General features: G+C 38.0%; 8 protein-coding genes and 1 pseudogene across 16 annotated transcripts in view; 6 read left to right on the top strand and 3 right to left on the bottom strand.

Annotated features, from left to right (window-relative positions):
* Positions 1-4,221, top strand: part of ccdc102a (coiled-coil domain containing 102A) — a 96,424-nt gene extending 92,203 nt beyond the window's left edge. Inside the window, exons 9-10 of one of the 2 annotated variants that reach the window (XR_010896418.1) lie at positions 3,967-4,039; positions 4,150-4,221. Coding sequence is in view for 1 of the 2 variants with exons in the window: in XM_067400848.1 (XP_067256949.1) it covers positions 3,967-3,995 (29 nt within the window). In the remaining variant the exon portion in view is untranslated. Of the gene's footprint in view, positions 1-3,966; positions 4,040-4,149 lie in introns of those variants that run through there. The other variant, XM_067400848.1, reaches the window with a different exon arrangement.
* Positions 4,222-32,809: 28,588 nt separating this feature from the next.
* dok4 (docking protein 4) lies at positions 32,810-92,376 on the top strand. Of its 3 annotated transcripts, XM_067400842.1 has the most exons (10): positions 48,255-48,390; positions 49,172-49,323; positions 65,009-65,297; positions 78,234-78,341; positions 78,801-78,915; positions 79,788-79,907; positions 85,256-85,445; positions 85,891-86,029; positions 86,917-87,043; positions 90,669-92,376. In XM_067400842.1, exons 3-10 carry the CDS (start codon positions 65,232-65,234, stop codon positions 90,809-90,811), a joined length of 1,008 nt encoding a protein of 335 aa, XP_067256943.1. In that variant the 5' UTR covers positions 48,255-48,390; positions 49,172-49,323; positions 65,009-65,231; the 3' UTR covers positions 90,812-92,376. The 3 variants fall into 3 exon arrangements, with proteins under 3 accessions (XP_067256944.1, XP_067256942.1, XP_067256943.1); XM_067400843.1 differs by lacking the exons at positions 48,255-48,390; positions 49,172-49,323 and adding an exon at positions 32,810-33,072 and having other exon boundaries at positions 86,917-87,034; XM_067400841.1 differs by lacking the exons at positions 48,255-48,390; positions 49,172-49,323 and adding an exon at positions 32,810-33,072.
* Positions 92,377-100,353: 7,977 nt separating this feature from the next.
* dnaaf1 (dynein axonemal assembly factor 1) lies at positions 100,354-106,383 on the top strand. Of its 2 annotated transcripts, none has more exons than XM_067400839.1 (11): positions 100,354-100,612; positions 101,221-101,320; positions 101,982-102,075; positions 102,193-102,284; positions 102,384-102,605; positions 102,700-102,866; positions 102,972-103,093; positions 103,250-103,416; positions 103,988-104,460; positions 104,568-104,624; positions 105,618-106,383. In XM_067400839.1, exons 1-11 carry the CDS (start codon positions 100,607-100,609, stop codon positions 105,867-105,869), a joined length of 1,752 nt encoding a protein of 583 aa, XP_067256940.1. In that variant the 5' UTR covers positions 100,354-100,606; the 3' UTR covers positions 105,870-106,383. The 2 variants fall into 2 exon arrangements, with proteins under 2 accessions (XP_067256940.1, XP_067256941.1); XM_067400840.1 differs by having other exon boundaries at positions 104,578-104,624; positions 105,618-105,735.
* Positions 106,384-106,400: 17 nt separating this feature from the next.
* On the bottom strand, positions 106,401-108,522 carry nrn1lb (neuritin 1-like b). Its single transcript, XM_067401162.1, has 3 exons — positions 108,489-108,522; positions 106,804-106,945; positions 106,401-106,695 (listed from the first exon to the last, which is right to left on the bottom strand). The coding sequence occupies exons 1-3, from the start codon at positions 108,520-108,522 to the stop codon at positions 106,401-106,403; spliced, it is 471 nt and encodes a 156-aa protein (XP_067257263.1).
* A 1,357-nt stretch (positions 108,523-109,879) lies between these two features.
* On the top strand, positions 109,880-121,058 carry cog4 (component of oligomeric golgi complex 4). Its single transcript, XM_067399588.1, has 19 exons — positions 109,880-110,031; positions 110,232-110,314; positions 110,400-110,514; positions 110,611-110,785; positions 112,809-113,002; positions 113,799-113,904; positions 113,993-114,150; positions 114,525-114,583; positions 114,673-114,806; positions 115,086-115,204; positions 117,312-117,478; positions 117,652-117,829; positions 117,965-118,027; positions 118,967-119,083; positions 119,974-120,066; positions 120,218-120,301; positions 120,372-120,473; positions 120,569-120,697; positions 120,801-121,058. Exons 1-19 carry the CDS (start codon positions 109,897-109,899, stop codon positions 120,933-120,935), a joined length of 2,346 nt encoding a protein of 781 aa, XP_067255689.1. The 5' UTR covers positions 109,880-109,896; the 3' UTR covers positions 120,936-121,058.
* Positions 121,059-121,326: 268 nt separating this feature from the next.
* On the bottom strand, positions 121,327-123,938 carry thap11 (THAP domain containing 11). The gene has a single exon (XM_067399589.1). The coding sequence runs from the start codon at positions 123,330-123,332 to the stop codon at positions 122,574-122,576; it is 759 nt and encodes a 252-aa protein (XP_067255690.1). The 5' UTR covers positions 123,333-123,938; the 3' UTR covers positions 121,327-122,573.
* Positions 123,939-125,919: 1,981 nt separating this feature from the next.
* Positions 125,920-138,458, top strand: gfod2 (glucose-fructose oxidoreductase domain containing 2). Of its 4 annotated transcripts, none has more exons than XM_067399587.1 (5): positions 125,920-126,411; positions 126,969-127,030; positions 133,016-133,352; positions 133,662-133,840; positions 136,707-138,458. In XM_067399587.1, exons 3-5 carry the CDS (start codon positions 133,100-133,102, stop codon positions 137,376-137,378), a joined length of 1,104 nt encoding a protein of 367 aa, XP_067255688.1. In that variant the 5' UTR covers positions 125,920-126,411; positions 126,969-127,030; positions 133,016-133,099; the 3' UTR covers positions 137,379-138,458. The 4 variants fall into 4 exon arrangements, with proteins under 4 accessions (XP_067255688.1, XP_067255687.1, XP_067255685.1 ...); XM_067399586.1 differs by having other exon boundaries at positions 126,908-127,030; XM_067399584.1 differs by lacking the exon at positions 126,969-127,030 and having other exon boundaries at positions 125,921-126,411.
* Positions 127,589-129,333, bottom strand: LOC137030724 (uncharacterized; annotated as a pseudogene).
* Positions 138,459-139,058: 600 nt separating the features above from the next.
* The window catches only part of LOC137029862 (uncharacterized), a 6,420-nt gene continuing 1,299 nt past the window's right edge, over positions 139,059-144,179 (top strand). Inside the window, exons 1-3 of one of the 2 annotated variants that reach the window (XM_067399582.1) lie at positions 139,059-139,365; positions 141,317-141,838; positions 144,061-144,179. The exon at positions 144,061-144,179 is cut by the window's right edge and continues 1,299 nt beyond it. In XM_067399582.1, the coding sequence (XP_067255683.1) occupies positions 139,059-139,365; positions 141,317-141,838; positions 144,061-144,179 (948 nt within the window). The remainder of the gene's footprint in view (positions 139,366-141,316; positions 141,839-144,060) is intronic. The other variant, XM_067399583.1, reaches the window with a different exon arrangement.

Here is a 144,179-nt window from a genome sequence, read left to right as displayed (position 1 = left end):
GGGCTCTTTTAGAGCGGCGAGGGCCGCGGAAGCTCTTTTAGAGCGGTAGAACCGCTGAGGAAAACGCTCTTTTAGAGCGGCAATAAGCCGCGGAGAAACTATCAAAGGTGCGCCGGATGGCGGCAGGAGACACGCTGAGAAGGCGGCCGGAAGCGGGAGCGGGAGGCGGGCGTCTCGAGGACGGCGCTCGGGGCGGCAGTCAGCGAGGGCGCCGGCGCTGTCTCCGACCGGCGAGTTCAGCTGGGTCCGCTGTGGGGCCTCTTCAGACGGCGGCGGGAGCTTCTTGAAGGCGGCGAGCTTCCTCAGGCTTCAGGCGGAGATCAGCGAAGAGATGCGTTGTCGTCGCTGAAGGAGAAAGGACTGAAATCCTATGGCGAAACGCCTGCTTATATAGCCCTTTGCCCCGCCCATTTCAGCGGGAAAGTTCGCGCGCTCTCTTGCCATAGGTCGCGCAGCTATGCCGCGCCGTCATTGGTTCAACAACTTGTCTATGAGTGAACCAATGACGATGCAGTTACACTGCGTTATTGAAAAAGGCTTCAGTGACTGGGAAAAAGGGAGACTTTTCCCCATACGCAGTACGAGTGAAGTATCGAAAGGGAACTTTCTGTAACCAACTGACAGTTTTTCACCGCAGCATTTTTACAGTCTTTTAATGTTAAAATCACGGTCATTTTTTACAGTGTAGTAGACAGAACTTACCTAATCATTTAGGTAGATGCCGTCACAAACTGAATGTTTAAGTCAAGACACATTAGCATAAATGTTCTCCACTGTACGAACCACATCTGACTGCACAGTAGTTGTTCTAGATAAAAACTACTAGAAAAAGTATTTCTTGTAGCCTACCCTAGCTACCTTTAGGTAGGATTAAAAAAACTAAAAAAATAATAAAAAAAAAACGCTGGTTCTTTTTTCATGTCAAATGCCATTTTTGTCAACAGCAGGAGTTTTTATTGAAACACTGTTCTGGCTGAGAGGACTGAAGCCATCTTCTGTGCCTCTAAGCTCTTAAGCTCTCTGCAAGTCCTCAGGTATATAGTGCTGGTTTCTTGATGTTTTGAGCCTAGCATAACCTGAGCGAGGATGTGTGAAATTATGGGTTCTGTCACTAAGATGTCTGGGGTTTTAGCACCCACATGGTGATCAGCACACTCTTCAAAAAATATGACTGACATTTGCATCACAAATGCATGCTGTGTCCAGTAAGTTTCTGTCTCCATGAGATGATGAAAGCACTCACTTCTAGTAATGATCATGATGCTTTTTGCACCATATCATGTAGAAATACCAATCACACTGTAGGAAACTGTAAACAGCTGTAAGATACACAAAACACAATTCTCTTCAATGAACCTCATCCACTCACCAGGGCCGCTAATCAGTTAACCATGGCAACCACGCTGCTGAGATTAACAGTAAAATGAAGACAGCTATTAGGCGCGTTTGTAAATTTTCCCCCTCTGCAAAACCAGTTGTCTGATCTCCATGGTGATAATTGCAGGCCGTGTCACCTGACACCTGGTCATTACAGCCCGTGTGGAGCTTGGCATGTGATCGCATTCAATATTGAAGTGACAGAAGATGAGTGTTGCCTCTCCCCACCTTCCCAGCATTAATGACAGCTTTATTGGTTCATTAGGAATTCTGTAACCTGTGCAAGGTAATGGAGTCTAATGGAATACAATCACAGCTCTCTGCAGCTGTAATGAAATCTAACCTCTTGGTGCATCAAGATGCATCGTGACCTTGATATTGTAATTGAAAACAGCTGATATAGATGGAAATACAGACAGAATTAGAAATAAAGGGAAGACTATGTATACACTATATAAAAAAAAATGTTGAAAAAACAATGCAACTTGATGCGTTCAGATTTTTAAGATGTGACATTATTTTATTTTAACCAGTTTGAATTTGTTTGCTCAAGTAATCCAAAATGCCTCATTCAGCCAATACTTTAATCTAGGCAACAAATTTTCAATTAGTAACACAATAAATAATATATATGACTTTTCAGAACACAAATTAATGTAAGACTTGTAAGATACAATCACTTTATTCGATTCACAGACTTAATATCGAACCCATGAGTTGCTAATGCCATGCTCTACTGTTTGAGCTACAGGAAACAATAATCCTATAACAGGAACCGCATAATTTATTCATGCAACGCATGCTGGGAACTCACAAACCCTTAACATTTCAGCATGTATTATTGAAATTCTTTGTTCAGACAACTGTTTGTCTAACATGGGTTTTTATGTACATTCATGTGATTCACATTTCTTAGTATTTGTGACTGTAAACTGGAAATATGTACAGTTGTTGTTGTTTTTTTTACAGTGTATGAAGACTTGAAGAGCATGGGAGATCTCTTATGTTAGAACAGTTCACCCAAAAATTAAAATTCTGTCATTAATTACTCCCCTCATGTCGTTCCACACCCGTAAGACCTTCGTTCATCTTCAGAACACAAACTAAGATATTTTTGATGAAATCTGATGGCTCAGTGAGGCCTGCATTGACAGCAAGAAAATTAACACTTTCAGATGCACAGATGGCTACTAAAGACGTATTTAAAACAGTTCATGTGACTACAGTGGTTCAATCTTAATGTTATGAAGCAACGAGAATACTTTTTGTGCGCCAAAAAAACTAAATAATGACTTTTCAACAATATCTAGTGATGGCCGATCAAATCACTGCTTCATGAAGCTTCAACAAGGCTTTGTTACATCATAAGTGTTTCAAAATTTCAATAGTTCACGCAATCCGAACCACTGATTCGAAACAAAAGATTTGTAAAGCTTCGAAGCTTCATGAAGCAGTGTTTTGAAATCGGCTGTCACTAGATATTGTTGAGAAGGGTTTTTTTTTTTTTTTTTGCCTTAGCTTAATCAATTCACATTGTCATCTTCCATTCCCTCCACTGAGATCCCTCACTCCTGAGCACTGGGTGAAAATGACAAGTGGAGCTACTGGAGAGTTGCTGGAGAGAATTGGCTGTGGAGTGGCTCTGAGTGTCCATTTAGAGACTGTGTCTGAGAAAATACACTGCAGCCCTTAAGAAACTGTTCAGTTTTTTTTTTTTTTTCCACCCAGGAGAAGCCATGCATTTCTTAACTTTACAACACATCTAGGGGAACCAAAAATGATCAATCCTAAAATGTAGTTTTCAGCGCAGAAGGCCAATCTATAGAAAGTTCAAAAGAAAAGTTCTTGATAGCAGATGATCAGTGCTTATAAAGGGCCTTTTCTATCACTATTGTTTCTGTGAGTGAATTTATAGTTCAATATGGCAGTTTTTAAAATATATGGCTGATTTATGATCTGAAATTCATGTCATGTTTTGTTTAACTGACAATTAAACTAAACCAGAAGCTAATGGGAGAATCTATTCTGCACTTCTAGATTGTTGCTGCCTCACCATCTGTTATATGAAAATTAATGAAATATAGATGAAATAAATGCAATTTGAACAGTTTCTTATTGCTGGCTTGGGCTTGTGTGGCCAAAAGAAAATGAAGAAGAAAATGCATCCCTCTCTCTGTTTACATCTAATTTGCACATTAAATGGGCAAGCAAATGGGAGGCAATGCTAATGAAGTTGTTAGACTGTTTCCAAGCTCTGACTAATACTGCCTGTTTGTTAAGGTGGGATTTTGTATTAATGTAACTGAGCGTTAATTGTGTTTATATACAGTATGATAATGTTCTCTGTGCCTCGTTCACAGTGAAACAGCCAAATGAAATGATAAAATGAGCAGCAAATGTTTTCTTTATTTTGAAAATTTGGAAACAGCATTGTGATTGCTGTGGCATTTTAAAATTAAAATCAGAACAGAACCGTTTTATTATGTTATCAAGCTTGCATGAACTGGCGTAAAGGTTAACAAAGAATATGATAATCAAAAAACTTTTTAAATACTATTTTTAGTTCTGCTCTATATTTGTTATATTCAGGTGATCTCAAAAAAAAGGAATGGGTTTAGTCTGAGATGTGGACTGGCTGACTGACTTGTGTGGTGGAACACAGGTATGAATTTGTCATTTCACAATTTCATTAATAGTAAATGTATGAACTTGACTGTCTGATAGCCCTAATTAAACATTATGAATTCTGTTCCCCATTACTTCCTTATTCAGCTTTGAGTAATGCATCTAAATTCTGTTCTGTGAGGATCAACAGTAGCTGTGCTGGCAGAAAATCAGCGTTGAGTCTGATTCCATCCACAGTGTCTCTATCATGTTGTTGAACTCAAGTAGGTCTCGTGAGAATCTGAGTGGATTATAAATAAATACAGGCGCCATATTACTGGGATTTTAGTGCACTTCTAAACATATCTTTGTACTAACTCAGTAGGCTGTAGTGAGGCCTACTCCCTGTGTTTTAATGGGTTATGACAGGCCGGTCTGCAGTGGATTAGAAGCTGTTCTTTGTTATTTTTTGAGACTAAAAATCATCCCTGTTGTGCTCTACGCTTTAACCTTAATATATATATATATATATATATATATATATATATATACATACACACACACACACACACACACCGATCAGGCATAATATTATGACCACCTTCCTAATATTGTCCCCCTTTTTCCTTTAAGTCCTGTAAGTCCTGAGGTGGGGCCTCCATAGATCGGACTTGTATGTTCAGCACATCTCACAGATGCTTGATTGTATTGAGATCTAGGGAATTTGAAGGCCAAGTCAACACCTCAAACTCATTGTTGTGATCCTCAAACTATTCCTGAACCATTTTTGTTTTGTGGCAGGGTGCATAATCCTGCTGAAAGAGGCCACAGCCACCAGGGAATACCGTTTCCATTAAAGGGTGTACATGGTCTGCAACAATGCTTAGGTAGGTGGTACATGTCAAAAAAATCACATCCACATGGATGGCGGGACCCAAGGTTTTCCCAAGGCCGGCTTGCCTTCTTTCCATAGTGCATCCAGGTGCCATGTGTTCCCCAGGTAAGCGACGCACACACACCCGGCCGTCTACGTCATGTAAAAAAAACGTGATTCATCAGACCAGGCCACCTTCTTCCATTGCTCCGTGGTCCAGTTCTGATGCTCACGTGCCCACTCTTGGCGCTTTCAGCGGTGGACAGGGGTCAGCATGGGCACCCTGACTGGTCTGCAGCTATGCAGCCCAATACACAACAAACTGTGATGCACTGTGTATTCTGGCACCTTTCTATCAGAACCAGCATCAACTTCCTGAGCAATTTGAGCTACAGTAGCTCATCTGTTGGATCGGACCACATGGGCCAGCCTTCGCTCCCCACATGCATCAATGAGACTTGGCCGCCCATGACCCTGTTGCCAGTTCTCCACTGTTCCTTCCTTGGACCACTTTAGATAGATACCGACCACTGCAGACCAGGAACACCCCACAAGAGTTGCAGTTTTGGAGATGCTCTGACCCAGTCATCTAGCAATCACAATTTGGCCCTTGTCAAACTCACTCAAATCCTTACGCTTGCCCATTTTTCCTGCTTCTAACACCTCAGCTTTGAGAACAAATTGTTCACTTGCTGCCTAATATATCCCACCCACTAACAGGTGCCGTGATGAAGAGATAATTAGTATTATTCACTTCACATGTCAGTGGTCATAATGTTATGCCTGATCGGTGTATATACCCTTTCATATCTATATAGCATAGCAGTATGATGTTAATATTTTTAATGCTGTGTCAAAGTAGAGTGATTTCATCTATAAGCATACATTTCATCTGATACAGTTTTTGTAGTGTACATTGTCTAGGTAATTTTATATTTTGCATCTAGTAGGCATAATTAAAATGTACAAGACAAATTACAGGACAAAAATGGTTGAAAAGGTTTCATTTAATTGCATGTAAAAGTTTTCTTATAATTAAGTTAATTGAATGTGTTTATTTATTGAGATGCTTTAAATACTTCCTATTTTGAATTGCAAAGAGAAAAATATCTCATGAGTCTGACACATAAGTAGATATTTTCTTTAGGACTGATTGTGAGATTACAATTTCTTTGAGCACTGAACATTTAAGCCTTAAAAAAGTATTGTAAAAAATCAGCTGGAACATGCTTTGTTCCAGTTGAAAGTATTGTTAGAAAAAAAAAAAAAAACAACTCCACAGAAAGAGATGTAATTAAAGCACATAGATGATACAGAACCAAGTTTTTAACTGGCAGTGGTTCAGGGGAGTTGCTTGTGTCATGAATCAGAGCTGTCAGAACTGGTCCCTCTAAACCAGCAGTGCTGTACGTTGAAATCAATGCATAATTAAATATACAACTCACGTCTTTTGTGATGCCAAAAAGTCCTGCATGCAAACTGAGGAATTACAGCAGGGAAAAAATGACTCTTTTTTTTTTTTTTTTTCCCTTCTTCTTCATGTGAGTGAAAAGAACAAACTGGATATTAAATGGAAATGCAATAATAGGAAATGCACAGAAGGACAAAGTAAGATGAAAAGATGGATGAACGGATAGAAACTGAGAACTTTGCTTTGCGTGGAGTGTTTGAAAGGATGAAATTATGCAGTCTATTCCCCTGCACGCTGGCCTCGCTGACAGATGGCAGAAGGCCACGTCAAGAGAACCATTTGCCACGCAAATAAAAATGGAAGTGCAGCTCTGCATCACAGATAAAAGCGCATTTAAAATGTGCTTAGAGGGCTCTTAAACGTCTGGCATTACCCTGAATGGCGGAGAGTAAGGTTGAGTGAAATCCTCAACGTGAACATTGAATTGAAAAATAAACAAAAATTTTGAAACTAAGACAGGAAAAACTGACATTAAATGATATTATTGATGTCTGTTTTCATCTTGTGACAGCAGTCATGAAAATCGACACATAAATGTAAGCCTGAGTATCTTTGGGACTGTTGAATGCTGTCCTCAGTACATGCTTTTTATTCGAGAGGAACACATATACTAGAAATACACGTGAGACGAGAGGATAAGAAAGACAGGGGTTTAATGTCCTCCATCAATCTGAGAATGATAGTATTTATTATGATTTTGCACATGCTCACTCATAGCACACACATCTGCTGCCCATTTGATCAAAATTGTATTAGAGAGCACTTTTTTTCCCTAGTGCGGATGCCAAATGCCAAAATACATAAAATGAAGGATGAAAAGAATATGATGGGAGAGAGATAGCAGGGCTGAAGAGTGAATGACAGAGCGAGAATTTACTCTCCCCAGTGAGTTCGCTTTCTAAATTGCTCTTTTCGTTCCAGTTATTGTGGTTTTATTAATGTGGCTGTCATGTATTTGTGTCACACTGCCTGTGTTTGGAGGTGTTGTGAGTCCCTGACAATTGTTCGACTCTCTGCTAAATGTTCTTCTGGTCTCATTACTGTCTTCTATTCCCTTTGTTTTCATCAATTAATAACAACATTTTAATTTGAGATCCTTGAAGGCAGGAACACACCAAGCCGATGGTCTGCCGTTGGGCAGTTTTTGTTGGTCGGCCGACTAAGTTTTCTCAGTGTGTTCCGCACCGTCAGCTGAAGTTGGTCCTTGTTGCCTTTTTTACGGCCGATTCGACATATTAGCTGCATCCGAAAACCTAGGTAGCTGACTTGCTGCCTCACTGCCTTATCAAACAATGAATTTTAAGGCAGCGTTGGTGCATGAAGGCACCTCATGAAATGGATTTCGGACAGACTTCTGAGGCAGCATAAGAATTTAATGATCTACCGCAATATAGCGCAAGCTTTGGTGAGAACTAAACAAATATTTAATTACTACAGTAGTAATTTCTCGCTAGAAATGACATCAAAAGTGGAAAATGTTGGTCAAAAATGTACATTTACTCACAAACTGGCCAGCAAACACAACTTTCGGATGCCAGCTTTATTTTTCTAGCTCAACTGTCACAGAATGGAAAGCACAGGATTGTGGGATATCAAAGGCAGCTAAGGATACATCTATGCTGCCTTGAAAAATCGATCAGATGAAGGTATCTCAGGAAACAGGAAGTGAAGCTAACATTGTATTCAGACGTGCCTTGACGCCTTCCTACCTTGAAATGTGTCCTCCGAAGGCAGCATTTTCCAGCCATTTAATTGGCGTCGGCTCTCCTCGGTCCGTCAGGCTATCTGATCATTCTGATTGGCTGTTCAGCTACTGCCACCTGCTGGTACGGAAAGGCATTTCATCTTGCGCAGGCGCAGAACGGATGTGCTACTTGGCCGTCGGCTGTCGAGTGTTGGTTTGGTGTGTCAGGGCAAACACTGAACCAGACACTGCCGACGTGAACCAACCCCGCAGTCTGCTTTTGTCGCCACTAGTTCATCGGCATGGGCTTGGTGTGTTCCTGCCTTTAGGTTTTCATGTCATTGCTTGTGTTAGCATGAATGCAGTGTTTGAGGTAACTAACAAAAGTAGTGACACAACTACATTTTAGCTTTTAACAAACTGCTTTATCAGTGGCAGTGATGGGTGACCAATGTTTTTTTGTTTTTGTTTTTTGCACAAACAAAGCACTTGCATCGCAAAATTTATGTTAAACCCTTGGAGTCACATGGATTACTTGTTTTTACTGCCTTTCTGAGGCTTGAAAACGGTAGTTGCATAGGCTGTCAATGGAGGGAAAGAACGTTCTCAGATTTAATTACAAATATCTTTATTTGTGTTTCAAAGTTGAACAAAGGTCTTATGGTTTTGGATCGATATGAGGGTGAATAATTAATGACAGAATTTTCATTTTTGGGTGAACTCACCCTTTAAATGTAATGTCTTATTTAGGGATACAGTGGTGATAGCTGAAAGTTGAGCTGAAACCAGCTTAGTACAATGCACCACACCTCTTTTTTTATGTCTGAGCTGAGGGTAATAGGCTCACTAGAACCAACCTCATGTGTAAAGGAAAGTCCGGTTCATTCCAGTAAATCGGTTCATCCTAAACAGTCATCTCATATGTAGCCTGCAGAGGACAGATGCTGCATTCAAAATAAGACACGTGCTTAAAGAGTAAAAAAGAAGATAGTTTATTCTAAATAGATTAAATCATTTCATTCTCATATTCAGCATGTACTGATTAATTCAAGTTAATCAGTTTGTTTGGGGCGATTCATTTAAATGAACAAATTCACAAAAAAATAAAATGATTCACCAATTCGATTTCCTTTAGGCTACTATGTAGGCCTACTATGTTTTTGGGTCTGTGTTATTTTTAGTAAGCTATAAATGTACCTGTTTGATGATGTCAACCTAACCTCCGAAATTATAAATCATAGCTTATATATATATTTGGATTTTAAATTATAAAATATAGTGCCCTCTTTAGTAACTTCAATGTAGTTATTTACTTTAGCTTATAAATTGTATAGCAAACAATTTTTTTCAAAGCAGGAGATTGATTGTGTAGTTACATGTGCCTCGCTGCTGGTGTTTGCGTCTCTGTATAGCTTTGTTTTCTCTTACTTTTATTGAATCTCTTACTTTTAGTCATTGTTGCTTATATTATTATTATTGCCTACCACATTAATCTGACGTCGCTAGCCTGTAATCTTTAAATCTAAATCGCTGTTACAACGCGTTTGCATCTTGCTTGTTAACTTGTCATCAGTCTCGCGCGCTCCTTTTCAACGCGTTCATTAAACAGCTGTGGTAACTCGGATCAGTCTAAAAACAGGGTGAGTCATGTCATCCTTTCCCACTGTTATCTCGTGTTCAGTTTGTCACATGTTCAGTGTAGCTCTCTCTGTCAGTGATGAGGGATTTACATGTCATAAATGTAGGGAAATAGTCAGGCTGACAGAGAGAATCTCAGAATTAGAGACACGCATCCAAACTTTAATCGAGGATAGTAAGAATGCAGGGGCTTCAGATACTGTTTTGGATGCGACTAGCTTAGTGAACTCTGTACATTGTTCGGTTCCGGCTGTAGAGCCTGCGCAGCAGGGCACTTGGGTAACGGTGAGGCAGCCTAGCTGCGGAAAACACCACTCTTCCGTTCCTGTAAGAACATCAAACAGGTTCTCCCCACTCAGTGACGCACCCACTGAGAATCCTGTTGAAAGTGCCCTAGTTATTGGTGATTCTATTACACGGAACGTGAAAATAGAGACACCAGCCACCATAGTCACATGTTTGCCGGGAGCCAGAGCACCTGACATCAAAGCAAATTTAAAAGTGCTGGCTAATGCTAATCATAAATACTAAAATTAAATAATCTAAAATTATTATTCATGTCGGGACACAAATGATGTTCGACTTCGCCAATCGGAGATTACTAAAATTAAAGGGATAGTTCACCCAAAAAAAAATTTGATGTTTATCTGCTTACCCCCAGGGCATCCAAGATGTAGAGGACTTTTTTTCTTCAGTTGAATGCAAATTATGATTTTTAACTGCAACCGCTGCCGTCTGTCAGTCAAATAATAGCAGTGATTGGGAACTTGAACAATAAGAGTCGAAAAAACTTCCATAGACAAATCCAAATTAAACCCTGCGGCTCGTGACGGCACATTGATGTCCTAAGACACGAAACGATCGGTTTGTGCGAGAAACCGAACAGTATTTATATAATTTTTTACCTCTAATACACCACTATGTCCAACTGCGTTCAGTTTCCGGCTAGTGAGGTCTGATCGCGCTCTGACAACGGAAGTGATGTCTCGCGCTCGTTGAAGTATATGGGCGAGACATCACTTCCGTCATCACAGCGCGTTTTTTGACCTCACTAACAGGAAGCTGAACGAAGTTGGACATAGTGGTGTATTAGAGGTAAAAATTATATAAATAATGTTTGGTTTCTCGCACAAACTGATCGTTTCGTGTCTTAGGACATTAATGTGTCGTCACGAGCCACAGGGTTTAATTTTGATTTGTCTAAGCAAGTTTTATTTACTGTTATAGTTGAAGTTCCCAATCACTGCTATTATTTGACTGACAGACGGCAGCGGTTGCAGTTAAAAATCATAATTTGCGTTCGACTGAAGAAAAAAAGTCACCTACATCTTGGATGCCCTGGGGGTAAGCAGATAAACATCAAATTTTCATTTTTGGGTGAACTATCCCTTTAACATTAAAGAGGTGTGTGAACTCGCAAGTACAATGTCAGGAGAAGTAATTTGTTCTGGCCCTCTTCCTGTTCATAGGAGTGATGAGATAGTTAGCAGGTTATCATCACTCAATGGCTAGCTGTCTAAGTGGTGTCCGCAGAATAATATAGGTTTCATAGACAATTGGAAAAGCTTTTGGGGCAGACCTGACCTGTTGAAAAGAGATGGTATTCATCCGTCCCGGGATGGTGCAGCTCTTCTCTCTAGTAATATGGCACATAGTCTCAGAACTAAAACATGACACACTGGGGCCCAGGACAGGAAGCAGACAGACTGGCTAAACCGACCGTCTGCTCGCTGCCTCGAAGTCAGATAATTCCCAACACATAGAAACTCTTGCACCTAGATATAATCACATAGAGACTGTGTCTGTTCCCCGAATTAGTAAAAACAAAAAACTTCCAAACCCATTTTATAGTAAAAATGTAATTGATGTTCAACAAATAAAAAATAGAGATAATAATGATAAACAAATGATAAAGCTTGGGTTGTTTAATATTAGATCACTTTCTTCAAAAGCACTTATTTTAAACGATATTATCACAGACAATAATCTAGATGTGCTGTGTTTGACAGAAACCTGGCTAAAACCGGACGATTACACTATTTTAAATGGAGTCTAGTCCTCAAGGTTATGATTATCGACACAATCCTTGACAGAAAGGAAAAGGGGGAGGTGTTGCTGTAATTTATAGTAATATATACAGTATCAGCCAGAAGTCTTTCAAATATAATTCCTTTGAAATGATGGTGCTTTATGTAACATTATGTAAGTTGACATTTGTGTTGGCTACTGTATACAGGCCACCAGGGCACAATACAGACTTTATCAAAAATCGATTTTCTATCAGAATTAGTACTAGCTGCAGATAAAGTCCTTGTTGTTGGTGATTTTAATATCCATGTAGATAATAAAAAAGACTCATTGGGATTGGCATTTACAGACATTCTAAACTCTATTGGTGTTAAACAACACGTGTCGGGACCCACTCATTGTCGTAATCATACTTTAGATCTAATATTGTCACATGGAATCGATATTGATGCCGTTGAAATTCTGCAGCAGAGTGACGACATCTCAGATCATTATCTAGTCTCGTGTATACTACATTTATTCGAAGAGGCTAAACTGCCTCCCTGCCATAAATATGGTAGAACCATCACTTCTACCACTAAAGATCACTTTATAAATAATCTTCCTGATCAGTTTCATCGCCTTAGCATACCAGACAGCTTAGAAGACCTCGATATTGCAACAGAAAAACTATTGCTTCTGTCTTTTCCAGCACATTAGACTCAGTTGCTCCTTTGCATTTAAAAAAGATTAAGGAAATTAATCCAACACCATGGTACAATGAGCACACTCGGGCCCTAAAAACAGCAGTTAGAAAAATGGAGCGCAGCTGGAAGAAAACAAAACTAGAAGTATTTCGCATTTCATGGAGAGAGAAAATGACTGATTACAGAAAGGCCTTAAAAACTGCTAGATCTGCCTATTTTTCAAAACTTTTAGAAGAAAATAAACACAACCCTAGGTATTTATTTGATACAGTGGCTAAATTAACAAGAAATAAAGCTCCAACTTCTGATGTTTCCAAAGAGCAAAGCAGTAACGACTTTATGAACTTCTTTACTTGCAAGATTGATAATATTAGAGAAAAAATTATAACCATGCAACCGTCTACTACTATTGTGTCAGACATTGCATTGTAGTGTCCCTCAGGAAAAATTCATTTCATTTACTGCTTTAGGAGAGGAAGAATTGTCAAAACTTGTTAAAACATCAAAATCATCCACATATATGTTAGACCCTATACCGACTAAGCTATTGAAAGAGATGCTTTCAGAGGTCATAGATCCTCTTTTTAATATTGTTAATTCATCTTTATCACTAGGATACGTACCAAAAACCTTTAAGCTGGCTGTTACTAAACCTCTTATTAAAAAACCACAACTTGATCCTAGAGAATTAGTCAATTACAGGCCGATCTCAAATGTCACTTTTCTGTCAAAAATACTAGAAAAGGCAATTTCATCACAACTATGTTCCTTTGGTTGTATCTCTCTATTAGTGTTACTGGATCTTAGTGCTGCATTTGACACTATCGATGACAATATTCTTCTAAACAGACTCGAAAATTATGTTGGCATTAGTGGAATTGCATTGGCATGGTTCAAATCATACTTATCTGACCGTTATCAGTTTGTAGTAGTAAACGATGAGATGTCATATCAATCACAAGTAAAATACGGAGTACCGCAAGGCTCAGTACTAGGACCGTTGCTTTTTACATGCTACTGTTGGGAGATATCATTAGGAAGCATGGCATTAGTTTTCATTGTTACGCTGATGATACTCAGCTCTATATTTCTTCGCGCCCTGACGAAAATCACAAATTTGCTAAATTAACAGAATGTATAGCTGATATAAAAAACTGGATGACTAGTAATTTCCTACTACTAAATTCAGGAAAAACAGAGATTCAAATTTTTGGACCGAAAACTTCTTCACGCAATAATCTAGAATACTGTCTAACACTTGATGGCTGCTCTGTTAAGTCTTCGTAGTCAGTTAGGAACCTGGGTGTGCTCTTTGATACCAATCTTTCATTTGAAGGCCATGTTACTAGCATCTGTAAAACTGCATTCTTCCATCTGAAAAATATATCTAAACTACGACATATGCTCTCAATGAAAAATGCAGAACAGTTAGTTCATGCGTTTATAACCTCAAGGCTAGACTACTGTAACGCTCTACTGGGTGGTTGTTCCTCCCGCTTGATAAATAAACTACAGCTCGTACAAAATGCAGCAGCTAGAGTTCTTACTAGAACTAAAGTATGACCATATTAGCCCAGTTCTGTCATCACTGCATTGGCTTCCTGTTAAAAATCGTATAGATTTTAAAATCTTGCTAATTACTTACAAAGCACTAAATGGTTTAGCTCCCCAGTACCTAAGTGAGCTCTTAATACATTATAGTCCTTCACATTTATTGCGATCTCAGAATTCAGGCCAGCTGATAATACCTAGAATATCAAAATCAACTACAGGCGGTAGATCCTTCTCCTATTTGGCACCTAAACTCTGGAACAATCTTCCTAGCATTATTCGGGAAGCAGACACACTCTGTCAGTTTAAATATAGACTAAAAACTCATCTCTTTAACCTGGCATACACATAACACATTATCAATTTATATTTTCAAATCCTTTAAAGGATTATTAGGCTGCATAAATTAGGTCAGCCGAAACCGGGAACACTTCCTATAACACCAGATGTACTCGTTACATCAGAAAAAGAATGGCATCTACGCTAATACTAGTCTTTCTGTTTATCCCAAGGTTTACCGTAGTCAACCGGATCTGGGCCGTATCCAGCTGAGACCAAGGACCGGTGCCATGACACGACCACAACGCAGCCCTGAAGTATCAGCAGAGATCGAGTCAACTGGATCATCCATTGAGAAGGCCTCATCGACACGACAGCCAATAGCACAGTTCCTCAACGGACTGTCCATACCGGCGTGATGAATACGATCCTCAACTGGATGGAACTGAAATAAATACTTTGATTGTTGCGATCCTATCAGACTTATGATAGCAACCTGACTGTAACAAAGCACTGTTCGCCAGAGGAGAACTGGCCCCCCGACTAAGCCTGGTTTCTCCCAAGGTTTTTTTCTTCTCCATTTTAACACCTATTTGCCACTTGTTTGCCACCTGATGTCACCTGATGGAGTTTGGGTTCCTTGCCGCTGTCGCCTTTGGCTTGCTTAGTTGGGGACACTTGACATTTGATATTCAATAGTATTCTTGACATTTATTTAACAGTGCTTCTGATCTGCCTGCATTGACACTATTATTTAAGAGCTGCTGTGCAGCCAAATTATGTCCCAGTTATCAATGTAAAGCTGCTTTGTAAAAAGCGCTTTATAAATAAAGGTGACTTGACTTGACTTGACATGCTTCAAATTATGATTAACTATAGCTGGGCAAGATACATTTTCAAAGTTCTCCAACACTACATGAGTGATGAAGACTTAACTAAGCTTTAAATGGCTGTTTAGAGCTTGGCCATCCTTTTAATGTTATCACTGTAAAGACAAAATTCTGAAGCTTGTATAATGAGCTGCCCACCATTGTAATGTCTAATTTCTATTATTCTGTTTCTTTACAATGTATTGTGCTCTCAAACAGACAATGCAGAATTTGTAGAACCAGCTTGTCAAATTTAATAAATTGTAATGTGTCTTTGGGAGGGATGCAGTCTTTATCCTTCTGAGATGATTTTGGCTCCATATACTGAAATTACCAAATATTAATGGTTATGATTCTGAATATACAGTATTCATAAAAGTGCAGGAAAAAAATACCTGGATGACCTACTTCTTCCAGCAAGATCCTTGAGTGTACATATGATGGAAACTTTACCATCCCATGAGGTCACGGGAGAGGATTTATCAATGGCAGTAAAGCGACGTAACTGATGCTACATTAAAAATACAATCAATCAATCAGTTCATTCTGTGAACACTCAATTTTTCATGATCACAGAAAAATAATTATTTCTCAGCATTTACAGCACTTAGAGCTGTTAACAAGATCAATCATTGAAGTGACACTTATTAGCAGACAGGGAGTCAGAACCAAATATGTAGTGCACAAGTTTTTTTTAACTAGATCACGAACAAGTAACAAAACTAACGAAAACATACACACAAGTCACACATACATAGGTAAAATAAGAAATGATAGAGTGTAACCGGAATTGGGAACAGGACATGGAGCTATGGAGAAAAGTCAAAAACTCTGAAAGAATCATCAGTATTCTTTACAAAGCTCCTTAGTTAACAAAGGAGGTTCATAACTTGAACTAACTAACAGCAATTTAGTATATCGTACGATACTTGCATTACGCCTTAGCGGTTGAAGAGCATCCCAATATACTGTTGCAGTAGAAAGTCCAAAGAATTCGGTCTGAAGTTGCAATCGATGGCTTCTGCGTTGAATAAAGGAACGATGACAAACTTGCATGGTTAGTTTGACTTTTAGAAGGAAAGAGTTCTTTCACTCTTCTAGATGAGCACATTGCTGAGGGCCTCCAGGCTTAGGCCTACAGGTCTTGCAGGCCCACAGGCAGCACTCCCACAACTGCAGTGTTAAAGTCTGGGTGAAGCCACACCTCTCAGGGTTGACCTGACCAATGAGAAGGTTGATTTTCCAAGTCAAGTCAAGTCACCTTTATTTATATAGCGCTTTTTACAATGCAGATTGTGTCAAAGCAGCTTTACATTGATAACTGGTATGTAATTTTGGCTGCACAGCAGCTCTTAAAGAATAGTGTCAATGCAGGCAGATCAAAAGCACTGTTGAATAAATGTCAAGAATACTGTTGAATATTGAATGTCAAGTCAAATGTCAAGTGTCCCCAACTAAGCAAGCCAAAGGCGACAGCGGCAAGGAACCCAAACTCCAACAGGTGACATCAGGTGGCAAATAGGCGTTAAAATGGAGAAAAAAAACCTTGGAGAGAATGGAGAGAAACCAGGCTTAGTCGGAGGGCCAGTTCTCCTCTGGCGAACAGTGCTTTGTTACAGTCAGGTTGCAATCATAAGTCTGATAGGATCGCAACATTCAGAGTATTTATTCCAGTTCCATCCGGTTGAGGATCGTATTCATCATGCCGGTATGGACTGTTTGTTGAGGAACTGTGCTACTGGCTGTTGTGTCGATGAGGCTTTCATAATGGATGATCTAGTTGACTCGATCTTGTGGTCATGTCAGGGCACCGGTCCTCTGTCTCATCTGGATACGGCCCAGATCCGGTTGACTATGGTAAAAGTGGCAGAGTGGCAGAACTCCTCTGTGGGGGCCTTTTATGAGCCATTGTTTTTGAGCATGCCTAAACTGGCTGAGTTGTTGAAGAAGAAACTATTTAAGATTCTTGTAATACTAATTTTTCACAGAGTTAGCAACATGTAACATAAATTACCAAATGGGAAACAAAAGTCGGAGTCCATCGATACCAAACATGCTGTGATTTTGGTTAAACATACAGTAGTATGCAGCTCTGAAACATTAATACAAAGGAGTTCAAAAGAGAGAATTGATATATAGGCCAAACCCTATGAAAGGAAAATCATGAGAGGGGAAAATTGGATACATGTTTATACATTTCTCACGTGGTTATCTATAGAATATATATGATTAAAAAGGGATGAATTGAAAACGGCCTCTCAGATCCGCTCACTCCATGTAATTTGAAAACATATCATCACACAGAATTCTGCGACTGAAAATCAGAATCAAGTATTCAAAAGAGCTGTGTAATAAGTTGCTCTACGGCAGTTAAAATCTGCATGTTTTTTTTTTTTCTTCGTTTTTGGTACTTATTTTTTTGTGTGTGTGCAACTTTGACTGATGCCCCTGTTAGTCCACTGACCTTCCTCATGACAGCTATTCTCTGTCTTCTCTCTCAGTCTTACTCTCTTTCTGTATCACAGGGGACCTGTTAACCAGGCCCGAACTGCGTAAAGGCTGATGTTCGGGAGCCAGAGCACACTGGCTTTGTTTCATATTAATCACCTCCTGTGCCTGGGGTGCAGTTATTCTATCCACACAACAGCACCCGGCACTGTGCTATACCCGGCCTGACACAACCCCACAGCAAGTTGCCAATCACTGACAGAGATTGAGAGAGAGTGAAAGAGGGAAAGAGAGGGAGCGGGAACAAGTAGATGACAGGCTGATGCACTCCCTTAGCTCATGTAGCAGAGATATGAGGACTGTCTGTTTCGAATAATAATAGAAATCAGCAGAAGAAGCGAGAGTGTTGGAACACTGATAGGAGGGTACAGGGAGATGAATGAGAGTTGTCATCAGTGCAGAACATTCATCAAGAATAGTTTCGCCATTTGGGTGTAAAGAACTTGTTTTCATCGAACTCAGTTTGATATTGCAGGTTTTTAAAGGGTTTTGGACAAGGCATCTTCTATCCAAAGTCAGAGAAGGTGACAGCTCTGGGTGATGCTGGTGATTGGTAGATGTGCTGTTGGACTATGTCCATGCAATAGGGGACAGAGACAGCTGGGGGCTAGTAATAATGATCTGCTGTGGAATCATTATGTTGGACAGTGGAGATGGAGCAAAGGGAACGGCGCAGCGGCAATGGAACACATGTAGAGAGGCAATTACGTTATTTCCAAAACTTTACTGCAGAAAACAGATTTACCATACAGTTATACTCCCCAAGATTAATGAACTAATAATGCACTGTACAAAAAAATATTTGCCATTATTATATTTAAAGCTGAATATTACATAAAGATGGATGGAAATTGTACTTCATGTGGAAACATAGTTTAACATAGAGTTAAACATTAAAGTACATTTTAAAAGTCAGATCGGATACTGCAAATGTGCCCTTTTACAGTGTTTTTAGTTCAAAAAAGTTACAAAAAGGCGCTGAATATAGAAAGCTAGATACTTCTGCACACCTTGGCTCTTACCATGTGTAATTTTCTCCAGTAAGGGCAGCCTGTGGTGAGGTGTTAAGAAAACAAACCATGGCCAGAACCTAATTTTCTGCTTGTAAAATCATAATGTGCACCTCTCTGCATGCACGTGAAAGTGTGAATTTGAACCTGTATGTGAATGTTAGTCTCTTTGTGGAGAACAGCACTTTGCTTTTAATGAGAGAGGAAAGGAAGAGAAAGGAAGAGGAAGATTCAGTGCCAGGATCTTGCTTGGAAGCCAAAAGGGCTTTACTCTAATTCATTCAGCTACAGGAGTTGCTTTCTTTTTTACTACTTCCATCCATCACGCACACAGATAATAGATGCTCTTATTATCACTGTGAAATGTGCTATCTCGCTACAAGATTACCAGAGACAATGCCAAGATACAATAAATACATCATAAATATCCAATTTGAGCTCCATTCTCAAGACAGTTTGCGTATCGTTCGGCTGGCTTTAAGGTGCACCTCATCCCATCATTTCTGAACAGCATGCCAACTGATATGGCAACATTAACCATCTGGCAATAAATGAGGAAAGAATTCTCACCTAATTTATCAAGCAGCGGGGATGTTGTTCTCCCCATTGATCCACTTCTATTCTTCCTTCATTTGCATTGGAGCTGTTCGCAATGTTTTCTCCCTCAACTCTGAATGCTAATTTAGGAGAATTATTTCAGCAATTAATGCGTGTGAAAAACATCCTCGGTTCTTTAGAATTCTTGTAAATATATATCCAAAAACACCCTATCTCCTCACTTAAATGCTCAAATTTTGCTCTGAGTTCAAGTTTAGTGATTATTCTATGAAAAAAGTTCATGGATAATGGATCCCACAAAAATGTGGTGTGAGTGAGATCATCTTGTTTTTTCATGAGTGATGATGTATTCTTGTTGTTTGTTTATCTGTTTCCTCTTTAGAATTCATTCACACTACTCTCACCATCTCTGACATTATAAACTATTCATTCCATAACACAACCGTGAAACATGTTTAGAATGCAGGTAACACATTTTGACTTGAAGTTTTTGTCTCTACTTAAAGGGATAGTTCACCCAAAAATGAAAATTATCCCATGATTGTCTCAGCCATCCTAGGTGTATATGAGTATCTTCTTTCAGACGAAAGCAATCAGAATCGACTTGCATAGACGGTCTGCCGGAAGCTAGTTAATTTAGTTTATTAAGATTTAAATATGGATATTTGTCTTACAAAAACCCATCGCTTTGCTTCAGAAGACCTTTATTAACCCCCTGGAGTCGTATGGATTACTTTTATGATGGATGGATGCACTTTTTTGGGCTTCTTATTTTTAATATTACTCCGATTGTGTTCATCTGAAAGAAGATGGTCATATACACCTAGGATGGCTTGAGGGTTAATAAATCATGGGATGATTTTAATTTTTGGGTGAACTATCCCTTTAATATTTATCACACTTTCATATTTATCCACAAATTAATTTAAATTTGATTTCCTCTCAAACAGCATAGGCTCCAAACAGCATGGATAATCTCTGTGGAAGCTTTATCTAGGATGCAGGGACATCAGAGGAAATATTGAAAAAGAGTGTTCTATAAAAAATCTGGGCACAGATAGTGAGGAGGACGCTTATGGCAGGTTGCTGGAGAGAAAAACATGTCAAAGTATTGCAGGTGCAACAGAGTGAGTCAAAGGATCTCTATTTAAAAACAGACTTGTTGAGTTATTGAATTGAGATTGGCTTTAAAATTCCAATTCAGTTCTTGAATTTGAACTGAGGTAGCAAACAGAATGCAGGATTGCCGTTTGAATTTGAATTTAAAGGTGCCATCGAATTGAAAATTGAATTTACCTCGGCATAGTTGAATAACAAGAGTTCAGTACATGGAAATGACAAACAGTGGGTCTCAAACTCCATTGTTTCCTCCTTCTTATATAAATCTCATTTATTTAAAAGACCTCAGACGAATAGGCGAATCTCAACATAACACCGACTGTTACTTAACAGTCGGGCTCATTAATATGTACGACTCCAATATTTGCATATGCCAGCTCATGTTCAAGGCATTACACAAGGGCAGCCAGTATTATCTGTGGATCTGGATCTGTGCACAGCTGAATCATCAGACTAGGTAAGCAAGCAAGGACAACAGTGAAAAATGGCAGATGGAGCAATAATAACTGACATGATTCATGATAACATGATATTTTTAGTGATATTTGTAAATTGTCTTTCTAAATGTTTCGTTAGCATGTTGCTAATGTGCTGTTAAATGTGGTTAAAGTTACCATCGTTTACTGTATTCACGGAGACAAGAGCCGTTGCTATTTTCATTTTTTAAACACTTGCAGTCTGTATAATGCATAAACACAACTTCATTCTTTATAAATCTGTCAAACAGTGTAGCATTAGCCGTTAGCCACGGAGCACAGCCTCAAACTCATTCAGAATCAATGTAAACATCAAAATAAACACTGTACTTATGCGATTAGACATGCTGCATGACGAACACTTTGTAAAGATCCATTTTGAGGGTTATATTAGCTGTGTGAACTTTGTTTATGCAATGATAGAGTCAAGAGCTCGGGAGGGGGCGGAGAGCGCAAGCAATTAAAGGGGCCGCAGCCTGAATCGGCGCATTTATAATGATGCCTCAAAATAGGCAGTTAAAAAAATTATTTAAAAAAAATCTATGGGGTATTTTGAGCTGAAACTTCAGACACATTCAGGGGACACCTTAGACTTATATTACATCTTGTAAAAAAATGTTCAATGGCACCTTTAAGGAAACAGAAGTAAAATGATTTCATTTAAATAGATTCATGTGATTGTAATTTTAACTAGAAAAGAATAGTTTGTAAAGACAAACTTTGAATATTGGCTTTACAAAGTTTTTTTTGTTCATTTCCCAGAATGAATCTTCCTGTCAATCCAATCCAATTTTCCATTCAAATTCACACTCATGAATTAAGATAGAGCCAGCCATTAAATTCTGAATTTTGCCTAACCCTGAATTAAAGTCAAAAGAACAACATTATATTGTAAGACTTTCACAAATTTTAAAACACTCAAATTTGGTGCAGTGACCAGTATTTTTTTATGTTTTCTTCCTTTCCTTTTTTCTCCTCTAATGCCTCTGTTCTGCCTCTAGAGTAAACAGGGTGAAGGCAGAAAAAAAATGTGTTGCACTTAAAATGAAGATACCCTGCTGTTGTTGCAGTTTTCTGAGCTGAACTGCTTCTTTTGTTCACAACTATGGATTAAATAAAATTCTTTATATAAAAAACAGTCCCCTGATGTGCCTCTGTTTTTAATGAGGTCATAAATTGCAAGCCGCTCTGCTTTATGATGATTATTATTTCAATTTGTACGCCTGCATTCAGGTTTTTATTTTCTACTTCATAACATTGAGGACTGAGATATAAGACTGCAAGTTGTGAGGCTTGCGAAAACATTGGGCTTGGACCAGTAAACAGTACATTAGGACTGCTGTGACTGATGGTATAATTAGCAGTGACATGAAAATGTATGACTCACTGCATCTATAGCACTCCTATAAATGGTTGTAAAAAGAGTCAATGAAAAGAGACATTTGTTTGGTAAAATAGCTATTTTAAAGAGAATACAATGCTCTGATAAAGATTATGTGGAATTGGTGTCAGAGGCTTCAAGACATGTTGCGAACAAGATATGATTATAGGAAGATCTCCAGCGATCAAGGCATTGATTTTTCTTCTTAAGCTTGTCTAGCTTTGGTCATCCACATCAAAAGAGCACTGGTTCTTCAATCAAAATCAATTTGTTCAATGTTTAAAGAGAGATGTTTTTGTAGGTTGTTTTTTTACAGTTCACTTTTTTTCAGCTCGCTCACCTTCCCATAATCCCATCTGTATCCCCTCTTCAGTCAGCTGTGGAGTTCTAGCAATGTACAGAAAGTATTTTCAATGTTTTTGTAGCAAGCAGGGCAGGGCAGAGAGCCGTGGGAATGGAGCTAATGCTAATAAGAGTCACCTGTGCACCACACCGGTCTCGTGTCCCATATAGGAGATCTGGAAGGAAAAAAGGAGGAGTGACAACAGTGAAGGGGGACTTCTTTACTTTCATTTGCTGTTTGTTTGTTTTGTCATTAAAAGTTACATTTAATATTTGCTGGTTCCCACCTCCTTCTTCCCTGAGCCTTTACCAGTGCTACAATTTTATTTAAACAAAACTTCTTTTGTCCTATTTTTTTTATGCATGTTTGCTTTGTACATGGTCTGTCTTCATAAAAAAATAATGTAGTAGTGTGTGTGTATGTGTCTCAATTCACATACAAATCAGGCATGCTGTGATGTGCGGAAAAACAGGTATTAAGTGATTCAGGAGAGTTGGGCTGGCAGAGCAGTGTGAAATGAGGAGTCAGTGATATTTTTTCCAGACATGTGGTTCAGACTCTCAGAAGCTGCCATATGGCCACGATTACACTCATTTATGAAACGTCTCACACTGGATGCTTTTAGACTGCTGCTGTGTCTCCTAAGTGTTTGTCCTCTGCACTCAATTATACTAGAGAGGGTTGTGTATGTGAGTTTGTGCAATACAGACAGAGAAAAAAAAAAACAGATGAGAGGCATGTGTAAAAATGTATTATGTAAAAGACAGACAATCTCTGTACTAACTCTGATGATACAAATTATTATCATTATTAACAGAGTATAATGATATTTGCTGTATTGACTTCTAGGACATTATCTCTATTTGCATAAGACTCAGCCTTAAAAAAATAACCAAAGAAATAAAAAAATTCTGCAATTTCTTAATGCATGTTATTGATTTGTTTAAAAAAAATTGACCTCATAATTAATAAAAATCATGACTCTGTCTTCCAGTGGAACAGAAGATGTACTAAAAACGGAAACGTTTTTTCTTTGCATTTACCACATACAGCTGACAACGATGTCAAAATGATCCCAGTTCACAATGATCTGCGAAAACAATTAAAAACACTGTATAATTCATGCTATGCCAGTAGTTGGCGATGTCACTTTGTAAAGAAAAACTACACACCTACACTGAACATGTTAAACGCATACGCATGACATCACTGTTTTCGCAAATTCATGTTCTTGTAGGTTACGTTTGCACAAAAATGATGTGCTAAAAATAGAAATGTTTTTACTTTGTACAGATGACAACATTATCAAAACTATCCCTGTTCACAATACTCCACAGAAACGACTAAAAACTGTATTATTAGTGCCAGACAAGTTGGCGATGTCACTTTGTAAAGAACGACAATGTGCCTGTGCATATACACACAAACATATTCATTTACAGAGCACTTGTACATGCCTTTAGACTAAACACGTAATACGCATGTGCATGACATCACTGTTTTCACAGATAGCGATGATAATAATATTTATGTTTTTAAAAACATGCAATTTGGAACCTGTTTTCAAAAGTTTACATTTTCAGGCCATTTTTATGTAAATGAACAGCCAAAATGCATAAAAAGTTTTCCATTTTTAGTTGAAAACGGTGTTGTGTAAAGGGCCTCGTAGTTTATACAATTTCAGGACCCTAAAACGCATTTGTCATGTAAATGAATTCCATTTTTTGTTTAAAATGGTGTCATGTAAACGCCCCTTAGTCTGCTTAAACCCTGCCCCCTTTTTTAAAATCATGTGGAATTGTTACACACCTAACAATTGTAAGGCCGATTATGAATGTAAATTGATACTTATGACTGATCACGCTCAAACGCGTCCAGTCAGAGCCAGATGCGTTCAGTCTGCGATTACAGTCAGTGTTCAAATTCCATGTGTAAGTATATAAATCTGCTTCAGTTGCAGGAAACAATCGCTGTATGTTGAGCACAGTCTTAGAATGTTTTAGCTAGTCGTTAAATGTGTGCCCGGCTTTAGTCAACAACCGATGGACTGAACCAGATCTCCGCACAAAGGAAAAATGGATCTGTCGCTACTTCCATTTTATGATTTTAAAGGGTTAGTTCACCCAAAAATGAAAATTCTGTAATTAATTACTCACCCTCATGTCGTTCCACACCCCTAATCTTCTGAACACAAATTAAGATATTTTTGATGAAATCCGAGAGCTGTCTGACTCCTCCATAGACAACAATTTAACCACCCAAAGGTGTCAAGGCCCAGAAAGATCAGAACACCAGCTCAGTATTGGCCGACGCTGTTCACATGAGCAGCACGACACGTGTGTGATGCTGACGCAGGAGCCGGCCAATAACGAGTCGCCATTCTGACGTAGAACATGGAAGCTCTGAACATAAACAACATATGAGAATGTCACAGAAGAGAAGATATTGTTGAATAAAGTCATTTTTTTTTTTTTTTTTTGCGCACAAAAGGTATTCTCGGCGCTTCATAAAATTAAGGCTGAACCACTGCAATCACGTCGACTATTTTAGCGATGTCTTTAGTACCTTTCTGGACCTTAAAAGTGTTAATTATATTGCTGTCTATGGATGAGTTATATACCTCTCAGATTTCATCAAAAATATCTTACAAAGGTCTTACAGGTGTGGAACAATGACAGAATTTTAATGTTTGGGTGCACTAACCCTTTAAGATTTTGCAGAAATGCTAAAGTAAAAACACTTTACATTGCTGGAGCATCACAACTGGGATGCCTGCATGTGTAGTTATGTAACCCTGTTGAAATAAGAAGCATAAACCATTATTGTCACATTTACACTACTCATTCTTCATTTCATGAAAAAAAAAAAGTTCTGAAAGAGTATAAACTTAATATAGACACTTCATAAACTTTAGAACATAAGCATTAGATGAGAATTCATGGTGCATATTTGGAAGAAAATAATCTACACGTCTTCATAGTTCTTTAGTATAGTTGCACAAATGGTATCTACGCTTCGTCTCTGTGTTTGTGAATAAATGCAAGTGCATGCGGGCATGAGCTTCTGCTTGTCATCACTTGCCCTCATGTCTGCCTCTTGTCCCCTGCTGTCTCCCTCTGTCAATGTTATCACACACTCTTATCAGTGTGGCGGCACCATTTTTCTGAACAAATTCCGGCCTTCCTGCTTCTCCCCCATTCATGGTCCTGCATTCTTAATCACCTCTCATTTACTTGCTTTTCCTCTGAAATAGAATTAGCAATGTACTATATGAGTTTCTCTTATACATTCTCAGTTGGCACCAAAAATGCACTGTTATTTAACTTCTGGCCGATATCATAAGCAAAATATTATTTTCATGTTAGGGCTGGTAACTAATAAATGGCCAATATTTAAATTCACTACTATATCTAATATACTAATATATCTATATACTACTAAAAGTAAATGACAAATAAAACACTGAGGGACGGTTTCCTGGATACACTCTAAAAAATGCTGGGTTAAAAACAACCCAAGTTGGGTTGAAAATGGACAAACCCAGCGACTGGGTTGTTTTAACCCAACTGTTGGGTTAAATGTTTGCCCAACCTGCTGGGTAGTTTTACTTAACTCAACTATTGTTTAAAAATTACAGTATTGCTTACTTAAAATGAACCCAAAATATCTTGAAAATTAACATTTATTAATATGTTTAATAAATGAACATTTTAATTTCATTTTAGATTCATTTTAAGTCAGCCATATAGTCATTTTCAAACAACAGTTGGGTTAAATAAAACTACCCAGCAGGTTGGGCAAACATTTAACCCAACAGTTGGGTTAAAACAACCCAATCGCTGGGTTTGTCCATTTTCAACCCAACTTGGGTTGTTTTTAACCCAGCATTTTTTAGAGTGTAGGGTTAAATTAAAACAGAGGTAGGCCTTAATCTATAATAATTAATCATGGTTTAAAAAATGGCTTTCTGAAACACAGATTAAGTACAGAATACTAACACCTGGACTATGGAGTCCTGAACTAAAATAAACAAGATAGACTGTGCTAATCTGAATTAGCAAGATAAAATATTAATCTTAAAAATGTATGGAACTGAGAATCAAATCCAAGGAAAACAATGGCAGCAAAAAAAAAAAAAATGTACTGAGCAAAAGAAATTAATTAATTCAATGCAAAAGAACACACATCTACAAGAACCATACAACAGCTTAAGGTAAGACTGAATCATCAGCTTTATTGTCTTATGTTTTGTGAATCTGTTGGTTGACATTATAGTAGTTATTCAACACATGTATAATGGAAGAATATAAAAATAAACCATAAAAAAGAAAAAGAAAAAAAAAGAAAGAGAGAGAGAGGATTAAGACTGGTTGGAGGGCCTGCAAAAAAAAAAAAAAAAAAAGATACTGACCAGTTGGAAGAATTACTGACAAGTGTATAATTGAAAAACATACCAGATTACCAAGATTTCCTGAAGGAAGACTAAAGAAGACTAGAACTACTCCAGGAGGCAGGATTAACTTGTGTTGTGTTAATGTTGTGTTTCAAAGAACACACACACACACACACACACACACACACATAGGTAACACTTTACAATAAGGTTCCCTTTGTAAAGGGTATGTAAATGTGTTTGTTAATGAGTAATAAGTCATTTACAAATGCATTATAAATCATTAAAAATGAGGTTATAACTGAATGAATAAAAAGGGCAACTTTAATGCAATACCTGCCAAATTGTGAGACATGTTATAAATGCTTAATAAATGTATTTATTAACACTTATTTTACCCAAAACAAGATTCCTGGTTTATTTATCAGACTATTAGACTGTAGGGTGTTGTATTTGTGGTTTTCTTATTAATATCTCATGACTGCCACTTTTCTTACTACAGTATGTTGCTTACCAGATGTTTCTGTCATGATACTCTCCAAAAAGGTCATGATGCCTATCCACAGCAGTGTATAAAAACTGATTTCTTGTTTTTTAAGATAAAATCCCAACTTTATTTTGAAAATAAAACATAATATTTTATAAGACAACTTGATGAGATATTAATAATGAAAAAAAATATTCCAGTATTAGTTAACTGTGAATCTTAATTTAGGGTGGAAACCTGTGAACCATTTATTCATGAGTTATAAACATTAATAACCTGTGAAAGTGAACCTTAATGTAAAGTGGAAACCTGTGAACCATTTATGGGTAAGACAGAAACTTCTGGTAAGCAACATAGTAAGAAAAGTGGGAGTCATGAGATATTAATAAGAAAACCACAAATACAACACCCTATACAGTCTAATTATGATAGTCAATTTTTGCTGCATCATGAAATAAAGGGTTTGAGTTAAATAAATGTTAATAAATACATTTATTTAGCATTTATAACATGTGAGTTAAAAATGTCTCACTATTTGGCAGGTATTGCATTAAAGTCACCCTTTTTATTCATGCAGTTATAACTGCATTATTAATGATTTATAATGCATTTGTAAATGACTTATTACTCATTAACAAACACCTTTATATGTATAGATAGATAAATACTGCCTTCTGTATTCAAGTTACGAAGAAAGTGTAAACTGCTGTCGCCTAAGTTACACTTTTTCTGTAAGTTGAATAGGGAAGGTTTAGGACGTAGCATAAGCTTTTTGAACTGCAAGAGTTTTACATTTTCTTTGTACGTTGAATACGGAAGGCGGTCTGGTGGAAGCTAGATATTTAACTTCATAGCTTGGCTTTTTTTTTTTTACTCAAACGCATCACTTCGCATCAGAAGGCCTTTATTAACCCCCTGGAGCCGTGTGGTGATGGATGGATGTGGATGGAAGCACTTTCTTCAGCTCATACTCATGACCCCTGTTCACTGCCATTTTAAAGCTCAGATGCGTCAGAATATTTATTAATATTTCTCCGATTGTGTTCATCAGAAAGTAGAAAGTCATATACTCCTACACTGTAAACCCTAATGCTCAAAATACTTAATTCGTTTGAGTAGGAAAAACTTAAATTAAACAAATTAGTTCAGTTAAATTAACAGTTATGAGTATTTAAAACTTTCTTTTACTTTTGAGTTCACAGCACTGACATATTTCAAGTAAATTAAACTGTTTTAGTTGCAGCAGATTTCTAATTCCCAGCATGCTTTGCATCAGACTGTCTAAATGTTGAAATAAAGTGTTATTTTGTGTGTTTTTGCATAAGATTAACATAGGGAGACATAAGTTAGTGTTTAATGTTGTGTTATGTTGGGATTGACAGGGGGTTCTGTTATGTTAGTTTTGTAGGGTTACCATTCTGGTGAAGAGTAGACCATGTGGTTAGGTTGAGGATGGGCTGCAAAACTTTTAAGACCACATATACTGTATGTTGTTTGATTATATACATGCAAGTATATATTGACAGTCTCTTTGATAATTATAATAGCATGTGTTTTTTGCTAACTAACATTTAACCAAGATTTGAATGTGATGTTTATGTAAATTAACTATATGTACTTGAGTAGGGCGAGGCTGAGAACTGTGGGAGAGAAGGAATGCCAGTGATGTGATTGTTAATGAGAGACACCTGTGCACCACACTAGCATTGCTCCACTTCCATGGCTCTCGGCCCCGCCCCACTTGTCACAAAAAAATTAAGTTCTACTAACTTAAAAAAAATAAGTTAGTTAACTTAAATGTTTTGAGGTAATAAGTTTCCTCAAATGTTTTGAGTATTCTGAACTTATTGAGTTTTACAGTGTAGGATGGCTTGAGGGTGAGTAAAGCTTGGGCTAATTTTCATTTGAATGTGAACTAATCATTTAAGTCTAGGACTAGGCTTAATCTCTGTCCAGGAATCCTCCCTTAAAAATTTGAAATCAAAGATCTTAAATGTATTTTTAATTACAATCAGTATGAAAAATGGATATTTATTTCGAAATTGGCTAAAGATCACATTTAATAGGGTTACTAAATTATTATGTGTTTGATGATGATAATCTAAATAGAACTAATCATGCACAAATTAGTATCCAAAATCAGCCAATATTCTTACCTTGAGTAATGTAAAGTTCTAAGATTATGATGTGACTAACATTCTAAAAGTGCTTGCACAATTTTTTTTCTCATCAAGGACTACTTTCCAGGATGACAATCCTAGAAATGTAAGTTGACAACCTAACTCTTTTGCTACTTGCTATAATAGCAGTTTATGCCTCATACTGGTGCTTAATCCTGTCATTCTTCTTTACTGCTTTGCTGTGCTTCACTTTTCTTGCCTCTGTTACCATGAGAACCGAGGACAAGGACAGAACTGATTTTTTTGCTGTCACAATTCTGAGATAACCCCAAGTGGTCCATATGCGTGTCCCACTTCAAACCAGCTGGGGGCAATCAATTCTGACATCAAAACTCAAAATGACATGAGATTAGAGACTAAATGTTTAATGCTTCTTCTTAATGACTAAGAACTGTGAGTTTCGACGTCGCCAAAAATCCTTGGTGTTCAGACACCGTTTTGTCAAATGTTCATAACTCATTTTCAAAAAAAACTGATCAGCATTCATTGTGAGTGATGATGATGATGACGTATCTAGCCTAGAAACTCCAACATCAGCATAGCAGACTCACTTGAATGCTCCCACCAAAAATCCATCATTTACCGTGCAAGTGAGTGGCTCTCTTGGGCCTCATGCAGCACCACAATCCCTCTATTGCGACGTCTGCACAGACAAAACATCCATATTTCAAATTCATTTCCACATAATATTTTGTTACCTAAAATGATTGTACTTGATCATTTGCATGCTAATAAAAGCAGTATAATGGCAATGATTTATATTGATTGCTTTTACTTGACTACTTAATTTGAGATTTTTGTTGACGCATCGATTCATAGCATGTTCCTCAAGCAACTTAATTGGGTTTATGTGCCTCACTTAAGGGCGCAGTGATGAGAGTCTCAGCCTCAGTCTGACCATTCACTGACCATCTAATGAGTATTGCACATAAATGCACTTTTTCAGTCTTGTAAACTTTAATCTGATTGGCTGACTTTAGACTTCAGGCACTTTCCATGAGTATAAGCACACAGGTTTTCTTATCAGTTCCACTGGAAACAAAGATGCTTTCAAGGTACCAGCTGATACATTACACATTGGATTTGCATGGTGTCAAATATATGAAAGTTATTCTCCATTATTTTTTTACCCACAGATAATAATAACAATAATATTAATAATAATGGAAAAATTCCTAAAGAGGCTTTTCGCAGTGATGTAACAGAAGAACAATTTTGCGTTCCCCAAAGAACCTTTCAGTGAACAGTTCTTAAAAGAACCATTCCTTTCTTAATGTGAAGAACATTTTAATAATCTAAAGGACGCTTGTCCTGTTCTTTATTGGTATCTATGGTTCTTCATGGAATTTATTTATTTTTACAATCTCTTATGAACATTTTGAAGCGACAAAGTGGTAGTTGCTTAGAATGGAGGGAAACTGCTCAGATTTCATTAAAAATATCCTCCTTTGTGTTCCGAAGATGAACGAAAGTCTTACAGGTTTGGAAGGTAATTCATTTTAATTTTTGGGTGAACTAACCCTTTAACATTAGTTAACTACAGTTAGTTAACATGAACTAACAATGAGCAAACACAACATTTATTAACAGTCAATAGTAATTGCAGCATTTACTAATACATATTTAAAATCTGAAGTTGTAGGCTTTTTTAAAGGGATAGTTCACCCAAAAATGAACATTTTATGTTTATCTGCTTACCCCCAGGGCATCCAAGATGTAGGTGACTTTGTTTCTTCAGTAGAACACAAATGATGATTTTTAACTCGAATCGTTGCCGTCTGTCGGTCTTATAATGCGAGTGAATGGGAACACAATTTATAAGAGTCAAAAAATGTGCATAGACAAATCCAAATTAAACCCTGCAGCTCATGGCGGCGCATTGATGTCCTAATGCTGCGTTCACACCAGACGCGACTTGCGCGAATAAATTGCGCTATTCACGCGTAGTTGGACACTTGAACATTTTGAGTTTACTCGCTTCATTCGCGCGTGAAAATCCCTTCACAACAGACGCAAATTCGCGTCATGAGAGGGGCTCTCCTGCTCCTTTATGTGTTCCAGACTCTTCCACTGCTTTCTGCACACTTCCTCTGAATAAACAAAACTTGTCAGTGGGGAAATAATTGTAAATTACAGCGAATAAGCTCAATTGGTCATCTTTGTATTCTTAATATGTAAATATATATATAGCCCAAATTGAGCGATGATTTTGTCCTCCATTGTTGTTTCGAATTTCTGCCTCAGCTCGCTACGTCACGTCACTACTAGAGCAAGCTCCTGATTGGTTAACGCGGCACGGAAATTTGCCAAAGTTCAGATTTTTCGCGTAAATCGCGACGGAAAGGATGTCAATTTGCGTCTTGGCATTGACTTAACATATAAATCACTCGCGCTTACCGCTTCATTCGCGTCCAGTGTGAACGCACCATAAGACACGAAACAGTCGGTTTGTACATGAAACCGAACATTATTTATATAATTTTTTACTCCTAATACACCACTATGTCCAACTGCGTTCAGCATTCGCTTAGTGAGGTCTGATCGCGCTCTGAAAACAGAAGTGATGTCTCGCGCGCATACTTCAATGAGTACCAGACATTACTTTCATTATCAGAGCGCGATCATACCTCACTAACCGAATGCTGAACGCAGTTGGAGATAGTGGTGTATTAGAGGTAAAAAATGATATAAATAATGTTTGTTTTTTTCCCACAAACCGATCGTTTCGTGTCTTAGGACATCAATGTGTCATCACAAGCCGCAGGGTTTTTATAAAATTGTGTTGCCATTCACTCGCACTATAAGACTGACAGACGGCAACGGTTGGAGTTAAAACTCATCATTTGTGATCTACTGAAGAAACAAAGTCACCTACATCTTGGATGCCCTGGGGGTAAGCAGATAAACATCAAATTTTCATTTTTGGGTGAACTATCCCTTTAACATTTGTTGCACTCTAGCATGACTTAACAGTAAATTTCTTTACTAACATTAAGATGAATAAATGCTTTAAAATATATAGCTATTGCTCTTTGTTAGTTCATGTTAGCTAATGCATTAACTAATGAGGACAAATGAGACTTTATTGTAAAGTGTTACCAGATTATTAAATGTTTCTTGATGGAGACAACTTCCTCAGTGTCCGATAGTGACAACATAGGCTACTTATAGGCTAAATAAATGAATGAATAACAGCAAACGCGTTCGTTCTTTCTTATGCGCTCTTCTTCCACACACTACGGTAAAGGGTGGACTTTTGTTGTCTGCTGGAGCTGGAGACAGACAGCTGAGAGTGAAACAGCCGTGTATGTTTGGTGCTTGAGATTCAGACGCGCTGCACAGCGTCTCGTCCTGAAACCCTAGACGAAAACCAAGAAGAGTCACTTGGATTACTGTCCGCAGTCTAAAGTCCGAACACATTTTTTTTTTTTTCTAAGAAAACTTGGTTGTGTCTTTTTTTTCTCTGTTAGGGCACAAGCAATAACATCGCATTTTCACATTTTAAAAGCAGCAGTCTTCTCGGAAGGGGCCGCACCTTCAGCTGAACATCATCCAGGTAGGTTTATGAAAGTTCATGTGCTGTATCGAGGCCAAGACCAATGCTCCAGTCACCCCAACAAAATACTGGAGAAAGAAAGGGCTCATTTAGAATTGTGTTGTTTGAATTTGCGATATTTTATTTTTATCCGCGAAATTGAATTATGTCCATCACTACATAATTTACTCCGTTGATCAACTTTTTGTGCAACAGCATCCCACGCGTTGATGTTTTTTTCTTCTTCTTTTTTTCTTTTTCTTCAATGCTGAAAGGAAGCATAGAGTTTAGTTGAGAAATGCATCTTCAGACCCAGTATAGCTAATTAAGATGTTCAGGTCCATTCAGCTGCATATGACTAGCTCTTGATTTTTATGCCCAGGTCTTTAAATGACAATTCTGTGTTTATGTTATGCACTGACTTTATTGTCATTGATATTTTTAATATACTACTAGTTTTTAAATATGTAGTCTATATTTTATATTTACCACCAAGGAAACCATGTAGAGTCCCACCATGTATCGTTACACAAAAGTCTTTCATACAAGTATCAATATTTTATATTGTTAGGTTTATGTTAATGTTGAATAATAGCTGTGGTAATTATCTGCTGTACTAATTTTGTGTTTTGTATTGAACTGTGCTGTCATTTGTTGTTTACCACTTCAGAATCCAAGACCAATTTCCTTCAGACAAAAAAGTATAGCTTGCTAACTAACTGTAAAATTTCACCCTTACCCATGACAAAACTTACCCATGTCACTCCGTGGTCACTTTTCATTATAACAAAAGTTAGAATAGGTAATTTACTCCAAAAACAGTTACTATGACTATGCCCTATAATAAAAATACCCTCAGAGGTCATTATTAATATTTTTCTATATATGCTGTGCATAAAACTTGAGAGATAAATTAGCTTAGAAGTCCAGATGAAAAAGAAAACAAGGCATCATCTTAAATAACTAACTGTTAGAGAGGAGCTAGAAGAGAGAAACCCTAAAATATGCTGGCTAACTAATCTGTATGAGAAGTAACTTCAATTAAAGATTAATAATATATAAATTGTAATATTGATGCAGTGTTGGTCTTCATGCTAGTCTGATGGTTTTCTACATATTAATGGGCCATTTTTCTGGACGGTCCATTAACATAACAGGCATTCATTCATTATTCTCTGGGGTCATCATCAGGTAGCCCTCCTCGACTCACTTGATCAATGGCTACGTCAGTCCTTGCTGATACAGTGCACTTAACCACCATATACTATGTAGGGATTAGTGAATGAGTGGGCGATTTCATACACAGCTTATGTCTCTAAATCTAGTGATTTGCATTTTGGGTTTTATAGGCGTGTTCCGGGTTGGCTCAGCTGACTCATCTGATGCCTAAAAAGCTGTCTAGGTAGACAGATCAGTAGATTTTGAGACGCAACCAGAGGCAAAACAAAAAGCTGGATATGTTCCCACTTACTGTCCTTATTGTCCATATCCTCACACGAATGTCTAAGTATGGAAAATAATTGCTTTGCACCTTGTCTTCTGGGCAATTAATTAAATTTAAACAGTGTCTTTTGAATGTGCTGCATGCTGATAAAGGACAGCGTTTAATCTGAGCCTTATCTCTCTGAGCATAAACAGCTTCACTAAAGCTCGTAATAAATTAGTCTGCAAATTCTCCTCGGCAATAGAGAACATAGAACGTAAAAAAAAAAATTAATCTTATCGGTCAACGTGATAGCTTATTACCATGATGGTGTTATCATAGGTAAACTGCTTTCGAGCACAATAACGATTATGGTGGATAAACACTTATTAACCTATAACCCTTTTAAACTAAACCCGACCCTGCTGATTTAATGCTTGGTAGTGATTGAATGAAGCCCATTAGTTAAATGTCAGTTGAGTCAACTAAAGAGGTTATACTTCTTTTTGATTTTTGTTTGCAGTACTTTTGGTGTAACATTTTTCCAACGGAAGCATTAATAAGCTATAATCATATTTAGAAAAGACATTAGTAAGTAGCAAAACCATGTTTGCATGAGACAGCAAGTATTGGAATTAGCACTTCATCTCAGTGAATGAGGTCTGGCAAAACCTCATAACAAATCTGTCAAGCGCTTCGTTTTAGCTAAAACGGTTTGTCTTCCATCCATTTCTTTCTGCTTTCTTAATTTTAGTCTCGTTCACATCTAAAATGCTGTATTGTTGAATTCGACAAGATGGGGTGGAGGTTTCCCTAAGTGAGTCTGGGCTCTTGTCCTGCTGACCTTGTGTTTCTCCAGTATAATCCAACTCATGTAATTAAACACAATATGATTAGTGAGCAGAACAGACACTTTTGCTGTGGAGGTGTGCGTAGTGCATACACTGCATATGTGGTGGAATTTAATACTTCTGTGTGGGTTTGTGCTTCTTTGTTAATGGGAGAGTTCTTGCATATGAATAATTGGGACACAACGTGCATTTTCACTTAGCGGAAAGGATAAAGCTCATTGATGGATTTCAAAGGATTCGTTCTCTACGAACACAGGCATCAATACACGTGACATGACTGGAGAGATCGGCGCCATCCAAGAGAGCATGCTATATGACCTGACCAGTAGCTGCTAAAAAAATAACAGGACAAGATTCCAGTCAAGAGAGATGAATAGCCTTATAAGTACTGGTAGTCCATTTTCAGTGGCTTTGTAATGGGGTCTATTACAATTCTCTTTACATGCTATTAAACCTTTATGTGGGTTTTCGTAGAGTGGATTGTCGCCTGAGTCATAGATGTTCTCCAAACAGCTGTCCTGATGTGTGTGTGCATGCACTTCTGCATTTTGTCTGAAGGTTGCAGCTGACAGCGGAGCAGTGTGGGAGTCGGCTGGTTTTGGTCGGCTGGCTCACCGTCAGAGAGAGAGAGATGAACACTCTGTAATTAGCACCCGCGGCTGCATGCTGCATTCCACCTCTGTAAATTACAGAGTGGCCTGCCTGCGCTGCCAGACCCAGCAAACCTGCTTGTGTGAGTCTATCCAGACCCCCCTGTTCCCCTCTCTCGGCCTCACGCACATGCAAAACTACAGCTTTACCTGCTAGCAGTAGACTTTGCCTTCTCTTCCAGTTCACTTCCACTGTGTTTGTTTCTGCGCTGCAGTAATTGGCGGTGGTGGAGGCTCCCGTCTCTCCGGGGCTCGGCCTGCATTGATTTGTTTGGATTTCTTCTCCCCTCCCCAGAGCTTTGGCGTACATATGCGCCACAGACTCCCTACGCTGCTGTCTGTCATGTCTGAACGGCATATTTAAAGAGTTTGGTGTTTATCGATCTGTGCATACACCGAAATGCACAGCATTTCCATAACACAAGGGATTTCAACAGTATGGTTTTTTTTTTAAATTAAGAATTGAAACATTTGCTTTTGAAAATATGCTTTGTTTTGAGGGTTTAACAGGGCTAAAGGTGTCAAAATATTCTTTGAGACTGCAAAGGGGTCTTTGTTCAGAGCTTATGAGTGGGTTTAGACAGGGCTGTAACCACCGTAGAAAATGAGGGGGGCTAAATTTTACCTACCAAAGATTACTATGCTGCACACTGCTGTGTTTGTTGTAAGGATCATAGATATATGTAGAGCCTTATTAGCAGCTGTTTCTATGGGCCACCATACTTAAGCTATCCACCATATTGGAATGATCAAAGCCAGTCCGTGACCGTTGACCGTGAGTTTGCAAGCATAGTTATTCACATATATGAATATCTGTATCTGGGTCAATGACGTGACGGGTCATTTTTTTTTGTCCAAAGGCCTCAATAATAATAAAAAAACAAAGATGTGACATCCAAAGTATGTAAGGTAGTACAACTAGATCTCTTTTATTGAATCCAAAAGGTTTTAATTATATTTTGCTACATATAAATGTATTTTAAAGATTTTGAAGCGTCAAAAAGTTCATTCGTTCAAAGGCCAATACAACCATTTCATTTGTGATTAAAATATCTTAAAATGTAATAAATGTATTTTTTTATTCTGCCATGATTTTAAAAAATCATATATCAACATGTGAAAATGGTATTAAAAAGTCGTTGCTTTGTTATGAGAAAGAATATCTGGAAAATTAATTTCAGTGACGTTATTCGGAGTCAAGTCGCTTAATATCGTGTGACAGGATGGGACATCATTCAGACACCTGCAAAGGACCACATGGTCATGAGGCAAAGTAATTAAGTCTCTCTCAACTTTGAAAAATTAATGTTTTCGCTAGCTATCTAGATATAAGCCTGTTAGCAATGTTTGAAAATATCGTCATTCGGTAAAACCGAAATTACTTTTTTGGTGCCAAATTTTGTCCATCTTCTAAAAAAAATGACAAAAGCAGTTTTAATTGATTATAAAAACCACATAATCTCATTGTTAACACCTAATAAATCTTCAAAAATTAATTATATCTCCATTTTTATTTTTATTTTTTTACACTTTTAAAAACCTTATTCGTCAATGACCCATCTGTATCTTCAGCAGATGATTTTAATAAGATTTAGTTTATCATTAATGTTAGAAAATTCTGCATGTGCTATATATTTTATTTAAAGCTCTTTATAAATATTAATACATTTAATAATAAATATCATTGATCATACAGCCAAATTGCTTTTAGTTTCTAATGAAAGCAGTGAACTGAGGTATATAGATATCCATGGTTAGGATGACAAAACATTTTTTAGGATGGCCTGCTTCAGCAGTCTTCTAGTGCTTGTCGATGTCAAAATGTTTGAGATGGCTAATCAAACTAGGTGGGATATATGCTGCTGTTCACACAAGCCAAGCAGAAATACCAGCATGACAAGAAAGGTAAGATGTAAGTAGCTAAATATTTCATATTTGACAACTATTTTACACTAAAAATGGTAAATGACCAACAGTAGTAACCAGTGATGCAAACTACTACTTTTTTTGCGAAATTTCATGTAATTCATAATTGAATGTGATGAAACAGGAAACATTAACCGAGATTTTTCTCAGCATATTAGGCATACAATTAAGAACAAATGTGTATATTGGTGTTTGTGAGAATATATCTGAGGCTAAGAGCTGTATTTGTGAGGGTGGGTGTGTGGGTAACGATCATGTGTAGTCTGTTCTGATGGATGGGACAGAGTAAATGGCTGTGACCCTGACAGAGGACCCAGCTGAGGGACCAAATGAGCTTTGTGACATTGTATGTGTGTGTGTGTGTGTGTGTGTGTGTGAGATAAACTGTAGGTTTGTGTTTTTGTGCCTGAGTAAAGCACACCATATAGGACAAGTGGCCTCCTTTCCCCTTTCCTTCTGTCTTGTGCTGTACTGTATGCTGATTTGATCTTGATAGATTGATAGTACTAGTTTAAAAAAAAATCTCACCATTCATCTGACACGCATCCAATGGTATGTCTATCTGTACAATATATAGTGCTTTTGTAGTGGTTGTTTATACATCCAGCTGAATATAGTGTTTTTATATTGTATGTCTGTATATCTTGGTTGAATATTGTGCGTCTATATTTTCCAGCTGATCATAGTGCTTCTATAAAGCTTTCATAATGTTATTTCTCTACGGTCTCATCAGCTGACTCTGCTGAAGAGAATTTGCCGAACTGCAGTTTCCTGTTTATGTCAGTCCTTCCTGTGTTGAAAGTAATCTTGTCAGTGGGTGTTAGTTAATGTAAAGGGCCAGCTAATTGTAAACAGTGATGCCTGAAAATGTCATCAAAGTCTACCAAATTTTAATTCACTCGCCAGGGTACAGGTATCACTTCTGATGGCATTTTCTTATAAAACGTCCTCTTCATTCATGGTCATTTAAAACTCATCGCTGTGATACTATGGTGAAGAGCTGCACAATTCTGGAAAAATTGAGAATCACAATTTTTTTTTTTTTTTTTGTTTCAAACAGAGATCACGATTCTCCCACGATTCTGAATAAAACTAAACAAAATATCATGTAATTTACTAGAGGTTCTGATTAGCTTATAGGGCTGTGACGGTGGCAAATTTTTACTACTGCGGTGGTAAATCACCAACAACCACCGGTGTTGCGGTGGAGGGGTCCGAAAGGTTTGGTTGTGAGTGCGTATATATATATATATATATATATATATATATAATATATATCAGAGGTTGCGTTAGACTTGCGTTTCGCCGTCATTTTGATGGACAGGATCGTAAAAAAAATCCATCATAATCAATAATTACCCGTCATTTGAATTTTTATATTTTAAAAAGACATTTAATAGCTTCTGATTTCGTCCACATTTTCATTTGTATTCACGAACTTACAGGATAAGCAAATAGGAATAGCTATGCATTTATTTATATTATGAAAAGAAAGTTAAAGCAGAACTCAGTAATATTTGCGAAGCTCCCCCTACAGGTTCCTTCAGTGAATGACACTGTCATAAATACTCCAAGCACAGCTCTGGACTACAACGACTACAACGCTCACCAGCGCAGTAGTTTTGCAAATACAGTACAAGAAAGAGGAGGTGGGTAATTTGCAAATACAGTACACCCGATGGAGGTGGGTAATTTTCGAAATTATCTTATAAAGTCATAATATATACATTGTTTTTGAATTACCATAAAGCATTTTGTCACTCTCGCGTGAACGTGAACATGAGGCGAGATTGTGTCGGGTTGGCGCAGCTCAACTTGCAAGTGCTGTTTTCTGGCGTAGACATGCCAGAGGGGGTTAGTGCTCGCCTCAAACACACCACTACAAGTCAATTAAAGGTCCCGTTTTTCATGTTTTTTTGAAGCTTTGATTGTGTTTATAGTGTGCAATATAACATGTGTTCATGTTTCGCGAGTAAGTTTCGCGTGTAAAAAAACACAGTATTTTTCACATAATTTACTTATCTGTATACCGCTGTTTCTACTGTCATAAAAACGGGCTGATGACTTCCTTGATCTATGAAGTCCCTCCTTCAGAAATACGTAACGAATTCTGATTGTGCCAGCGGTTCCTGTGTTGTGATTCGATGACATGGCGACAAACACACTCTACAAACGCAACTCTTGCTCTTCTCCGTGGGAGCGCAACAAGACCGTGCCCCCTTTTTTGTGTATTCCTGTGGGAGGAGGTTAGTCAAAAAACTGTTTTAGTGACGTCATTAAAGAAGGAAGTAGAGGGATGTAGTCCAAACTGGCCGTTCGATGTAGGCGACTTCTGTTAAATAAAATATCTCACTTGGCATTGAACTTTGAGCTTTAAAATTTTACAGATTTTATTTATACTCGTAACAACAACATTACACACTAACTAAAGTTTGAAACATGGGATCACAAAGAACGGGACCTTTAACCATCGTAAGGACTTAGTAACTTTTTTTACTTTCATAAATAGTTTTCCAAGTTCTGCTTTAAAGACTTTGTCTCTTCTCAGTTTTCATCGTGAACACTTGTAACGGATTGTGAGTGAATGCGATCATCCTTTCCTCGAAATAAACATGAATGAAAATCAAAAAATATGTTGAAAGATACAGTAGCTTACCAAAATTTGTATCACGTCAGTCATCAGTGTTGCAAACTATGTCACGTAACATTATACCTCAGAAAAGCCATTCGTTGACAATAAACTTAGTCAGCAAGAAAAATAACAAAACTTAATTAAGCATGCATAAGTAACTTTATTATTATAAAATTTACTTAAACTGGGTGTTCGTCTGTGTGTATTCAAGCGCATCGTTTTCATTTTGTTCTGGAGACTGAACTCGCGCTCTGCTGCCACACTGGAGTGCACTCGCCACCTACTGGAGAGGGTTGGGAATTACAACAAGCTTGCATACAAGCTACATAATCTGTCAAAATGACAGACGGGCTGCAGAGTTTTTCCCATCACTTCTAAAAAAATTCCATCAATGACGGAAAATTTTCGATTAACGCGACCTCTGAGATTATATATATATATATATATATATATATATATATATATATATATATATATATATATATATATATATATATATATATATATATAGATATATATAATGTCACACTACCGCCTGTGACACTCCACGACCGCGGTGTCAACTTCACCACCGCGGTGGCGCAGTTGTCATGCCTACCGTCACAGCCCTATTAGCTTGTTCAGGTGTGTTTGATTAAGGTTGGATTAAGGTTAACCATTCAGCATTAGGGGCATATGACGGTCGAGGAGACAGGACAAGCAAGAGGGAGATTTGAAAATACGAAAAAAAAAAAACCTGCAGAACGAGAGATAGGACACAATACAAAACAGCTCAAAAGAATATCACTGGAATGAAGGTTTATGACTGGGCAAGTGCTTTAAGACCGCGTTTATATTAGAAAAGCTTTCCAGCACTGGAGAGAGCAAAGCAGCAAAGCCTGAAAACAGGCACGGAGGCTGCTTTGATTCCGCTTCTCATGTGAGTAAAACTGGGTTTGATTGTCTGGGGCTGCTGTGCTGTTGGTGACTAACCACGAAAACTTGTTTGTGTTTACTCTTGTGTACTGTATGTTAATTTTTTGTGCTTCCTTGTCGTTCGTTCATCAACTGCGCTTTATTTTTCGTGAAGCATTTTGTTGCACGTCAGCTGTGATAAACAGACATCCACTCACATTGCGTGTGTAACAGTGGCCAGTGAGATTTTTTGCAGTTAAACTACTGCACATTGACGCCCACTAGAGAATGCGGTACTTAGCGCCATTAATAGTGCACTCGCCTCGCCTGCCAGCAGCGGACGGGCTGGGGTTTGATACCGACTTGTAGCAGGATGGTTAGGATTGGACGGTGAGTTTTGGAGGCGGAGCAATGAAGAGAGGGGTGGGTTTGTTTGGGTTGATTTCAAATATCAACAATTTCCAACAGTGTTTTTAAAAATCTACTGATTCCACCTTTAATTAATTTGAATGAATTATTTCGAAAAATCAGTTTGAATGAATTATGTTTCATTGCTGGATGAATCAGCCTCTTTGAAAAAATCTCTTGACTGAATGATTCAGTGATACATTTTTTTATCAGTCGCTTGTTGCCACCTGCTGGTGTAACGGTGTAATCAATACAATTGTTGTTTTGAAGTGCCATATTACTTTCAAAATGGAGCAAATCACCTTTTGATCGCTGCTGTAGACATCAGTGTTTATATCCGAACTATAAACTTTTATCTCAGTACTTCTGTGAACATTTTAATATTTGCAACACAGAAACAACGATACAGTGTGGTTTGTAAAGCGGTTTCATACCTATATGACAACAGCTCTCTCTGGATCAGCGGCAGCGAGAACACAGATTTTAATGTTTCGAAATCAGGAATAAGACCATATTACCCCCTAGTACTGGTAGTTTTAGGATTAAGTGTGGGGGTTAGGATTAGGCAAACAGGTAGTGAATTCAATTAGGGGGGTAATGGCAGGGAGTCGAAATTCGGCACAACACCGGCACTTCTATATTTTAATTTGTAGTGTACCCTCACTTTTTCTTGTGTATGGGCACTTCTCACATGTTGCCGGCACTCTGAAAAAAAGTATAAAAAGTTTTGTGCAATAGTTATAACGATATTTGCTTTAGCAAGGATTACGAAATATAATTTAAAGTATACTAAAAGCATACTGTGAATAAAGTGTGCTGATCTAACAGTAATGTGTTTTACCACTGCACAAGTCCATGACCCATGCTTTTGAACGGCACTCCCTATGCTGGAGCTGACATTGAGAAGGGAAGGCTCTACAATATAAGTTCAGCTCTTCTGCCAGGCCTGCCACTGAGAAAGCCTCCTGAGAGCCTCACAGCAGTTAGGAGACATCAGATAACATCCATAATTTATGACAGAGATAGAGATGCGGCTTGCGGCTTGTTTTTGTGTCTAAGTTGTGCCCTCGTGCACTCTCTCTGTAACAAATGAATAGTGAACACATTTCCTCCTGCTGTCTTTCCCTCTGTATCTTTTTCTCTCGTTCCCCTAATGCTTAGCTCTTGTGCTGCATCCCATAAATCAACTGGGAAGTTATGAGACTGGAATATGACATTAGGCCCTCTTTTCTTCTGAGTTTTTAACTTTATGTAACTGAAGTAATTATGGGTCATGGTAGAACTCTAGCAACAGGTTGGGGATTCGTTTATGATTTTTGTCGCTTTTTTCATGTTAGCTGGGAGTCTGGTCATATATAATTGTGTATATATATGTATATATATTTATAAAAATATTTTAAAAAATGTTGTTTTTTCAACTTGATCTTTCTTTTGTCATCTTAAGAGTCTGGTTCTCCATCTTGTAGCTCAACATAAACTTTTTTTTCTTTGCAGTTCCCTCCCATTGTCTGTTAAGCTACTTTGACACAGCACATATTGTGAAAAGTGCTGTACAAATAAAAGCAGGCTTGACAATAAACTGTCAGAGTGTACTTATAAAAGCTCTCAGTCAAATGTCCTACTGATGAATTTTATTTATGCACAGTAAAATAATCCTCAACAATATATATCTCTATTCTCTATTCTCTTTAGATTCTACCAGTAAGCCATATTGCTAATTTGATTCAAAATGCTTATTGTAAATTGAGCAATGTAAATTACTGAATGAAAAGATATTTTCACATTGCTTATTAAAATTACTAAATGAACGGAATTTTTTTTTTTTCATTTATATGCATAAATCTAAAAATTCTGTGTAATTAATTGAAATATTTCCTGAATTTTTTATTACCATTTTAATATATGTGCATTTTTTGAGGGCAGTGTTGAATCAGAGTTTTGAATTTATTGAAATTGTTTGAACTTATATGACATTTTTCTACTTAAAGGTGCAATATGTAATATTTTCTGTCCGCTAGAGGTCGCTAGAGGCCTATTCAAAATAAAGGCGTAGCTTGATTATGCCAAGTTTGAGCGCGGAATCTTGGGACATGTGGTCTTCACCTCTATGGCTGGTGGAAAAGAATTGAGATAGGACTCAGGCAGAAATCATGTTCATGGATGCGATTATTAACGTTACTGTAGTATGAAGCAGAGCAGGACCGAGTGTTGTGGGAGCTGAACGAGGCCGCTGGAGCAATTGCGCAACACACGCCTCACGAGCAGCAGAACTTTTATTATGCCACAGTCGCTGGCGCCGGCGAGGTAACAGCTCTGTTTATCATATTAGATATATTTGAGTGTGATGAAAATGTTATAGCGTTACTCTGTGCGTTCGCGCAGCGGCTGCTGTGAGACACTGTTGCACACTGCAGTAAGATAGATCGATTTTAGAATATCATATTAAATGCTGGATGGCTTGTGTTGACAAATGGCATGCAATTAATTTTAAAACGTATTGTATGATGGAGAAAATGCTTTATTACTGTTACTAAAAACAAAACTGCATCTGATTATGCTATTTTAGCTACTTCACAAAATAGTGTTTTTCAGATCAAAGCATGGTACTCGCAAAAAATCAAGAAAATTAGATTTAAACAATAAATGTGTTAAACTATATAACAACTATTAGTTTTCTGTCTATAAATATATCAAAACAGTTGTTCTCTTGCTTATTAAAACATGTAACTATTAAAGCGTCTTTGGTGTTTCCATGGTTTCTACAAAATAAAAGCGGAAACCAAGGGTAACGCAGGTATGACGCAATAGACGGGCGACTTCTCGCACGTCCCGGAGTCTTGGTTAAAATTGCAATTTTGTCACGATTTACAAATAGTTGGAAACATTTGGGATGTTGTAAGTACTCAAGTGAACAAAATATATAAACTGGCCTAGTCGTTTTTGGATATTTTACTGCAAAATTCTTGCATATTGCACCTTTAATTTTAAATCTGAGACACTCCTACCTAAAAGTCACAAAGCAAGGTTTTTTTGGAAACTTGATGACCAAAAAATAAGCACTTAAAAATAATTTAAATGTCCACAATGTTTCTTAATTTCATATCATCAGCATATATAGTGAATATTCATCATCTGGCCTAATACATGACAGCTGCATGTTCAGATAAGGCTTGTGCTGAGGTGTTGTTATCAGCTGCTGTGAAGAAGTAGATGCATTTGAAGCCTGCTTTACAAAGAAAGCTAAATGGTGAGCATGTAAATGTCTCAGAAACTGTCTCATCTTCTCTTTCTCTAATTCTTTGCATCTTTCCTTCAGTTTTTCTGATTTATTTTTCTGTATGAGGCGTGCCTGTCACTTCAGCTTGCCATGAGAGAGACTCTTCAAAGCCAGAAGCTGCAGAATGCTGATGTGAACAATCTCCCAAGTTCTGACATCTCCCTCAGCCCCTGCTTCTGTATCTCACGATCTGTCTGTGTCTCATTTCTGCTTCCTTCATCTTCTCCATCTCTTTCTCTGTTCACCCTCAGTCATGCGAGGCTGTCAGGGCACATCTGTGTGAGACAGAGAGCGAACAAGAACAACAGACAGAAACGCTGTTTAAGTAAGATAGAGATTCTTGGAAACATGACTAATTTGTTGCCAAACTCATCAGAGCTACCTGAAAAAGAGAACAGATACTTACTTTAGGAGAACCTTCAGCAGCCATTTTGTACATCCATTAAACCGTTAAAAAAAATATATATATACCAGTTGGTTTTTAGGACATGTTAATTCCATATATTTGGACAAGAACCAAACCAGTACACCAGTACCATTTTTATTTAAAGCATATTGAGAATACCATGGTAAAATACCTTGGAGTAGTAATGCACCGAAATGAAAGTGATTGTTCAGAAGCCAAAAATTTTATTGTTTATAAGTTTTTGATGTTTAGAATAACTAAATGAATTCTAGATATTATAATATTTTCTCAGTGATTACACTTGTTCTTCATTCAAGTGGCATTATTGGGTGAAAATATTGCATAATAGATGAAAAAAAGTTTAAAAAAAATTTAGCCTATAAAGAGTTACCATGCTATTACTTATATTTATCCATTTATCCATTATCCAAAATCCTATTATGTGCTATTGTCTTTTAAAATGTTATCATTATGTCCGTGTGCATGTGCAATTAAGTCATAATCTCTTATTGTTCTTGTTGTATAATGTTGTGTTATTTATATACATGGTGTTTTTGATCTCCAACAATACAATCTCTTCATTCATAAAAAGAAAGTTATCATAAAAAAACAGGTTGACATACTTTGGCAGTTTCTAGTTTGGCAGCGGCTGAACATGTTGCAGTGGTGCCAAGAACCAGAGAAAAAGAGTTGGAAACTGACGGTTGAAATGCAGCGAGGGAAAAGTTGTTATATTGAGGTGTCTTTCAAGGCGTTTGGCTGATGCTCTGTGAGAGTGAAACCAGCCGTTGACTCATCAGCAGCGTCTCCGCAGTCTCACAAAGTGCCCTACAAACCTCTGCCTTCGCTCATCCTCCCCGTAGAGCCGACAAATTAGGAAAACGCTTCCTTTAGGCCTAGTTAACTAAAAATGTCCCTTGGAATTTGTTATCTGAGCTGGCCTGCCTCAGTATTCTTGACTTATTCATAGCTTGATCATAAATACATGACTGTTAGAGGCAGATTTGTGTATAAGGCAGTTTTAAAGGACTTGCTCAGAATAAATCAAGACTCAGTTGTGTCTGTCAAATCAAATGCTCACCAGAGATGAGAAAAGGAAGCGACAGAGACTCTTCAGACAGACTACCTCAGCTCCACAGGAGCTAGACGAAGCCAATGGCTTTGCCAAATGCCTTCTTTGTGGGACAACAATGCTGGGGATTTGGATCTGTCTGAAATATGCTTTCTCTCTCTCTTTGTTTCTCTCTGAGCCCAGGTCTCTTTCTCGCTGTCACCTCTTTGTTCATTCATCTCATGCTGTTTGTGCGATGACGTGATAAATTCTAGGCTGTCATAACACCTTCATTTGCCCCTTCATTAGTTCTTTACAATGAGAATAGGCTAAACGGGAAGAAGCCGAGATGGTTTCTGTCAAAATTGCTTTCTTTGTGTCCGAAGTGCGAGATTAAGAAACAGGGCAAAGATAAAGCATTGGCTAACAAATGAAAACATTAGGAAGTGTTTTAAACACTGTGTGGGATTCGTTTTCTTGAATTGTAGTAGACGTAGGTAAATTTGATCTTAATTAATATGTGATAATCTGTTTAAGTACCTGCTATCCTATTACAGGAAACAGGCGGTTCAGATCTCCATATACTGTATAATCAACTCTTCCTACATTTCTGATGCCTCAAAACAGTCTAGAGCTGCAAGATTAATTGAAATATTGCACTTCTGATTTAAACACCCAAGTGATCTTATTCCTAAATGACAACATTGTCATGTTCATGTCTTTCTTTTTTCAGTCGAAAAGAAATGAAGGTTTTTGATGAAAACATTCCAGGATTTTTCTCCATATAGTGGACTTCAATGGCCTCCAAACGGTTGAAGGTCAAAATTACAGTTTCATTGTAGCTTCAAAGCGTTCTACGTGATCCCAGATGAGAAATAAGGGTCTTATCTAGAGAAACCATTAATCATTTTCTAAAAAAAAAAATAAAAATGTTATACATTTTAATCATAAATGCTCATCTTAAACTAGCTCTCTTTTTCTTCTTCTCTATTTGAATTCCAGCAGTGTAGACACTGCTAAGTGTATTACTGCCCTCCACAGGTCAAAGTTTGAACTAAATTGTCATATAAAATATGCTAGTGCAAGTATATAACAATTAGTTCAAACTTTGACCTGAGGAGGGCAGTAATACACTTATCAGTGTCTACACTGCTGGAATTCTAATAGAGAAGAAGAAGAAGAGAGCTAGTTCAAGATGAGCATTTATGGTTAAAACTATATAATTATATAATTTTAAATTTTATTTTAGAAAATGAGCGATTGTTTCTCTAGATAAGACCCTTATTTCTTGTCTGGGATCGCGTAGAACGCTTTGAAACTGCAATGAAATGGTAATTTTGTCCTTCAATCGTTTGGAGGCCATTGAAGTCCACTATATGGAGAAAAATCCTGGAATGTTTTCATCAAAAACCTTCATTTCTTTTCAACTGAAGAGAGAAGGACATGGACATCTTGGATGACATGGGGGTGAGTAAATTATCAGGAAATTTTAATTTGAAAGTGAACTAAGCCTTTAATGCTTTGTGTAATGCTTGACTTATAAAGTTAAGTGCACATCGGGAACACAAAAGCATATTTAAAAAGCTTAATTATAAATGCACATTTATTTGTGTATATCATATTAACAGCAATAATAAGATATTTTTTCTGTTGTTGCTGCCAAGCATTCTCGTGGTAACATTCCATGTGAATGAGGAAATTACGTGGTTTTTCCATTGTTCCCTTCAGCCAAGTGCATTCCAAACGGCTTCATTATGACACACAAGTGGAAGTGGAAGTGCTCCCTCCAAAGTCCACTCTTCAAGGGCTCTGCCCTTCAGAGTGAGTAGGGCATAGGGATGCTCACTTCCTATTGGCATTTGCCCGAAGTCTTTGAGTCATTGAATCATTCATTTAAAACAATTTAAAAAAAATGTTTTAATGAATCAAATATTTTTTTAAAATACTGCATTTATCATTTTGTCAGAATCTCTAGTAAATTAAAAGTTATTTTATTTAGTTGTCTATTCAGAATCTATTCATGCGAATTCAGAATCCAGAATCGTGCAGCTCTAAAACACTCGCACACAAACTCGTATACACCTTAATGTTTGTTTTTACAGTGGCACCAGGATAAATTTTGCTGTGGGTTGGTAGCAATTTATACAACAAAACAGAAAAATTGATGTTTGGAGCAGAAAATATTAGATGGCCAAACAAACTCATAATGTTTCTTTCTTACACAACACAGTGACTGCTTTTACACTTTCCCATCCCTCACTATTTATCTCTAATGTGTGTACACTGGAGTGCTGTTAAGGAGGGTGGGAAGACTGGGATCGGCTTGCATGTTATTGAAATGTCTCTCTGCTCTGCAGAATTAAAAATGTTTTTGATGATGTATTTTATGGTTCCCAGGCATAAAAAAGCCATATAAAGTTTAAAAAACAATAAATGTATCTCAGATGAGAGCAAACTATGTCTTTTCCTCTCCTTTTTTGCCTGAGGGAATTTTATGAATTATAAATGTTTTTATTTGTTGTTGTTTTGAAGCAGTGTTAGGGAGATTTGAAAGTGTGTACATGCTGGGGTGTTTCTGTCCCATTTATTGGATGCTGTCTAGGACAAGAGAGACACTTGAAGTCAGATGGGCTTTGGACTCATAGAGTGGCTCTGCACAGTGTCGGAAACCAGACAGCCACTCAAGATAGACGCTGCAGTGTGAGCCTTTTCATTCGCACTCAATAAGTGGAATTCAACTCAATAAGACTGGAGGTTCATGTCTCTTTTTTTCCTTCTTGTCTCTCATGAACTTGAGAAAATTATCAGCTTAAATTAGGGCTACCAGTCGATAATATAAAATATTATAAAGTGAAATATATATTTTTGACTAATCAAATTAGATTATACTTCATAAAGCATTAGCATATAATGAATCAAATTAGTATGGATAATCGTAATTAATCAAATTATCTTTAAAAAAAACAGCATCCCTGTGTCTCAAACAGTAAAAGCATGGCGCTAACAACAGAAAGGTCATGAGTTGGATTCAGGGAATGCATGAACTGATAAAAATCTATACTTTCAATACAATGTAAGTTGCTTTGGATAAATACTTCTGCCAAACGCATAAAAGTAATCACAGTTAATAAAAATGTTCAATACATTATTGTGGAATCATTGAATAGTCATTATAGGAACTGGCCTTACAGTGCATATATTTTGTTTTATTTCTATATCTCTGTAGCCAATCAATGGCCCACAGTCTACAGCAATCCATTGAATTTGTCATTCTGAGTGAGGCAGACTTGGCACCCATTGTTTTTTAAGTTAAATGTAATTCAGTATTGAAAAATGTATCTCGAGACCCCTGCATTCTGTTCCATTTTGTTGCCGACCGTCCAGTTGAATGGAAAAAATGTGTCCTTGGTGAACAGCTCATTCAGAGCTGATTAAACGAATACATGGATGTGAATCTGCAAGCCTAAATTGCTCCAATATAGGAAAATTCCTTATAACAGAACTTGTGCATGAGCTACAAGGCATAATTAATTACATAATTAAATAATTTTTTATTGCGTCATTGTTTTAGTTTTAGAAGTAATCTCATGAATTAAATGGACAGACCTAATTTAAATGAGACGAGACAATACTGTAACGGAGAGGCTGAGACTGATCCTCCAAATTTCACACTACAAGTCATGCGAAAGTTTGGCAGTGTGCATCCCTGGAAACCTTCCCAAAGCTGAAAATTCATTTCAAAATACCTAACCTGTCAAATAATGTTTTCAAATTTCCATACTCCTAAGCAAGAGAATCCATTTTTTAAAATAATTCTTACCTTTCATCAAATTCTGATTATTATCTTGTCAGAAACAAGTGCATGATCAAGCATAAGTGTCTCCATGTAATAAATCTTCCTCGCTTTTACAATGAGTGTGTATTTGCATACTTGCGTGTTTTGTTTGCTTTATCTCTGTCAAACTGGTAAAAGGACTGGAGACAAAGTGTCGCGTCAGGCTGTAGGAGGGCTGCTGAAACCAGTTGTCTGTGTTTATAGCTGCTCTGTTATCTGTGTTAGATAGAGGTTTGCAGACATCATGTCTCATCTGTTTGTGCTGTTCTGGGGGTCTGTGTGTATCTTTGTGTTTGTTTGAGCTTGTTGTTAGGACTATGTAGAGTAAAGCCTGGAATTTTTTCCACAAGAGGTCAAAATCAGGGCGTATAGACTAGAGTGAGGCGTCTTCATTCTGTCCCTCAAGCTGTCTATTTCTTTTTTTCCCCTTTTATTCATCTTTTTTTTTTTACTTTTCTATATTCATCAGCATTCAATCCATTTCTTGATTATTGTTTGGCCTTTTCCTGTCTCTTCTGAAGAAGAGTGGCACTATTCAATGTGATTTCAGAAAGGCTGTTTCTTCCATCTCATTTCACTGAATAGTGGTACATTGATGGTTCTCTGAGAGCTGTAATATGTCTGTGGTTTTTGATTCATTGCTGAAAGGTGGTTACTAAAAGCTAAAAATAGCATTTTAGCAAATGGTTGAAGAATGGTTTTTTTTTTTTTTTTTTTTTTTTTTTCAGTGGTACAAAACAATATTTTGAGAGTATAATGCCAATATTAAAAAAAGCCAATGTGCATGCAAAAATCTCACTCGGTTATTACAATTAATGTCAAAAGGAATGTTTGGAAATATAAACATATTTCCTAATGACATAGTAAAGCAAAAAAGATAAAACATAAAAATGATGCAAAATCTAGCATGTCTAAGACATTTTCACAGTACTGTATATGTTAAAAAAGCAAATAAGATGTTTGCAAAATTGTGGAATTTAAATAAAAAAAAAGCAGGACTGCATGATATATCGTGATTTATCGCAAATTTTATCGCACACCATTTGGCGATTATTTTTATGCGCATCTTGTCAGAGCTGTACGGCTCTGTGATCAGAAGTAAATTCTTCTCCATCTGAAAACCAGAGGGTGCTTTCACGCAGAAACTCCAAATATGCCCTGTCGCAGAAGAAGATAACGCGTCATATCGCTGTAGCTGAATAAAAAGAAGATTGAAACGCTTTGATGGATTAAACATGACTAATAAACATTCTGTGTAAGGGTGTACTCACACTAAGCGCTCTGAACCGTGCCAGAGCGCATTTGACCCCCAAAGACTGGTTCGTTTGACAAGTGTGATCGCTCCGTTTCTTGCCCGGGCACGGTTCGTTTAGCCGGCCCTGGCCCGCTTGCACTCGGGCTCAGTATAAGTCAACCGTGCCTAGTGTGAGTACACCCTAAGAAGCCACATCATCTCACAGAAGGATGCTCAACTGTCGTTATGAAGTGAGTTTGGAGTAAAAACATGTTATTGAATGTTGTCTTTTGTTGGACAAGATAAAATAAATCCAACAAAATACTCATGTCTGGAAAGATATTTGATGCGTGTTGCTTTTTCAAATGTACATTATAAACGACTCAAACTCGCAGTGCTTTCAGATGGATTAGCATTTGGAGCCATACTTCATTGACAAGCTGTGCATAAAAAAATAATCACAGTTCACGTTCAAGCGCAATTTCAATGGGGTTTTTTGGTATATTTTCATGTAATAAAGCAGGACCCTACTAAAAAGTCTCAAAAATTATTTAAAAATGGTTCCAGCCTGTGATGATGATAATTTTCATGTTATGGCCAATATTAAAAAATAGATGTGAACCACTAAAACAATATTTTTTCAGTCAAACCAATGTATCCAATGTAAACCAATCGCAACTTTTGAATACTATAATAAGTGAGAATTAAGAAAAGCACTTTAAATCTGTGTTGTAATCTAGCATTAACCCTTTGAGTTTGTGTTAGAGGAAAGCAAAATTATTCTAACATCCTCAAATAATTAATATAATATTAATATCAGCTGAAAAATGTCCAATATGAACATACCAAAAAAAAACAAATACCACTAGAAAATGTTGTGCATTTCTATAACCTCTTTTTTTTTTTAATCAGACACTATTTATTCTATGAGTTTTCATTCAATGGTGATAATCTTAAAGGCCTAGTCGATATATTGGTGTGGAACATGGGAAACCAAGAGACCACCCACCGTCATGTAAATGAATGGTCTTGTCAGCTTTAAACAGCGTAATTCACTTATGTATGTGGCAGTGTGTATTAACACTTGTGTGTAGGTGGTGTGTTTAGTTTTGTTGGTCCTGAAATTCTTGATGATTTTGTGCTTTATTTTGGCATTCCTAGAGGATGAGTTGAATTGTTGATCTAGCTAAAAGCAGCAGATTTTGAGGTGTAATAAAAGCAAGAGGTAGAATAAAAGGAGCAGAATAATAGATTTATCTTCACTTTTAGACACTCTTAGATCTTTATTGGCCAAGTATGATCATAAACTCTGCTTTACAGGAGTTTGAAGCACCTTAATGTGTTAGAGAAAATAGATTGTAAGAATAAACATCTAAATGGAAAAAAGAAATGTATGTACAGATTCAGTATAGTGTATTCAGTATAGTATATTTGCAAAGGAAATTCTTGCTAGCACATGACTGGTGCCACATACACTTTGTATATATGTTGTATCCATGAATGATAAACATGCCAGATCTTTCTCTCTCTCTCTCTCTCTCTCTCTCTCTCTCGCAGCCTCCCACTGATAATTATCTGTGTCCGTCCCATTGCTAATAGACAACCTAGTGGATATAGGGTCAGATCGCCTGTAGTGCAGCTTGTAGAGTATTAATTAAAGCTGCCCTTTGACATTATCTGAACCCAGCGATGCTGCTTGAGCCTCGGGCATTGATTCAACCTGCAGATGATTGGTTATAAGCATTACTGAACTTCCATTGCTCAGCCGAGAAATCTCATCCTAGTGAATGAATAAAAATGCAGTAAGAATCACTTTTCATTTAAATCCCCCCCCCCCCAACTGAATAAGTGATTTTGCATGTCATTGTGGCAGAGCCTGAAAGGACACTGTTGGCCCATAATTGGATGTAATATGTGGGTTGTATGGAGGGCTTTATTTGAGATACTACAGCTGGATTAAGAGGATAAATAGGACAGAATGATGGTAAGACAGTGGTGGAAGGAGACTGAGACATGTCCTTGCACCCTCCTTAGGTAGATTCAACAACAAAAGGTTTTTAATTCAGTGTGAAATTGGGTTCGAGTGCAGATGTATGTATGCAGTGGATTTTTGATGTACTTCATTAGAATGTGCACATTTTGTATCATGGTGGGGACTTTCCATTGACTTCTGTTGTTTTTATACTTAAATGGATCAAGAAATCATTAGCTTTTCATTTACATTTTGATTAAGAGGTTTAGTATATTTATTAAGCCATTTTCCTCATTGGAGCTGTTGGCCGGTCTCCACAATGTAGGTGATTTCAGGTTTTACTATCCTTTGGGGACGTTTGGCAGACAAAAGCTGACCCACACACACGCAGACAGTCAGGAGAGGTCTGTGTGGAGGCGGTTTGCACAGTTGCAGCACCACAGGAGAGGAAATTCAATCGGCCAATCATGAAGCCAGCTGAGCCCCTACTGTGTCCTGCCGTCCCCTAGCCCCATCCCTCCCACTCCCTCTTTCTTTCTCCTCATTTTCCTTTACCTGGTGGTAGGGGTCATGTCACAGGCACTGAGTAACTCTGACTGTGCTGACAATGTGGACGAAAAAGAGCCGAACCAACAAAAAAAAAAAGTCTATTCAAGAGAAATCCATCGTCCTTGAACGATAAATGAATGACAAGCTCCACTAAAGAGAGAGAACTCTTTCTTGAATTCTTGAATTTCTTTCCACTCTTTATCTTTCTCTGCCATTTTTGCTCTATAACTATTTTTTGCTCTTGTTAAATTTAGTTTGTTAAAATGTATTTTCAACCGCTCTCACTCCTGCTGTTTCTTAGCATATAACATGAATGGAATCAGTTCTATATTCTGTGAGTATATGTGGCTTATTAGAAGAGACAGCAGAAGCAATATTAACTTTAGTGAAATTTCGATTATTTCAACTCTCTCCTTCTTCAGTTCTTTTCTTTCTTCATCTTTCATTTGCATAGTGGTTGCACTGGTAGCAGCATCCCAATTCCGAGGCTAGATCCTTTGAAGGTTGGACTGTGCGTTGTTAAATGGGACAATCTAGACTATGGAGAACTGTTCTTGCCTCCTAGCAACTATGACAGCTTCCATAGTATTTTTTTTTTCTCCATACTATTGAAGTCAATGTGGTCCATCAACTGTTTGGTTACCGACATTCTTCAAAATATCTTCTTTTTTGTTCAGCACAAAAACTGATATTACAAATTTGGTTGATTCCAATACAGGCAATAATCATTTTCACACAATGGCTGATTAAAGATAAATGGACAGTAGTACAAGTCTGTACTATTTTGTTTAAATAATTTAGAAATAAAACCCTAAAAACTAAAATCAATCATTATAAATATTATAAGAGATTTTATCAATTACAACTTCATAATGTACAGTATGAAAAAGATATTTATTTTGAGATTTGCTAAAGCGGTGTTGTTAAATTTATTAATGTTTTGAAAGATTAAAATAGGGGAAATGAGTGAACACAATTATTTATCACCTTTATGTGCTTGGCTTGAGCTCACCAATCTATGTTGTTTGATTTTCAAGAGTGTTTTCGATTAATTCCTGATCAATTCTTTTGATTGGCAATAGACCGTGAAGGTCAATGTCCTTTGCTTTGCTGTGTTAGTGCTGGTTTAGTCATTAAGTCCTGCCTGACCCTTTTGTTCCAGTTTGAATTGATTTCACCATTTTTTTTTTTTAATTCAAGCTCATAATGGTTTTGATGCTAGCAAACAATGTAGACTCAATTCTTAATTTTATTTTGGCAATTTGCATCACTAAATAATTTATATGATGTTGTTATTTCCAGACCCACAAAAAGGCAAAATGAGCTGCCTCTATTATACTGTTAAATATTTGATGACGGAAATAAAACAAAAAAGCAAAAAATGAAAGTGTCACTCGCACAGTTTCTCATTCCTCTTTCTCTAATTATTCTTTCTACCATTTAAATTTTTAATTAAGCTAATAAAGTATGTGATGTTGTGCTGTTTGAGAATGATAAAAGTATAATAAAATTCTTTTTCGACGTACAATAGTCGACTGCATGAAGTATGGCAGTATCATTCTGATAGAATATCGTATTGTGGACTTTATATAATGTGACACTGTACGGTTGAGTCTGTTGTTATAAGCCTATATCAAGACTTCAAACACAACCAATTATAGAGATCTTATTGCTTACATGCACTTGCAGGGAGTGATTAAACTGAACTAGGGGGCTTTTCATGCCAGATTTTTACCATTTTAATACGGTATGTAGGTTGCATCCATTTGCTTTCTCCAGCCGCTCTCTTTTCTCTATTCGTGTATTGCGTTGCGTGTCAGCTGCTGGTTACCCTAGGTGTTCTGCACAGCTGTCACCCCCTCAGGAAGCAGAAAAGGAACAGCGTGTCCTATCGGGCTTTCCAACAACCTTCTCACTGTGTTAATGCTTTTCAGATAATGTGCCTCTTCACTGGAACCTTCTGAGAATGGGATGTCTTCCTATGGGGAAGGGATATTATGAGATAGCACGATAGAATAGGAGGATGGAAGGTTAAAGAATAACTAGCTTTGTTTTAGACCACTGGCGTGTGGTGGCCCGTCTCTGGGTTTGGAGGTTTTTTTCCTGTACAAATCCATGTTGCAGATTAATTTGATATTTTTTTTCACAGTTAACCGTGACTTTTCATCCGTACTTTGCTATTGCCCCCTGTCACATTCATGCCACGCTTTAGGACCTCTGTGAAACCGCAATGATCTCAAGGGAGGTAAAAGAGACACTGCCTTCCAATGAAACTTTATCTGCTTATGTGGACACTGGACAGTGTTATTTGATAAATATGACACACACATATTTGAGCTATTTTATTTGATATGTTTTGTTTTATTTTAGTACTGACAATTATTGTTGTTGTTATATATTTATTATTTTTGAGGCAGACACTGTCTCCTTGGATGAAACACCCCTGCTTTAAAGTCATTTGTGCCAAATGACTACTTCTGGTTTCGGTGAGCTTTTTTTCTAGTATGGCCCTTTATCACATAATAAAGTGTGGAATTCCTTGTATAGGCACTTCTCCCTGATAAGCGTGCGCACACACATTACCCAGAGCAAGAGCAAGAGCGTTTCGTTCGGGATACGGAAGCCGAGAGATTTTTCAACAATGGCTGTGTTCCAATTCAGGGGCTGCACCCTTTGAAGGCATTTAAGAAGAATAACCGTTAGATTGCAACGTAAGAAAAAAAATTACAGTATTTTACTGTTACTTTTCTTAAATATGACATCCTGGATGAAGTATTCAGCCTTCAAATGCAATCTCCGGAGGACGCAGCCTCTGAAATGAGACGCAGCTCCTGTCACTGAAGGAGTGTGTTTTTGGTTGTGAGAGAAAGATTACCTTTTTCAGCTTCCCAAAGAACCCAGTGTTAAGGGAACAGAGGATGAAGTTTGTTTTTTGAGGGCAGCAGTTGAGCACATATGTTTGTTTGTTCCCGGGATTTTGGTGATAGATACTTTGTAAACAAGTCCCAGTTTGGCGCTGGATTTGCATATCGCGGGTGGTGAGTAAAGCTGCATCAGATGTCTGTGTGTTGTTGGCAGTCGGCGCGCAAGTGCATATAATGTAAACGACACAAACATTTTTGTTCCCTTTTTTATTTATAATGATGTCACAGCTAGCATGCGATCTCTATGCGCTCGCTCGTGACTCTTTAGCTCTGCCCACGGCATTGATGGCAGACACGCTTTCAGGATCTCTGCTTTTTCCGGAAAGACTTGGTTTAGCGTATCTATCTTTTATAAATGACAAAACTAAAGACTTTTCGGAGATATGAAGGATGCATTGTTACTCTATATATACTCACTGTGTGTGATACCCGGAGGAGGTATCACACACAGTGAGTACATATAGAGTAACAATGCCCTTTAAGGTACAGTTGCACTAATGAAAAATTTGGCGACAAAAAGGTCAGTAGTTTAGTGAAGTCACTTTTTAACCCAAGCAGATTTCTGTTGTTAAACGTGGCAAATCCACAACCCCACTGTGAAATCTATGTGAGGAAATCTTTCTCCCTCACAAGAAAACCAGACCATGTTTTTTCTTACTGAAATGACTAGATTTCGCCAGTGAAAATGTGTTGATCAATGAGAAAAATGGATCATTGCTTGGATGGCCTTGTTCTCTGAATGTGTGTGTGAGTGTGAGCTGTTTTGGTCTTAAATTTAGTCTCTAAATAAGTGACCCCTGAAATACACACAATTGCAACCAATGACCTTTTTTTTCTTTCTTTTTTTTTTCGTCTCTGTCTCTTTCACTCAAGCACACTTTGTATTTCACTGTCCACTGTTTTGGCCTCCTCGTCTGTATGAGTCACTGCAACACTCTTTCAATTTTCAATTCACTTACTGTTCTGATGGACTCCAACTGTGAGGGTTCATCTAAACTGACAATCAACGCACCTCCTCTGCCCCTCCTGTGTTCACTTTCTTTTCTTTTTTAATACTACTACTCTTCCTGGGTGAGTTTTGTCAACTCTGACCACAACCTTGAAATTAAGCACCCATCACACACAATGAAATGTCTTTCTCTAGTCAAAAGTGTATGTGTTAAAGGGATAATTCACCCAAAAATGAAAATTTGATGTTTATCTGCTTACCCCCAGCACATCCAAGATGTAGGTGACTTTGTTTCTTCAGTAGAACACAAATGATGATTTTTAACTCCAACCGTTGCCGTCTGTCAGTCAAATAATGCTAGTGGATGGGAACTTCTAATATAAGAGTAAATAAAACTTGTTTAGACAAGTCCAAATTAAACCCTGCGGCTCGTGACGACACATTGATGTCCTAAGACACGAAACGATCGGTTTGTGTGATAAACCGAACATTATTTATATCATTTTTTAACTCTAATACACCACTATGTCCAACCGCGTGCAGCACTCGTTAGTAATGTATGATCGTGCTCTGACAGAGGCAGTGACGTCTTGCTCTCATTGAAGTATATGCCCGAGACATCACTGCCGTTGTCAGAGCGCGATCAGACCAAACGAATCGAGTGATGAATGCAGTTGGACATAGAGTATTAGAGTATTGTTGTATTAGAGGTAAAATATATAAATACTGTTCGGTTTCTCACACAAACCGATCGCTTCGTGTCTTAGGACATCAATGTGTCGTCACGAGCCATAGGGTTTAATTTGGTCTTGTCTATGCAAGTTTTATTTACTCTTATAGTAGAAGTTCCCATCCACTAGCATTATTTGACTGACAGACGGCAACGTTTGGAGTTAAAAATCATCATTTGTGATCTACTGAAGAAACAAAGTCACCAACACCTTGGATGCCCTGGGGGTAAGCAGATAAACATCAAATTTTCATTTTTGGGTGAACTATCCCTTTAGGGCAGTTGTTTCCTAAACTGGGGTACACACACATACCCCTGGGGTACGTGAGGTGACGGGGTGTCTGAACAAAATGCTGAGTTTTGTTGTTCATTCAATTCTAACATTAACATTATTTCTAATAAGCAAAATGCCGTAAAAGGTCAAATATATGACATCCAATCAAATTACCTCATCTTTTGCGGTCAAAACTGACTACATCCTCACAAGCAGCGTGCATATGAGAGGTTACGTACAGAGTATGCTGCTTTAGCAAATAGCGCTCCATTCTCAACAATGGCCCTGTCCCAAATGTCACCCTAAACACTTGCAGTCTTCTTACAAGTCCACACTTTCATGATGTAACGCCGCTTTGACTCTTGGGAAGAAGTCTGCTGTGGAGCTCACTTCAGTGCAGGCGAAAGGGCTCGCTCGCAAGCACGCTTCTGAAACCTAAAATGACAAATGGGACACCCTATGGTCTCATCAACCTAACAGACATGTTCAAGCGGCAGCCATTGTAAGTCCACAAGACCAAAAGTGCATATGAAGTGTGCCATTTGGGACAAGGCCAAAGTGGGGATTTAGCACTTACTAGCATAAAGAACAAATATAGACACACAGAGATCAATTTAAGACTCAAAGTCTCTCCGATACAAAAAAATACCCCGTGTGAGTTCTTGTTTAATGTTTGTAGCAAGAATGCAAATGTGGTTTTATAAGTTCAATAAACAAAGGGGTAATATTAAGTGATATACATTTTGAACAGTATTTTTAGTATTGCTTGCTCTATAATGATCACAGGCAATAATAACATATTTGATGATAAATATTACACTACATCAATGGTGATTTTTCTTGTCGGAATATGCAAAAAATGGAAACCAAGTAATGGACAAAATTTTCTGTTGTTTTTCATGGCTGGTTGACAAAAGTCAGATATACATGGAAGAGATTACTTTTATTTCTTGATGCTTTGTCCTAACCAGCCATGAAGCGATAGAGTTATGCAAGTAGCTTAGTGCTTAGAAGTGAATGAGCAGCTCTCAGCTTGTGTTAATAGTCATATGTAGTCTTGAAAAGCTTCATCCCTTGCTAATATAATTATAATTTAATTTCTCTTTAATATCTCTCATTATAGTTTGTCACTACCAAGATCACTGTTTATAATCAAGATTAAATATAAATGAAAACTGATAGCGTGTTATCCATTTTTAACTGTATTTTGTTTTTCCAAGAAATGTGAGAGAGACTTATTTATTATAACCTGACTATTTATGCAATGGCAATTTAACAGGGTTTCTAACAGGATGGAAAGTAAAAAAAAATAAAATCACACAAAATAATTTATTTTCATCCTTAAAACTTTTTTTTTTTATAGTAAGACATAAATGAAAATGTATTGAATAGAAGAAGTTGCCCACACATTAATGAGTGGTTGACAATTTTCTGTGACGCTTTAATGTACTTATTATTTTTGTAACAATAAGGAGATTGTATAATTGTCACCCTCATCATTGAAGGCACATAGTGGATCTGCTGTGTAGGAAGTTATTGTTCTCATGGTAACATTGAAACAGCACAATTTATCATCACTTCTTCAAAAATAAGATTTGTTTGTGAAACAAAGCTCCATATTTCTAAATTGGACTTAAATCCATAACAATGTGGTGTAACTGGCCAATTCTCAGAGATTACGAAGACTTTGCGACAAGGCAGGCTATCATTACCCAGGCTTTCAACACAGACTTGTCTGTCTGCTGCATGCTCTCTGCTCCCTGTCAATACCTGCACTTAACGGTGAAAACAGATGTTCTTCTTCCATTCCTCCTCCCACGTTGAGTGTCACCTGCGTCTTAACAAGCTGTTTGTCGCTAGTGCTGCAGGGGGCTGGGTGGGAAATTCTGGTGTCTGTGTTCATTAGCTGCCACTGAGTGTTGCTCACACCTGGATTCCTTAGTCACCACTGTTTCTCTGTGACAAACAAGAGAAGAGAAATGAAGCTTCAGCTCAGGCAATGACAGGGCTTCTCAGCTAATTTCTGTCTTGACAATCTCATTGAATTGTTGAATTATTTTTCTAATAATTCAACAGACCGTTGTCAATTATTCCTTATATTATGAAAATATATTTATTAATTTATTTTTCTATGTGTGTGTGTACACTACCATTTAAAGGTTTGGTGTCAAAAATACAGTAAAAACCATTTAAATTTAATATAACTTTTCGAAAGCTGAATTTTCAGCAGCATTACTCCAGTCTTCAGTGTCACATGATCCGTCAGAAATCATTTTAATATGCTGATTTGCTGATCAAGAAACATTTTTTATGTTGTGTTGCGTAATATTTTATAGAAACATGATAATTTTAAGGTCTTTTTGATAAATAAAGAACAACATTTGTTTTAAAAATGGTTATCTTTTTTAACATTATAAAAAAAAATGTACTGTTCCTTTTTCACAATTTAATGTCTTTGCTAAATAAAAGGGTTAATTTCTTTAAAAAAAAAAAAAAAGTTCTAACCCAAACTTTTGAAAGTATGTATTTAATATTTAACTTCATATTTAAAAGAAAGTAATTTGCAATTGCTTGATTTCGAATATCCTGTTGTTTGTCATGTTTATTTCCTTGGCCAATATCGTTGTTTGTTTGCTGTGGTAGACTAAAAACCTTTGCATGTCTATTCACTGCACATGACCTAATACTTAATTCGGCATATTGCTTATACGCTTTGGTTGAACATACCCATTTGTCATACAGCAGAAGGCTCTTAGCAGCTCTTATGTTAAATTGTTACTTTATAGCTTTAATTTGTGCTTGATTTGTATCCGTTTCCTCCTGCTGCACAGTGGTAATCATGATACACTAAATGGAAACGTATACAGTACAAGTCACTTGCTAATAATGACTGCCATCAAAATTAATTTGAATGTAAATTCAAATTTAAGCATATAGTGACTTACAGTGCATCCGGAAAGTATTCACAGCACTTCACTTTTTCCACATTTTGTTATGTTACAGCCTTATTCCAAAAGGGATTAAATTCATTATTTTCCTCAAAATTCTACAAACAATTTCTCGTAAAGACAATGTGAAAGAAGTTTGTTTAAAATCTTTGCAAATTTATTCAAAATCACATGTACATTCACAGCCTTTGCCATGACATTCAAAATTGAGCTTAGGTGCATCCTGTTTCCGCTGATCATCCTTGAGATGTTTCTACAACTTTACTGGACTTTATTGGAGTTCACCTGTGGTAAATTCAGTTGATTGGACATGATTTGGAAAGGCACACACCTGTCTATATAAGGTCCCACAGTTAACATGTTGCATGTCAGAGCACAAACCAAGCAATAAAGTCCAAGGAATTGTCTGTAGATCTCCGAGACAGATCTGGGGAAGGGTACAGAAAAAAGTTCTGCAGCATTGAAGGTCCCAATGAGCACAGTGGCCTCCATCATCCATAAATGGAAGAAGTTTGAAACCACCAGGACTCTTCCTACAGCGGGCCGCCCGGACAAACTGAGCGATCGGGGAGAAGGGCCTTAGTCAGGGAGGTGATCAAGAACCCAATGGTCACTCTGACAGAGCTCCAGTGTTTCTCTATTGAGAGAGGAGAACCTTCCAGAAGAACAACCATCTCTGCAGCACTCCACCAATCAGGCCTGTATGGTAGAGGGGCCAGATGGAAGCCACTCCTCAGTAAAAGGCACATGACAGCCCACCTGGAGGACTCTCAGACCATGAGAAACAAAATTCTCTGGACTGATGAAACAAGGATTGAATTCTTTGGCCTGAATAGCAAGCGTCATGTCTAGAGGAAACCAGGCACTGCTTATTACCTGGCCAATGCCATCCCTACGGTGAAGCATGGTGGTGGCAGCACCAGGTTGTGTTGATATTTTTTAGCGACAGGAACTTGGAGACTAGTCAGGATCGAGGGATAGATGAATGCAGCAATGTACAGAGACATCCTTGTTGAAAACCTGCTCCAGAGCACTCTGGACCTCATACTGGGGCGAAGGTTCATCTTCCAACAAGACAACGACTTTAAGCACACAGCCAAGATAACAAATGAGTGGCTATGGGACAACTCTGTGAATGTCTTTGAGTGGCCCAGCCAGAGTCCTGACTTGAACCCGATTGAACCTCTCTGGAGAGATCTGATAATGGCTGTGCACTGACACTCGCCATTCAACCCGATGGAGCTTGAGAGGTTCTGCAAAGAAGAATGTGAGAAACTGCCCAAAAATAGGTTTGCCAAGCTTGTAGCATCATACTCAAAAAGACTTGAGGCTGTAATTGGTGCCAAAAGTGCTCCAACAAAGTATTGAGCATAGGCTGTGAACACTTATGTTAATGTAATTTATTTTATTCTTATAAATTTGCAAAGATTTCAAACAAACTTTTTTCATGTTGTCATTATGGGGTATTGTTTGTAGAATGAGGAAAATAATGAATGTAATCCCTTTTGGAATAAGGCTGTAACATAAAATGTGGAAAAAGTGAAGCGCTGTGAATACTTTCCAGATGCACTGTATCATATGTATTCTGAGGCATTAAAGGTGAGTGATGCTTATTGACCGCTGTAAATCCAGTAAAGATTTACATTAAAACAACAGTATAATGAAGGAATACCTCTGTTCTTAAACCCTTCTATCCAAAGGATTTGGCTATTAATACAAAGAGGCTCACCTGACACTTAAGTCTTGATTTTTCAAACTGTTGTGATTTTGTTTTGAGCCTTCATTATGCTGTTCCATTAAGGTCCTCTCAAAACCTTTTTTTTTTTTTTTTTTCATCATTCATATCCTCCTTCAACTGTTCTCCCTTTTATCTTTATTTCTCCATTCACTCTTCTGACAAGGGCTTTTGAAGCTGGTTCATGAGAGCACATAATAATGGCATTATGATTCACTGATCTTCTACTGGAGCAAATGGCCCCTCCTTCCCTGAGCGAGCCACTTTTTAAAACCAACAGCGCCGACGACGATTAGCCTGGCTCTGTCCTGGCTAATGAGCTCCTTGTTAAAGTTTAATGTCTGTGTTCCAGTGCAGTCAAGAATTTTAAGCGCCGGCTCCGGCTCTCTTCTGGGGAAGTGTGCCACGTTGGGCTGTTGTTCCAGAGCATGCTGATGATGCTGTTAGTTTTGCACTTACAAACATGTCCCAGTTCTCTGGCCTGAGGGCCTGAGCTCAAAGGATTATTATAAATGCTTAGAAACTTTTCATCTCAAATTGTGTGTTTAGCACACTATTCCTCTATTACTTATTATAAGTGAGTGATTCTTCAATGTTTTTGTTATAAATTGAGGGTTTGTAAAGCCTTGCAAGATTGGATATGTGGGTAAGATGTCTCAGTCTGATATTCTAAAGGGACAGTTCACCCCAAAATGAAAATCCTGTCATTATTATATTATTTCAAACCTGTATGACTTTGTTTCTTCTGGCAAACACAAAGATGATATTTTGAAGAATCTTTCAGCTGTTTGCTTGTGCAGTGAAAGTCAGTGGGATCTAAACAACATGGCATTCCACTTATTTTTATTTAATGCAAACAAAACATTGAGAATTTTTTCATGTTTGGCTGAAGTATCCCGTTAATGGTTGTCTAAGCAGTTTCAAGTCTGCTACTCAGATATGTTTAATCTTTGTCATCCTCCTCAAAATGAAGCTTGAGCTATTTAGTGCGGAAATAATGTTTGCAGTCAGAGTGCATTTTAATTTAGGCCATTATGGCATTTGAAGCATGTTTTGGGTGGAAACATGTCCTATACAACTTTAATGTTTATTTAACATTCTCAAGTTCAGCAGTGAAATTTTCCAGTAAAATTTTTTTTAGTAAAAAAGTATAAATGGAAAGGTGGCCAGATTTTACCCACATGAAGGTGTCTGGCAGGTGAATAATCTATGATAAAGTTGCATGTCTGCACAAACATTCACCATTCTCGTAAATTAATAAAATATGTGCTCTTTTTCTCATCTCTTAGTGATCATGCTGGAGTGAGGAGACACAGAAGATCTACACGATCTTTTAAAGTTCCGCAAGTTGCAGAGCAGACGAGATCAAGGAAGACAAGAGAAGAAGTGAAGGAAGGAAGGAAGGAAGGAAGGAAGGAAGGAAGGAAGGAAGGAAGGAGTTGGTTGGACTGGCTGAAGGGGGAAAAAGAAGGGCTGGATGCTTTATTCTAGAAGTTCCCAGGTTCCTCAGAGATGGCCTCCAACTTCAATGACATTGTCAAGCAGGGCTATGTCCGCATGCGGAGCAGGAAACTGGGGGTGAGTAGTAATTAAAAGCTTTTAGTGCACTTGATGGAGGGTTGATCTAATGCTGGTTCACTTGTATGATCATTGATACTTCAGTTTCAACTTCATCGTCTTGAATTTGATTTTTTTTTTTCTTTTTTTTTTTTCAATTTGTCTTTTGTTCTATTCATTATTTTGACTTATTTCAGAGTTTTCTGGTTTTAGTTTTTATAGTAATTTTAGCTTTTAAAAAAATGGTGTAGGATTTACTTTGAAATTTCTAGTAAATTTGAATGATTACATCGAAACGACAAGTAATGCGTTGAATTAATAGTGCAGTGTGTAGATTTTAGTGGCATCTAGTGATGAGGTAGCAAACTGCAACCAACCGCTCACCCCTCCATTTCGAAACACATAGAGAAGCTACAGTGGCCGTCTGGCCGACACAAGACAGATGCCGTCATCTGAGACACAGAGAGTAGCCAGTCAAGCAATGAGGTTTCTTCTTACTTCTAACAAAGAATGGTGTCTGCTTCTGATAAACTAGACTACTACTACTACTTCTTATTTGTGTATATATTCAACGTAGTGACAATGCAAGCTGCCTCTAAAAACACGAATGATTTAGAACAGCAACAATATAGTGACTAAACACGCTCTGTAGAGCAGTTTGTCCATTTAGGGCTACCGTAGAAACATGTTGGTGCAAAATGGCGACTTAACATGTAAGGTGTATGAGATAGAAATGGTTCATTCTAAGGTAATAAACGGTTCATTAAGGTATACACCACTGAAAACATGTTATGTATGTGTGTAGTTATGTATATTATATTGCATTTCTGTCAATAGATCCTCCCAAATTTTATACACTGCACCTTTAAACATGATATTTTGAAGTTGAATGACTGATGTAATATTTTGTTGTAAAATGTACTCCAATAATCTATGTTTTATTCACAATAATCTTTTTTTTTTTTTTACAGTTTGGCATTCAAATTTTTGTGGTATACAATTTCTCATCACAGTCTCTATTGCTATCTTGTAGCATTAAGTGAATTAGATTATTATTAGCTTATCATCGTATTATTATACCATGTATAAAAAAAAAAAAAGTATTTTAGGTTGGGTATTTTCTTTTTTAATTTCAATTTTTACAAATAGTTTTTTTTTTTTTTTTTTTTTTTTATAAATTTCCATTAATGACAATGATGCTGGAGCCAAACATCATATGTCAGTTTGTGTGTTGGTCAGCATTTGCTTTTAATGGTGTGTGATAGGCAAGGTAATGACAGCCTTGCTGTATGTGGTATCAAAATGTCCAAGGATTGTTTATCATTTCATCCAGATCAGACTAGACATCTTGCACAAAATATTGGCTCGTTGTTTTTCTAGATAATTGTATGTTTTTGAAGAGATTGAGCAAATTGTTCCCTTGGAAGAGGCTTGTGAACCAATAATGATGCAGGACGTGGGGGGACTACATTCATACTACTAACTTAAACACATCTCTGGCCTGTAGACCTCATTACAGCTTTACAATCTTCCGCTGACAGGCGCTTCAGCCTCACAGGCTCTGAGAGCATGTCCCAGTTAGTTGCACTTATATATGTCTTTTTGTCTCTGGAAAAATCTCATTCTTCATTTTCTTTTTGTCATTATACTTGTCATTTTTCATTAGTATTTCATTGTGTTTGTCTTTGCTTTATTTGCATTATAATCACTTTCCATTATAAGTTTTCCTGCTCTGCATATGCTTTTATGATTACAAGCATATGCTTTTTAAACTATTTTACTGCTGAAATCAGTCTGGATCTGCTGGCTGCATTGATGTTTCAAAATGTCTAAGAAGTTCCAGCATTACAGTGTCTAGTGACTTTGTGAGTGCCTCTCGAGCTCGTGCACCGGTCGATGCCTGAATTATATAGTCAGCAGGATTGTGGTTACCGTGGCAGCAGTGAGGTTGTGACACATGGTCCCCCTGGGGAACAGAGTGCTAAATAATCTAAAAGGAGTTTATATTTTCTCCCATTTCCTTCTCTCTTTTTTTTGTTATCTTTTATTTATCCTCTCCCTTTATTCTCTCTCTTATTTCACTCTTCTTGTTTCTTTTTCACAGAAACGTCTTGTGTCTGTATGTGTGCTTGTCTTTGTCTCTCCTTTTTTTCATTCCTGTGCTGTGCAAACTCAAAACAGGCACCATTCCTCCATCATTGTTTAACAAATGGCTTCCCTAATTGTAAGTCAATTTCCTTCGTCTATTTAATATTATGCTAGTGCACGTAATGCAAGCACAATATTGTAAATCCCCGCTTATGCACAACTAATACTATTTACATCCATGCTGCTGCCTCTGCTCTGATTTGGCAGCAGCAGTGAGTGCGTGGCGGCATTTGCATTTGTCTGAACTGTGACAAAGCCCTCCCTCCCTCTCTCTCTCTCTCTCTCTCTCTCTCTCTCTCTCTCACTCACTTTTTTTCTAGCCTCTACAGATTGGAGGAAAGATTGTGTTCTAACCATTTTCATTGGCAAAAAGCTCCCATGTTGTAGCATTTTCATTATATTGTCCATCTGAGAGTTGTATTGAATGTGGGTGGTAAATAATTTGTAATGCTTTGACCACCCAGGTTTATTTAGTCATTGCCGTGTTTGTTAAAGAAGAGGATTATTTAGCGGGTTCTTATTCATATTTGACTTTGGTTGTAACTTTCTGTAAGACCTGGAACTTAATAATAACTGATGCCATAATTCACATGCACACCCATGCATTGTAAGTCATACAGTATTATATAAAAAAAAGGTAATTTGCATTCTTGGTAGTATGGTATGGTGGAATTTAATTACCACAACTGATGATATTAAAGTTAATGAAAACACCACCTGAGGACTGTTGTATCGAATTAAAAAATAATCTGTGAAGACAATTGAAAGTTGTGTATATTTATACACTCTAAAAAATGCTGGGTTAAAAACAACCCAAGTTGGGTTGAAAATGGACAAACCCAGCAATTGGGTTGTTTTAACCCAGTGGTTGGGTTAAATGTTTGCCTAACGTGCTGGGTAGTTTTATTTAACTCAACTGTTGTATAAAAGTTACTGTGTTGCTTGCTTAGAATTAACCCAAAATATGCTGGAAATTAACATTTATTAATATGTTTAATAAATGAGCATTTATTAATAAGATAATGAATAATAAACAATAAACATTTATTAAATTGCTTATTAATAAATGTACACCTTTTGATTATTATTGTTGCCTCTAGTAATTATGTGTCTGATTTTTAATTTCTCACCTATTTTGGATTCATTTTAAGCCAGCCATATAGTCATTTTTAATCAGTAGTTGGGTTAAATAAAACTACCCAGCAGGTTGGGAAAACATTTAACCCAACCACTGGGTTAAAACAACCCAATTGCTGGGTTTGTCCAATTTCAGCTTTTAACCAAACATTTTTTACAGTGTAGTTTTAAACAAGTTTCCAGATATTAAGCAGCACAACCGTTTTTAACATTAAGAAACGTTTCTTGCGCACCAAAACAGCATATTAGAATGATCATTTTATTAGAAGGATCATTTGACATTGAAGACTGGAGAAATGATGCTGAAAATTCAACAAAAGTTAGTTCACACAAAAATGAAAATTCTGTCATTAATTTCTCACCCTTATGTCGTTCCAAACCCATAATACTTTTGTTCATCTTTAGAACACAAATTAAGATATTTTTAATAAAATCTGAGAGCTTTCTTTCCCTCCATTGACAGCCTTCACAACTAAGAGTTTCAATAACCAGAAAGGCAGTAAAGACATCATAGAAGTAATCCATGTGAATCCAGTGGTTTATCCTCAAATTTATGATTGTTTTATTTGCACAAAAAAACATAATTTACCAATTTATTTACAAAATATGAATCTCCAACACACCTTCACGAGAGCACCACGTTGCATGTTTTTTGCGCAAACAAAGCAGTTGTCACTTCATAAAATTGAGGTTAAACCACTGGAGTCACATGGAATACTTTAATGATGTCTGTACTGCCTTTCTGGGGCTTGAAAGTGCTAGTTACATAGGCTGTAAATGGAGGGGAAGAAAGCTCTCAGATTTAATCAAAAAGATCTTCATTTGTGTTCCGAAGATGAACAAAAGTATGGAATGATATGAGAGTAATTAATGATGGAATATTCATTTTTGGGTGAATTATCCCTTTAACTCCATTTTAAAGACTCTTTATGCAAAAAAGGTTCTATATAAGAAGAAATGTCTAATATAACTTGCATAACAATTTGATGTTTATTGGGTTATTTAAAGTTTTTCTAGTGATAAAGTTTGTTTATGAACTGTTTAACTCATAACATTTAATTCAAATTAAAAATTAGTTAAAATGATCCCATGATGCCGCACGATAACTATAAAGATAACTATAATGATATCTATAACGTTAACTATATTAGCATCCACACCAGTGGATTATATCATTCCGTTTATTTTAAGCGTGCGCTGCATTTATGTTGTTTGAGGCTTTAAATGCTCAAGCTCTTTAAAGCAGGATTGATTCTGCTTGCCTTCCAACGTTTTTATCGTTCAGCAGCTGAAGGGGGAAAAAAAACATTTTGAAAGTGATTCCAATTATATTTTTTCTCTATGCCATTATTGTTATAGTTGTGATATGGACTCTGATATTCTCTTACATTTAGAATTAATTTTTAAAGGGTTAGTTGACCCAGAAATGAAAATTCTGTCATTAATGACTCCCCCTCATGTTGTTCCACACTAGGGCTGGGCGATATGACCAAAATCTTATATTTGATATGAGTAATTTTATATCACAATAACAATATATATATCACAATATAGTTATTTTTGCTTTAAATAAGATTTTTATAATATCAACATTTTCCATCTTGTTGAAATTTCATAATTCAAGTTTACTGAAGACAAATAAGAAAATTAATAAATAATTAATAAAGAAAAAAAGAGCAAAGAAAACAAACTACAATAGAACAAAGACAGATGAAATAGACCTACATGAAAAAACTTCAAGTACTAGAAAATGTATAAAGTAATCAAAGGTATAAAAACAACAATGCATAGTCTTTACTGTGTAAATTAAATATGCATTTATTCGTATTAAAGTTACAAAAGCAAGCAGTGAGAGATTTTCTTTAGCATTAATGATGACAGCAGGTAAATTAGGATGCTGTCCCTTTAAGACTGACTGCACGGATCCATTATACTTGAGCCTTGTCTTTCTCAACTGTACCTTCACTTAAGACATAAATGGCTCTGTTTACTTGCAAATACGTGGTCACTTTGGCACAGAGGTATGTGTATTAAACCATTCAAGCCCAATTAGGTGTCAAAAAGCACTCAGTTCAGTTCTCACATGCTCTATGAGCAGCGGCTTCATGTCGCGCATCTCTCAGAGAGATTATTTGTCTTTCGCTGTTAATCGCACTTCAACGGTTTAAAACCACTTGTTTTTAAACCGCAATGGTTAACTCATGCAAATGATAAAGCTTTCATGACCGCGCAGCATAGCAACCTCACGTGAGCGTAACCTAGACAGAGAAAATTGTCCAATATCTCTACCATTTGACAAATTTTTACCGGCTAATCGTGTCTACCAGTTTATCCCCCACTCATACTTATTGTGCTTAATAACACTTTAACATCGAGCACGTCTCGCCTTCTGAGAGAGGTAGGTTTCATGCGCGCACTTTGGCAGCGTGCGAGCGCTGCACCAAGTTCCTTTTCAGGATAGCTATATTTAGCACTCTTTTAACATCAAGCACGTCCCGCTCTTTATATTCTCATTCATGCATTTCATCACTCTGAAGTGTCATTTGTGCAATATATTTACATACTATACGATAAATACGATATAGCACAATCTCTAACGATAGACATTTTACGACATCGTCATATCGCACAGCCCTATCCCACACCCGTAAGACCTTAATTCATCTTCGGAACACAAATTGAGATATTTTTGATGAAATCCGAGAGCTTTCTGACCTCCAACAGACTGCAACATTATTACCACTTTCAAGGCCCATAAAGGTAGTAAAGACATTGTTAAAATAGTCCATGTGACTACAGTGGTTCATCCTTAATGTTAATGTAATAAAAATAATATATATATATTTTTTTTTACTGAATTAAGTACTTAATAATTGAGTTTTTCAAGAGTGCTGTTTGATATCTATACCTTGAATGCAGTTTATACCTAGTCGCTTTACATGTTGCCATTAAGCAGCTGGGCGAGCCTCGTAAGCCTTTCATCTCGCATTTCCAGATCGCTGTCTCTATATCCCTTCCCCCGCCCTTCCTCTTTACGTTCTTCTTCACCTCCCTCGCCAAGCTCCCAGTGCACCTCTAGGGATGCTAATTAGCCAGTCTATATGCCTCTCTATGCCTCCCTCCCATTCTCACTGTCTGTCTCTGTGGTCCACTCAGGGACCAAGAACCCCAATCAGACTAATCAGAGTGCTGTTTAGCATTCTGCTCGGGTATCGACAGCCCAGTACCGCCGGCTTCGCTGCCATGCTGGAATTACCCTAATTGCTCCTCAGCTACTGCCAGCCCTTTTGAGTGCATATGCAGTCGTAAACGGCCCAACACCAGGCATCACAACTGTGAAACAACCCCCAACGTTAGATGGGGGAGGGTGTTGGTTGATGCAGTTGATAAAGGCCAAAAATCAAATGGACATACATTGCAATAGCACACTTTTGAGGGACAATGCAAAGATCTGAAGCTACTGTGACTTAAACAGACAGGACTTGAATTTTAGAATAGTTTCAGAAAATCCCCAACAGGTTTCAGTGGGCACAGTCGGTAGGCTGCCATTTTAAATTTAGTCTTGCCTGAGAGGAAGCGGTTTAATTTTAGCTTTAAGCATAGCAACTGTTGTTCCAATAGTGTCATTATTCCTTTGACCATCATAGGATGCCAAGCTGAGTTCTGTTAGATCTCAGAGGAAGAGCAGATGAGAGATGAACAGCTGACAAAAATGCAGAAATGGATTCATACCAAGGGCAAACAGACTCATTATAGGCTTATTATCCTATGAAATGTTGGCACATTCTGCCTCTGTTTTATCTCTGCTGCTTCCTTCCAATAACTAAAGCCTTTCACTGCTTTAGTTTAAACTCTGTATTCTCTCTGTGCCTCCATAAGCTCTGATTGTTTCCTTCTTTTTCTCCTGCCTCTTCTCTTATATTGACCTGCTGTAAGCACTTGAGATAAGTGTTGTATATTTCACCATTCATTATTCCCCCATGTTTTTAACACGTTTGCTTTCTCTGCCATGATAATTTATTCTCCATGTAGAGGTTTGAGGGTTACAGCAATACAATATGAAGATAACTGCACATTTTAATACAGAGTACCAATACAGTGTGAGAAGATTGACCCTGAAACAAAATTAGCATGGTTACCATGGTTTCTTCCAAAAAAAAAAAAAAAATAAGGAATAAGCTCAATTATGCTGTAAGCCATAATTGAGCAAAATAACATTCAAAATCACACTGTTGTTGCATCTTGCCGATATTCAGTACTGTGGTATGATTGCGAGTGTGATCATTGCTTTCATACAGCAGCTAAAAGCAATAAATTAATATCAATTATCTGATAGTTTGGCCATTTTGTTAATATTTACTCTGCCAATAAAAATGAATCCAAATGAAACCAAAGCAGGATCGGAAGTGGAATTGCATGCAGAATACACTACAAGTGGAGTCATACAAATTGCTGTTATTTACACTACCGTTATTAATTTTTTTGAAAGAAGTCAGTTTTGCTCACCATATATTTGTTTGTTTGTTTGTTTTCTTGATATGTTGTAAAATGTAATTTATTCCTGTGATGGCAAAGATTATTTTTTAACATCATTACCCCAGTCTTCAGTGTCACATGATCCTTCAGAAATCATTCTAATATGCTGATTTACTGCTCAAGAAACATTTATTATTATCATTGTTGAAAACCGTTGTACTGCTTAATACTTTTTTTTTTTCTTTACTCAGAAGTGAGAGGAAAGACATGTATGATGTTGAAAAAGATTTCGATCTAATAAAAATATTAGTTACCCTAGAACGTTCTTTCACAAGATGTAATATAAGTCTAAGGTGTCCCCTGAATGTGTCTGTGAAGTTTCAGCTCAAAATACCCCATAGATTTTTTTTTTATTATTTTTTTTAAACTGCCTATTTTGAGGCATCATTAAATATGCACCGATTCAGACTGCGGCCCCTTTAAATCTAGTGCTCCCTCAACTATAAAACAGTGCATAAACAAAGTTTACACAGCTAATATAACCCTCAAATGGATCTTTACAAGATGTTTGTCATGCATACTGCATGCATGCTTCGGATCATGTGAGTACAGTATTTATTTGAATGTTTACATTTGATTCTGAATGAGTTTGATAGTGCTCCGTGGCTAAAGCTAACATTACACACTGTTGGACAGATTTATAAAGAATGAAGTTGTGTTTATGAATTATACAGACTGCAAATGTATAAAAATGAAAATATCGATGGCTCTTGTCTCCGTGAATACAGTTAGAAACGATGGTAACTTTAACCACATTTAACAGTACATTAGCAACATTCTAACGAAACATTTAGAAAGACAATTCACAAATATCACTAAAAATATCATGGATCATGTCAGTTATTATCACTCCATCTGCCATTTTTCGCTATTGTTCTTGCTTGCTTACCTAGTCTGATGATTCGGCTGTGATGCTCCAGATGTTAATACTGGCTTGTCTAATGCCTTGAACATGGGCTGGCATATGGAAATATTGGGGGTGTACATATTAATGATCCTGACTGTTACGTAACAGTCATGTTGAGATTCACCTGTTTTTCGGAGGTCTTTTAAACAAATGAGATTTATATAAGAAGGAGGAAACAATGGGGTTTGAAACTCAATGTATGTCTTTTCCATGTACTGAACTCTTGTTATTCAACTATGCCGAGGTAAATTCAGTTTTTGATTCTAGGGCACCTTTAAAAAGGGTTAGTTCACTAAAAAATTAAATTTTTGTCATTTACTTACTCGCTTACATGTTGTTCCAAACCCGTAAGACTTTTGTTCATCTTCAGAACGCAAATTAATATCTTTGATGAAATCAGACCGCATTCTGTCCTCCATAAACAGCTACGCAATTGTAACTTTGACGCTTCAAAAAGTTCATAAAGAGATCGTAAAACCATATAAACATAGATCAGTGAACATAAGCAGAAGCTCAACCAAACCTGAATAACGCACGAGATCAAACTTCTTACAGAAACTCAAACACGCTGCGTAAAACACTAGAATGAACCTCATTGGTTCTCGCATGCGTCAAGCAAACATGGCTGAGCTTCCGTTTACCACAACTGATGTTTGAACATGAGCCTAAATTCAATCTGTTCATCATATAAAGCGATCGTGTCTCTTCAGAAAAATTGGACTAAACCGCTAAATTCATATGGATTAATTTTATGATCTCTCTATGAACTTTTTAAAGCGTCAAAGTTTCAATTGCGTGGGCTATGTATGGAGGGACATAAAACTCTCAGATTTCATCAAAAAGATCTTCATTTGCATTCTGAAAATGAGCCAAAGTCTTAAGGGATTGGAACGACATAAGGGTGAGTAATTAAAAAACGAATTTTCATTTTTGGGTCAACTAACCCTTTAATTCCTTTTAAAATCAATTCTTACTAACTTTTGAACAGTAGTTTAGGTTGTCCTTTAAACAGTATAAGAAGCTTCTGTCCACTTTTTGCTAATTTCAATTTCTTTTAGCTGAGAATGGTGGCTAATACCAAGTTAATTGTAGTAATTTTAACTCTATAAAATATGGTACTTAAATATTATGGTTACCATGATCCTTTTTTTAAGGGAGTGACACCAAGATGGATCGTATTTGGTTTGTGTGTGTATATGCATCTACATTTGTGTATTAATGTGCGGACAGATATACAAACAGTAAAGCAGCAGTGAGAAAGGGCACGTCTCACCCACACACATACACTCAGTCGCTCTCTGCTGATGCTGTTGCACAGTCTGTTTACAGAGGATTAGTGGAACCTCAGGGGACAATATGATGCAAACAAGGGATCAATCTTTTACCTGCTGTGAATGGAAAACCATGCAGCTAACTTTCTCCAATTCTTCATAAGATGGGTCCAAGCATTTGCGTGGCAATAACATTAAGGTCAGCTTAGATGACAAAAACAAAAGCCCATCAGCTCAGTTCAGCTTTCTATTAATCATCTCGACAGGAAATTGGACACACTGTAAGATGCGTGAAACTTCCTAAGGTAAGATTTTATCATTTGAACTCCTATAGTCCAGATCACCTATTGATATGTTCATTCATGGACAATAGAGTTAAAAGCATGTGGACTCGGATGTTAAGCCTCTCTGATGTATTTTAGGGGCGATGCAGGCCTTTTATTATACAAGCCTGATGACTAATGCAGTGTTTATGACTCTGTGAGTCAGAATGTAACTTCATTTAAAAACAGAGTCTAAACACCAGGGAATTTGGGTGTTTACACACATTGACTTGAATTCGCTCTAAAGGGTTACTTAGGCAAAAAAGACAAACAATTCTCCCTTTCCCCCTAAAGAATAGAATTTTTTTCTTGGTAACTCAATTCAGTTCAAATGTTATAGTTTCTTTTTTGCCATTCTTGTCATCTTCCAATGCTTAAAACACAAAGGAAAGTGAAAAGCTGGACTGCGGTTTCTCAGAAAGCCTATACATCAGGTAGGCTTGTAATGAATAGATGATATAGAAATAATGTTACTCAGGAACAATTTTCAGTAGATTGCAGTAAGATGGGTGTACGTGAAGACCTGTGATGATGATGATGATGATGATAGAGAGCAGAACTGGCCTTGGGCTGGCTGGAACACTTGCCTAAATGGACTGGGGTTACCGTGGCAACTGTAGGATTTGTCATTGAAGGACATCAGAGGTATAAACAGAGAATAGCTTTTATGGCAGGAGGTCGATTGAGGGAGAGAGAGTGTTTACAAAAGATAAAGACAGATCGCAACTGGTGTAGGTTTAATTAGGTGCTTTCATATTATACAAATGACACATTTGTCTAGCAGAATAACATTGTTTTAGCTTTGGAAGGAAATGTTCTTCTAAGCCAGTATTTTTCTTGTATATTTGTGATGAAGCGCAGGTCCCTGTGCCACACGCAGATTCATACTGTACATTACCCATTTTCTCAGTGGAATAACCTGACTCAAAAATGACAAATCCCATTGTGATTTTCATTCATCAAAAGATTGTTTTGGAAGTTTAACCAGAATAAACATTTACGTTTTTTTGTTTTTGTTTTTTTTTTAAAGAAATGAATACTTTTATTTGCAAGGTGTCATTTAAATGAATCAAAGTGACAGTAAAATGTTTATAATAATTTATAATGTTGCAAAATATTTCTGTTAAATAAATGCTGTACTTTTGAACTTGCTATTCAACAAAGAATCCTGAAAAAAATGTATCACAGTTCCCATAAAAATATTAAGCAGCACAACTGTTTTCAGTTTAAAATAATACAAAATATTTCTTAAGTATCACATTAGCGAATTAGAATGTTTTCTGAAGGATCATGTGACACTGAAGTCTGGAGTAATGGCTGAAAATTCAGCTTTTCCATCATAAGAATAAATTATATTTTAAAAATAGATTAAAACAGAATAGAAACTCTTATTTTAAATGCTAATATTTCAGTTTCAGTATAATGTTTTTTTTTCCTGTATTTTTTGATCAAATAAATGCAACCTTAGTGAGCGTAAGAGACATTAATAAGTCTTGCCGACCCTGAACTTTTGAACGTTAGTTCAACTGTATCAGTTGATATTGATATTTTACAATATTTTTACATTTAGATCACCTTTGCATTAAGAATACTCTAACAGTTCATCTTTAAGAGCACAAATCATTAAACACTGTTAAATGTAATCTTTAGCAAATCCCAAAAGGAATATCAATTTTTCAATTTTGATGCTTAAATTGGCTTAAATTATTTAAAGGGTTAGTTCACCCAAATTGAAAATAATGTAATTTGTTGCTCACCATCATGCCGTTCCACACCCATAAGACCTTCATTAATCTTCGGAATGCAAATTGAGATATTTTTGTTGAAATCCGATGACTCCGTGAGGCCTTCATAGGGAGCAATGACATTTCGTCTCTCAAGATCCATAAAAGTACTAAAAACATATTTAAATCAGTTCATGTGAGTACAGTGGCCCAATATTAATATTATAAAGCAACAAGAATTTTTTTGGTGCGCCAAAAAACAAACAAAATAACGACTTATTTAGTGATGGCCGATTTCAAAACACTGCTTCAGGAAGCTTCGGAGCACAATGAATCAGCGTGTCGAATCAGCGGTTTGGAGCGGCAAAGTCACGTGATTTCAGCAGTTTGGCGGTTTGACATGCAATCCGAATCATGATTCGACGCGCTGATTCATTATGATTCTCCGAAGCTTCCTGAAGCAGTGTTTTGAAATCGGCCATCACTAAATAAATCGTTATTTTGTTTTTTTTAGGTGCACCAAAAATATTCTCGTCGCTTTATAATATTAATATTGAACCACTGTACTCGCATGAATCGATTTAAATATGTTTCTAGTACATTAATGGATCTTGAGAGAGGAAATGTCATTGTTGGCTATGCAGGCCTCACTGAGCCATCAGATTTCATCAAAAAATCTTAATTTGTGTTCCGAAGATTAAGGTCTTACGGGTGTGGAACGGCATGAGGGTGAGTAATTAATTACATTATTTTCATTTTTGGGTGCACTAACCCTTTAAGTATTAGTATTGGTCAAAATATCAATATATTTTATACCATGCTGCATTTCTTTAAAAAAAAAAATACTTGACAGGGAATCCATCGATTTATTATTTTTTGACCTTATGTGGTCATGTGCACGTGTGTTTCAGATCTATCGGCGCTGCTGGCTGGTGTTTAAGAAGTCGTCCAGTAAAGGACCTCGCAGGCTGGAAAAATACCCTGATGAAAAGTCAGCCTACATCAGAGCCTGTCCTAAGGTACACCTCTCACTGCAACAGTTCAGCTGAAGTCTAATCTAAGCTGTGAAAATGTCACGGGAGAAATGAAAAAATTTGAGGAAAACATTCAAGCGTCACTTTAGTTCTCCAATTATACTAATAGCCACATAGAGCTCATTCATACTGCGAGAGCTGGCTGGCAAGATTACGAGACCGGCAGTGTGTAAACAGATACATTTTTGAATAAAAGTATCCACGCAAAGACTCACTCTCACAACTTTGCTGACTCACTGTCCTCCGGTTTCTGTGTGTTTATCGGTCTCATTTGCTTTTCTTCACTGCACTCTGCTGCTCCCACAACCCGCTATAGACCGTGAAAGATAAATTAGATGATTAAGAGAGCGCAAGTGCCTTTCCAAATGATGCAAATGAAGTTTGTCTGAATAACTAGGCTCTGTCAGTATTTCTGAGTTGGTTGCCTTTTCTATGTTCATACAGGTGACAGAGATTAGTAATGTAAAGAACATCACAAGATTGCCTCGTGACACAAAGCGGCAAGCTGTGGCCATTGTCTTTACAGATGACACCTCTCGAACCTTCACCTGTGAATCAGGTACATCATCTTCAACTAAGGCGTGTTGTGCTGCAGCAGCTGATGATGATGCTTAACCTAAAGAAGCTCTCGTTCTTGATATCAACATGGCATCAGCAGTCTATACAGTGCTCCTCTCAGGCACATTGACATACTGCATCTCCTAAGCCCCTTTCACACAGAGATTCCGGAAAATACACTGATAATACGTCCTGGGATCGTTTGATTTTGGTTCATTCACACTGCCAGTGATTTTCTGGAATCTGTGCATGCGTTCACACACATCCCGTAAAGATCCCATAAGACACGTGACATCGGTGTGACGGGTGATGTCTCCACAGCATCTTAAGTTTGCTTATGATCTCCGATTTCTCTCTCGAAAACCCACGCTTGTGCTTTTTTTCTCTCTCTGATTCGATCATATGCTAGCGTAATGTGTACCGTTCCATAAGATGGTGAACAATCTCAGCTTCAGCGTCATCACTGCGACACACCCCTTACGGCATTGATTACGGCATTTGTTCACACAGGACGCGTTCCGGTGTTGTGCCGAATTTCAACACCCAGCTAAATTATTACCCCCCTCGTTGAAATCACTACCTGGTTGCCTAATCTTACCCCCCCCCAATCCTAACCCTTCCCCCACACCTACTCCTAAACCTACCAATACTAATCCCGACAATGTTACTAGGTCGCCATCCCTCAATCAATCCTGGAATCAATCCCAGGATGCATTTGCGTTCACACAGAAGGCACTCTGGCAGTTTTATGGCAATTTAATGGGATCAACGTGCTGTGTGAAAGGGGCTCTAGTGTCTGCTTTATTCATAGAACATATTCATTGAAAGAACATGTTCATTCATTGACATCATTGAATCTTTCTGTTCTCCCAGAGCTGGAGGCTGAAGAGTGGTTTAAAACCTTGTCTATTGAGTGCCTAGGGACACGTCTTAATGACATCAGTCTTGGAGAACCAGACCTCCTTGCTGCTGGAGTTCAGTGTGAACACACAGGTAAGAAACTAAAGCCTTTTGCCATTTGTACTATTGATTCCTATAGCTTGTTTCACATCAAGAATATGGCCTCAGATTTGTGGTATACTTAAGAGACATGGTAGTATTTAGTTTATTCTGCACTGTCAAAAATATCCTGTTACATTTACGGTATTGATGGCATATTGATGCCTGTCTATTTTACAACTTATACCTGTATATTTAAAGATGCCCTAGAACCAGTTTTTACAAGATGTAATATAAGTCTAAGGTGTCCCCTGAATGTGTCTGTGAAGTTTCAGCTCAAAATACCCCATAGATTTTTTTTTATTAATTTTTTTAACTGCCTATTTTGGGGCATCATTAACTATGCACCGATTCAGGCTGCGGCCCCTTTAAATCGCGAGCTCTCGACTATAATACAGTGCATTTACAAAGTTCACACAGCTAATATAACCCTCAAATGGATCTTTACAAGATCTTTACTGCATGCATGCTTCGGATCATGTGAGTATAGTATTTATTTGGATGTTTACATTTGATTCTGAATGAGTTTGATGGTGCTCCGTGGCTAAAGCTAACATAAAATACTGTTGGAGAGATTTATAACGAATGAAGTTGTTTATGAATTATACAGACTGCAGGTGTTTACAAATGAAAATAGTGAAAACGGCTCTTGTCTCCGTGGATACAGATGGTAACTTTAACCACATTTAACAGTACATTAGCAACATGCTAACAAAACATTTAGAAAGACAATTCACAAATATCACTAAAAATATCATGTAATCATGGATCATGTCAGTTATTATCACTCCATCTGCCATTTTTCGCTATTGTTCTTGCTTGCTTACCAAGTCAGCTGTGCACAGATCCAGACGTTAATACTGGCTGCCCTTGTCTAATGCCTTGAACATGGGCTGCCATATGCAAATATTGGGGTCATACATATTAATGATCCTGACTGTTACGTAACAGTCGGTTATGTTGAGATTTGCCTGTTTTTCAGAGATCTTTTAAACAAATGAGATTTACATAAGACGGAGGAAGCAATTAAGTATGAAACTCATTTTATGTCATTTCCATGTACTGAACACTTGTTATTGAACTATGCCAAGGTAAATTCAATTTTTGATTCTAGGGCACCTTTAAATATACAACAGTTTGTTCTGGTCTCCGAATCTGATTGGCTGAGAAGGGCTGATATATCACCGGTATCATCAGGTGGACTGCTCAGCGTTTATCATTGCGTTCTAGACAGGCAGCATTTCTCCCAGCAAACGGCAATAACAACAAATACTACTATTGTTGTGTCACGGATTGTAGTTTTAAGAGTTTTTCAGGTGAGAATGTGGTTGATTAAACCTTAAATCTGTGATTTATTTATAAAGAAGGCTCCAATTTGAAAATTTGCTCTGAGGTTTTCTGAGTTGTGAGGTCTGGGCGGTCACCGGGCAGTCAGCGCTCATGTACCCTGCCGAGAAAGCCCCAGTGTTGGAAGAAGACGTAAGAAGATTTTCTATCAAATCTCAAACTGATGGGACCAGATTGTTTATACCATTGCAGAATAGGCCATTCAAGGATGACATAAGTTTTATATACTTGAAGATCCACCAACATGTTCTTTCTGTCAAAACTTTATCATTGGAGCATGTTTTATTAGATTGCGCTGGTTTTAACCCTGTGAGAAACATTTTTATTAAGTTAACTCTTAAACGAAAATATAGTTTTAGAGTTTTTAGCAAAAATAAAAACCTGATATAATTTTACCCTACATTTTTCTCAACATGAAAATAACCACAGAAGCTGGCATGGTGTTAAAAACAATCAAACAAACAAACCCTGCCGAGAACAGCCTTCTGACATTTGCCACTGGCTTTGATGTCTCTGTTGTGTTTAAACATGAGATAAAATTTGTTTTGGATTTATCTAAATTGTAGTCTTTGGTTAATCTAATGTACAGTACTGTGCAAAAGACTTAGGCACATCAGTATTTTCACCCCACAAAAAAGATTTTAAGCCAGTTACAAACCCGATTCCAAAAAATTTGGGACACTGTACAAATTGTGAATAAAAACAGAATGCAATGATGTGGAAGTTTCAAATTTCAACATTTTATTCAGAATACAACATAGATGACATATCAAATGTTTAAACTGAGAAAATGTATCATTTTAAGGGCAAAATAAGTTGATTTTATGGCATCAACACATCTCAAAAAAGTTGGGACAAGGCAATGTTTACCACTGTGTGGCATCCCCTCTTCTTTTTATAACAGTCTGCAAACATCTGGGGACTGAGGAGACAAGTTGCTCAAGTTTAGGAACAGGAATGTTGTCCTATTCTTGTCTAATACAGGCTTCTAGTTGCTCAACTGACTTAGGTCTTCTTTGTCGCATCTTCCTCTTTATGATGCGCCAAATGTTTTCTATGGGTGAAAGATCTGGACTGCAGGCTGGCCATTTCAGTACCCAGATCCTTCTTCTACGCAGCCATGATGTTGTAATTGATGCAGTATGTGGTCTGGCATTGTCATGTTGGAAAATGCAAGGTCTTCCCTGAAAGAGACGACGTCTGGATGGGAGCTTATGTTGTTCTAGAACTTGGATATACCTTTCAGCATTGATGGTGCCTTTCCAGATGTGTAAGCTGCCCATGCCACATGCACTCATGCAACCCCATACCATCAGAGATGCAGGCTTCTGAACTGAGCACTGATAACAACTTGGGTTGTCCTTGTCCTCTTTAATCCGGATGACATGGCGTCCCAGTTTTCCAAAAAGAACTTCAAATTTTGATTCGTCTGACCACAGAACAGTTTTCCACTTTGCCACAGTCCATTTTAAATGAGCCTTGGCCCAGAGAAAACACCTGCGCTTCTGGATCATGTTTAGATATGGCTTCTTTTTTGACCTATAGAATTTTAGCCGGCAACGGCAAATGGCACGGTGGATTGTGTTCACGACAATGTTTTCTGGAAGTATTCCTGAGCCCATGTTGTGATTTCATTACAGTAGCATTCCTGTATGTGATGCAGTGCCGTCTAAGGGCCCGAAGATCACGGGCATCCAGTATGGTTTTCCGGCCTTGACCCTTACGCACAGAGATTGTTCCAGATTCTCTGAATCTTTGGATGATATTATGCACTGTAGATGATGATAACTTCAAACTCTTTGTGATTTTTCTCTGAGAAACTCCTTTCTGATATTTCTCCACTATTTTTCATCGCAGCATTGGGGGAATTGGTGATCCTCTGCCCATCTTGACTTCTGAGAGACACTGCCACTCTGAGAGGCTCTTTTTATACCCAATCATGTTGCCAATTGACCTAATAAGTTGCAACTTGGTCCTCCAGCTGTTCCTTATATGTACATTTAACTTTTCTGGACTCTTATTGCTACCTGGAATGTGTAGCTCTCATGAAATCCAAAATGAGCCAATATTTGGCATGACATTTCAAAATGTCTCACTTTCAACATTTGATATGTTATCTATATTCCATTGTGAATAAAATATAAGTTTATGAGATTTTTAAATCATTGCATTCCTTTTTTATTCACAATTTGTACAGTGTCCCAACTTTTTTGGAATCAGGTTTGTATTATATCCTTTGCTGCAGTGTGTCAATTAGGAAATATCAGTTCACATTTCCAAACATTCATTTTGTCATTAATTGTAATAATCCAGTAAGATTTTTGAATACACAAGGAGTCTGACAACAGCTGGTGCTCCACACAGAGATCTGATCTCACCATCATCGAGTCTGTCTGTGATTACATGAAGAAACAGATGAAACAAACTAAATCCAGGAGAACTGTGGCCGTGTTTCCATGACACTTGAAGAAACCGACCTGCAAAGATACAGTACTGTGAAGAGTTTTAGACACTTGTGAAAAAATGATGTAAAGGGAGCATGCTTTCAAAAATATTGTCATAAATAGATTTTATTTATCAATTAACTTCTATTAACTAAATCAAATCAATATTTGCTGTGGCCACCCTTTGCATTTAAAACAGCTTTTGTCCAGGTACACTTGGGCATAATTTTTCAGGTAGCTTTGCAGGTTGATTTCTTCAAGCATCTTGGAGATGTTGCCACAGTTCTTCTGGATTTAGTTTGTCTCAGTTTCATCTGTTTCTTCATGTAATCACAGACAGACTCGATGATGGTGAGATCAGATCTCCGTGTGGAGCACCAGCTGTTGTCAGACTCCTTGTGTATTCAAAGATCTCAGTGGATTATTAAAATGAATGGCAAAATGAATGTTTGGAAATGTGAACTGATATTTCCTACTGACACACTACACTACTTTTGGGGGGTGAAAATACTGACGTGCCTAAGACTTTTGCACAGTACTGTATAGTTCTTATATCGGAAGAAACTAGGGTTAGTTCACCCAAAAATGAAAATTCTGTCATTTATTACTCACCCTCATGCCGTTCCACACCCGTAAGACATTCGTTAATCTTCGGAACACAATTTAAGATATTTTTGTTGAAATCCGATTGCTCTGTGAGGTCTTCATAGGGAGCAATGACACTTCCTCTCTCAAGATCCATAAAGGAAGCTTCGGAGCATTATGAATCAGTGTGTCGAATCAGCAGTTCGGAGCGCCACAGTCACATGATTTCAGCAGTTTGGCGTTTTGACACGCGATCCAAATCATGATTTGATACGCTGATTCATTATGCTCCGATGCTTCCTGAAGCAGTGTTTTGAAATTGGCCATCACTAAATAAGTCGTTGTTTTGGTTTTTTTGGCGCACCAAAAGTATTCTCGTCTCTTTATAATATTAATATTGAACCACTGTACTCACATGAACTGATTGAAATATGTTTTTGGTACATTAATGAATCTTGAGAGAGGAGTCATTGCTCCATATAAAGGCCTCACTGAGCCATCAGATTTCAACTAAAATATCTTAATTTGTGTTTCGAAGATTAATGAAGGTCTTACGGGTGTGGAACGGCATGAGGGTGAGTAATAAATGACATTATTTTTATTTTTGGGTGAACTAACCCTTTAACTAAAAACTACATTATAAAATATAATGTGATATGTCACACAAGGACTTATGTGAAGGTCGTTTTACTGTTTTTCATCATGAATTCTACGATAATTCATAGTTCTTACATGCAAAAAAACAAAAACTTGAGTTTTTACAGTAAAATAAAATGCAATTATAAACCATTTACAGTTTTTGTTACCATATATTTTAAGGTAACTTATAGATAACCAGTTAACAGCTTCTTACTGTAGCATTTTTACAGTATTTTTTTCAGTAAGAATTACAAATATTTATTTTACAGCGAAGGAGGAACTAAACTATTAACCTGAAACCAACATCTTCATTGTTTTTTCTTACAGAGCGCTTCAACGTGTTCCTGTTACCCTGCCCTAATCTTGACATCTACGGGGAGTGTATGATGCAGATCACACATGAAAACATCTACCTGTGGGATATTCACAACCCTCGCACCAAGCTGGTAACCTGGCCGCTTTGCTCGCTGCGGCGCTACGGACGGGATGCTACACGCTTCACCTTCGAAGCTGGAAGGTAAAACACGTTTAATATATCATCAATATTTAAAGCCAATAACAGTTCACAAGAACTTGTGAAATTTGTAATGTGTATTTCACTTTGGTGTGGTCATGTATATGTAGGAGAAACATGGAAGCAGAGGAGGAAGCCATTGAACTGTGGACCTCCTAAAAGGATTTATTGAATGGATTACAAGGAGTTCAGTGGCAGATTAGGTGTTCTTATCTCTCTCACTGCTTTGATCAAATAATAAAAGAAGATTTGCATCGCCAGCTGGATGCCCTTTGAGAGAGAAGATGAGAGAGCTTTAGAGAGAAGTTGATTCTGGTGTAACACTGCCCCCTACTGGCTATTCTACTGTAACACACACAGCATTTGTAGTGTTTAGGTTATTTCTTTGCAGTACATCACTTGCTTTGCTTGATTGTGTATTAATATATCTTGTTTGTTTTTGTGTCAGGATGTGTGACAGCGGGGAGGGCCTGTACACTTTCCAGACACGGGAAGGAGAGCAGATCTACCAAAGGGTTCATTCTTCCACTTTAGCTATAGCCGAGCAACATAAGAGAGTCCTTATGGAAATGGAAAAAAACAGCAAGGTAATGAAAGCATACGGTGGGTCCAAAAGTCTCAGACCACATTGAAAATCTTATTTAAAAAGGGAAATATACAATGTTTTGACACATTTGAAACTAAGACACATTTTAACAAAAAAAATAGTCTGCACTGTTTCAAGGTCACTATAAACAATTTGTAAATGTCACAGATCTTTGAAACGGTCTCAAGTGAATTATATACAGTGCTGTTCATATTTATTTTACCATTTATTTATTTGATCAAAAATACAGTAAAAACAGTCATATTCTGATTATTACAATTTAAAATAACTGTTTTTAATTTGAATATATTTCAAAATGTCATTTATTACTGTGGTGGCAAAGCTGAATTTTCAGCATCATTACTCCAATCTTCAGTGTCACGTGACCCTTCAGAAATCATTCTAATATGCTGATTTAGAAGCATTTCTTATTATTATCAATGATTAAAATAGTTGTGCTGCTTAATATTTTTGTGGAAACTGATATAATTTATTCAGATTCTTTAGGTTCAAAAGAACCTAATTTATTTGACCAGAAATTACTTGTAACAATGTGTAAATCTTTACTGTCTCTTTTTGATCAAATTAATGCATTCTTACTGAGAAAAAATAAACTTTTGAACAGTAGTGTAATTTGTAAAGACATTGTTTATTCCAAATAAAAGCATCATCACTAAAAGCCTCAGACACCACTGTAGTTATATGCCCACAAACACAAACACAGTGCTTACTAAAAGAGTGAGTATTAAAAGGGAGATTGCAGTACTAATCAACTGATTTCCTTCCTGTTGTAGAGCTTTAAAAATATCCGAACTAATGCCATAATTTTGTGTTATAATCACCCTAACTGAAATCATTTCCCTTGTCTTCTCTCACATCTGTCTCTAGCTTTTATCTAAGGGTTCAGAGGGAACGTCCTACCCCTGCACGCCAACAGCAATCTTACCACGAAGTGCTTTCTGGCACCACATCACCGGATCTCAGGCTGGGGTGGACTCTGCCAACGGTGAGATGCGTAAGCGAGATGTATTTATTTCACCAGCCATAATAGTCTGTGAGAAGTATTGTTGTTGCCTATAGTGCTCCTAGAAAATGTCTCAAAAAACACAGTATCAAAGTCTTTATCAACAGTCTTATGACATGTAGTTCTCTATGAAGCAACATAGAATAACTGTGTGAACCCATTGTTTGTAAAAAGTTCTCGAAGCAAGTTCCACACATCGTGACAAAATACAAACAACTATTCATTAAATCCGACTGAATGCAGATGATTCAGGTGTTTACATGGCTACATTTTGGGATTTGGTTTTCATGTTAATTCATTACCATTCAAATGTACACTAACATTCAGAAGTTTGGGGTCAGATTTTTTTTTTTTTTTCTTTTGATTAAATTAATACTTTTATGCAGCAAGGATGCATTAAATTGACCAAAAGTGACAGTAAAGACATTACAAAAGATTTCTGTCTATTCATCAAAGAATCCAGAAAAAAAAATTATATAAAATATTTACATAAAAATATTATGCAGCACTGCTTTCAACATTTTAAAATATAGTATTTTATATTTTAAAATAGAAATATTTAAAATTTCAATAATATTTCCACAAAATTACTGTTTTACTGATCAAATAAATGCAGCCATGGTGAGCATAAGACTTCTTTCAAAAACATCTTTCATAAAAAATCTCCAAACATGAGATTGAACAGCTGTGTAAAAATGGTTCCTTGTGTTAAAGGGGATCTATTATGCAAAATATAATATAAGTCTCTGGTGTGCCCAGAATGTGTCTGTGAAGTTTCAGTTCAAAATACACCACTGATCTTGTCTGGCTATCACTACACCAAGCTCAATTTAAAGCAGAACTAAGTAACTTTTTTTACCTTCATAAATAGTTTTCTAAGTCCTTACGATGGTTAATTGACTTGTAGTGGTGTGTTTGAGGCGAGCACTAACACCCTCTGGCACGTCTACGCCAGAATACAGCACTTGCAACTTGAGCTGCACCGACCCGAAACAATCTCGCCTCATGTTCACGTTCACGCGAGAGTGACAAAATGCTTTACGGTAATTCAACAACGATGTCTATATTATGACTTTATAAGATAATTTCGAAAATTACCCACCTCCATCGAGTGTACTGTATTTGCAAATTACCCACCTCCTCTTTCTTGTACTGTATTTGCAAAACTACTGCACTGGTGAGCGTTGTAGTCGTTGTAGTCCAGAGCTGCGCTTGGAGTATTTATGACAGTGTGATTCACTGAAGGAACCTGTAGGGGGAGCTTCGCGAATCTTGCTTAGTTCTGCTTTAAAATTGAACATTGGTCTGGGGAGTCTGTATGTATTTCCTACTGCACAAGAGGTGTGATCAACGAGCATTATTCACGCAATTGGATAGTCCTTCAACCAATCAGATCAACGATCCGGATGACGTACTTTGCAGAGCGACGCAAAAACTCCAGACAGGTTTAGTTTGTATTGGTTTGTAGCATTGGTCAGCAGTTTGCAGAAGCAGCAATGGCATCAAGCGATTTTTGCAGGTTGTGCAAAAAAAAAAAAAAAACATGAAAGTGAGTGGTATTTACACCCACTCGAGCGATTTGTTTGCTAAACTAAAAAAGTCATCCAGCATCGTCGAGAGGTTAAACGGAATTGGATTGACGGTCGTGCTTGCCGTCGCATCTCTATCATCATCATCATTGTGTTATACCTGCCAATAGCGAGCAAGGTGGATAAGCAAGTCTGTGATTGGTTTCCGCAAAAGTGTAACAGAAGCAGCAGAAATGAATCTATGGGTTTCCAGACTGAGTTGCCGGGCGAAATCAAATCGCCAGCAGATCAGGCTGGGTTTACCCAGTCTACCACTGATCATTTTTATACCATGTTGTAAATGCCCATTTTTGAGTGGAAGGAAAAATATGCTGTTTTCTTTAAATGCACATGAGCTGCTGCTCCCCATCCTGCTTTCCAGAAGAGGGTGGAGCCTACAGCTTGTGCCTCTGATACTCTGCCAAAAACTAATAAAATATCTGTTTGGTTTTTGATGATCATCTCTATCATGGTCAAGCTCACATGACATTGCAGACATTGATTTCTAGCCCTTGCATTAGCTTTACTACTAAATATATTTGTGGAGATAATATATAAAAAACACCCTGTACAGCTATGATCAGCTGTTTGGCTGCGATTTCGATGTTTTGTTACGGAAAGGCCGAAGCTGATCGGTTGATTCTTGTCAAATGACCTGCGGTACGCTTGCGGCATTCTGAAAAGTTGAGAATTTTTCATCTCGATGCGTCTGGAAAACACACTGCATGCACGCCTGCCGCGCGGCTACATTTGAAATAACTGACTTGCGCGCAGAAAAGACGCGATATGTGAACGGCCCCTAAAACTGTCAAATACACACAAGGTTGTGTCAAAAACACACAAAGCTCACATGAACACAGTCGGTTATGTCTGTGAATGTAAATAGCAAGTAAAGAAATCACATGTATATTTTGATCTGTGTATTAAAGTGAAAGCAGTGTAATATACAGTACCTACTGCTTTATTTGCTGTTAATATGTATCAAACAGCAAAAGAAAAACAAAGTCATTCAAAAATCGCTCTTGATTAAATGATTAATTAATACATTTCTTACATGAATGCTGTTGTTAAATGCTCTGGTGAGGAGATAAACATGGCGGAATGTGTACAGCTCACTTAGGGCGGGGTCTTTGCTAATAGGGCAAGGTCTGTCAGCAGTCGTGGGCGGGGCCTAAGCATTTGTGACATCACTAAAGCTACAGTCTGGAAATGGTTTGTTCTGAGACGCTGCTTATGATTTATGGGTATTAAAAAAAGAGGAGTGCGTGGATTTTTACCATTATAGGGTGGTTGTGTACACACTGCCAACATACATTTATGTTCAAGCACCATGTAAAAGTGAATTTTGCATAATAGGTCCCCTTTAAGTTAGAATAACATCTGATGACTGTTTTAGAATGGTTGGTGCTATTAAAAAAATTTAAAAAAATAAGTGTAATAACCCAGAACTTACTTTCTTTTCTGTTTAAAGGTGCTAAAGAGGATGTTTTGTTTTATACATTTTTGCAATATTACTTGAAACTGTCTAACTGATAAAAGACTATTTATTAGGTGCACTGAAAGGAATAATATTAATATACATCATCTGTGCTTGAGGTAGGGCCTTAAAAACATCAGATTATCGCGTAAACGATTGGCCCTCTGGCTTGTCAATCACTGCCATGACGTTCCTTGTGAGAGACGAGCACGGCTGCGCGCTCCAGTAACTTTCCACACTCCACAGGCGCCGCATGCGATGTTTTTGTCAGGAGACAGGAGTAACAACTGCAGATTATGAGTTACCTGCGGTGAGTCCGACATAATGAATCCACTAACACGACACAGCGAATGCCGGTGGTAAACACTCGTGTTCAAATACTCGTGCACAAGTTTTGGGAGGCATTCACTCGAAATTCTTACGCATGCGCTCATTTCAAAAACTCATTAACAGTCTTTGGTTTCTCAGTCGACGAAAAGATCCTCTTTAGCACCTTTAAAGCAGCTACTTGTGCATGCAATGGCTTTTGTGCTATTTAGACCGCCTATTTATACTTCTCATCTTCATTCAGGTGACATCTATGGTGATACCCAAACAGGAGTGGACACTGACATCTTCTCAAAACGCCTTCCTCCTGAACGACACTCGACCCCTCTTGTGGGCCATGGCTGCCCCCAACCCCCGACACACTACCCCACGTACCCCAGCGAGTGAGCGGCCTCAGCAGTGAAACCTTCCAGTTTTTCACCTCTTGACCTCCCTCCACACTGCACTCTGCCCTAAGTTTTTCCATCAGCTCTTCTTCAGCAGGGGAAGATCCATGCTGCCATGCTGCCTCAGTTCTCCCTGAGCCTGCCAGCGATGCTGAGGGCACTTACTGTGGAAAAAGGGAAATGCACTGTGAAGCTTGAAGCGCTTCGATTGGAGCAGGGCCCACAGACCCTTTAAACTGACACAGGAGATGCGGAAAAATGTTGGAACTGGCTCATTCGCCTTCACAGTGCAATATGGTCACTTTTGCTGGATTTCTGTAGGAGTAGAGACTGTACTGTAGGTTCTTAATACTTCTCAGTAGTATCTCTTATTCTAACTCTAATCTCATGCACGCTCTTCAACCCTATGCATGTCCCCCAAGGTAAACAGCTTAGCCAAGAAGGAGTTTCTTAGACACCCTCGTGTGTAGGGGCTTGTACAGGTGTCTAAGAAACCACGGCAGCCCGGTGGAAGGGCCTCAGAGTTTCAGCTTAAACACTTCTGTCCTTTGGTACAAGTAATCCAAAGCAAAGATGCTTTAATCATAATTTGATTGGCATGTCTGTAAGACTTCCGAAGCCTAGAAGACTCTGAGGAACTGGGAGCACTTTCTGAAAAGTGGCATTTTGTTTCTCTTTTTCCTTTTCTTTAAAGTGACTTAAATGGACAGTTATAATGTATAAAACTGTCTCTGCCATTTGGACGGAAGTGAGGGTTAGTACTCACTCACTCGTGTGCTTTATGTTCTTGTTGATCGTTTCCGAGAGACCGGTCCACCGTTTTATCTGGAAGATGTCAAGAGGGTCAGAGATTCAAGTTCAGAGGGAAACAAAGATTATGAATATACCCAGCGAAGGTGGTCGAATTAATTATTTATTTATTTATTGAAGTTTACCAACAAAGCACAAGACAAATTGCAGTGTATAGTAGTAGGTTTTCTTCAGCAGCTCAGCATTTCTGTATGTAAAAGGGTACTTTGTACTAGCACTAAAAGAGGAGGAAAACATCTTCAACACAAGGTGGCCTCACACAAGACATGTTTCTCACTTTCTGTGTTTGTCAACTATTTCAATTCATTTCCATGAAACTGGTGAAAGGTACTTTTATTTCTCAGCAGACATTTATATTGTGTGGCTATATCATTTTCACTGTTACTGTTTTTCTCTTGCTGTAATTCTCAGTTTAAGATCCTCTATGTTGGAGCTGTGGATTATCAGCTATCTCACATGTTCATAATGAGCTGGGCTGCTTATGCAAGCAACTAGAATTTGATCAAGCTGATTGACCAACATGGTGAAGCTGGTTAACCAAGGAAGTCTTGAATACGTTTCCCTGTCCATTCCCTGTGTTCTCTCAACTATCCATATAAATACAAGTGTCTTAAAGACCAAAAACAAAATAAACACATCCTAATATGCAGCTCAAAACAGCAGATGTGCAGTCTCTGTGAATGATCTGATCAAATTTACAGTGGGTACGGAAAGTATTCAGACCCCCTTAATTTTTTCACTCTTTGTTATATTGCAGCCATTTGCTAAAATCTTTTAAGTTCATTTTTTCCTCATTAATGTACACACAGCACCCCATATTGACAGAAAAACACAGAATTGTTGACATTTTTGCAGATTTATTAAAAAAGAAAAACTGAAATATCACATGGTCCTAAGTATTCAGACCCTTTGCTCAGTATTTATAAGCACCCTTTTGATCTAATACAGCCATGAGTCTTTTTGGGAAAGATGCAACAAGTTTTTCAAACTTGGATTTAGGGATCCTCTGCCATTCCTCCTTGCAGATCCTCTCCAATTCTGTCAGACCTTGGCCAGATCTGTGCCTTGCCACAATTCTGTCTCTGAGCTCTTCAGGCAGTTCCTTTGACCTCATGATTCTCATTTGCTCTGACATGCACTGTGAGCTGTAAGGTCTTATATAGACAGGTGTGTGGCTTTCCTAATCAGGTCCAATCAGTATAATCAAACACAGCTGGACTCAAATGAAGGTGTAGAACCATCTCAAGGATGATCAGAAGAAATGGACAGCACCTGAGTTAAATATATGAGTGTCACAGCAAAGGGTCTGAATACTCAGGACCATGTGATATTTCAGTTTTTCTTTTTTAATAAATCTGCAAAAATGTCAACAATTCTGTGTTTTTCTGTCAATATGGGGTGCTGTGTGTACATTGAGGAAAAAAATGAACTTAAATGATTTTAGCAAATGGCTGCAATATAACAAATAGTGAAAAATTTAAGGGGGTCTGAATGCTTTCCGTACCTACTGTAATTAATGTGGTTGTATTCTCCAATTGAGCTACTCCTGAAAGTTTGACTCCCTACATTTTATACATAAATAGTCATTCAATGCTTGGATTTATTAACTCAAGTCATGTACGTACCCTTAAAAAGCTGATCTGATTGTCATGATTGTACATTTTGAAGAAAAGAAAGTGGTGTCCTTAGGGTTTTACCAGGTGCCCATGGAAACAGTTTTTAAAAAATGTGAAAATTGTTTAATGTTCGTTTATACTTCAACAGTGACACAGCTCTTTGAAGATAAACACCTTTCATTTGACCTTTAGTTCTATTCTCCATGTGTAATTATCAGTCTCACTGTAATGTAGCAAAAATCTGCACATGCATTTTTTGTTTTGTATTTTGAAAGAAATTAATCCTTTTTATTAAGCAAGGATTCATTCAATTTAATGTATTTTTGATCAAATAAATGCAACATTGGTGAGCATAAGAAAATTCTTTCAAAAACATATCTTACCAACCCCAACCTTTTGAAAGGTAGTGTCTATTGTAGCTATTGCAGAAATGTTTCCCTGTATGTCCCTATTTTGCAGTTTGCACAGTTGTTCTTATAATTGCTTTACAGTGCTATCCATTAAAAATATATAAAAATAGGTAGACACCAGATAATAGCGCACACCAGTACACACAAACCAAAAGTACATAATTCCTTATGATTTATTATTCTCCCATATATAACCCATTGGTTTGCAGGAGATATAATAATTCAACATTCATGTAATCACCCTGAAACAAGTTATATATTTGTACATAAACAGCCAGTGGATCCCTGGAGAGATTTTTGACCTGAAAGTATCATCATTTTGCTTGTTTGATTTATCAGAGGATCTTTTCCATCTCTTTGCAAGACAGAATCACTACTGTGAAAGTTAATGCTGACATTAAGACATGTTTAAACCATAAGCAAATACTAAAGAATGTACATGAAATCATGAGTGGAAGAAGTGCTAAAAAGTTGTTATACTAAACTTAAAATGCAGTGCTCTGTGTTTGTAAAAGACCCGTGGAAGAGAAGAGTGATAAACATGCAGTTCAGATTGACCTCTGAGCATGTTACCATGAGTAGGAACCTTTGCATGAGTTTTAATTGCTAAATGACACGTGCTCTGTATAATTTGTGGTAAAATATTTTGCAGTTTTGTTTTTTTTTTTCAATAAAACAAAGTTTTATAAGATCGGATGTCATAATGATCCTTTTGGTGATCCCTTTATTCAAGATCTTGTTTCTTTGTCTTAAACTGTTTGTGTTACAGAAAAGTACCAAGCGCAGCAATTTATGTCCTGAAATACTACACAACCAAGTTAACCATTTTACCAGCCACTCACCATTATTCATTTCTGTAATCCAGAGTTGTCATAATCACATTTTAGGACATTTTAGCCAACTCTTTATTAGCTAAAATGCAGAACCCATGGAGGATGGATGCAATCAAGCATTAAGAACTCCTCCCTTTCTCTGTAATATTGTTTCTTTATCAGTTATTGCCAACCATAATCAGCCAACAGCCTCTGTGTCAGGTAAAACCTTTCCTTTCTTCTTTCTTACCTGCAAGCACATTTTGGAAGGGTTTATTTTCTGTTTGTTTGAAATATTATCAAACCTTTAAACTTACAAACAATAAACCATATTTATATTCTTATGAAATAAATGCATTGAATATATTATTTTTATTCCATTTCATTTCAGAATTTGGCGAGCAGACTTTTTGCATTTTAAGCCAAGCATGGAGTTTAATTTCTACAGCAGCATTATAATTATGTTTACGGAATTTAGGGTTAGGGTTAACCCACATTATTGAGACTATTGTCAAGTATTTTCTACAGCTTGTTAGTGGATGTTTCCAGTAAAGCAATGTAGCAAATTCCTGTCATGTGTTTCAGCTCGGGGAGTGTCACCTACTTTCACAAAAATCGACAGGACGGAAATGACTACACCACAATATACATTTAAGGTATCCTTATATTTTTTATTTTGCATAGATATTTAATTGTGATTCACTGTCCATGTAAGGGTGTATTTTTTTTAATCCAAAATTAGTTATGAATTGTCTTATAAATTTTTTACCTAATGTACCTAATTAATTTATGTAATATGTTACATACATGAGCTTACAAAACATCATAAAGCTTGAATGAATGAGCCAATTAGATTTCAGTTTGAACATCCTAATTTACAGAACATGGCTGAAACCTTAGCCAACATGACTCTCCAGTCGAAAGAAAACCATTTAACTTGGTTAATGGACTTCAATTGGACATCTGTGAAGAATGTTTTCTGTACATCTTCATCTGAAATGGTGGCTATCTGGATCATTTTCTCCATTGAGTTTCTTGTCATGTGTCTGGTACTCTATGGATTGTGCTGTCTGCTTGGGTCTGACAATACGGTTCCTATATTTATCATAAACCTGTTTGTTTGTGATATAATACAGATTTGTCTCAAGCCTGTAGTGCATTTTTGTCCACTGAATGTTCTAAATTTTTTTGTCTTTTATGTTTATGTCATGAGCATAAAAGTTAACATTGGATTCATGGTCTGTATCTCTATGGAAAGATACATAATGATCAAATACCCTGTTTGGTACAGACTTCGTCATACTTTTAAGAATTCAGTTCTGATATGCTTGCTAATTTGGGCAGCACTATTTGGATTTATGGTGATTGATGTGATTATTGGACTTAATGGTTATGTGGAATATGCATTTATTCTAAATGTATTTCTTTTTTTGCTGCCTTATCCATTGGTTGTGTTTTCCTTTGTGGGTTCGTGGAGGGCGCTGTCGCATTCAGTCGCAGTCAAGCCTGATGAGCAGAAGAGGATTTTGAGGATTCTGGCTCTTGTACTTTTCAATTACACTGTGTTGTTTCTGCCAAGCATTGTTCAAAATGCAATTTTCGCAGTATCCTTCAAGCTTGGAATAAGTGACAGTTACGATTGTTTACGTTCAGTGTCAGGAATCATGTTGTATTTAAATCCTCTCGCTGACTCTTTGCTGTATGTTTTCATGAGGAAGGATGCTAATGGCATACTTAGATATTTGTGTTGTAAGAAGCTACATGAAAATCAGGTGTAGCCCTTCAGTTCTCCAAATCAGAAACTGCCTTAAGTTATTCTGTTTTTGTGGAGATCAAACCAGTCAATATAAAATTGAAATTGAAGCCCTGCATTTTACACCACAAATGACAATTAACAAAAGGTGTATAAAGTTTCAAAAAGTACCAAGGACAGGAAGCATTTTATTGTATTCATCCACTTTACTGAGTCCTCATCATTACTCACAGTTGAAATGCATCTCTGTCAATCCCTGTGAGCTTAACTGAATTTCAGGAAATGCTAGTCAAATATTAATCTGATTGCATGGCCATATAAAAATGCAGAGCTCATGGTAGATGGATCAAGTAAGCATTAGTGGCTCCTCCTCCTTCTCAATGTTGTTTCTTCATCAGTTACTTTCAACATAATCAACCAGCAGCAGCTCATTGTCAGGTAAACCCATTTCCTTTGCTCTTTAGAGTCATTGTTCGTTGTCTTGGGAATGATTTGTCAGAATATTTTGAATTAATTGTGTTTTAAAATGTGTTCATATCTAATTTTACTAGGTATTAAAGTATTGAATGTGTTGTCTTGAATGAATGATTGATTGATTGATTGATTGATTGATTGATTGATTGATTGATTGATTGATTGATTTGATTTCTAGAATGAGAATGTAGCAACATTCTGTATTTCAGCTCTATAGGAGTGTCACTTTCACAAAAACTGGTAGGAAAAAAGTGAAATAATCAACATAGAAAAACTAAGGTATGTTTGGGCATGTTTCTATTATGCTCTATAATTTAAATGGCAAGTTTAATGATCAATTTACTGTGAATTTTCATATTCCATGCTTATAATAACAAGATTCAAGGATGAATGTACATATTTCTTTATCACTACTTTTTTTTTAATGCTGAAGCCTTTTTATGTTAAGTTTTCATATTTTTATCAGTAAAATTACTATTGAAATTGATCTTTGTGTAAAAGCTTCCTGTTAAAATGTTCACATTTATTGACTGTACATTTCTATCATTATTGTCTCTTTCTGACATAATGAAACTTTTCAAATGGTAACTGAAAATAATGGGGGTGGATTTTGATTGCATTCATCAATTTCACAAATTGTATTTTCCTTAACAGAACAAATTCAGAATTCAAAAATCACTTGTTTTTGTTATAGCTTGAACATCCAGAGTCAATCCAAGACAGGAGATGGTTTATACTGGAACATCAATCAATAGTACGTTCCAACTGGAAATAAGCCAGTTTCCATGGAAAATTGATGATTTCATTCGGACATTTCTGGAAAAAGTGTTTTGTGTGTCCACAGTTGAAGCTGTAGTTGTCTGGATTATTTTCTCCATTGATCTTCTTTCCATGTCTCTGGCACTCTATGGATTGTGCTGTCTGTTCAGACCTAACCAAACTGTTCCCATTTTTGTCATAAACCTCTTCATTTCTGATGTCATACAGATTTGTGTCAGACCAGTTTTGAATTTTTGTACATTCAATGTTGTAATTGTACTTATCTTCTATATTTATTCCTTGAGCGTATTAGCTAATATTGGATTCATGGTCTGTATCTCTATGGAAAGATACATAATGATCAAATACCCTGTTTGGTACAGACTTCATCATACTTATAAGAATTCAGTTCTGATATGCTTGATAGTTTGGGCAATATCATGTGGATGTGTAGTGATGTATGTGATTATTGGACTTAATGGTTATGTGGAATATGCATCTATTCAAAGTACATTTCTTTTTTTGCTGCCTTATCCATTGGTTGTGTTTTGCTTTGTGGGTTCGTGGAGGGCGCTGTCGCATTCAGTCGCAGTCAAGCCTGATGAGCAGAAGAGGATTTTGAGGATTCTGGCTCTTGTACTTTTCAATTACACTGTGTTGTTTCTGCCAAGCATTGTTCAAAGCATCATTTTGTCATTATCCTTTGAGTATGGTCTTTCTGATCATTTAAACACAGCGTCAGCGATCCTAATGTACTTAAATCCCCTCGCTGACTCTTTGCTGTATGTTTTCCTAAGGAAAGACGCTAATTGCGTCTTTAGATGTTTGTGTTGTGAAAAGCTAAGTGAGAATCAGACACAGACAGAAGACTCCTCCAATTCTTTATCTAGGAGAGAAGAACTAATTAATGTCCAAACACACACCGTCATCTGAGTGAGTTTCATTAATAAGTAGATTCCTCTATATACAATGTATTCATTATAAGCTGGTTAAATTTGTGGTTTACAAACTAATTGATAGCATCTGTCTTTTTAAATGTGAAATAAATGATATTTGGTAAGTGTTATCTTTGAAAACAGTCTAATTTTTTATGTACTGACTTACTGCAATTAAAAGAACTTTTATGTACTTTATTAGGCTATAACACTTTGCGCATTTAGAGTGTGGAAAAATGCCTCCCTTTAAGGGTTAGTTCACCCAAAAATGAAAATTCTGTCATTTATTACTTTCCCTCATGCCGTTCTACACCTGTAAGACCTTTGTTGATCTTCGGAACACAAATTAAGATATTTTAGTTGAAATCCGATGGCTCTGTGCAGGCCTCCATAGGGAGCAATGACACTTCCTCTTTCAAGATCCATAAAGGTACTAAAAACATATTTAAATCAGTTCATGTGAGTACAGTGGTTCAATATTAATATTATAAAGCAACGAGAATATTTTTGGTGTGCCAAAAAAACTAAATAACGACTTATTTAGTGATGGCCGATTTCAAAACACTGCATCGGATCATAAATGAATCAGTGTATCGAATCATGATTCGGATCGTGCGTCAAACTGCCAAACGGCTGAAATCACGTGACTTTGGCTCTCCGAACAGCTGATTCGATACACTGATTCATTTATGATCCGATGCTTCCTGAACAAGCGGCAACCTCCCCCTTTCTCTCGTGAAGCCAATACGGAAGTAACTTAAACTGCGATTCATCGACTGGTCGCTAGGGACAGGCTCCAAAAGAGAGCAGAATCTCATAGAGTCCCATGTTAAATTGGCCAAGTTTATAGCAGAAAAAAAACATGTTTACAAGTTGGTACAAATTGTGGTTTTGGTCTATACTGCTATTTTTGCCCTTCATGACAACTCTGAGGGGGGTGAATTTTTTTATAACTCATCCATTTAAATTATATTGAGCCTTAAAAGTTCTGCATAATTAAGGTCGTGGTCACTTGAGTGACAGGTAGAGTGCGCTGCTGTCTGTGAGCTGTCACTTTACCTCAGCTGCCGCTGAATTTGGCATCTCAGCCGTTTTTGTGCTTTTTTTCTCGATTATTTTATACAATTATAAAATATGGCTTGCTGCATAATGTTCGAGACTGATGTGTGTCTGTGTAGATGTGCATGCATGCAATGCCACGATCCAACACGTTGTTGGATCGTGGCATTGGCTGAAAGTTTCGATTGCGAGATTTAACGTTACTACAATGACAAAACCAGGAGGATATACAACTCTGACAGCACTGCTTGGATATTATAACTAAAACTGCTGCACTATTTTGAAAAAAATATACTTTGGACACAGGCTCATTTGTTTGTTAGATACGATCGCTGCTCAGATTGCATCCTTTCTTGAAGAACGATGACAGAGAGCAGATCATTCAGAATAAATGTGAAATGTTTTTTTTGTTTTGTTTTGCAATGGACATTTATATTTTACCCAAGTGCCACAGATTGGATTCATCTCGCGATCTCTATTATAAAGGTATGAAGTCCCATTTGATGTTCCATGTTGTTATTTGCACACCCAACACAAATTACTGGTGTTGGAGCATCTATATCTTAAAAAAACACCGTAAATTGACAGTAAACCTTTATAACTTTCTGATGTTAAAACTTATCTTTATTAATAATTTAGATAGTATCTACATAGATAGCTCCTTTGCTTGATAACGTGGTCACGTCGAGCTAGGCGGGCGTGGTTTCAGCAACCAATCACATCAGCTCAAACCACCTCCCCGCCTCTTTGCCCATTTTCAGTTATCCGGGAGTGACGTGCAGTGACGCGCAGCTAAGATGGCCGCGTCCTCATTTTCGCTTCAAAACTGCTGTTCAGAACTCTATGGGTGACGTCACGGACACTACGTCCATATTTTTTTACAGTCTATGTTCCTGAAGCATTGTTTTGAAATCGGTCATCACTAAATAAGTCGTTATTTTGTTTTGTTTTTTGGCGCACCAAAAATATTCTCGTCGCTTTATAATATTAATATTGAACCACTGAACGAACATGAACTGATTTAGATGTGTTTTTAGTTCCTTTATGGATCTTGAGAGAGGAAGTGACATTGCTCCCTATGAAAGCCTCACGGAGCCATCCGATTTCAACTAAAATATCTTAATTTGTGTTCCAAAGATCAACGAAGGTCTTACGAGTGTAGAACGGCATGAGCGTGAGTAATAAATGACAGAATTTTCATTTTTGGGTGAACTAACCCTTTAAGGACGGTGTAATTTTGTCTGTGAAAGTTAAATGTGTCTAGAATAGTTATCTTAGTTTTCAGTGGCAATGACATAAATTATAAAGCAAGTATGAAAAATGTCCAGAGTTTTCATGTGATTATATTTTTAACAAAAAAAAAATTAATTTTGTACAAGGGGGCATTTGCCCCAGAGGTGGGGTAGCTAATATACCCCCACTCTGACAAAGGAATTTGCTTTGTACACAGCAAAGTCAGGTTGCAAGCATTTTTAGATTAAAATTATATTTTAATATAATTAAATATTTTATTTCAACTCTCTGCTCTGGTTGTGGTAGAGTAGTACTTAAATATTTAAAGTACCGGTAGGTAGATCACGGTTTCTGTCCGCTACCTGCCACCTGCCAACGTAAGATTCAACTGTGTCTTGCACGAGCACACAGTGGGTGTCGCCTCTGGTCTCTATGGAAACCAGACAAACTTAACGAGCTGTTTGCAGCATACTAACGTAAGTTTACAGTTGGTACGTTCATATATTCATTTAATTTTGGTTTATATTGTCTTATTATTGCGAAATGCAGACAAAAATGAATCTATCAACCACATTGAACGCGGAGGAAGGAACAACGGTTGAATTTGAAGAAAAAGACACGAGTGAAGGTGTTGTGTCCTTCGTTCCAGGTAACAAGTTACCTTCTTAATGTTTACATTCAACGACCATGATCAAAATAGCAGACTTAACAACAACAAAACTTACCGTTAATCATTTTGGAGCATAGTGCACTATTATCGTCAAGTCCTGTTCTCTCCAGGTTATATCCCAGCTGCTCGAATTTTACAATGACAGAATAAATAAACTTTGGTAGTGTTCCACGACCTTTTAAAATCACTAGATTCACAAACCCCATGTTTTGTTGAGATATTATTTGCTTGATAAGCTTAAACTATAATGAATATTGTCTGACACACATTGAATGTTTGTACGTTACCCCCCGTTCGACTCCTCCTCCGTCATGTTTTGATTGCATCGAACATTTAAACTAATATAAAAGTATAATAATTTTGAACTAATTATTATCTATTTCTAACTAACACTTACATTTTAGCAAACATCGAATATTTAACCCTTTCCATCATTGTATACTCAACCCAGTCACATTATTTTACATTATTTCACAAAACTGTGGCACTCACAAACCAACATTTGGTAGACATTAATATTTTCTGAGTTTATGTGCCTCCTTTTACTTATCATTTGAAGAAAAAAAAAAAAACTTTTATAAAATAATTTAATGTACCCTTTAATGAAAAATTCCTAACAGTAATAATGTTTCTTTTAAAGTTCATGAATTTCAGAGTGCAGCTGCTGATGGGACAAGTGATAACGGTGATACAATCAGAGCATCAGAGAGCAGCACAATGTCCTCAGGTCCCAGGTGATGAAGTGCACATTTTTATAATACCTATATATTTGCTCAGGACAAAATCAGTTGTTGTCTGTGAAGAACATTGAATGATGAATGAATATTGAATTTTTTCTCATATATTCTAAGAATTACCAAAGCGTTTTTAAGGGAGCACTGCAAGAAAAACAAACTGTACCTGACGCCAAGGCTGAATGACACTCTTTATCTTCACTTTAAAGGTTTAAAATTACTTATTCAGTAGAAGATACTGTTTTAATGTTGCATCTTTATGTTATTTTTTCAGCTCTTTATATAAAGTTTTCAATTCTGCATTTTAGGTTTTTCTTGTATTGAGGGTTTAGAGGAATATACTGGCCTGCGCTGCCTATGGCTTGAATGTAATGGCATTCGGAAGATTGAGAATCTGGAGAATCAGACAGAGCTTCGCTGTCTGTTCCTCCATCAGAACCTCATTCATACTCTGGAAAACCTGGAACCACTCAGCAAGCTTTGCACACTCAATGTCTCAAACAATTATATCAAGGTCATTGAGAACATATGTGAGTACTTGCACACAAAAATGAACATGGCAACACAAAATGTATTGTTTGTTCTCTGTTCCTTCACTCATAAAGTTCACCTTTTGTTTTTCAGCCTGCTTGAGTGAGCTGTCCACACTGCAGATCTCCCATAACACACTAGAGAATGTGTGTGACATGGAGGAGCTGTCACACTGTCCATCCATCAGTGTTCTTGATCTGTCTCACAACCGCATCAGAGATCCAGCTCTCATTAATGTTCTAGAGAGAATGCCTGACTTGGTAAAATAAGTATATCTCTTCCATCATATACATGATCAGATATGCTTACTTCTAGCTATGGACGGAATTGCTAGGAGTTAATTCATATTTGTTTGAATTTACCAGCGGGTGTTAAATCTAATGGGTAATGAGGTCATCAAAAAAATCCCAAACTACAGGAAGACTCTGATTGTGCGTCTAAAGCAGTTGACCTATCTAGATGACCGACCTGTGTTTCCAAAAGACAGGTTAGCAGCAGTTTTTTCTTTGCCAATTATCAAACAATTAATGCTATAGCATTGTCAGTTTGGAGACGAATAGACCCCACAAAGCTAGTCTTTGTTACTATTTAGAGGCTACGGTTTAAACTTTTATATAATTATTGAAGTTGCTTTGATTCACAGAGCATGTGCAGAGGCATGGGCAGCTGGTGGTCTGGAAGGTGAACGAAAAGAAAGGGAAATGTGGCAAACGAGAGAAAGAAGGAAGATCCAGGAAAGTTTGGATGCAATGGCTGCTATCAAAGAGAACGCACTGAAACGGCGGGAGGCTCGAGAGCTTTTGGAAAATGGTAAACACACATATTGTTCACTTATACACAGCTGTTAAAAAGTTAGGGGTCAGTAAGAGTTTTACTTTTTAATACTTTTATTCAGCAGGGATGCATTAAATTGATCAAAAGTGACAATAAAGACTTTTACATTGTTACAAAAGATTTATATTCCAAATAAATACTGTTCTTTTGAACTTTCTATTCATCAAAGAATCCTGAAAAAAGTATCCAGTTTCCATAAAAATATTAAGCAGCACAACTGTTTTTAACCTTGTTAATAAAAAGAAATGTTACATGAGCACCAAATCAGCATATTAGAATGATTTCTGAAGGATCATGTGACACTGAAAATGAGTCATGGCTGCTGAAAATTCAGCTTTGCCATCACAGGAATTCAAGGATTTTAAAGTGTAATATTTCAATATATCACTCTCTTTATTGTATTTTTGTTTATATAGATATTCATAAGTAAGCATAGAAGACTTACCCAACCCCAAACTTTTGAACGATACTGTATACACACACTCATATTTTTTTTGTCTTCTTTTCTGACATACAGCATAATTAAAAACTTACTGTTTACCCTCAGGAATCATAGAGCCTCCAACATCTGTTACTGAGAATCAGAGCACTCAAAACGAGACACCAGAAATTGCACCTGCAGAGAGTGACACATCAGAAACAGCACAGGAACAAACTGATCCATTAGCATCAGAGACACACCACATTTGCCAGTCTGCATCTGATGAGGAACAGATTATCCAAACAACACTTGATCAAAATCAGTATAACCAGTCAAAACCAGAGAGACAGCAAACCGGTTTAGAACAGATTCTCCATCCACCGTTTGACCAGGAACAGACTGGTCAATCAGCAACAGTGGGATTGAAGACTAAAGAGGAGAAGTGCGAGAAAATGCTAGCGCAAAACCAAGGCACAAAACATTCACAGTCACATAACAGTGGTTCAGTTGCAGGTCCTGGTGCTCTCATAACTGAACTGATCTCTGAGGATGAAATAGAGACTATCATCCTGTCAGAGAGACCAGCATTAACAATTGACGTGAGTCCTTACAGTATTGTTCACGTCATTTGTTTTTTACAAGAAATTTCATGATTTAGAATGTCTATAGTGTTTCACTACTAAAAACATTTTCTGCTTCTCCAAAGGATCTTCCAGACCTTGAAGATGAAGAAAATAGCCTGATACTCCCAGCAACATCACAGGTAAGAACAGGGTTAAATAAATAATTAAAAAAAGGTCACTAATGTAACCCCCGTTCCCTGAAGGAGGGAATGGAGACATTACGTCAGTAACTAGTGAATTGGGAACGCGCCTGAGAGCCCAATCATCTTCAAGTATGAACAGAAACAGCCTCCTTCAGGGAGGAGAGGCGTTAACTTTTTGAACAGAAGCTTGTGAAGGGGCCGATTCAAAATGCGCAGATCAAGGATTGGCTGTAACCTCACCACTCTTCACGGGGACAATGAAGTAGGGGCTGTAGAACCCTGACCACAGACGTACCTGTGATGGGGCAGTGAAGTGGAGGCCAGGGACCCGACCCGAAGGCAGAGCATCCCGGTGTGGGGTCTGAGTGTGCAGCACAACACTTACCTGGTTCCACGGTTTGGTTGGGGGTGCATGAGAAGGTGTTGCGCCCTCGAACCGCACCCGGCTGCATGCTGGCGATGAAAGAGAGGGCTGAGGGTGGCAAGGCATAGTGTCACTCACTGTCAGCTTCGTTGTCTTGGGACACAAAGAATGAAAAATTGCTCTTTTCTTCTCTTAAAAACAATCACACCTTACGCACCGTCACACCAACACACAAACAGGAACTCTTCCGGGTTCTGCAACACACTTGTTGAGGAATAGCAGAGCTGAATCAACGTTGAAACACTAGGCTCCGAAGTGAAAGCTTGGTGAGTGCATATCTGCTCGCTTCCTATATACCCGCAGCACAGGGCGTGGTTAGCAATGCAAATCTCACTCGCCAATGTCCATTGGCTGGTTCTGTTAAGACTCAAAGATGATAGGGCTCTCAGGAGCGATCCCAATTTGTCAGTCACTGACGTAACTCGTAGTAATTGACTGAATGGGAACTATATTCAATGTCAATGATTCTAAAGTAACACTGGATGAGAGAGCATTAGCATGTCATTTCCACGGTTGTGATGAAAAATGCTATGGAGATTTACATTTTTAAATGTTACATTTTTCAGAGTGTCGTCCGTCCGAAGATTCAGGTCATCTGTAGCGATGAAACAGAATCAGAAGCTGTTACAAGCTTGTATCACTGGCCTCAGTCAGACGCTGTGGCCCCTGACCAATCGCAGCTCCTTATTAGTGTCTCCACTAAGAGAACCTCAGTCAAGCAGCAGAGCCCTGCCGGTATCAGTCAACCAGAGGCAGGAGATGACTTCCCCAAGACAGCAGGAACTAGAAAGACTGTTCTGATTGAGGAACTGGACTGAGTCTTTATGGTTTAACTAATGGATGAAACTATATGGTAGTGTTTCTCAAACCTTGGATATGGATTTAAATTGGGTGTCTACTTGATATATAAAAGGTGTTTAACATTAAATGACAAAATCATATTAATAATTTCAATTAAAATAATACAGAATAAAATATAAAGTCAGTTTGCTTTGAACTTTATTGCAGATTTAAATATATTTTGTTAAAACTTAAGCACACATATAGCACACATATTTTTTTTTAAATTCCAGATATAACACATCTCTGTTTTTTATTATTTTTTTTATTTTATTTTTTTACACAACCTACATATTTAGTGATGTACAAAACCATTAGATTTGAGTACAGAACATTACTGATTTCTATAGAAAACATAGTTGTAAGAACCAGGCCTATTTTTGCTTCTTTTTAAAAAAGCAAACACATCATTTTTCATGAATATTTCACCAAAGAGCTTACATATTAAATTCTGCATAAAGTCCTGTAGCACTGTCATTGGCATCAGTTCAGATATGTAAATGGATAGGTTACATCCGAAGCAGCAGGAGAAGAGAAAAGCATGTCAGGAGCAGCTCTTCACTGACTGAGTGGCTGACAGAATGGGCGAGTCCTTTGAGGGTTTCCTGATTGGTTTGGTCAGTGTTGGGAACCAAAGGTGTGGTTGCAGTCACAGCTTCAGTACGACTGGCACACATGTCGTAAAGGTTCCCAGCAAATGCCGTTTTCCGGGACTCTGCCCTCAAAGATTCCCAAATTTCCGCTGCATCGCCACGACAACCTGACAACACACCACTCACACACACCTGGAAGGCATCCCATGACCTGCAGATGTAAAGAAAAAAAAAGTACAATGAGATAAGATAACAATAAGATAAAAAAATATTGTAGTTGTATTTAGTGGAGATGTTTTTATGTGTGCATGTGTCTCACTTGCAAATGGAGTTGATGTCCTGTGGGTTATCAGTCATGGAGCTCACACTGTCACCCAGAGAGACCAGACAATCAGCAAAGCCCCTGTATACAGCACTACATGGAGGTGTTATTGCTGCACTCAGCACAGAGGAACAGAGACCTGAGGAAAATAAATAAGTTCTAATGATATGATAAAGGGCACATTTTGGTCAAACTTACGCAATGAAAAAACCCTCAGGCCTGCAATAAAAAATAAAGGCATCTGATTGGGTCTAATCCTCAGATTCATCTCTATACTGGCATGATGAATCCGATTTTCAAGCAAAAGGAACTGGATGAAATATTTGAATGCAGTGAATTTCTGACTTGCATTGCAGCCTGAATCATAATCAGAATGTGTTAGTTCGTTTTTCCCAAGGTTTTTTTCTTTCTTCATTCTGTCACCTGATGGAGTTTGGGTTCCTTGCCACTGTCACCTCTTGCTTTCTTAGTTGGGGACACTTAATATTCAACAATATTATTAATCTGGCTGTACTGACATTATTGGATGAGAACTCAACTGAGCTGGATGATTTTCTGCATAACTGATCTATAGATGAAATAATCTAATTTTATAACTGATGATCCGCACAACGGAGCTGAATCAACACTGAACTGACTTCAGGTGAACAATGACACTGTTTTCTTTTAGAGCTGCTGCATACAGCCTAAATGAACTGTTTGCATCATTGAATCATTTTCCTGTTATCACTGTAAAGCAGCTATGAAACAATCTGTATTGTATAAAGTGCTATAAAAATAAAGGTGACTTGACTTTATTGTAAATCCACTCATACACTTATTAGACTGACATATATGGCATATATTGACAAAATGCTAATATTAACAATATATGTATATTATGTACATACAGAATATGTGAATACATGGCTATTCTGTTGTATCTGTTTGCGTGTCTACTTCTCTATACTGTTAGATGTTGCCGTAGGTCACGTGGATTAATCTGAGGATTAAACCCAGAGCAAAAACAACATTTAATCTCACTGCAGAACAGTATGAAAAGACAAATCTCCATTTTTACCATTTCTCAACTCTAACCATTTGGTATGTTTATCTTAACAAAAATATAAAGGATATAGCCTATAAAGGATTCATACATTCAATAGTTCAGGAACATTAGATACAGAAACGACAGCAACTCGTGATCCTCAAAAAGATCTTATTCTTTTTATGGCATGTGTGTGTATGACTGTCGCCACTAATTTACATTAAATCACAGAAAATAACAGACGGAAGAATTAAAAAAAACATACACAAAACAAATTTGCATATGTATGCAGCATGCATGATTTAGATAGAACTAAAATATATTGTAAAATGTAAAAATTAAACATTAAAATTAAATATACTTTAAACTGTATATATATATATATATATATATATATATATATATATATATATATATACACACACACACACACACACTGTTAAAAATAAATATTTTTTTTATTGGAAGAACCTTTAACATCCATAGAAACTTTCCATTGCACAAAAGATTATTTATAGGCAAAAGGTCAAAAATATTTAAAAAAGGCAAAACGTCATAAACATTTAAAATGTTCTTCACAAAAAAAAAAAAAAAAAAAAAAAAAAGAGACAAATTATAACATTACAAACATAAACAAAAATAGACCTTTACTCACTGAGGCAGAATGAAATGAAGAGCAGCAGATGCATTCCGTTGAACAGACAGAAATTTGAACTGAAGACCACATATACTGGAACACCTTAATGTTTACACACTTTCACAAATCATCCAAAACTTCTTGAGGTCTCCCGTTCACCTTCTTATTTCACAAAAGAGCTGCAACTTTGAAGCCAACTGTTGAGCCTGATGGATAAAGGGGGGGGTTGTGAAATCTGATTATTAAAAAAGGGGGAAGTTGTTGGATTAAAGATCATTTCCGGCTACAGCATTCATCATATCAGAGAAAAATAATATACCTCCTGTGACAATGGTTTGATATGGCTTAGACTATTAGTTTCTCTCTCTCTCTCTCTCTCTCTCTCTCTCTCTCTCTCTCTCTCTCTCACACACACACACACACACTCTCTCTCTCTCTCTCTCTCTCTCTCTCTCTATACAAACAGATGGAAAAAATCCCAGTAGGACTGGCATTTTAATTCCTGCATGGTACTTTCTAATACACACTCAGTGGGCAAGCCTCTGTTTGATTGACAGGCTTGGATTATGTCATTGCGTAAATCGAAAGGAAGAGCAGAATAAAGACGGATTTGTACCTCTTATATAAAGCCATTACTATCAACTCCACTCTCTCATTTTCTCTGTTCCTGACACTGTCACTGTTTCCTAGTATGTTTTTTGCACATGGAATAATGATAGTGCTATAGTATTTTAACTAGGCTACTACTATGTCAATTAAATGGCACATAAATATAGGGTTACACTTTATTTTACAATGCCGTAGTTACATTGTAATTACTCAAATAAGTACTTAGTACTATTATTAACTACATGTACTTACCATACAGTTAGGGTTTGGTTTAGGGTTAGTTACTTGTAATTATGCATAATTTACTGTTATTACTAAGTGCATGTAGTAACGTGTAACAATGGCACTGTAAAATAAAGTGTTACCAAATAGTAATCATTCAGTACCATGCAATACAGGGAGGTATTATCATTTGATGCCATCACTGTACCATGGTAAAGCAACAGTGATGTTTATATTGTATTGCCTATGAACCTGCATAAACTACACTGACCAAATTCTTGATTATATTGTAAAAAGCCTAACCCCCCCCTCCTTTTTTTTTACCAGGCTCCAAAGCAACATGTATTATGATAGATAATTATGAAATATATTATGTTAGAGATCGAATACAATATAATGGAATACTATAGAATGTCAATAGTATATTTTGTGTTAGTTACTGTCTGAGAATGTGATTATTTGTTATGTTTCACGCTTAGCTTAGAGTTGCTTTAAGTAAAACTACCATTAGGTGGGAGTAAAGTCACATTGTAACAGCTGCATGACGCGCTAGAGTCAACGGAAGTGACGCAGTTTGTGTGGATGTGGGACTGTCATGGATGAAGTTAGTTCACCGGCTAGACGGCGCGGTGGTCCGGCGGGGCTCTCCGCCGTGCAGTCCGACACCATAGAGGGTCTGACTGAGCTGGAGGATCTGGAGCGAGTGTATGCGCAGCTCTGTGCCGAAGAGGTAAATATTTATTATTGGAAACAGTGTTCGTTAGTCCCTCTGAGCTTGATGACTAGGAAGGGTAAGTTAGATAAAGGCTCGTCAGCTGTGTCAGTCAATTTATTATGTTTACAAAAATGAGTGTGTGCCTGCACGGTGAGATTGTGTGGATGTTGACGGTGCATTGGCATAAACTGAATATAATCGCACTTCCCTGACAGGCGGAAGTGCAGGTGGAGCTGGGCGCTCTCATGGGGCAGCAGAGCAATATAGAAACAAAGATGCTCGCCCTGCAGAGGATGGGGTGAGTGTATGGTTTTTACACCTATGCTGTTGAACTGAAAGAATAGGGTACGGTGGTATTAAATGGTGTGTGTGTTTTTCCTCAGACCAAACTTGCAGCTGATTGAGGGAGATGCTGTGCAGCTGTCTGGCATGATCAACTTCACATGCAGCCTGGCAGAGAACGTCAGCAGCAAAGTCAGACAGCTGGATCTCACCAAGGTGGCCAACATACATATTCTCATGATGATGTCTACGTCTATCATTTTGACCGTTTCCTCTCAAGTTTTGCTCCTGGTTTATGTGGTTGTGTTTCAGAAAAGGCTGTATCAAGCAATTCAGCGGGCAGATGATATTCTAGACCTGAAGTTCTGCACAGATGGTGTTCAGACTGCCCTGCGTAACCAGGACTATGAGCAGGCTGCCGCCCACATTCATCGCTATCTTTCTCTTGACCAGTCAGTGATTGAGCTCAGCAAGCAAGGTGGAGAGGGTGAGTCATTTTTTGGGCTTTCTTGCAAAAGATATTACCATTGCAACTATAGCATTATAAACAATCTGTTACACACAGTTATGCAAATTGATAATGTGGTTTGTAGAAATAAGGTATTTCTAACATTTCATTTTTAAATTAGATTTTAGAAAAAAGTTGTTTTGCAACAGCTTTTTAGTTGAATATAATATTCAGGAGAAAAATCAGTCAGGTTTCAGACAAGGTCTGTAACATTATTAAAGGTAGTAAATGATCTGAGATTAAATACAGATAATGATGATGCATGTTTTAATCCTTTTTGGATCTAAGTGCAGCATTTGACATGGGTTGTGATTGTATTCTGTTAACCAGACTGGAAAAGCTTGTAGGTCTCTCTGGTAACGTTTTAAGTTGGTTTATAACATATATTAAAGAAAGGAACATTTAAGTTAAAGGGAAAGTTCACCTGCTTACCCCCAGTGCATCCAAGATGTAGTTGACTTTGTTTCTTCAGTAGATCACAAATGATGATTTTTAACTCCAACCGTTGCGGTCTGTCAGCCATATAATGTGTGTCAATGGGAATTTCATCTACAAGAGTAAATAAAACTTGCTTAGACATTGAAGTATAAGCGCGAGACATCACTTCCGTTGTCAGAGCACGATCAGACCTCACTAAGCGAATGCTGAATGCAGTTGGACATAGTGGTGTTTTAGAGGTAAAAAATGAGATAAATACTGTTCGGTTTCTCGCACAAACCGATCGTTTCATGTCTTAGGACATCAATGTGTCGTCATGAGCCACAGGGTTTAATTTGGATTTGTCTAAGCAAGTTTTATTTACTCTTATAAAAGAAGTTCCCATTGACACGCATTATACGGCTGACAGACCACAACGGTTGGAGTTAAAAATCATCATTTGTGATCTACTGAAGAAACAAACTCACCTACATCTTGGATGCGCTGGGGGTAAGCAGATAAACATCAAATTTTCATTTTTGTGGATGACTATATATCAAAGACTTTATGGTGTTCCACAAGGATCAATTCTTGGGCCAGTTTTAATTTCGTTATACATGCTCCCTTTGGGCAGCATAATTCAGAAAAATGGCATGATTTATCATTCTTATGCTGATTATATACAATTATACATTTCAATCAAAGACACTTTTGTAATAGAGAGGTTTTCTGACTGTCTGTCCAGCATTGTAAATTGATTGAATACATAAGTTTTGAAACTGAACAAATACAAAACTGAAATTCTTATTTTGGGTTCACACATGAGAGGGAGAGGACAGAAGCTGGATTGGGTTCCTTAGGACTTAAATCTAAGGAAGATGTAAAGAACCTGGCCATCATTCTTGAGACTTGAGTTTTAAATCTCATATTAATCAAGTTACAAAAACCTGTTTTTACCACCTGAGAAACTTTGTCTTTGAATGATGCAGAGAAACTAATTCATGCATTTATCTTCTCTCGACTCGATTGTTGTAATGCTAATATGTACTGGCTAACCTAAGGGTTCTGTAAGCTACAATTAACACAATTGTCTGATTGTCTATCAACATACATTTCAAATCATACTTTAAGATCTTCTATTGCTGGTCTTTTGGCACATTTATAAGTAAATCTTCAGAGATCTGGTAGTATCTCGTTTAGCCACTATGCTCCAAAAATTTGGAATTGTCTACCTACCAAATAAAGTGAGAGAATCTAATAGTATTGATATTTTTAAAAAGAGGGTTAAGACATATATTTTTAAAGTTGTTATGAGTATAATAATAGTGTGTTGAGTTGTGTGTATTTTTGTTTTATGTTTTTATTTTACTTTTTGAAAGTTTTACATTGATATTGTGTGAAATTGTATTCCTAATATTTGTTTTTATGCTTGTGAAGCACTTTGAGTTGCATTCAGTGTATGAAAAGTATTATATTTATTTGTTATTATTATTATATAATGCAGATATTGTTTAAACTGATGCTCACATATACTTAAAATAAGATACTTATTGTATCATTAATCTGTGTGCTATTCTCTGTTCAGGCAGTGCAGTTGAAGCCAGCCTTGCATTGCTGCAGGAAGCAGAGCGCAATCTGAAGGCACTGGTTACAACGCGACTGGAGGAGGCAGTTGCCACGGGCGACTTGCCTCAAGTGGAGCGCTTTTTCAAGATCCTTCCTTTACTGGGGCTCCATGAGCAGGGACTTGCACGCTTTGCTCAATACCTTTGCAGTCAGGTAGGAGCCACCCTACATGACCAGTGAAATCCGTTGAGAATGCTTTGTTTTGGTTATTGGGGTTCTAGTATTAAAGGAACACTCCACTTTTTTTGAAAATAGGCTCATTTAAAAGCCTAAAAATGGTCATAAAAATGACCAAAGAGTTTTGATATTTTTCCTATTTAAAACTTGACTCTTCTGTAGAAATCGTGTACTAAGACCGACAGAAAATGAAAAGTTGCGATTTTCTAGGCTGATATGGCTAGGAACTATACTCTCATTCAGGCGTAATAATCAAGGAACTTTGCTGCCGTTCCATGGCTGCAGCAGTGCAATGATATTACGCAGCGCCCGTGAGCCCCTGCTTGCACAGGGAACGTGCCTTGTAACCATGGAGACGTTTGTGAGAGGCGCTGCGTAATATCATTGCACTGCTGCAGCCATGATACGGCAGCAAAGTTCATTGATTATTACGCCTGAATGAGAGTATAGTTCCTAGCCATATCAGCCTAGAAAATCGCAACTTTTCATTTTCTGTCAGTCTTAGTACACGATGTAACTACAGAAGAGTCAAGTTTTAAATAGGAAAAATATCAAAACTCTTTGGTCATTTTTAAGCGCGATGCTAACGGTCTAATCAGATTCAATGAACTATGCTAAGCTATGCTAAAAGTGGTACCGCCAGAACCGGAGATCGGCTGAATGGATTCGAAAACGGTAAAACTCAACTGTTTGGAGATGGAAAATGAGCCTATTTTCAAAAAAAGTGGAGTGTTCCTTTAAGACTTGTGTCTTTTGCTCACTTTCCTTTCAGTTGGCCAGTAAGGCAGAGGAGAACTTGCTCCTGGCTGTTGGCTCTGATCTTGGTGAACGCAGAGCACCGGTTATCTTTGCTGACACCCTCACTCTGCTGCTTGAGGGTAAGAGCAGATGCATTGCTGTAAATTTGGCAATATTTAGATTGTTTAAATGAATAGAGATCAACCAGCCTTTGTCTGTATCTGTTAGGTATCGCACGCATTGTTGAAACTCATCAGCCCATAGTGGAAACATACTATGGACCAGGCCGACTGCACACACTCCTTGCACACCTTCAGAAAGAGTGTGACAAACAGGCTCAGAAAATAGTGGACAAATTCATCCAACAGCGAGATTACAACAATAAGGTGTGTGTAGTGTGTCTATATCAGGGGTTTTCAATTTTTTAGATGCCACAAACTCCCAAATGTGATAATTCAATTTAAAAGGCATCAATCTTTTATAAGCACCCGATTTATATACTTAAAAAAATATTATTATAAATCTAAAATTAGTTTTTATTTAGTCAAACTTACATATTTATATTTAAATTTGTATATAAGTGTATTTTTCTACTCACTATAGTAACAGTACTGTAAAATGTATTATTTTGTTTATTTATTTATTTATTTTAATCTTATTCTTTATTATAAGATGTTTATGTGCTGTACTTGATGTTTAAAGTGCATTTTGACATGGTTATACACATTAGGTGTACTTTTTTACATTTGTTTTGCAATAGTTTCAGGTTGTCCAGAGCAGCATGATGAGGGGCATGACTACAGAAAAGATTGAACCCAGGTGCGGTCCATATTCTAATTGTTTATCGTGAAGATTGTATGAGTATCTTGTAAATACTTGGTGTTTTATTTATCGTATGTTTAATCTAGAGACCTGGATCCCGTGTTGTGTGAGGTTACCTTAATGAACTCAAGAGCCGAGCTTTACTTTCGGTTCTTGAGACGGCGTATTGTTGCTGACTTTGAGGTTGCAGATGCAATGGCAGATGATACTGTTATACAAGGTAACACCTTTTATTTCTTTTATCAAATTATTTCTAAAGTACATAAGCGCCGTTAAATGTAGCCTATCGATTGGTACTCATGCTGGTGCTCATTCAGGCATCACAGTACTCCTTGATCTAGTTTCTCCTCATCATTGCATATTAAGAAGAAATGTGTGTAACTAGGCTATACAAATTAAGCATGTCTGCAAAATGTAGTATGTTGTTAAATATGTTGATTTATGAAAATGAATACTCATACATTTGCTTGTACTGTTAATGCTTGTCTTTGTTTTCTAGAGCATCAGCAGAGTTTAGAAAAGTTACTGAAGGATTGTCAGCTAAGCCGTGCTATGCAGGAGCTGATTGGCTATTACATTCCCATGGAGGAGTATTACATGAGAGAGTCTGTCAACAAGGTGTGACACATATACACTTAACTTCATGTTGTCTTGTGTATGTACATTATACTTGAATCAGAGATTATTGTCAGACACATGTACAGTTCTATTCAAAAGTTTGGTGTCTATAATATTTTAAGAAATTAAATTGATCAAAAGTCACAGCAAAGACTTTTACACTGTTACAAAAGATTTGTATTTCAAGCAAATGCGATTTCTTTTGAACCTTCAATTAATCAAAGAATCCTGAAAAAAGTGTGCCATGATGTTAACAATAATAATACGTTTCTTGAGCATCAAATCTGCATATTAAAATATTTTCTGAAGGATCATGTGACACTGAAGACTGCAGTAATGACTGCTGAAAATCCAATTTTTCCAACAATAAATTACACATGTTAAAATATATTAAAATAAAAAGTTATTTTAAATTGTAATAATGTTTTGCAATAATACTGTTAAACTGTATTTTTGATTAAAAACATGCATCCTTGGTGAGCATAAGAAACTTTCAAAAACATTTAAAAATCTTACCGACCCCAAACTGCTGAACTGTACATTACTACATTTCTTTTATTGTGGCCTATCTTTTATTTTGATTTTGCCATCAATTAAAGGCAGGGTAGGTTATTTGTTCCAAAAACATTTTACATCCTAATAGCAATCACTAAGTTAAGTGATCTAAATATATATATATATATATATATATATAAGGCGTAGGACCAAAAATGTTCATCCAATCATTGCATTTGGTCTGTATACAATGATACAATGTCCTACCTGCCTGTCAACGTATGCATTTCCATACCTCCACACACCCTGCTCACGCAGACATCACACGTCATCAGAGCGTTTCATTCTATTCAGAGTTAAACAGACTTCAGTCACTGAGTACCGCAACCCAAACAGCAGCCACTTTTTACAGTTCCTCCTGAACCAAAACAGTGCCATACTACTGTAATTTGGAAAAAATGGAAACCTGTGATGTTATTCTCAGTAAGTCAAATTTATGCATTTCATTGGCAACACTATCAACCTTGAAATGAAATTGTAGCAGTCAGGTGGTACAGGTCAGTGCTCTTTAAGTTGTTTATGTTCATTATTATTGTAATTTTATGTGCGTTGAGACATGAGGTAGTTTAATGCCGTCTCTCGTAACACTTTTGCTCCCTACTGTAGGCGTTCATGTGTTTTGAAGGAGGCGTGATTTTGGAGACGCTTTGAAGGGAGGGTGGGATCTTATGCTTTCAAAGCTAGCTTGCTATTGCTAGCCTCTCTGAAAATGGCCTACCTTAGCTTTTAAATTGCTAAATTTCATTGGCAGAATGGATGTCAAGTCACTTTTATTTAGTGATTTAGATAATGATTTAAAGGTGCTAAAGAGGATGTTTTGTTTTATACATTTTTGCAATATTACTTGAAACTGTCTTTACTAACTGATAAAAGACTATTTATTAGGTGCACTGAAAGGAATAATATTAATATACATCATCTGTGCACGAGGTAGGGCCTTAAAATGCGATCATCGTAAACGATTGGCCCTCTGGCTTGTCAATCACTGCCGTGACGTTCCTTGTGAGAGACGAGTGCGGCTGCGCGCTCCAGTAACTTTCCACACTCCACAGGCACCGCATGCAATGTTTTTGTCAGGAGACAGGAGTAACAACTGCAGATTATGAGTTACCTGCGGTGAGTCCGACATAATGAATCCACGAACACGACACAGCGAATGCCGGTGGTAAACATTCGTGTTCCAATACTCCTGCACGAGTTTTGGGAGGCATTCCTTTGAAATGAGCTGTGAAGGAGGGGGGTTGTTCTTACACATGCGCTCATTTCAAAAACTCAGTGACAGTCTTTGGATTCTCAGTCGACGAAAAAATCCTCTCTATCACCTTTAATGATGCAAACAGAATTAATTTTGGCTGTACAGCAGCTCTAAAAGAAATCAATGTCATTGTTCAATTGAAGTCAGTTTAGTGTTGATTCAGCTACATTGTAAAGATCATCAATTATTAAATTAGTTAAATTAGGCTATAAAGCAGCTCTACAGAAAACAGTGATGTCATCATCCAACATCATCTAAGTTCTCAGTGCTAATAGGACGATTAATGTGACTTTATAGGCAGTTGCCATGGACACAGCTGAGGTGGGTCAGCTGAGCTCCAGCATGGTAGATGATGTGTTCTACATTGTGAAGAAATGTATCAGCAGAGCTCTCACCAGCAGCAGCTCTGACTGCGTGTGCGCAATGATCAATCATGCAACCAGCGTTCTGGAGACAGACTTCAGGTATGCACACAAATTTTGAATTTAAATTTGGAATTATTATGTGTACATTGTTACTGATGATGATAAAAATTGTAGTGGTGGTTGGAAAGTTTCCAGAGAATTTCTGGAAACCGCATTGTTACTGAATATCTAATCATTCACTATAACTTTTGCATCTCTTTCCTTGTGTACAGAGAGGTGTTAGTAAGTAAGCTGCGAGCTGGATATCCAGTCAGTGCTCTGCAGGACCTGCAGCGTGGGGTCAGCAGTGCCGTCAGTCTGATGCAGAGCAGTCTACAGCACGGCAAGATAACAAACCTCACACAAACGCTTGGGATTGAGAGCCAGGAACAGGCAAAGAGTGCCTACTTGGTCAGCAATAAGTCTGTTTTTCTATTTCACACACAGCTTTGTCCCTTTTCACTTGTTTTTCTGTATTTAGTTTTCTCACTAAACACACGTTTTCATGTAGTGTTTAAGCATAATAATGATTATTTTTTTCCTCAGGTGACTCTCAATAATGTGGAGGTGTGCAGTGAGAATATCAGCACCCTGAAAAAGAATCTAGAGGTCAGTGTGAATTTCTTTCATCAAAGATAATTTGATTTCTTCCAACCAACCACCAGAAACACGCATTCTGTCATTTGCTCATCCTCGTGCCATTCCAAACCAATAGGTCCGTCATTTCTTTCAAGTATCATGTCACTTGTTTCTTGTTTGGTCTTTTGTTTAGTTTGAGTTTCCTGTTACTGTTTTGAAGTCTTTTGTAGTTCTGCTCCAGTTTCCTGTTCCTCTCATTACTCCCTGATTATTTGCACCTGTGTCTATTACCCTTTGTGTATACAAGCCCTGGTGTTTCCTGTGTTTATTTTTAGGACTTTTTCTTCCATAGTTGCATGTCACTCTCAGTTACGTTCCTTATGTTCAGATGTTTTCTTGTTACTTTATCATTAAATCTGCATTTAGATCCTGCTCTTCTTCATCCCATGTTACACTATGGAACACAAAAAGACAAATTTTGAAAACTTTTCCATACAATTACAGTTAATGTGTATAGGTGCTTACAAGCCCTATAAACATATCATAAAAGCAGTCCAAATAAAATCACTATTGGTGTTGCATGAAAGAGAATTTCCCACAAGGTTTGAATGGCTTGAGGGAGAATACATTTTCAGAAATGTTTTTCATCCAATGGTAGAACTTAACCAGCTACACAATACCTTGCATGGTTTGCTATTTTTGTAAATGAGACATGCTGGTCAGAAACACTTCCCACTTTACTGATCGCATCCCTAGAACAGGATGTCAGACCACTCTTACTAGCTTGAGTTGTTGTTGTTATCATGTGAGTAAATGATATCCACTTTTATGCAAGAAAGGGATCAATAAGACTGGAAAAGTTTCAATGCTCTGGTTTGAACAATATTTAAACTATGTCTTTCTGCTTTATGCTGACATTTGATGTTGTTGTGAGCATTCTGAATTGCTTTCTCTTCCTGTCCATCTCAGAGTGATTGTGCCAAGTTGTTCAGTCAGGGGGCAGGCTCAGATCATGCGAAGGCTAAGATTGACAGCTGTCTTTCTGATTTGGTCACCACCTCCAGCAAATTCAAGGACCTCCTCCAGGTCAGTGAGAATCTGTTTATACACTACCATTCACAAGTTTAGGGTCAGTAAGATTTTTTTTTTTTAAATGTTTTTGAAAGTCACTTATGTTCAACAAGGCTGCATTTATTTTGATAAAAAGTACAGTAATAACGGTAATATTTTTAAATATTATTGCAATTAAAGGGTTAGTTCACCCAAAAATTAAAATTCTGTCATTAATTACAGGTTGTTCCACATCCGTTAGAACTTCGTTCATCTTTGGAACACAAATTAAGATATTTTCGATGAAATCTGAGATGTATATGACTCCTCCATAGACAGCAATTTAACCACCACTTTTAAGGCCCAGAAAGGTACTAAAGACACTGCAGTGGTTCAACCTTAAGCGACGAGAATACTTTTTATGCTCGTTGCTTCATAAAATTAAGGTTGAATCACTGCAGTCACTATTTTAATGATGTCTTAGTACCTTTCTGGGCCTTGAAAGTGGTTAAATTGCTGTCTCTGGGGGAGTCAGATACCTCTCGGATTTCATCAAAAATATCTTAATTTGTGTTCCAAAGATGAACGAAGGTCTTACAGGTTTGAAACGACACGAGGGTGAGTAATAAATAACAGAATTTTTGGGTGAACTAACTCTTTAAATATTTTTGTGGAAATTTATAGGATTTTTTTTTTTTTTTTTTTGATGATGATGATGATTTGAAAGGAGCAGCATTTATTTGGAGGAAATCTTTTGTACCATTATAAATGTCTTTACTGTCACTTTTGATCAATTTAATATATCCTTGCTGAATAAAAGATCTTAAAAAAAAAAAAAAAAGATCTTACTGACCACAAACTTTTGATTAATATACAAAATCTTGAATGTTTGTGCTTATTTTTCTTACTGGTTTGTGTATGTGCAGGAAGGGCTACAGGAGCTTAACAATACCTCTATTAGACCACAAGTAAAACCCTGGATCAGCAGCTTCCTGTCTGTCTCACACAATATTGAAGAGGTATGAGATAACATTTCCATTTCTACCACTACTGACAAAGAGGGATGTTTGCATTTGAGAGTTGACAATGATAGGATGGAAAATCGGTTATATTGCTCAATTTTATGAATTCAAGTTAATTCTTGCTTTGTGTTTCTTTTGTTGTTTTTAGGAAGAGTTCAGTGAGTATGAAGCCAATGATCCTTGGGTTCAGCAACTCATTGTCCAATTAGAGCAGCTCATGGCCGAGTTTAAGGTACATTGATTTTAATCCACTTTACACATGCACACACACACATATCCATTCTAAAAATGCCTCTCTGTAGGTGGGCCTGTCACCAGTCATCTACGATACTCTAACTAGCCTGATGACCAGTCTCATCGCCATGGAGATGGAGAAGACTGTGTTCAAATGCACCTTCAGCAGGGTGAGATGCAAACATGCCCTGCACAAATGAAAACAGCTACACATTTGTTTAAAAAACACAAACATCCTAACTGTTCTGTGCATTCTGGGTTGTAGCTTGGTGGATTACAGTTTGATAAGGAGCTGCGTGCTTTGGTTGCATACCTCTCCTCTGTCACCTCCTGGACCATCCGGGATAAGTTTGCCCGACTCACACAGATGGCAACTATTCTCAACTTAGAGAGGGTATGTGGCTTTTTGACTTGCATTTAAAAATGTTGCTCATTGAAATCTGGTCTATGACTGAAAGGACTGTTTCATTTGGAATTTTGTGGGGTTTTTTCTTGAGGTGTCCGAGATCCTGGATTATTGGGGACCCAACTCTGGGCCACTGACTTGGCGTCTGACCCCTGCTGAGGTTCGGCAGGTCTTGGCCCTAAGGGTGGATTTCCGCAGCGAGGACATTAAAAGATTAAGACTCTAACAAAAACACTTTAAATTGTTTTTCATGTATAGAATGTATGCTCTCTCTGAACATTTGTATACACACAAATGGTTTGTTTTTTAAACATATGTAATAAATGCATTACTTGCCAACATTGTGGATCAAATTGTCTTTCAGCTATTCTGAAGCTCACACTCAAACTTACAATTTTTTTGCTAAATATTTGAAAGGTTGGTTAAAGGGTTAGTACACCCCAAAATTAAATTGTCATTTATCATTCACCCTCATGTCGCTCCGAACCCATAAGAACACAAATGAAGATATTTGATGAAATTCAATCCTTTTTTTTGTTTTTAATCCCCCATAGACAGCAACGTAATTATCACATTTAAGGTCCAGAAAGGTAGTAAAGAGATTGTTAAAATAGCCAACACGACTACAGTGGTTCAAACTTAATGTTACAAAGCGATGAGAATACTTTGTGTCCAAAAACAAAACTAAAATAATGACTTCTTTATCAAATTCATATCTCCCGTCAGTCAGTCCCCTTATGCTGTTTACGTTGTATAGACAACGCAGCACTTCCGGGTTCTCTGTCAGAAAGCCGGCTCATTATTGGCCGGCTCCTGCATCAACATCACACGCATGCGTTATGCTGCTCACATGAAAAGTGCCGGCCAATAAAAAGCTGGCATTTTGACGTAGAAGCGCTGCATTGTCTATACAACGTAAACGGCATAGGAGACGAAATTGTTCAATAAAGTAATTATTTTTGTTTTGTTTTGGTGCACAGAAAGGTATACTCGTCGCTTCATAACATTAAGGTTAATCCACTGTAGTCATGTTGACTATTTTAATATTTGGACCTTGAATGTGGTAATTGCTTTTTATTGGTAGATAAAAAGAAATTTAAAAACACTCGGATTTCACCAAAAATAATTTGTGTTTAGAAGATGAACGAAGGTCTTGCGGGTTTGTGGGTGAGTAATTAATGACAGCAATTTTACTTCTGGCTTCGTTCACCCTTTAATTTAAGATGAGACTTCAAATAGAAAAGTAGAAGACTTTTTAGTGCACAATACAGCAATGTATCCATAACTTGTGTGGTAAATAATCCTACAAAAGAGATTCAGAACTTTTGTTGTTAAATGCCATTCCACAAAAAGAGTCCCACAAGTTATAGCTGAAAAGAAGTTTACTTCAACCCATTTTTTCTAACTGCATAAACCTGCATGTAAAGAATCAGTTCACCTGGATCAGAAGCTCTGAACTGATGCACTCGGATTTTAAAAAACAAAAACAAATAAGCACTTGTTTACACACTTATATGAAGGAGTCTCTGTGTGCATGTAACATGAAGTGTGGCAGTAGGCAGATCTCGAGTCTGCTGCCTTCAACACACAACACAAACGTGTATCATTAAATATAAAATGAGAAGGACCAGTCTGCTGAACTCATCTCAGTCCCCGTGTAGCGCTGTGCCTGACAGCTCGTGCATAACAGGCTGAACTCATGTATCTGCGCTCTAACACACACAGTCTATCTATAGCCTATATCTGAGTCCTGGAGTAAGTTTAAATGAGAACTACGATGAAACATAATTGTCGTCGCTTTGTCTTACAGAAGCACAGGTCGTCCTATGCGGTGTTTAGTCCATCGTTTCTGTGCGTTGTTTTGTCAGAGTTTTCTCTTAATGATGGTGTTGGCAGAGATCAGACGGTCCCGCTCCCGCAGCTCCTCCTGCAGCCGTGCCTCGTTGACTCGCAGCTGTCGGATGGTGTTCTTCATCTCCTTCATTTTAATCTCCATCAGCGCGATTATGTCCCGCTGCTCGTTCAGCTTCCGAAGCAGTTCCGCAGACGTTGTGCCGGTGGTGAGCGAGTACGAGTGATCCGCCCCGCACAGCGCGAGATCGGCCACGGGGCACGGCGTGCTGTCCCCCGATAGATCTCCACCTGAGCCCGAGACCACCGCTGTGAGGCAGGAGCCGTCCCCCGAAACGGTGAGGTCCACGGGCGCGATGTACTGGCCGTTCTGACCGATCTGCACCAGGGTGGCGTTTTCGGTGTCCCCCTCTTCCTCTACTGGCGCGGACTCGTTAGCCGTAGAAACGACGGAGCTGATGATGGGCACCACCGCTGACACCTTCCTGCTCCTTCCCCGTCTACTCTTCCTCTCGTTCACCCCGCGCAGAGGGAAAAGGGTCGGGACGCGAATGGTGTAGGTTTTCCTGCCGCCGGGAAAGTGGACGCTGCAGACCCGGTGGCCGGTGGTGGGCTGGAAAGTGCTGAAGCAGCCGCTCACCCCGGCCCGCGAAATGTTCTTCAGCCATATCTCTCGCTGAGTGGGATCCTTCGGAAAGGTGTAGAATCGCAGATCGCGGTCTCGGTGTGAGTTGTTGTAGCATCCGGGGACGCAGCAAGTAAAGCCGGGCATGATTTTGTAGAAGATGCACCAGTAATACTGCAGTCCCTAAGAAGTTTCCCTAATTTTGTTTTGTTTGGTTCCTTCGTGTGCTGTTATCCAGACCAGCGGCCTACAAGCGGAACTACACGTCCCACAATACTTACGACTTCCTGTTTTGGTTTCAAATGCTAGTCGATGGATTTGCGTCTGCGCAGATATAGGCGTTTGTTTGGATGGCTTCACAATTCAAAACCAGGAGTGTTGTAACAGCATTACAGCTTCTATAACTTGCACTTACCCAAACGAGACAGTTTTTAAATTATATTTATATGCTACAAAAGGAACTATTTTTTCCCCCTGTGAAAATCAATGTAAAGTACTACTGTTTTTAAAAGCATGGTACATTGTAGCACTAATTGAAAACGTTTTCATTTTTGTGTATCAATTTATTATAGTACCATTTATAGTTAATGAATTGGAAGCATTTTACTTCGAAACATAACAAACAAAAATACATAAAACATAGGTGTGTCCCAGTTTGCATACTTATGCACTATTCTATGATGTTTTTAAGTATAAATAGTGAAAGTAGTGTGTTCTCACTGAAAATTCACTTCAAATACCCCGATGATGCACTAATGTAATGCAATATGTAATATTTTTCTAGTAAAATATCCAAAAAACACTAGGCCAGTGTTATATATTTTGTTCACTTGAGTACTTACAATATCCCAGATGTTTCCAACTATTTGTAAATCCTGAGAAAATTGCAATTTTAACCAAGGATCGGGGACGTGTGAGGAGTCGCCTGTCAATTGAGTCATACCCGTGTTACCCTCGTTTTTGGTTTTATTTTTTAGAAACCATGGAAACACCAAAGATGCTTTAATATATGTTTTAATAGACAAGGGAACAACTGTTTTGATATATTTATAGACAGAAAACGAATTGTTGTTATAGCTCAACACGTTTAGTCTTATTGTTTAAGTCAATTTTCTTGATTTTTTGCGAGTACCATGCTTTACCCTGCCTCAGAGAAAAACACTACTTTGTGAAGTAGCTAACAGCATAATCAGGTCCAGCTTTATTTTTAGAAACAGTAATACAGCAGTTTCTCCATCATACAATACATTTTAAAATTAATTGCATGCCATTTATCAACGCAAGCCATCCAGCATTTAATATGATATTGTAAAATCGGTCTATCATACTGCAGTGTGTCTCAAACAAGAGTCTCAGAGCAGCCGTCGTGCGAACACACAGAATAACGTTATAACATCATTTTCAACACTCTCAAATGTATCTAATATGATAAACAGAGCTGTGCTACCTCATACTCATGACCGGAAAAGCGGAAGCGGAAAACATGAGATATTCTCCATTCATTTTAACCAATAAAAAGTCATTGAAACTATCAGTTTCTATGGTTATTTTATTAACAAATATCGAGAGCGCATCAATGTAATGCTTGAGCACAAATCTCTCAGCTCCTCTGGGTTCTTTGGGAAGCAAGATAATCTTTCCCTCACAACCAAAAACACACTTCTTTGGTGACATTGTTGATTTCGTAGTCTAAAAACAAAGTGACAAATCTTTCTCGAGCAAGGGGCGTGCTCTTGCTCTCTCGCTCTGTTCGACTTGATAAAAAGACCCGAAGTTCATGAGGATTTGGAAGAGTATTTTTGGCACAGAAATACTCCGTCATATGTCCAACTTATGTTTTGAAACTTTGGCCATGTTTAGCATGAGAATCCAACTCTTTAACAGTGTAAATAAGTCAGAATGCATGAAATAGCATTACACCCCCCATTTAATGACAAAATAACCTTATACAATTCAAGCACTACACGGATAAGTACATAGTGTATAAGTGTATAGTGCATCATTTGGGACGCAACTATAGACTAACAGCTTTAAAAACATAATGCCATCATCATGACATACTATTTTGTAACATTTACATCACTGACCAGTGTATGGTAATAACATAGCTTGCAATGAGACTGTCTAGTCTTATTAAATGAACAATTACAGTGAGTCTTCAATACAAACAAGTAGACCATATGTGATATTCAATTAAACCAAAGTTGTTGTCAGGGAAATTGCCTTTTAATGCATGAAATATATTATATAGTCATCATAGCCTATCACAGTAGCAGCGTGATCAAATGAGAATAGATATAAAATGTTATGATACATATCCTCTAATTTAGCCCTTCAAAATACATTACAAAATATTACATCATATAAATAGAGTCCAAAGCATCTACTCAAAGGTCAATCTAGGGTGCTTATCTTTATGATAAGCCCCAAACACTAAGTAAATTTGTGTTTGTACCTAAAATGAAGAGATTAGAGACTAGTACAATTTTTCTTTTCAACAAATGGTTATATAAATTAGTTTATTTAGAAAGACTTAATACAGTTTAAAACAGGCTAATTTGTGTAATTTTATAATGTCCTAGAAAGAGTACAAATATTATTTCGTTGGTTTCACAATTTTAAGGAACGAAACATATTTACAAGGGGAAATCATGTGGTAACGGTTGCATGTTTTTAATAATAGCTAAAATATATTTTTAGTACTAGAATATCAGTTCAATAGATGTTTTCATTAGATGTTTTCATTATATGCAGTCGAGAATGTCAATGGCTCCTGAATATGTTATATAATTGCTTATTAAACAATATTTAATTAAGTTTTACAACAAAAACGTGTTGTGCCTCGAGGCCAAAGGACTGAATTCATGGTTTGTGCAATGGGCGTGACAGAAAAAAACACGACGGTTTTGCGCATGAGCACATTATCGAACATCTTGCTTTGGAGATCAGCCCACACAGCAATGAGCAGCAGTACGCAGAGTAGCAGCATTGTAGATTTATACATGAAACAATGTACTGTGATTTCAAGACGGACGAAGAATGTCCCTTACGTTGAGAGGGTGGGAGGTGTGACGGGTTTGTCCTGTTTTTCCTCTTGCTGTTGAGATGACATGAGAGCTCACAGAACCGACTAGTGTTGATCAGAAAGGGAGGGAGGTGTCCACCATCCTCTGACCATCATCCTTCTCCACAGCACCGCCATCGCATCACAGGGCTTTGTGTTACGGTAAGTATGAAACTAATAACCGAGGCGCTGAACTGGCACGAGTACAAAACTCTGCGAGGAAGAATGTGTATTTGTGAATGTGTAGGGCTGGACCCCGGCTCGGCTAAGCTACAGCGTTATGTATCCCCAGTTTAATAGGCATGTTTTAGTTGGAAAAGTGTCAGGTTTGTTGGTTTATATTTATATATTTTATTTAAATGTATAATATAACACACCTAATGTTTTTTAGAGCTTTAAACTCAACAAGGATTAGCCTATCCGCCCGTCATCCGGGGATTAGCGCGAGGAAGTGATGCTAATATTAGTGTGCCTCTAAAATGGATCACAAAATTGATATTGTATACATTTTTTTCATTAAAAACATCGTAATTTGTCAAATTCACCCTTCCATATAAGTTCTTTAAGTGTATTCGTTGTGGTCGCACTGTTTGGCTCATGTAAACACTTTCTTGATGTATTTACTTAGAAATGTTTGCCAATAAAGATTTTCATTTAGTCCAACCAGGAACTACCTTGTTTAGACCACAGCTTGCTTCTCATTTGCCTTTGCTGGGCAGGTGCACAGCCATTGGGATGTAAATTAAATTGCAAGCCAGCTGGTAGATCAGCAACGCCCAAGGTTTGTGTCTGACAGCTGTCACTCGAGCCACTGATAACTTTAGGTTACTTACGTAACCCCGGTTCTCTGATAACATGAGTGAAGTATCTCACAAAGGGAACGCCTCTGGGCGTGACAGATCCTGGAAGCACCAATTACACCACGTCTGTCAGTTTGACAGACCAATCACGACAGTGATGTGGGAGTCCCTGCTCCCTAATATATACCGCTGCCGTTGGTCCCTACTTCATTCTTAGCATATCTCTTCTCCGTGCACTGCAAGGAGGGACGTGCGGTGAGATACTTCACTCATGTTATCAGAGAACCGGGGTTACGTAAGTAACCTAAAGTTCTCTTTCAAACATTCGCTCAGTATCTCACAAAGGGATATAGACCACTCCCGTATTGCAGATATGCTGTCTGAAGCAGGCATGTCAACCAACTCTGTGATGTAAGCTATGACATAACACAATACCCGTAACTATTCACCAATAGAACAGGGATATATGTGAACAAAAAGTTTATTTGATTTTGATGATAATTTTCCTCTAAAGAAAGGTTTTTTTTTTTTTTTTTTTTTTATACACTTAGGACGGAATGGGCCAGCGATGGCTCAGTGACATCCAGTCTATAAAATCGGACAAATGTGTGAGGCGATGCCCAACTTGCTGCTGCACAAATGTCCTGAACTGAAACGCCCTTAAACAATGCCCATGAGGTGGCCATACCTCTGGTAGAATGAGCCTTCAGCCCCTCCGGAGGACAGAGACCCATGCTATTATAACTTACTATAATAGCTTCCACTACCCAGTGGGACAGGCGCTGACGTGAAATAGGTTTACCCTTATGAGAATTAGCCCAAGAAACAAATAACTGATTACTGTTCCTTAGTGCTTTCGTTCTGTCCACATAGTGACGCAACGCACGGACAGGGCACAAGCAATGAAGCCGCCATCCTCTGGCGAGGAAAAAGGCTGCGGATGGAAAGCCAGTAAATCCACCTGTTTACAAGCGAGAGCTGACTCGCTCACCTTAGGTACAAACGCTGGATTAGTTTTCAGAGTTACTCTCGAGTAATCCGTAGCGAACTGCATACAGGAGTTATGAACCGATAAAGCTTGAAGTTCACTAACCCGTTTCGCGGTCGAAAGAGCCAGTAATAAAGCAGCCTTTAGCGAAAGGAGCTTTAATTCAATACTGTCTATAGGCTCAAAAGGGGGCTGAGATAGTGCATTAAGGACCACAGACAGATCCCACGGCGGAATCAGTGGCTTTGAAACCCTGTGCAAACGCCGCGCGCCTCTCATAAACCTGCAAACAAGCGGGTGTTGACCTATAGTATTTTTGTCAATCCCCACATGACACGCAGAAATTGCGGCGAGATAAACCTTAACGGTTGAAAAGGCTCTGTCCTTATCCAAAAGTTCCTGCAGAAAACATAACATATCCGCGACAGAACAGAGAAAAGGGACGATGTGTCTGCTAGCGCACCATTGCTCAAACACTCTCCACTTCCGATCATATACCGAGCGCGTTGAAGCTGCTCGTGCATTCTGAATAGTCTCAATCACCCTCACAGGCAAACCCGTAACACTCAAGTTTAACCTCTCACGGGCCAGGCCCAAAGTGCCACTTTGTTCGGGTCTGGGTGAAAAATCTCTCCGCGCGCTTGAGAGAGGAGGTCCCTGCGCAACGGGAGCGGCCAGGGCTGGCCGCATAGAAGCTGAATTATCTCCGTCAGCCACAACTTCCCTGGCCAATTTGGGGCAATTAGTATAACTGAGTGACCGCATTCCCTTACTCTTTGTAATGTTGGTATGATCAGACTCAGTGGAGGAAACGCGTAAAGTAGTGCGTTTGGCCATGGGTGTGCCAGAGCATCCACACCCATATGTGCACCGTCTCTCGCCAGAGAGAAGAATAGAGGGCAATGAGTGTTTTCGTGCGAGGCGAAGAGATCTACGGCAGCTCGGCCGAACCTCTCCCACAACTGGCTCACTACCTGAGGGTGGAGAGTCCATTCTCCATACAGCGGATTTCCTCTGGACAGGAGATCCGCTCCCACATTCATTATTCCCGGAACATGCGTTGCCCGTAGTGAATGAAAATGCTTCACGCCCCACACGATCAGTTTCTGTGCCAGACTGTGAAGCTGAGGGGAGCGTGTGCCACCCTGGCGATTTATGTATGCCACTGCCGTTGTGTTGTCTGATCTGATCAAAACGTGGTGGTTCTTTAGAAACTGCACAAAATGTTTCAATGCTAGAAACACCGTTAACAGTTCCAGGAAGTTTATGTGTGCGTTCTGTAGCGAGACAGGCCATTTCCTTTCAAGCTATTCTGCCCTCGCACACAGCACCCCAACCTGTGAGCGACGCATCCGTTGTGACCACCTTTCTCATAGAAACTGCTCCCAGCGGAGTCCCTGACTCGAGAAAAGCCCGATCTCTCCAGTGATGGAGAGCGCATGCAAAGTGATGTTACTATCACTTTGCGGTTTAGGTGGCGTTTTGGACACAAACGCTGTGCCGCTGTCCAGCGCTGGAAATCCCTCATTCGCAACAGTCCCAGAGGAATGATTGAAACTGTCGAGGCCATCAGACCCAGAAGACGTAAACACAGTCTGAATTGAACTTTGTTTCCTTTCTGAAAAAGGGACAAGCAGCCGCGAATTGACTTGATGCGCTCCTCCGACAGAAAAGCTTGATACAGGTCTGAGTTCAGTCTGAGACCCAGGTAAATTATCTCTTGTGTGGGCACTAAGCTGCTTTTCGTCTCGTTTATCCTGAAGCCTAGGCTCTCCAGGTGAGACACGAGCATTTTTGTCTCTCTCTCTGCCTGATGCCGCGACGGCGCGCAGAGCAGCAGATCGTCCAAATATGCTGACACTCTCAGACCCATCATCCTCAGCGGTGTGAGCGCCGCTTCCACACATTTTGTAAAAATTCTCGGTGCGAGAGACAGACCAACGGTACTGTCAAAAATTCGTACGCTGTGTCCCGATAGGCAAACCTGAGGAATTTTCTGTGTGCTGGATAGATGCTTATGTGAAAATATGCGTCCTTCAAATCGACTGATGTCAGCCAGTCTTTGGGACGAATAATTTTTGACAACACCTTTAAGGTCAACATTTTGAAATTGTATTTCCTGAGGTGTTTGTTGAGGTTCCGTAAATCCAGAATGGGACGGAGACCCCCTCCTTTTTTGGGAATGACGAAGTACCGTGAGTAAAAGCCGTGGTGGCTGTCCTCTGGCGGCACAACTCGAATTGCTCTTTTGTTTAATAAAGAGGTTATTTCTTCCTCTAAAATCTGAGCTGACTCCCCTTGTGCTGTTGACATTAACACACTGTTGAAAAGTGGAGGTTTTACAGCAAATTGCAGACGATAACCCCGGCTTATTGTGGAGAAAACCCAGGGGTGAACTGCGCATGCGCGCCATCTCTCTGCGTGAGCAGAGAGTGGACCGAGCGCGCTCACGTTCACTAGTGGCGCGGTGGCGCCATCTAGCGGCGGAGATGGGGACTGCAGTTCTGATCTGAACAATTTTGTTTTTGTGTGTGTTTTTCTTTTCAAACGTTGCTGTGCCCTCGGCCCACTGCCTGGATGCACAGGGAATGAGTTTATTATTTTCACACCAAACATGTTTTCGTGAGAACAGCCCTCTGCCCTCTGTTGAAACCCCGTGGGTGGAGGGAGGGGAAATTTTGTGTGGGGCACTGGGGGAACTGGTGCCAACTTCACAACTGAACTGGTCATTAGAGAACTTTTTCCTGTGAACGATTCCCAAGTCCAACGCCTTTTCTTGGCGGGAGGGGGAAAAATTGACCACTCTCTTTGAGGAAAAACAAAAACAGATACTCCGGGAGTGCTGTTGTTCATCCTTTTGTTCTGGATGCGATGACGTGTTAGGTCGCTCGCCGTTTCTTCCCTCCCTGAGGGTTTGCTGGCCGGTGTCTAGCTGCAGCTGCCGCAAAAGAAGGTTTTCCCCTCGGCTGAGCCGGTTTGGATTGTGGCTCAACCTGCTGAGGTTGAGGTGGTCTAGGGCCTCTGAAGGCTGAATGACCACTCCTGTGGGGAGCTTCAAAACCGGAGCGTGGTGGCTGAGAAGTACGAGCAGTGGGTCTGCGAGGAAGGCAAGTTTGGAACGCCTCACCTTCCTGTTTCCTCAGATCACACTTTTGACGCATTGCAGTGACCGATGCCCCGAAAAGGGCTTTGGGCTCAACTGGAGCGTCCAAGAAGTCCACCTTCTCTCTGTCTGACAGCCCTGACAGCCCCAGCCAGAGAGCCCGCTCACCCACCACGGCCAGGCCCATGCTGCGACCACAGCTCTGGACCGCGCCCCTGGAGGTTCTCAGGTTGAGATCTGCAATAACACAGATCTCTTCCCACAGGGCTGGGTTTGGTGTCCCAGCATCCATCTGTCTCCCCATCTCCTCCATAAGCTCTGCTTGATAAGCAGTGAGGAGAGAGGTGGCATTAAGAGCCCTCACTGCCAGTGCAGAAGAACGATAAATCTTCTGGAATACTGAGGCTGTTAAGCGTTCAGTGCGTCCTGGCAGAGAAGCTGAAGCAGAGGAAAAGGCTGCTCTGCGGTTGGGGTTAAGATGGTGAGCTACTGAAAGCTCAACATGAGGGGGATTTGACATCCCTAACTCCTCCATGTTATCAACATCCAGCCTCGAAAAACCTTTTACAGGAACCCTGTGTGAAAAGGGTTTATCCCAGAAACGTTTCATTTCTGAAACGCAGGCTGGGACCGCTGGAATGAGCTGCTTAACAGGTTGGGCACGTGACGGTAGTCTCTTGCCGTCATAGAGATCCTCTCCGTCCCCTGGCCTGTCTGCTGCGACGGCCACTCTATGGAGAGTTTTGCCGCCGCCCTCCGGCACATTTCGAGCAGGTCGAGCTCCGTCTGAGCTGGGGAGGGTGACCCTTCGCTTAACGCGCTGCCCGGCCGGGAGAGATTTGGCGGAGGATCGCGTCGTCGTCATCCTCCTCCCCGTCCTCCTCTAACAGACGAGCGATGGCTTCGGCTGTCCTCATCGTCTTCCTCCCTTACATTAGTAAAGGATCCGAAAATGGGAGGTAGGTCGGGAGAGACTTCATCCATAAATTCGCCCCAACTGCACGACGCAGGGGGCGGATTAGTTTCTTCCGCGGGCGGCGGAGAAAGGCAGGGGTCTCCTTTATTGGCGGCCGCGACGCGCACTCTTCTTCTAGCACCCTTGACGGGAAGAGAGAACAGTGTGGACAGCATTCGGGGTTCGCGAGGGCTGCCTGAGCGTGTCTCACCCCCAGGCATACGATGCATAAAGGATGAGGATCCTTGCCTGATATCATTGACCCGCACGCGCACGGGCGTGAGGCCTCCGATTTCGGTCCGCTGCTTGTAGAATTAGCAGTTGCCATACTAAAATAATAAATTCACCACGAATATCTAAGAGAATTCGCCGTAACGCGTTAATTTTCTTAGTATAACCGAAGCAAATAATCACTGCTACAGTGAAAAAGACCCGCTAGCAAAACAGCTGCGTTCGGCGACGTACCTTGACGGCTAGTCTCAGAACAGTTAAGCAACTATTAAGACAGGTCCTGCTGAAGGATAGCTTCCAATTTGATCTTCACGGGGAAGAGATCGAGAATGAAGTAGGGACCAACGGCAGCGGTATATATTAGGGAGCAGGGACTCCCACATCACTGTCGTGATTGGTCTGTCAAACTGACAGACGTGGTGTAATTGGTGCTTCCAGGATCTGTCACGCCCAGAGGCGTTCCCTTTGTGAGATACTGAGCGAATGTTTGAAAGAGAACAGTGGGTTCACACAGCTCCTTATCTCTATTGTCTATTGTTCATGATAGCCTGAAGTGGCCCTGAGGTTAATTTTAACTTTGAGCTTAGTGTCGACATGCTTGCTGCTCCATGCACTGTGTCTGGAGATTATTTTTCATCCCTGTGTAAATGTCAGTAGGTGAACTTTGATGTTTCTCTCTCTTTTCACAGGACGTGCATTTGTATTGGAAGAGATTTACAGTTGCAGTGTGGAATGAGACACCGACTGGCGTGTAGGTGTCTTCTGTTAGAATAATGTTGCCAGGAGTGGGTGTGTTTGGAACAGGGCAGACGGTACGTGCCCTGGTCCCGTTGCTCCAAAAGGAAGGCTTCCCTGTTCAGGCCGTCTGGGGCCGTACACAAGAGGAAGCAGAGTCACTAGCCAGCGAGTTGGACATTCCCTTTTCCACCAGCCAGACAGATGATGTGCTGCTACATCCGGAGGTCCATCTTGTCTGCATACTGACACCTCCTCCACACACACGGCAGATTGCGGTAAAAGCTCTAGGTGAGACTTATTCCCTTTTGCTTCTTATCTTGATTGTCCATGTCGTCTCAGGGGATTGGGTTGAGTTCCTTCCTGGACTCAACTAGAGTGTTTACTGCGCTACTGTTTACTTTGCAACTTGGCACAAGCCACATTGGGCCTTTTTCCTGCATGCTTGATCAAATTTTGCATACTCAGATTACAGTGAACCCCTCAGCACAGTTGAGATTATGTTGATAAAGCCCTTGCTTCAAGCAGAAACTTGTCAGGCATAGAACAGTTTCAGTTTTGATCATTATTGTATGCTCATTTTGCTCTCATTGTCTATAGGTATAGGTAAAAATGTGATCAGTGAGCAGGCAGCTACACTGACAGATGCCTGTAAGATGGTGACAGCGGCAAGATATTACCCACAGCTAATGAGTATCATGGGAAATTCCTTGCGCTTCTTGCCTGCATTTGTCCAGATGAAACGCCTTCTAGGAGAGGGTTATTGTGGGACCTTGCAGGTATGCAAAAAAAAAATCTTTCTGATAATATAATATATATATATATATATACACAGCTATGGAAAAAATTAAGAGATCACTCCAAGTTCAGAAATCTCTGTTAATCTTAATTTTTTCCATAGCTGTATATATATATATATTAGTAAGTCAGTAAGATTTTTTTAAGAAATTAATTTTAAAACTATAAGTTTATATTTATATAATTTATATTAATATAATGACTAGACATTTATATTGCCAATAAATGCTATTTTTTTTATTTTCTACTCACAGAATCCTGAAAAAGTTGTTTACACGAAAAGGTTAAGCTGCTGTTTTCAACATTGATAATAGTCAAAAATGTTTCTAGAGCATCAAATCAGCATATAAAAATTATTCCTGTTGAATCATGTGACACTAGAGACTGGAGTAAAAATATATTAAAACACAAAATGCAAAACACAAAACACATCATTTTAAATGGTTTAAATAAATTTTAAGTTGTAATAATATTTCATAATATTAATGTTTTTACTCTATTTTTGACCAAATAAGTGCAGCTTTGGTTAGCATAAGAGGCTTCTTTCAAAAACATTAAATATTACAAGTCTTAATATAAAATCAATAAATAATTTATATATTTTTTTGTTAGATTTAGTGATTTAAAAAAAATTATTTGTGCATTATAATAGTTTAGTTAAAGGTGCCCTAGAATTAAAAATTGAATTTATCTTGGCATAGTTAAAGCTGCAGTCCACAACTTTTTTGGGTTAAAAATGATCCAAAATCAACTTTTGAACAAGTACATAACCAGCCAGTGTTCAAAACTATCTAATTATCTTGTCTCGATTCACAACAGTAAGCTTGTAATAATGTTTTTTAATAAGAGCGACATGGCGGATTTCTGCGGGAAATTCGAGCAGGCAGCAGTTCCTCTGTGCGTCATTACGTCACGTCCGTAAAGAAAGGAAGGAGTCCCGTCGAGGCTAGTCAGTTACATCATGTGAGGATGCTGCCAGCAGCGGCACATTTATAGCCTTTTCTCACAGCAGCTGAAATAATTAAACTAATAATTTAGATGGTGGATTGTAATCCAGAAAGATCCAAATGACAATCATTAGTGACAGCTGGAGATTCACCCATAGCCAAAAAGCAAAGGACTTTGGGCTGTGGAGTGGATACAGAAATTGAAATCTACAGGTAAAGCTAATACACACTAAATACACACAGTCACGCAATGCTGATGTTGTTAACAATAACAATTTAAGAACAATATAACAGTAATAATCATTTTCACAGTTTGGCATGATCCGAGCTAAGCGATCGTTAGATTTAATCATCATTGGCAGCGTGATTTATTGTAGGCCTAATGCTTTTTTCCTCAGTTGGTCAGAACAAAAGTGGCAGACATGTTACTTACTTGTTCAGATTATATTTTCCAGTGAAAATTCTTATATTGGTCATACTTTCAAGACGTAGAATCTGTGATCCTGAAGTGCGGTATCCACACCGGTGCGGTGACTGACAGCAAGCATTAGATTCATCCACGCTGACGAGCTGTGCCGAGGCACAACGCACGTACAGATAACTTCCGCACAAAGACAAAGAGGAAAAATTGTGGACAGCAGCTTTAAATTACAAGAGTTCAGTACATGGAAATGACATACTGTGAGTCTCAAACTCCATTGTTTCCTCCTTCTTATATAAATCTCATTTGTTTAAAAGACCTCCGAAGAACAGGCGAATCTCAACATAACACCGACTGTTACGTAACAGTTGAGATCATTAATATGCACGCCCCCAATATTTGCATATGCCAGCTCATGTTCAAGGCATTAGACAAGGGCAGCCAGTATTAACGTCTGGATCTGTGCACAGCTGAATCATCAGACTAGGTAAGCAAGCAAGGACAACAGCGAAAAATGGCAGATGGAGCAATAATAACTGACATGATCATTGATATCATGATATTTTTAGTGATATTTGTAAATTGTCATTCTAAATGTTTCGTTAGCATGTTGCTAATGTACTGTTGAATGTGGTTAAAGTTACCATCGTTTCTTACTGTATTCATGGAGACAAGACTGTAATTATTTTCATTTTTAAACACTTGCAGTCTGTATAATTCATAAACACAACTTCATTCTTTATAAATCTCTCCAACAGTGTGTAATGTTAGCTTTAGCCACGGAGCACCATCAAACTCTTTCAGAATCAATTGTAAACATCCAAATAAATACCATACTTACGCGATTAGACAGGCTGCATGATGAACACTTTGTAAAGAACAATTTTGAGGGTTATATTAGCTGTGTGAACTTTGTTTATGCAGTTAAAGGCAAGCGCGAGCTCCGGGGGCGGGGAGCGTGAGCATTTAAAGGGGCCGCAGCCTAAATCGGCTCATATTTAATGATGCCCCAAAATAGGCAGTTAAAAAAATTAATTAAAAAAAATCTATGGGGTATTTTGAGCTGAAACTTCAGACACATTCAGGGGACACCTTAGACTTGTATTACATTTTTTAAAAAGACGTTCTACGGCTCCTTTAGTTATAGGCACACTATGTAATTTTTCGCCACTAGAGTTCTTTTATTCAAAACAAAGGCATAGCTTAATGACACCTTGATTTTGCGGAATCATGGGATGTGTTGTCTTCATGTCTACAGCCGGTGAAAAAAATCAGGGCGCACTCAGGCAAAAATCATGTTCATGGATTTTTTTCAAATAGCTTACATATTGTGCCTTTTAAAATTTGTAAGCCATTCTTAAATTGTCAAACATATTGACATCTTCACTTTGTAAATATTGTTAAGGCATATGTTACATTATTTAACTCAGACTGGTTAAAATAATAAACTCATTCACTTTTTTTTCTCTCTTTTTCAAGGTATGCGAAGCACGTGTTTACGGAGGCTCACTGCTCAGCCAATCATATGGCTGGGCGTGGGAGGAGCTTATGGGGGGAGGTGGCCTGCATACAGTGGGCTCCTGCATCATTGACCTCCTGAGCCACCTCACGGGACGTCGGGCTATGCGAGTGCATGGAATGCTCCGGACTTTCGTACGTCAAGGTGGCCCAGCGGGAGGGATTCGTTCTGTAACCGCAGATGACTATGCTTGCTTTCAGCTGCTGATGAGCGGAGGTGTGGTCTGCAGCGTTACATTAAACTTCAATCTACCTGGCACAGATGTGCATGAGATCATGCTCGTGGGGTCATCAGGACGACTCATTGCTCGAGGAACAGAGCTGTATGGCCAACGGACCAACATGCAAATAGAGGAGCTTCTTTTGACTGATGGTGGAGAAGGTGTAGGGCCATCTGTCAGGGGACTGAACGGCATGGTGACTCAGCTCAGACTCTCTTTTCAGGCACAAGAGGACAGGCGCTCTTGGGTGCGGCATCCTGTTTCCATGGCAGCCTCCTTCGAGGATGGGCTGTATGTACAGACAGTTGTGGATGCTATCAAACGATCGAATCGCACTGGAGAGTGGGAGTCAGTGGAGGTCAAGATACAGGATGTTGACCCAAACCACAACCACAGGACCCTGCCAAACTAACACTACACACACTGTTACATTCTATATCTCAAGACCAAGCCTTTTTACATCATTCACTTTCTTTTATAATCAGATATCCATGCTTTCATTTTAAACATAAAGTACCTGAAACTGAATGCTAAATTAAACTGAAAGTTCATGCGTACTTACTAAAAGTTTTAAGTTATCAGGGGAGTTGGGTCTCAAAACACTGGATGGAGATGCATCACTGGTTAGGAATTGTGGTTTCAGGGTTGTTTTGTTGCCTACTGTAACACAAAAAAGATGTGCAAAGTTTATCTGTGAAAACTTAGTGCTTTCCTTCTTTTTATGTGATCAGTTTGAATTTTTAGTCACTGGGTTTAAGTGTGAGCCCCTCAAGTTTTTATATTGTATATGAGTAGTGAATATAAGCTTGTGCTCTGCTGAGGATTTTTTCTGTATATGTGCGCATGAGAGAGAGCTTTATGGCACTGAGAAACGTACTATGCTGGACACTAGATATCATTTACTGTAATAAACCTGTTGTGACTTATATCCTGATGTCCAATGCATTGGACATGTTAATGGTTTTACTAAGCTGCACAAAGTTTTTTAAATTATATTTTCATTGCTGAATTTGCGTCTGCACTGTTTAAGTGTGAGTGATGGGTTTGTGTGTGGATGGTGTTTTTATTCATTGTTATAAGTTTAATAATAAATATTAATTTAATTAAATATTCTTACTTCTGGTTTTACATAAATACCTGTTGAATAACAACAAATATTTACCTTATTTAGTTCTTTTTAAATGTGGCTTTAACACGAATACCTACTGGTATTCTAGAGGGGGCGCTAGAGGCTCGAGTCTAGATGGTAACCCTCGTCTGAACTTCTCGCGCGATTTACATACTTATTTGATCCCTACATCAGTGATGGACAGAAAAAAATTAAACTTTGCAAAATGTAAAGAATCGCAAGCAGAGGATTCTCAAGCTATGTAAAGCTTTGTCAGTTGCTTTTTTTTATTCAGATGTACTACTAATGTAAAGTTTTGTCATTACATGTGTTGGACTTTAAGATTTAATAAATATTAAAAGAAAAATCTTTTTTTTTTTTTTTTTTTACACCAACAACACGGTCTTTTATTTATAATAAACTCTGTATTTATTAATGTGTAGTACTATTTTCATTATAAACAGTTCAATCACTGACAATTTGGTATTTATCAACTTTATTATTGTTACAATCAAAACAACAAAGTAGTAACAAAGCCACAAAGACAGTAACGTTTGAAAACAGACACAGGAAAACGGATCAAAGGGGTGTACACACAAGAACTACTATTTTATATATTTTGTCTTATATAGGCCTATATATTTATTTCCATCAAAACATCCATGTAACAATTAAAAACAAAACAAAATGGTTCACATAATACTCTAACAAATTCCATAACATCAGTAAAAAAAAAAAAAAGAACATTAAGTAATATATATGCTAACATTAAGGATAACATTCATAACAAAGACATAAGGAAAAAGATATTCACATTATTTTTTGTCTTTTTGTTATCAATGCAAAAAATACAGATGACATATTTATAATATACAACTTTATACAATGCACAAAATGTATCACCAATATGTTTAGTGTCATCAGAATACAGAGGAGATATTCTTGATTCTGACACAAATCATTTTTGCTCAGTGACCAAAGCGCATGCGCGAGAATTTCACGCAAAGAAGGTTACCATCTAGAATAAGGCAATCAGTCAGTCAGTATTCAAAGTCGACTCGTTCGAAAATGGCGGCACGAAAGCGAAGTATAGTCTGGTCATTTTTCCAAGCTGAGGATGACAGAAGAGTATTGTGTCTTCTCTGTATGAAGACGGTTTTGTATTTTGGTCACACAACAAACATGCTTCGCCATTTACGAACGAAACACCCGTCAGATTTTTCCTCGTTGGACAAAAGGAAGCCCGCGACAGATGCGGTATCCAAGCGCAACGACACTGGTTGCGTGGAAGGTATGAAAAGTTAAATTATTGTCTCGCAATGTTTACCATCACGTATACTGTCATTGTTACTCTGATAAGTCTATGACACAACTGGCTGGTTTTGGAGCTCAGAATCGAAACCTTATGTATTTTCTTTGGTTTGTGTTGATTTCTCTTCCATTTGGCCTACTCTGCACGTGCTTATAGCTTTCCACATGTAAGTCCAGGAGCCAATATAAAGGCGCTTTATCGTTCAAAACTGTGCTCGTTGTGATTGTGTGATTCAGTATCGACTCCGCAGTAAGAACGGGTTCGTTTTACAGAGTCTTGTGTCAAAGTGACGAGAGTTTCGCTTAGGCCATGGTTTTGGGTGGATGTCGCAACGACGCCATGTTGTTTTTTCAAACAATTGTCTATTACGTCGCTCAATGATAGAAGGCTAATTTAGCATATTTTATATGATCTTAAACGAATTTCCCCGACGGGAATCGATTCGATTCGACTCGTTCAGTCAAACGAATGAATCTTTTGAATCGTGTCGCTGATTTGGATCGGCAATATACGGTGCTTTGACAGAAAGAGCCACCCCGCCCCCTCCCGTCCAAAATAAACGGGACAGAAAACCTTTAACGGCAACGACCCCGTTCTGTGTGAAATATTAAGCCATATCATATCCGAATTGTCAGTGATTAATACATTCTACACAAGGTATGTCATTTTCTGAAATCTGAATTATTGAACAGTATTTGACCCGAAATCGTCACGTGATGTACCATCTGCTACATCCCCGGATGGGCGCGACTTTTTAAAAAACAAAAATTCTGGCCATTTGTATATTATATTATACAAATGAGTGTGTATATATATATATATATATATATATATTTGGTTATTTGTGTGTGTGTGTGTGTATATATATATATATATATATATATATATATATATATATATATATATATATATATATATATATATAAATATAAAAAATACACCCTGCCCTCCAAAAGTTTGTTGTGGTTTTGGACAATATCAGCATAAATCCTTATTTTTGGTGCAAATACATTACAGTAACTTGACATTATCATTGAAGACCGGCAATAATAATTTTCATTTTGATTACATAATAATGGCAATATATACATGACAAAGTCAGACATGCCTCTTTGCCAGCTGTGATGCCTGGTTACTGGTTTAAACTTGGCCTTGGTTTGTACAAGATTTTTGGGTCAGCACACCTTAATAGATTAAACAATTGATTACCAATTAAGTTTAGAATACAATGAACCAATTAGAACCCAGTTTAGGTCAGATAGCTGCTAATGGTGGATATTTTGATGAATCGAAAATTTAAGTTTTTTTCTATGTATAAACTGTTTATATAATAAAATATGTTTTTGTAGTTTGTGTTGTCCCTTATCAGTGCAAAATTATCACAAATTAAAAAGGATTCATGCCAATACTGTCCAAAACCCCACTTTTCTAGGGCGTTTCCAAACTTTTGGAGGGCAGTGTATATACAAAAATACATAGTAATAGTAAAGTTTCTATATAGGATAGAAACTGCTATGACGTACAACACCTGTTCATGTTTGTGATCAGCTTCCATGTTGAATACCGTTCTGTTCTGTCATCTATCCACTTCATGAACTTGAATTTGTAGAAATTATCTGGCAATAGAGTGCAACAGTGCAAGTTATTTTTAAAAGTAGGATCAGACAAAAGGACAAAGACTGTGTTTTTCACGGATTTAATGAGAGAAAGAACTACAATCTCATGAAGCATCTTGAATGATATCTGTCTTTGTAGGTTTAAAAATTCTCATTAAAAATCAATTCACTTATAGAAAAAAATAGAATGGGATTTTTACTTCTGGAACCCAACCTTTGCACTATAGTGAATTGTTAATTTTGTTGCACAGCAGCGTGAAATAACCAATGCAACTACTTTTTTCCTCCTTTTTTTTTTTTTTTTGGGTGCCAAGTTACAGTGTTAATGGACGAGCAACAGGTAGAGGTGGAGTCTGTGGGAGAAGATGGAGAAATGGATGGTGCCATCAAAGGGATCCTTCGTGCTGCAGCTGGAGAGGGGACAGCTGAAGCAGAGGTGGCTGATGAGGAAGGCGAGGGGCCTGTTGAAGAAGGGGATGGGAAAGAAATACAAGAGGATGAAGTCCCAGGTAATACTCGCAAGTGGAGCTCCGTGTGGGTGCACTATCGGAAGCTTGGCCAGGAGCCACGAGCCCTGTGCTTGCTCTGCATGGAGAAGATCCAGCACCGGAGTAGCACAAGTAACCTTATCAGACATCTACAGCATAAGCATCCCAATGAGTTTGCACAACTTGAGGATCACCCACAAAAGCGGGCTAACAAGCGCAAATCTGAAGATCCGAGCCGGCTCGCTTCCTCTCCCACATTAGCAAGCGGGACCCCGACCAGATCGCAAATTGTGTCACCGAAGCGTGACGTCCGTTCACCCTGCAGTACCAGCCTAGACAGATACTCAGGTATAGTTTGCTTTTAACTCTCCTCATCAATGTACATATTTGCATTTTGTGTGAAAAGGATGTTGTGTTAGCGTTATTATAGTTAACTAGATCTAAAACCATAATTGACATTAACTGAAATAAAATAAGATATACAAAAACCTTAAACTTATTTTGTTTCAGCTAGTTGCCAAGGCAATATCTCACTTTCATTTAGTGTAACTTAAAAGTATAGTTCACACAAAACTTAAAATTATCCCATGATCCCATGATGATGCCATCCTAGATGTATATGATTTTCTTCTTTCAGACGAATTTTAAAAAATGAAAAAATATCCTTAGTCCTCCAAGGTTTATAATGGTTGTGAATGGGGTGCTGCATTTTGAAGTAAAAAGTAATGCATCCATCCATAAAAAAAGTAATCCATACGACTCCAGTGGGTTAATTAAAGGCTTTCTGAAGAGAAGTGATGTGTTTATGTAAGAAAAACATTCATATTTAAAACTATATAAATTCAAAAAACTAGCTTCCGGCGGACGACCGAATGCTGAATGCGCAAGTCGATTTGCGACGAAAGAGTATCCTTTGACCTGATGCACAACATAATGACAGAGGCGCAGAGGATAGAGCAAAACAAATCACCTGTCATGGATTATAAGTCTAAAATTATAATTTTTAAAGGGGGTGATGAACTGAGAAATCAAATTTTCCTTGAGATTTTGACATATAAGAGGTTATCATACTTTAAGAATATCCTGTAAGTTTTAGAGCTAAAAACTTCCTTGTTAGTCCAATAAAAGCTTTAATTGACACCAGACCCAGCAAACGACAGGATTTACAAAGTGGGGATCTGTGACATCAAAGGGCAGCAAGCACCGCCTCTGCAGAAGAAGATAAACGCCTACTTCATCACTGGCTGTTTAGCCCCGCCCACCGATTCGCGCATGACATGCAATAGAATAGGTAGCCTAAGTAACATAGGCCTACGTGGTGCTAAACCGGTTCGAGCTACCAAGCAATAAACATGCCGTTGAGGATTACAAAATATTGTGCAGTGCTTGGACTCGATAGTAATGCAACATGTAAGTAACTGTGTTAAATCTAATGCCTGATCTGATATATAATGATTCATGTACAGTCAGATGTTGTTTGTCTGTGTTTGTCAGTAAATCAAAACTGTGACTAAATGCTCAACTTGCGTTGTTTCTCTTAGTAGGATGGAAGTAATCTGTTATTTAACGGTGATTAAATTATATAAAGAAAGCGATCAAAGAAAGCTCCCTTTGCAATCGTTGGAGCAGCACGTGCTGAAGCTGTCAATCAAACAGCGCGAGTTTACCAGTGACTGACGTGCAAAACTCACGTTTTATTCAACGAATCTTTTAGTTATATCGCGTTTGCACTGTTAGTGAAGCTGAAAGCATTGTTGGTGTACAGAAATTGAGTTGCAATGACGAGATCACTGCTTTCATGCACTCAACAACATGTCTGTGATCGGCTACAGTTTTCATCTCTGCAACCTTTCATGCCATAGATCTAAATGTAATGCAACCCTTTTCACGATTAGTTAACCTTGAGAGCTGTAATAGTAAAAACGTGCTAAAGGAGAGAGTAATGCTTGGCTATTTCAAATGGAAAGATGTTAGTCAACCACAGTAGTGGGCGTTTACACTGAAGTCTCACAGCAGACACGCCCCTTAAAACAGAGCGTTCAAATCAGAGGCTAAAATCAGGGTAGGAAAAATGCCTTTCATCTATAAATTATGACAATTTTGAATGTAAAAAGCCTGCTAACATTATAAGTGATACCCAAGAAACATTATAAAACAATAAATCAATGCAGATCATAACCCCTTTAAAGAGAAATATCGGAGATTTCGATGTAAGAGAAGAGGAGCTTAAGTTTGTTGCAGAGCCCTATTTGTTTGAACCATGAGAGGCGTCTAAGCTTACAATACATCCTACATCCTGCGTCATACATCGCGTCACAGGATTATCAATCACTGCCATTATAAACCTTGGAGTACTAAGGATATTTTTAAATATATCTCCGATTGTGTTCATCTGAAAGAAGATAGTCATATACACCTAGGATGGCTTGAGGGTGAGTAAATCATGGGATAATTTTCATTTTAGGGGAACTATCCCTTTAGTGTACTATAGTATACTATATAATATAAAATGACAAAAACACAGCAAAAATATCACAATTGATTTTTTTTTTTTTTCTTTGTTTTCTTAGGTGCTAAGTGGTCTGAGGGTGTGCGTATATTGGAAAGGGAGCGGGAGCTGACAGAGGCGTTGAGGCGTGTCCAGCAGGAAGAGGGGCGGAGCATACAGCTGCAGAAAGAGTTACTGCAG

The sequence above is a fragment of the Chanodichthys erythropterus genome, chromosome 11 (genome assembly GCF_024489055.1).
Source record: "Chanodichthys erythropterus isolate Z2021 chromosome 11, ASM2448905v1, whole genome shotgun sequence".
In the NCBI taxonomy this organism is placed as follows: Eukaryota; Metazoa; Chordata; class Actinopteri; order Cypriniformes; family Xenocyprididae; genus Chanodichthys; species Chanodichthys erythropterus.
The sequence above is the reverse complement of the archived record's forward strand: the minus strand, read 5'-3'. Positions and strand labels throughout refer to the sequence as shown.

Bases quoted from the DNA above. Each gene is read 5' to 3' on its own strand.
- dok4 (XM_067400841.1), top strand. From the start codon at position 65,232: ATGGCCTCCAACTTCAATGACATTGTCAAGCAGGGCTATGTCCGCATG. The intron at 79,908-85,255 runs GTAAGAAACTAA...TTTTTCTTACAG, and splicing joins AGTTCAGTGTGAACACACAG to AGCGCTTCAACGTGTTCCTG. The intron at 85,446-85,890 runs GTAAAACACGTT...TTTTTGTGTCAG, and splicing joins TTCACCTTCGAAGCTGGAAG to GATGTGTGACAGCGGGGAGG.
- dnaaf1 (XM_067400839.1), top strand. The intron at 103,094-103,249 runs GTTAGCAGCAGT...TTTGATTCACAG, and splicing joins CCTGTGTTTCCAAAAGACAG to AGCATGTGCAGAGGCATGGG. The intron at 104,625-105,617 runs GTAAGAACAGGG...TACATTTTTCAG, and splicing joins TACTCCCAGCAACATCACAG to AGTGTCGTCCGTCCGAAGAT.
- nrn1lb (XM_067401162.1), bottom strand. From the start codon at position 108,522: ATGCATCTGCTGCTCTTCATTTCATTCTGCCTCA. The intron at 106,946-108,488 runs GTGAGTAAAGGT...TATTTTCCTCAG, and splicing joins CTTCATTTCATTCTGCCTCA to GTCTCTGTTCCTCTGTGCTG. The intron at 106,696-106,803 runs GTGAGACACATG...TTACATCTGCAG, and splicing joins GACATCAACTCCATTTGCAA to GTCATGGGATGCCTTCCAGG.
- cog4 (XM_067399588.1), top strand. From the start codon at position 109,897: ATGGATGAAGTTAGTTCACCGGCTAGACGGCGCGGTGGTCCGGCGGGG. The intron at 119,084-119,973 runs GTCAGTGAGAAT...GTGTATGTGCAG, and splicing joins AATTCAAGGACCTCCTCCAG to GAAGGGCTACAGGAGCTTAA. The intron at 120,698-120,800 runs GTATGTGGCTTT...TTTTTTCTTGAG, and splicing joins CTATTCTCAACTTAGAGAGG to GTGTCCGAGATCCTGGATTA.
- thap11 (XM_067399589.1), bottom strand. From the start codon at position 123,332: ATGCCCGGCTTTACTTGCTGCGTCCCCGGATGCTACAACAACTCACAC.
- gfod2 (XM_067399587.1), top strand. From the start codon at position 133,100: ATGTTGCCAGGAGTGGGTGTGTTTGGAACAGGGCAGACGGTACGTGCC. The intron at 133,353-133,661 runs GTGAGACTTATT...CATTGTCTATAG, and splicing joins GATTGCGGTAAAAGCTCTAG to GTATAGGTAAAAATGTGATC. The intron at 133,841-136,706 runs GTATGCAAAAAA...CTCTTTTTCAAG, and splicing joins GTTATTGTGGGACCTTGCAG to GTATGCGAAGCACGTGTTTA.